At 41.6% G+C, this 144,179-nt stretch overlaps 8 protein-coding genes across 15 annotated transcripts; 4 read left to right on the top strand and 4 right to left on the bottom strand.

The window, feature by feature from the left end:
- Positions 1-5,187: 5,187 nt before the first annotated feature.
- LOC307253044 (sodium- and chloride-dependent GABA transporter 1-like) lies at positions 5,188-11,424 on the top strand (the record flags this gene model as incomplete). The annotated part of the gene is made up of 14 exons (XM_080030883.1): positions 5,188-5,413; positions 5,641-5,772; positions 5,931-6,031; positions 6,204-6,313; positions 6,467-6,599; positions 7,304-7,438; positions 7,537-7,640; positions 8,149-8,273; positions 8,402-8,514; positions 9,089-9,220; positions 9,459-9,561; positions 9,867-9,967; positions 10,132-10,299; positions 10,984-11,424. 14 exons carry the CDS (start codon positions 5,188-5,190, stop codon positions 11,422-11,424), a joined length of 2,124 nt encoding a protein of 707 aa, XP_079887009.1.
- A 13,284-nt stretch (positions 11,425-24,708) lies between these two features.
- LOC307253051 (transcription cofactor vestigial-like protein 4) lies at positions 24,709-30,627 on the bottom strand. 2 transcript variants are annotated; one of them, XM_080030892.1, is made up of 6 exons: positions 30,546-30,627; positions 29,879-30,037; positions 29,009-29,171; positions 28,559-28,784; positions 27,831-27,945; positions 24,709-27,098 (listed from the first exon to the last, which is right to left on the bottom strand). In XM_080030892.1, exons 2-6 carry the CDS (start codon positions 29,958-29,960, stop codon positions 26,899-26,901), a joined length of 786 nt encoding a protein of 261 aa, XP_079887018.1. In that variant the 5' UTR covers positions 29,961-30,037; positions 30,546-30,627; the 3' UTR covers positions 24,709-26,898. The 2 variants fall into 2 exon arrangements, with proteins under 2 accessions (XP_079887018.1, XP_079887017.1); XM_080030891.1 differs by having other exon boundaries at positions 30,499-30,597.
- Positions 30,628-33,865: 3,238 nt separating this feature from the next.
- On the top strand, positions 33,866-41,563 carry syn2a (synapsin IIa; the record flags this gene model as incomplete). 2 transcript variants are annotated; one of them, XM_080030888.1, is made up of 11 exons in its annotated part: positions 33,866-34,218; positions 39,029-39,086; positions 39,180-39,271; positions 39,487-39,643; positions 39,813-39,902; positions 40,045-40,107; positions 40,315-40,457; positions 40,551-40,625; positions 40,814-40,916; positions 41,143-41,283; positions 41,444-41,563. In XM_080030888.1, the coding sequence occupies 11 exons, from the start codon at positions 33,866-33,868 to the stop codon at positions 41,561-41,563; spliced, it is 1,395 nt and encodes a 464-aa protein (XP_079887014.1). The 2 variants fall into 2 exon arrangements, with proteins under 2 accessions (XP_079887014.1, XP_079887013.1); XM_080030887.1 differs by having other exon boundaries at positions 41,143-41,289.
- Positions 41,564-48,647: 7,084 nt separating this feature from the next.
- Positions 48,648-61,924, bottom strand: raf1a (Raf-1 proto-oncogene, serine/threonine kinase a). Of its 2 annotated transcripts, XM_080030882.1 has the most exons (18): positions 61,460-61,924; positions 58,811-59,042; positions 58,184-58,296; positions 57,935-58,037; positions 57,676-57,833; positions 57,107-57,196; positions 55,033-55,186; positions 54,385-54,504; positions 53,551-53,575; positions 52,945-53,054; positions 52,530-52,647; positions 52,233-52,317; positions 51,884-52,060; positions 51,754-51,800; positions 51,465-51,583; positions 51,205-51,336; positions 49,881-50,015; positions 48,648-49,777 (listed from the first exon to the last, which is right to left on the bottom strand). In XM_080030882.1, the coding sequence occupies exons 2-18, from the start codon at positions 59,009-59,011 to the stop codon at positions 49,637-49,639; spliced, it is 2,028 nt and encodes a 675-aa protein (XP_079887008.1). In that variant the 5' UTR covers positions 59,012-59,042; positions 61,460-61,924; the 3' UTR covers positions 48,648-49,636. The 2 variants fall into 2 exon arrangements, with proteins under 2 accessions (XP_079887008.1, XP_079887007.1); XM_080030881.1 differs by lacking the exon at positions 54,385-54,504.
- A 2,578-nt stretch (positions 61,925-64,502) lies between these two features.
- cnbpa (CCHC-type zinc finger, nucleic acid binding protein a) lies at positions 64,503-68,589 on the top strand. 2 transcript variants are annotated; one of them, XM_080030894.1, is made up of 5 exons: positions 64,503-64,575; positions 66,689-66,860; positions 67,021-67,086; positions 67,282-67,480; positions 67,604-68,589. In XM_080030894.1, the coding sequence occupies exons 2-5, from the start codon at positions 66,692-66,694 to the stop codon at positions 67,716-67,718; spliced, it is 549 nt and encodes a 182-aa protein (XP_079887020.1). In that variant the 5' UTR covers positions 64,503-64,575; positions 66,689-66,691; the 3' UTR covers positions 67,719-68,589. The 2 variants fall into 2 exon arrangements, with proteins under 2 accessions (XP_079887020.1, XP_079887019.1); XM_080030893.1 differs by having other exon boundaries at positions 67,021-67,113.
- Positions 68,590-69,544: 955 nt separating this feature from the next.
- Positions 69,545-74,012, top strand: LOC307253046 (haloacid dehalogenase-like hydrolase domain-containing 5). The gene is made up of 8 exons (XM_080030885.1): positions 69,545-69,700; positions 70,528-70,731; positions 70,867-70,979; positions 71,082-71,175; positions 71,281-71,314; positions 71,432-71,606; positions 71,715-71,903; positions 72,495-74,012. The coding sequence occupies exons 1-8, from the start codon at positions 69,581-69,583 to the stop codon at positions 72,883-72,885; spliced, it is 1,320 nt and encodes a 439-aa protein (XP_079887011.1). The 5' UTR covers positions 69,545-69,580; the 3' UTR covers positions 72,886-74,012.
- Positions 74,013-75,217: 1,205 nt separating this feature from the next.
- Positions 75,218-76,979, bottom strand: gp9 (glycoprotein IX platelet; the record flags this gene model as incomplete). The annotated part of the gene is made up of 3 exons (XM_080030713.1): positions 75,218-75,956; positions 76,482-76,673; positions 76,957-76,979. The coding sequence occupies 3 exons, from the start codon at positions 76,977-76,979 to the stop codon at positions 75,218-75,220; spliced, it is 954 nt and encodes a 317-aa protein (XP_079886839.1).
- A 520-nt stretch (positions 76,980-77,499) lies between these two features.
- Positions 77,500-120,986, bottom strand: LOC307253042 (IQ motif and SEC7 domain-containing protein 1-like). 4 transcript variants are annotated; one of them, XM_080030878.1, is made up of 14 exons: positions 120,861-120,986; positions 92,539-92,818; positions 90,711-91,993; positions 89,923-90,084; positions 89,217-89,339; positions 88,767-88,933; positions 88,010-88,149; positions 86,688-86,717; positions 85,562-85,687; positions 85,347-85,446; positions 84,920-85,081; positions 84,364-84,540; positions 82,532-82,581; positions 77,500-81,142 (listed from the first exon to the last, which is right to left on the bottom strand). In XM_080030878.1, the coding sequence occupies exons 1-14, from the start codon at positions 120,935-120,937 to the stop codon at positions 80,525-80,527; spliced, it is 3,495 nt and encodes a 1,164-aa protein (XP_079887004.1). In that variant the 5' UTR covers positions 120,938-120,986; the 3' UTR covers positions 77,500-80,524. The 4 variants fall into 4 exon arrangements, with proteins under 4 accessions (XP_079887004.1, XP_079887003.1, XP_079887005.1 ...); XM_080030877.1 differs by lacking the exon at positions 120,861-120,986 and adding an exon at positions 118,054-118,422; XM_080030879.1 differs by lacking the exon at positions 120,861-120,986 and adding an exon at positions 98,262-98,610.
- Positions 120,987-144,179: the final 23,193 nt, after the last annotated feature.

Below are 144,179 nucleotides of genomic sequence, written 5' to 3'. Positions count from 1 at the left end.
CAGGCTGAGTAACATGGATTTTTAGAAATGGTATTCTTTTGAATGAGTGACAAATGCCAACAGAGAAAAAAGCAAGTCTTCGGCAGCAGTGGGTTTTAACTTCTTGGCATAGTTGATCCCTCCAGGAAGGTAAAATCAGAAAAGAAAAAATATACAGGAGAAAAACAGAGCATGCTCCACAAATTTGGTCGATGATTCACTCACTACTTCTGAGACAGCCTTTGCCAGCCCACCTCAGTGTATCCCACATCCCACAATACTTCACTATGCATGCAAATTATATCTGGCAAACGCTGTTTGTTGTTTTTTCTTTTAAAACTGTCCTCTCAGCTTATTTTGCCTGTTTGTAAATTGCGCTTGAGTGCGTTATGTGAGAGAGACAGTGGGAGAGAAAAGGAGGCATCCAGAGATAAAGAGAAAGACGTGGGGAGGGAGAAAAAGAGAGGCGAGACAGAGATGCTGAGGCGCCCACTTCACAGCAATTTAGGTCATGCTAAACAAATGCTATACTAAAGAAGCACAGACAAATAGGAGCACCATAGCCTTGAAGTGATTTCAGCATCTCAGGATGGAAAACACTACAGAGAACACAGTGTAGTGACCTAGGATAATAGATCCTATACACTGTATGTAGTGAATATCTCAGGTGTCTGTGTGTAGAATGTGAAGGGTGTGAGGTCAATGTCATCATACATTTTACATTACATAAATGTATATACTGTTTATATATATGCCAATCCCTCTATCATCAAGGCACAAGTGGTAGCCTACACAACAGTGGTATTGTACTCTCTCAGCGCTCAAGTCAAGACAAATTTACAGCAGCAAACATGGTTGGAGGCTGATGAAAGCAAAGAGGCTGCACATCCAGGTTTCTCATAGTATAACTCTTTGTGGGATAACCTAATGAGACATGTTTATTTTAAATCCCCTGTTGAAGACTGTCTCACTGTCAATCAAGGATTTTGTTATAATCGTTGAGTTTTTGGTCGTTTTTTTGAATTGCATTTTGCAAATTTCTCTTTACTGTTTCAGCAACAAGAGTTAGCCGTTAAAAAGGGTGGTGAAGCAATATTTCCTTCTGCTTTATGTATCTCATATCAGTATTGTGTTTTTTATGATTATAATTCATTTTGTTCTCTCCATCTATCTGTTTATTCCCTTCTTATGCTCCAAATGCACTAACCTTATCTGTGCCCATCAGCCTTTCAAATCGTGTCATTATGTGAAGATTGCGCTGAACATTACAGTCGTTATTCTCGCTGTAGATTGTCAGCAGTCACCGGTTTGACTCGCATGTTTACAATAAAAATAAAAAAGGGGGACGTGTACACAATTCTAGCAGAAGGAGAAAAACAAGTCTGCAACAATATGAATAAAATATGGGAATTGCTTATGATTTGCATACTAATGACTAATCATCATGCTAATCAGTTCATTTTGTGGCCCCAAATTGCAGGCTGGTGTTGAGTCCATAAAAATGCATTGTGGAAACTGAGAATGGCTCAGAGAATAGCACACAGATTACCAAGCGGTTGAAACGCTCATTTCCAGGTAGGTTATTAAAGAGTCATCATCCCCAGGAGGATATTTCAACCCAAGAGCAAAAGTTCACATTCAATTTAGTGATATGTTCACGTGTATGGGAGATTCTATATGAACTTATATATTAAAAAATGCATTTCAAAAACCTAAACTATTGGATCTTGTAAATGATGTACGTTTGATTTAATATTTTGTGTTATTATTTTGAAGCATTGTATCCCACAAATTCAAGGAATAGACATTACATTCCATCTCTATGTCTATATTATTTTAAGATTCCATTTCTCAACATACTTCGATAATGATACATTATTTGAGGAGGCATTTGGTTTGGTGCAGGTTGCTGAAGTGTACATAGTCATATTTCAAACACACTATTAGTTGTGTCCATGAAGACTTACAAATATGACCAACAGAGAACTGTCAATGTTAAGTATACATTACCTTGGCAGCGAATAACCTCCTAACATTAAGATGATTTTACAGCCAGTGGGTCAGTAAAGAGGGAAAACGCAAGCCTCAATCTCAGTTAGATACTCTAAAAGCCATTACAAGACAGGACAAGTAATCCCGGGCCTAATGGAGCAACCACAGTATTCACAAGGAGCCCGACTAGAAGCTTCCCACTGAAATTTAAGAGAGTGAGGGGCTTGCTGGTGAAAAGGGCAGTGAGCTGAATCAAAGCACAGCTGCAGGGTTAGGAGGTCAGCTGGCTGGGCTACATGTCACCAGCCTATTGGACATGCCTGTGTGCTCAATCAGCAGGTGTATAAATATGTGTCATGTTTCACACTCCATGTCCGCGGGGACGGCAACCCAGATGGGATTTTAAATGCTGCATTTCATGTGGTATCATTTAGTGGGTTAGTTCACCCCTCATTGGTTTACCATCTGGTGCCCTCTCAGCCTGTGATGGGAACGTTCACACTGGAGACTAAATGCTCCTCATCTCCCTGTCAGGGCATTTCCAGAAGTTTGCACCACAGTTACAGTAGTGTGCACACAAACTGATATTTTTTTTTTGTTTGCTTCTGCATGTTCTGGTGTGAAGCAGGAAACTAAAGTGGAGCATTCAGTTGGAGTGAAGTTAGTAAAAACACAGAGGAGTAGAAGCAAATGTGACATTACTGAGCTCACGCAAGAAAAACAGCTGAGCTGAAGAAAAACTTTTGCTAAATATTCAAGTAAATCAAACAAGTGTCCCTATTCATACAGGTAATAAATCACTTACCGAAATACTCCTCGATAAAAATGATTTTCTTCTTGTCTTTCACTTTCCGGGTGATTTCTTAGAAAAAGACGATTGGATCCACTTTTCGCTGATTTGCTCCCCATGTGAACATTTTCTTTGGAAGCCCCGCAGGATTTATTTCAGTTGCTTCCAATCCTTAAACATTGTTTTCTTTTCAATCTTTCGTTTTTGAACGAACAAAAAAGAAAATACTATGAGCTTCTGGTCAACGAGTTTATTCTTCTCATATCACCCCCTCATTTGTGGAAGAAGACGTCGGGCTTCGGACGATTACAAGGCAGAGTTAGACAACCAGCCAATGTTCCCTCCCTTTATTGACGGGCTCCCTTTATCACTATTTGCCAGATTTGCAGGCAGCCGCTGGCTGCCCTCACCTTCCAGATGTACGCGTTTGGACCCGATGGTGCTGCTTATATTACCCTCCATATGTTTCCATTTTGCACCATACATTTCGTTAACCTACTGCAGGGGAGGGGGGCTGTTCTTTATTTATCTTTTATTTATTCGTTTGTTTGTTGGTTGTGGAGGGTAGGGTGGGGGCTACACTTGATGTTGCTGGGAGTTAATTGCAATTTTTAGCAGTTGAATAAGAAAAAAGAAAATACTGAATTAAAGGACAACTGACCTTATGAAATGGGGTTGTCTTAATTTTTAATTAGTTTGATTAAAGATTATAGATAATAAAACGTCATTGCCTATCTAAAGGAGGTCGTGACAAAAAAACATAATTATTTATATTAAAATGGGGAGGAGGCACTTTAAAATGTATATAAAAAAAACATACTGTAAGTGAGTGCACCCTATATATGAGGATGGGGGTGTCGACTTTGAGATGACATTGAGACTGTGTAGATGGGAGTTGTTGAGGATCTGGTTGTTGATGTTAGACAGTCGCACAAGGCGAAGCGGCTGCTGCCCGTGTTGATTCAGCCTCCTCCTCTTCCTCCTCTTCCTCCTCCTCCACCTCTCTCTCCTCCTGGTCTTCTGCACTGCTCCCCGCTGGACAGCTCCTGCTTGGACACCACCTAACGCTGCATGGTCCCGTTACATCTTTTAATGGAAGTAAAATCTGTTTATGTTCCAAGAGATACTGGGAGTTTACAACTTCGCCCACAGGAGGAATTCACGGATACCTTGTTTCGAGATTTGTGGCAAGCAGCGTGTCCTCGGCGGATTCATTGTGAGTAAACTGGCTGCCGAATTCTTGCGTTTGTCCGTCTGTGCGTGTGTGAGTGTTTGAACCTTCACCTGGTTGATGCATGATTAATTATTCTTCTCTTTGTTTGTTGTTGTCTTTGCAGCGATAGTGAGATTGATTAAATTGTGAATGAGACTGTCAATTTGTTGCTGGCGTCAATGTAATGACTGCGCGATGATCTCTGCGCCTATACATGTTATAGCCAATTACATGCAGATTGATTTCTGTTTGCTAGTCTATTGGATGGCGCAAATGTGAAGACGCCTGCCCGTGCGTTTAACATCACGTTTGTGTCTCAATTAATTGGATAGACTGGGCTGGCTGTGTGTGCAGCCGGATGCGTAAAGCTTTTACGCATTGGACATCCCTTTGTCTCCTCTATGCGTTTGGTGTTCCACTTTGTTTGAGATCTCTCTGTGTCCCTGCTGCTTGTTATTCTGTGTGTGGAGAACTGTTGGGAAAATCTGCAGGTGGTAATTGGTGGACTTCACCTCGTTATGCTTAATTCTCATAGGCGATGTGCTTTTGCTACGGCGGGTCTTGCGCTTGAAGTGCATGTTTTGGATCCCGCAATTTGTCTTAAAGTTATATTTTTTGGTGATGTCCTTAATATCAATTTAATTTAAAAAAAATGGCTTATGTATTGCAGACTTTGTTAAGTATGTCGTGTGTGTTGATCTGGTTTTGACTGCTGTTAATTACGCGCAATCCGTCGTCCGTGTTTTAGTTATGGGGGCAAGTCCAGCATGACTTTGCCATCGATGGTTTTAGGTGTTTGTTGAGTCTGATATGAATGCAAATTTTGTCAGGGAGCCAAATGTTCACGAGGTGCTTTGAGTCTGCATTTTGAAATACATAGTTTCATCATGATATGTTTGAATTGATACTGATATTGATATATTGTCTTATTGCACCTGCCGATGAATACATTAATGTTGTGCAAAATGTGTCCAGATTTGCTTCACATGTAAACACATTTTCCAGCGCCTCATGCAAACAACCCACCAAATGCTCTATATTCACGATTCCAGGTTAACGGCGACTGGCGAGCCGTGAGTGCACAGGCTTCATCACCAGACAGTTGGTCCTAAAGGTTAGGTCTTAACAAAAAAAAAACGCGAAGCTGCTGTCTGCGTGGACTGGTGCTGAAGCCTACCGTCCGACTGCCAGGACCTCTGCCAAATCCAGAGACATGGCGACGAACGGCACCAAAACCGATGGCCAAGTCACAGAACTGAACGAGGTGGCCGCCAATAGTGACAAACCCAAGTCACTGGACGTCAAGCCAGATAAAAAAGCATTGCCTGAAAGAGAAACATGGGGAGGGAGATTTGATTTTCTCCTGTCGTGTGTGGGTTATGCAATTGGACTGGGGAACGTATGGAGATTTCCCTATCTCTGTGGAAAGAACGGCGGAGGTAAACACTGTATTCACTGCTCATTTAAAAAGCAAAACTGCACGCAGCTCCATGATGCACATAGTCGAGCATGGCGATTACATGAAAAGAATAAATGTCACCCACATTTGCAAACGGAATTAATTTACCCTGTGCTGTGTTTATTAAGACATGCTTCAATGCAGTTTTAGCATATTATTAGTTTTTTTTTCTCTAATGCATAACTGGATGTTCTTTTGTCCATCCAGGAGCCTTCTTGATTCCCTATTTTTTGACTCTCGTATTTGCTGGGATGCCCTTGTTTCTACTGGAAACCTCCCTTGGTCAATACACCTCAATTGGAGGGCTTGGTGTGTGGAAACTGGCTCCTATGTTTAAAGGTATACCTCACCTCAACTCAATACTACTTAAAATTGTGTCTTACCAGGCCTATCTAAAACCTATTTATGGTGTTTGGTGCTTTCATAGAAATCATTTTGATTATCAGGATTTATGGAGGCCACATAACAAACATACCTAATTCATTTCTGTATGATAGGTGTGGGCCTTGCAGCAGCTGTCCTGTCCTTCTGGCTTAACATTTACTACATTGTAATCATTTCTTGGGCCATTTACTACCTGTACAGCTCCTTCACCACAGTAAGTAGCATGTGATTCATAAAAAGCCCAAACCATCAGAGGGTCAAGGTTGTTGATCCATCAGTTCATGAGGAATTGGAGCCTTTGATACCAGTCATCTTAAATCTTAAAACCCAAAATGTGCCAAAGAGGGGGAAAAAAACAAAAAAAACACTGTCATTCTTTTTTTTAGGAACTTCCATGGAGCACATGTAACAATCCATGGAACACAGATAAATGTTATACAAACCACTCCATTGCTGATACCACCAATCTCACCAGTGCAGTACTGGAGTTTTGGGAGTAAGATATTGACCGCTTTCTTTGCTTTCACACAACAGCACAGCCTTAACACATCTTGCATGCATCCACGAGATACATAATGGTCAGCCTCCTCTGCTGCATGCTTATTTCCCTGTGTGTATAATAGTTTTGTTCTTCGCCCCGGACTTATAGGCGCAACATGCATCAAATGACTGATGGTTTGGAAAAACCAGGCGAAATTCGAGCGCCCCTGGCAATAACACTGGCCATCGCCTGGGTACTCGTGTACTTCTGTATCTGGAAAGGGGTTGCCTGGACAGGGAAGGTAAGACCTTTGCCAGATTTGGGTTTCCAAAGGCCTCTAATGTCATGCAGATCCTTAAAAGGAGTAGTATGTGACATCTATGCAATATTAATCAGTCTAATATCACCTCATCAATCATTTAGATTGCAGTCAGCATTGTCCAGATTGATTTATAAAATAATAGAAGAGACATCAAACAACTCGTGCTCACTTATCCTCCTCTGCCTCATGGTTGCTCCTCTAATTCCAATTCTCCTGACAGAGTTTCTATACTGTGTGTGGATTCATGATAGGAGGAGCAACAAACGGCCATACGCTACAATCTGGTTTTGTCCTCTCCCTTCTCTCCGAGCAGTTCCCCCTCCCTTGTGGTGCCACATTTCGAAAAGTCTTGTGTGTCACGTGACCATGGCAAATAAAATTTGTTTTGCTCACAAAAGACCCCATCCCCCTGCACATTTGGCTCACAAATTGCCTGCAGTGTCACACATTCGCATAGAGTTAAGCCGCTGTCTTTTCTATGCTGAATATTTGGTTTACGTTAATGTTTTGTTGTTTTTTTTATCCGGAAGAGACAGAAAAAAATATATCTAGAAAATCTTTACAGGCCACATGAAATTAAAAATGGGGTGAATTTACCAATTTACAAATTCTGTATGCATCATACATTTACTTAGGATGCCATGCTGCTGCTATCCGGCTGATCACTGTCTTACATTTTATAGGTTGTTTACTTCTCTGCTACATATCCCTACTTCATGCTGTTTATTCTCTTCATCCGTGGGGTGACTCTTCCTGGAGCTGGTGCTGGAATTATGTTCTATATCACCCCTAACTTTGAGAAACTCAAAGAATCTGAGGTAATGACATATTTTCATGTGAATCGTACCTGCGTGCTGCATGCTTAAGTGAGCAGAGCTTGGCCTCAACCTGCTTAATGCTTGTGTTCCTTTGTCAGGTGTGGCTGGATGCAGCTACCCAGATCTTTTTCTCCTACGGATTGGGATTGGGGTCACTTATAGCCCTGGGCAGCTACAACCCTTTCAAAAACAATGTTTACAGGTAAGACTGGTCTTGATTAATGAATATAGATTAGCTTTGATACAGAGACGGACTGCTGAATACAACAGAGCATTACTGAGCAAATTGTTGCCGTTTAAGTAATTCAATTGCTTTTATTTAAATTAATGTGAGTTGCTGACATGAAAATAATAGCAATCGAAAGGAGAAGGCTGTTTCTTTTTGTTGGTGTGCATGCTGAAGGAAAAAACAACTATGATTGCAGGTTTCATTTTGTGTCCATGTTCCTAATATATCTATGTTTATACATATGTAAATGACACATGAAAAATATGTTAAAATATATAACCTTTATTGAGTTAAAATTACATTTTTCTGACTGTCATAATCTGTATGACAAACATCTGAATGCTTTATGAGGAGTTAAAAAGCAGATACACATTCTCACAGCTTCTCTCTCAGATCTCAGTCTGTGTGGACTGTTTTGAGAAAAAATAACAAATTAGCTTAAATATTTGACAACAGGCCCTTTTTTATTTCCTCTCCACAGAGACTCCATCATTGTGTGCTGCATAAACTCATGTACCAGCATGTTTGCTGGTTTGGTAATCTTCTCCATTGTTGGCTTCATGGCACATGTGACGAATAAAGATATTGCAGACGTAGCAGCTTCAGGTAACAATGGACCTAATATACGAATGCCTTATTCTGTAATGGTTCTGTCCCTACAGGAAAACTAAAAGTTTGCACCATCAAAATAAAACTGATGTAATATGATTTTCCTATTAATTTTTTGTATCCAGGTCCTGGCTTAGCTTTTCTTGCCTACCCACAGGCTGTGACTGAGTTGCCTGTGTCTCCTCTCTGGGCCATTCTGTTCTTCTCCATGCTTCTCATGCTGGGGATAGACAGCCAGGTAAGGGGCTTGGAGATTATCTGCTCTTGGGCTGACCTAAATATTTAAAATGCAAGTACATATCATGCAGCTCACCCCTGCTCCCTGCATGATAAGCATGCAATTTGCTTCTTGTGGACAGATATAGCTGAGCTTTGACATAGGCTGTCAAGTCTTTTTAATGCAACTTTATCACCTCCATGCGCCTGCAGGTTTCACTCGCTGGGTCTCGTTTTTTGTGCATGATATTCAGGTTTGACTAAGGCCACAGAGACTAGGAATAAAAATGTTTACATGCAGCTATACACTGGCTCGGACCACCAGCACTTCAAAAGGAAAAAATACCGTGCAGAAATGATAACCCAGAAGAATGCGTTAGTGCGTTTGTCCCTCGCTTTGGTGCACACTGAAATTCATTTTCATTTGTCATCATCAGTCAGCCTCACCACGAAAATAAAAATTATTTCGGGAAAAGGAAATTGTGCAAATTATGTAAATTATTCAGACCTCTGCATGCAAAAAAAATATTTATTGTCAAATAACATAATAGTTGAAATGTTCACACTAAGGCTGTTTTTATGAATCTGTCCTTCAGTTCTGCACTGTTGAAGGCTTCATCACTGCTCTGGTGGATGAGTTTCCCACATATCTTAGAGGGAGACGAGAGATCTTCATCGCAGTTGTCTGTCTGGTGTCCTATGTGATCGGACTTTCAAACATCACACAGGTACAGGAGGGGCAGCTCACTTATGTTACCACTGACTATTAATGGGCATGAGATTAAATCAAAAACTTCAAAAAGAGTACTATTGAAAGATGAACATAAAAGATAATATGTAAAGTCCATGCATCTATGGAGTAGAGAAGAGACTATTTCAATTTTGACTTGTTCCCTTAATGGCATCAAATGCAATACCATACTATATTAAGCTGTATCTTTTTAATAACACGTTTTCTGTATTCAGGGTGGAATCTATGTGTTCAAACTGTTTGACTACTACTCTGCCAGTGGAATGTGTCTGCTGTTCTTGGTCTTCTTTGAATGCATCTCCATATCCTGGTTCTACGGTGTGTATCATCACTGCTTCATGCAATATTTATACAAAAGAGAGCAAAGTTATCCTTACAAATGGTAATATTGTCTTAAGAATTTTTAAAAAATAAAGAAAATCCTGGTAGTGAAATATCATATACAAAAAAAGTCGACTATAATATGAAGGTTAGAAGAAAGAAAAAAAACCCGCTGTTCTGCCTCAAGGTCGTGAACACTCGTGTTCCACCTCACCATCCTCATCACCATGCATGGCAGACCAGCGGCAAATTGATTTAAATTGGATATGAATATTTTGATCATAGATTAATTTGCCTCGCAGGTGTGAACAAGTTCTACGACAACATCGAGGAGATGATTGGCTACAAGCCTTGTATATGGTGGAAGCTGTGCTGGGTGGTGTTCACCCCTCTCATTGTCGGTGTGAGTACCCTGATCTAATGCAACAGAACATCTAAAGTCATGACGTGAAAATTGAAAACAATAAATAAAGTCAATATTACCTGCCTGCGGCCATGTCAGGCTCAGACAGCGCTGCCTGTAGACAGTGGTGTCAGGATGGATAAAGCGTCTCCTGTCTCCCACAGGGGGTGTTCTTGTTCAGCGCCATACAAATGGTTCCTCTCAAGATGGGAGACTACGTGTTCCCAGCCTGGGGTCAGGGAGTAGGCTGGCTAATGGCTCTCTCCTCCATGATTCTCATACCAGGATACATGGTCTATATGTATCTTGGACTTAAGGGCACTTACAAAGAGGTAAGTAAGAAGTTAATTGTCTGTAGGGTTTATTAGACGGACATGATGATAATTTTGCTGGCTTTTGTTGCCACATTAAAAAGGTACAGTGTGTATGTAAAATGTATTGGCAATTTTCAGAGCAGACTTGGTAGAAATGGAATATAATATTCACAAATATGTTTTTATTATTATTATATCATCCCTTGAATTTCTTTTTCTATTACCTAAGAATCAACGTTTTTTAACTATGGCAATGCAGGACACAAGGCACACGTGACTTTGAGCCGCTATGTTGCAACGCCATGTTTCTACAGTAGAACAGAACATGCAAACTTAACAGCATTGCACGTTTTTATACATTGTGGGTGTCCCCCGGTAATGCACCTGTTGGAAGCAAAGAAAAAAGGTGCAATAGAATAAAGAAATAAATATATCTTCACCTCATCACTTGATATTTTGGAAAGACATGAGGCAGTGGTGAATGATGCCATCTTTAGTAGGCCTAACTAGCTTCTTGTCCTTGAAGGCTTCAGTAAATCTTTCTGAAAGGTAGGGGTTATCAAGGGAGCGTTGCAATCTAGAATCCCACCACTAGACTCCACTAAATACTCCAATAGTACACACTGTACCTTTAAGAACCTATGCTATCCTATCATATCCTCTTTCTTATGTTATTCATATTTCTCTGCTTCTCCCTCCCAGCGACTTCGGATAATGCTTCAGCCCCCCGCAGTGACCAGACGACCTCAGGAGAACGGACCCGAGCAGCAGGCAGAGACCAACGCAGCTAACCTGTCCAGCCCTACCAATCCCGCTAGCCCTGCCATCCCAGCTCCCGCAAACCCTTCTAGCCCCATCAGTCCGGCTCCTGTCATTTCAACCAGTCCCGTGGCGCCCGCTCCTCCGCCAGCTAATCCAGTCGCCGCCGCCGCTGCCACTAGCCCGGTAAACCCTGCAACTAGTCCCATCACCACCATCACCATCTCAGCCACCAGCACCACAGCAACTCCAGTCATCCCCACCACCACAACTGTTAGCCCAACCATCCCACCCGCCAACCCAGTTAGCCCAACGGAGCCCGTCAACCCCCCCAACCTAACAAGCCCCACCTCTAACCTGACCAACGCTGAGGCCAACGTGTAGACAAAACAAAGAAACCCTCATGGAGCATGTAGGCAAAAGAGAACATTACAAAAGGACTTCCAATATTTGAATTGATTCACCTACCTCCAGGGGCAATACGTGATCAAAAAACAGAATTTCAAACCATGGTAAAAAAAAATTGCTTTTGGCAAACCAAGTCAATGATGTCCTATTGTTGGTTTTTCATTATGAAAACAATATCAAAGACTGTTAGTGTTGTCAAATACAACCGTAAAATCTGAATTGAAAAAATGTAACCATACTGTGTAATACTGTGAGAAAAGATAAAAACAGAGATATAGATTAGAGATTTGTTGAATATCTTCATGAATCAAGTAAATACTGTGTGAATATAGTAGATGAACTAGTGAACAAAATTGACATAGTTGAAGAGTGCAAGGGATGGCGTCAATTTTGTTGTGGATGTTTACTAAACCTCACACAGTCGTCTCTTTTCCAAACGTTGCACTCTGTGAGGTAAACTACAGGCCAACAAGGCAAAGCTCGAAGTAAGCACAATGCCAATAAGAAGTTCATGTTTAGGAGCTGTGGAGCAAACCAGTATTTGTTGCAAAAGATTTTGTGTGTGAGAGAGACTGTTATTTTTTCCTTCCTTTTTTCAGTAAAAAAAAAAGAGGGAAAACTTTTATGTGATCGAAGCATTTTTAGAATTATTTTTAGGATGTTTTATACTATATGTATTGTGATGGAGGACCAAAATCAACAGGCAGACAAAAGCAAAAACTATGCCATTTAGTGTTCGGTTGGCAAAGCACAGGGTACGAAGAAGTACAAAAAAAAGAAGAAGCACAGGGTTAGAAAAGTGATTTACAAACATCGACTATCCCTTAATGCCGACAGTCAATCCTGTTTACGTTTTGCATGCTTTCCTCAGGAACATTCTGAAATGTCTCCTGACAAATGAAAAAATAGATAAAAAAAAGACAGAAAAAAACAGAGAAGGCCTTAAGCCAATACACCAATTTCAGCGAAGCCATAGTCTGTTTACATGACTAGGCTGAACTACAAAATACAACTTTGTATGCTAGCACAAAAAAACCTGGACCAACTCTGTGTTTAAGTACAGTCATTATTTTTCCTTTGTGTGATGATCAATCATAGTTTGATCAGTATGTATTCAGCAATACATATGTAGATGTATAAGTGCAGGCCAGTAAGCAAGTGGTCTGTTTCTCTTTTTGTTTATGTTGTCTTTGCTTTACTAGTGAAAAGCACAAAGCTTTATTTTCCCCAGACTTTCACCATTGCGTGTGAGGACAATGTTAGTTTGCTTCTATGGCAGCTACTGTGAAAGGTATCTGGTCGAGCAGAACATGTTAACTTTGAAAAGCAAAACAACTGAGCGAAAATGTGAAATGGCCACAGTTCATGTCCTGTGAATTTTGTATAAAGTTACTCTACCACAGTTTTCTCTGGAACTTTGTTGTAAAACTGTACTGTGTAAAACATGTAACTGTGAATGTCTGTATTACATTGGAAGTTCTTGTCTAAATGTTGAAAAAAATGGAGTTGCTGTTTTCTGCAATAATATTTTGATCACAGAAGCTAAAGCACATATCTTACAGAAATATATGAAAAATGATGATGACAATGAAGATACTGACTATTATATTAAAAAATAGAAACTATGTCTAGTAAAAAATATTGTTTTGTATATTTTTAACTGTCTCACTGCCTAATGTAAAACATAATATAAACATGATATGTATCTAAATGGTGTCACATGATAAAGCACGATTGTTATGTTATACAAACAGAAAAAGACTGAAAAAATAAAGAATTATAGAAAATATAAATACAATACATGCCTGGCATATGTCCCTTACAGCATATGTGTTTTCGAGTAGTGAACCAGAACTGTAACCAGGAAATTAGGTCAACCCCACTATCATATCAAAAGATGTATACGCTGCGCTAAAGCCGCCTGTAGTAATTGGCTATTGTTCCCTCTTTGTAGATAAACCCTGTTGTCGTCCGTAGAGTATTCCTAGTCAATAGATATAGTAAACTGTGAGGCCAATATACGTACAAACCGGGATAAAGAAGTGTTGTATTGCTGGATTCATTCGTTGTTTAGTTAAATTGAGGCCAGTTGGAATGTGTAAAAATGGAGCAAAATCTCTCTTCAGTATTTTTGGTTGAAGATGACATCCAGCTTAACAATACTATGGGGGATAAAAAAAAAGGAACTACATATTATGGTAGAAAAACAAAATATTGAAAGTGAATGAGAGAAAAGTGTCTGAGGGCCATCCTTGTGGTTTATTTAGTGTCAGAAACACAAGCTGATAGAGAGGCCTCGGCAAGAAAAACATCACTACAGAACAGCTCCTGCCCCAGGGCCTGGCGTGCCCACCCGCCTCATCTCCCCAACCTCTTATGGCTGTGTGTGTTTGTGCCTGTATCTTCTCCCCCAACCTCCTGCAGTTGCTGTTTCCATTAGCTTTCAGTGTGATAAAAGAGATGGCACCAGCTGACACCACAACAATGACTCGCCATGGATAAAAGAATGAGATGTCCCCTCAAGTAGCTCGTGGCAAACTGTGTGTGTGTGTGTGTGTGTGTGTGTGTGTGTGTGTGTGTGTGTGTGTGTGTGTGTGTGTGTGTGTGTGTGTGTGTGTGTGTGTGTGTGTGTGTGTGTGTGTGTGTGTGTGTGTGTGTGTGTGTGTGTGAGTGAGAGAGAGAGAGAGAGAAGGCGAGCGAAAAGGGGGAGAGAGTGTTAGGAACAGAAAGCTATGTGTTTTTAGCGGACTGGGGTTTGAGAAATGACCATATTGGCAGCTCATATAAACCAGCCCATGATGGATGACCTATTTGACCTCCTTTATTCCCTGTTGTGTCATTTAGCATCATTACCTATGAAAACCACCAAGGCAACCCAAACTGATGTCTTGCGTCCACAATAGCCATATATCATCATTTCCGGCAGGGGTGGACAGGGGGAGGAAGCTCTTGATTAGTTGGGAGCTATCTGGCAGAACACAATTAGTCCATGGTTAGTCTAGGTTATAGGACCAGCAGTTTTTTCAGCAGAGATTGGTTACATTTTTGTTTAATAACCAATCATTTTATAAGAAAAGAAAACAGAAAAATGCTAAATATGTTTTTTGATTTTCTGCCAGAGAAGATGTACAAATAATTTTAATATTCACTTTCGTTTTCTTTTCTTTTGACCTCCCTGACCTATCAATTTATATGACCTGATTAGGAATCCGCTATATTGCTACTCATAGTGACATGTTTCGTCATCAAAAATGGTTTTATTTAGATACTAACAATATGATGAATGCTGTTGGAGAAAATGGGTACATAGTCACAAATTGTGATAGCTATGATGGCAGAAAGCCTTTGTCCTCCTACCTACATCAGCCTTTTTTCTGTGGCTGACCCTGAATCTGAGGGGTCACAGATTTCAGTGTTACACCCGCTCTTAGTGCTTGTATTTTTAGCTAATCAGCTATTCGGTTTCTTTTTTTTTCACCCCTTGTTGATCAGACAATTTTCTCTTATTCACCTCAATCACAAAATAAATGGAACCGCTCCCAAAGTCCGGGGAGTTTAATTTTGATTTATCATTATCATCTCATTGGCATCATCATCATCATTATTATCATGTGGATGATATGAAACCCAACGACTCCTGTAACTGTGATAAAGAAGCTTGTAAATAAACTTGACCATAAACTGATGCTGTACATTAACTGTGTGCATGCATCAGCAGTGTACAAGCTAATTGACATTATAGCATTAATTAATGTGACGCTATTTTAATTTTATTTCATGCAGAGTCTCTGGGCTTATCAGCTCCATTTTGTGGCCAGATCTGAGCACGGGGACATTGTTTGGTGTTTAGCATTTCTTGGCACTCTCTGTCGTGAGCCTATTTTTAAAGTTGAAAAATGCTTGCAGTGTGGCCGCAAGAGAGGACACTGAAGAAGCAAACTGGTGATCCATGATGCTTTCATGAAAGGATGACAGAACGCTACAGCTTATAAAACTCACACAGGCTTCAATGATTAATCCTCACAGCCCATTTAGAGCAAGAAAAGCTAATTCTGCTGTGAAGATGAAAAAGATGATAATTATGTTTATACTGTCTCTGTTTTGAACCCCAGTGCCAAAGGATTTTTATTTGTTTTTTTATAATCGAAACGCCCTATTGGGTTTAGGTTGTTGTGGGTCAGCGAACCTGCTTAATTTTTATGTGGATTTTGTGTGATCATTTGTAACATTATTTGGTTGCCCCAGACCTCTGTCTAAGGTACACTCGACCGAGAATTAAAAGCAAATACATTAATGAAAAACTAGTCTTTGCAGATGCATGAATCTACATATCAATGTAATCAGAGGATGTTGTGTGCATGGCTATTTACAGCAGAGGGGCTGAGAGGATGTCAAGCATGCAAAGCCTCTCTGCATATATGCTAATTGGGCTCCATTTTCCAATCTGAATATGAACCTTGCTGTGATGAACTCTTTTACCAAATCCCTATTAAGGAACTGAGGTGTATAATGCACACAAGCTGCACTACTGCTTGCATCAAACGTACGTGCAAGCTGGGTGAGATGTGAGATGAACGTGTACACTCTGGGACGTGAAATTGTGGATCTCCATTGATTTTGCTGTTTGATACTGTGTTCCTGTGACACAGCAAATATTGCAGTTATTTCAGGCAGCAAAGCCCAGGGGCACAGAGAACATACTATTTCTGTTAAGATTCTATATATTATGCCAATGAGTTCACACACATCGTATCATGCTTAGTGTAAGAATATATCTATGGGTTTAAATGAAATCAATTTACATTGAATTGTCCTCAATCCACCACGACTCTTTTGGCAGCTCATACACCTACAATCTCATTCATAAATTACGGAAATATTGGTCTGACATTTTAAGTGAAATTGAAAAAATATTTGGTATGGAATTAGAAATGGATCCAATGTGTTTGTTATTAGGTCTACCAAGTAGAATTATACCTTCTAAATCTGGCAAAAGATTATACCACATTCTAACTTTTGCTGCTAGAAAAAATATATTGTTACAGTGGATTAATGATAATAGCCCCTCTGTTAATGGCTGGTGGAAGATTTTACTGGAGTTGATTCCTTTAGAATATCTCACAAATATTATACATCACAAAGTGGACCAGTTCTACAAAATCTGGCAGCCCTATTTGAACTATCTTGGACCGGACCATTCTTTGATTATTGCACAAGGAGTTTCCTAAACCTGAACTTGTGAACAGTGACTTTTGATCGGCCTGAAATGTGAACTGTTTCCTGTGGCCTTAATTCAATCTCTGTTGACTTGAGCTGTACTTTGTATTTGTTTATTTGTTTTTGTTTGTTTGTAAGTATTGTTTGTATATTTGTGGTGCTTCTTTGTATTGTTTTTGTTGAAAATAAGAAAAGCCAATAAATATATTGTTAAAAAAAAAAAAAAAAAAAACCTACAATCTCATGTAGAAACCTGTGTACCCTTCTGGTGTCTAATGTAAATATGTTACTGTTTGAATCTCCCCTCTATATGGTACAGTGTCTCTGAATAATCTAAAAATGCAATATTTTTTTTCAGTCAAGTACTATTGCAACTGTAATTAAAAATGAATCTCTGTAATGGGTTGTGTGAAGTGAATTTAAAGTCACAGTGAAGAGGAAAATGTTTCGCTAATCAGGAGACTGTCCCCTGCTACTTTCAGTTTGCTGTAGCGCTTCTTGTCTTTTGTCACAGCTTATAACATCTCCCCAATGTGCCAGAGGCTTATGGGGGAGTCATTGTAGATTACTGCCTGGGTCAAATGCTGAATGCAAATCAGGCCGAGGAACAGGCGAAATGAAACGCTGGAAAAAAAGGAATCAGGCAGCAGGAAAAATCTCGGAAAGGAAGTTTATTTCCCCCTATTCTATACATTTGTAATATAGGCTTAGTATATATCTCAAATGTATGTTTGCATGTGTGTGTGTTTATATAGTGTTGTGTTTAAAATATTAAAAAAAATAAAAGAACACTTGAACATATATATTTCAACATTAATAGACTATTTTCAGAGCTGGTTAATTTTACAGGATCGAATAGCTCATGCCAAACGTGAGCCAAGGGGAGAAATTACACATGGTGAGCAAGACATGTTGCTCTGCCATAGATGTCACGCACAGTGGGTGCTCCGGATGATCTTGTGGCCCGATGTGAAGCTAGTGGGAGTAAGGGCTAGCTCTCCAGTGAAGCTCCTCTAATGGCTTCCTCCTGGATTCTCTGCCCAAAGGCTTCCAGGCCCTGTGCTCTTCTTAGAGCTGTGGGACTTTGATAATAGCTGACAAATGAAAAACTCTGCCGACATCAAATGGAGTTATTTGTTTCCCTACTCTTACAAAGAAAACGCCAACGGACGGAACGCACTCGGTGTTCCACTGAATTTCATTTCTTTGCAGCTAATCTCACTGGAACTTAACCCACAGCCGCTTTGTAGCATCACCTTCAAGCACCTCTGTGTGCGTGTGTGTATAAATTTGTAATTGCCAGAATAGATGCATCTTTGCGTCACTTTAAGTGTATGTGTGGATGAATTTTGTGTATTCGAATGTGTACATGTACTCCTGTTTAGTGTCAAGACAGGACTAGGCAGCTGCTCCAGGCACAGCTTTAGTAAAGACCCACACTCTAAATAAATTCTGTCAGATTACGCCAGGATACACTAAACACTGCACTCCTCAGGACGTTGGCTAAGTCTCCTCAGTTTATTACAGCTGGGAACTGAAAGCAAGTTGAAAGGTGAGGAACATGCGATTAAGAAACACATTGTATTTCAAATAAACAGATTGTAAATTGGAGCCTAGTACATATACTTGGTAATGGATTGTATGAATGGCTTGGTTGTTCTGACACAACACAAATGATGTATATGCATGGTAGGGAGAATCATCCTTCCTTTGTAGTTGTGTTTGCAAACATGTTGATTTGATTATTTTTGGCACATTGTTATATGCAAATGTGACCAAGTGACCTCTACACGTGCTTTGCATGCATCATCCGTACTGTTGCGTGACATTTTCACTCATGTGGTTATGCCTTTGACCGCACATTATGACTATGACAATAATAAGACACAGATATTTAAGCCGACCAACATGCATAAATAACCCCACCTCCCGCAAATACGATTTAGAATGAACAGAGGCAAACACACGAGACACGTACAGTGCTACGCTCTGGGAGACATTTCGGAGGCCTGTTAAGATACGGTTTACTCTTTCCGACACAAGGGGGAAAAAATACACAGGAGAAACTTATAGAAGCACTGTCATATGCAAACATGCTCATTCATTCTCTGTATGTCTCGCTTGCTTTCTTAAACAACTCTCTCACACACACAGATACACACACACAAACACACACACAAGATGATTAAGAGCTCCGAGGGCCTCCGGGCCCCACTTGGACTGGGACTGCAGTGAGTCATAACTGTGATGTGGTGCATGCCTTCCATTCTGATCTGTCAGAGAGGTTTGGGAACTTTGCTCACTGATGAGTGAGCCGGACCAGGCAGGGCCACAGCGGCCTGTCTACTCTGTCTTTCCTCCTCCTCGGCCACTCAGCTCTGACCCCTCCCTCTCCTGAGTTTATTAGTGACAGGTAAGCCGTCCAGAGAGCAGCTGGGGTCAATGAGGTCAGGCCAGGGCAAACAAACAGCTTCAATAAGACACACATGAATGAAAAGCATGTTCTGATATTTCATTATAAATCGTTCTAGATTTAACTCAATCATATTTCCTTATTCAGTGCTTATATCATGTATGTATTTCATAATATAAATAGTGAACTGATGTGAATTTTTTCCTTTTCTTTAACTTCCTCCTACGTATTCAGGCTCAAAAGCTCTCAATGGCTGTTCTTTCTTCAATCTTTAGCGTATTCCTCTTAATGCAGGTTAAAGGAAAAGATTCAATTAAAGTCGATATTCCATAAATGGCAAAGCGCTGTGCTGGGGTGAAGTTGCTGTGGTCTGTCAAACACATCCTCTGGCGGGGCCTAATGTGGCGTGTGACACGTCGCACCCTATCACTCTGCCTTACAGATGACCAGCTGCTTACGTATGCCGCGTGCACCACTGGATCCCAAACCAGACACTGTCAGGTGTGATAACAGTTTGAGCGCCAAACCCACTCTGAAGCCTTGCCCTCTCCCATTCCACCACAATTCGTTTGATGCTGCAGCTCCACAGCTCACGGTCTACTATGCAGAACTGCAAAGCATGTGCTGTGCCCTAAAGACACTTTTTTTCCTGGTTCACCTGCAAATTCCTCCTGGGCTGAGGGCCAGAGATAACCCAAATGCTGCAACACACCACTCCCTCAGACCACTGAACTACTCTCTCCATCATTGGGGGGGTTTAAAGAGATAAGGACTGCTGCTGATCCCAGCTCTGAGGAAGGAATCAAATACTCTAGCCGAGGTTCTCTGTGGGAATACTAGACAATGATGCATTTTGTACATATAACCTACTTGCACCAAATATAATTTATTTGATTATTGCGCACCACTGTACCACAGCTAAACCAGTTTGTCCTTCTCTAAAGGATGTATTCTCTCAAAATTGCACACTAAAGGCTCAGCTTTTCTTTTTTTATCCATTCTTACGTCATTTGCGCCCCTTGGTCCTGAAATTTGCTGCCTACATTTGGCATTGGAGGTAAATGTTCCCCACAGCACAAACTCATTATTTCAATACTCACAAGGCTGTGGACAGGCCTGGCCTCTCTGACAGCGTTTGATGCCCTTTTTTTCCTCGCTCTCTTTATCAGTGTCACCATTTCTTACACTTGATGGAGACACATTTGGGGGGGGGGGGGGGGGGGGGGGGGATGTCTTTTTCTATTAATTTAATTTGATCAGGCTACCTGCCTCTGTGGGAGCATGCTAGGTGGAACATTTTGTTGCAATAGGTTACTTGTAACAGTGACAATCATTATTCCTTGTTCACACAGACGTAAACAATTAATTATTCAAAATGTTGAGTGGAAACCCTTCCACAATAACGATATCATAATTGCATCTGTTTTTTAAGTTTTTTTCCCCATAATGTGAAATAGGCATGCCCCCCGAGGATAAAATGTTAATGCCACAATTCATTAAATATTTTTGTAGGTTTATTTTCTCCATTGAATAAAATCGGTCTCTGCCAGCAACGTTTTTTCTTTCTTCTGGCAGGGTTAAAGTTGACAACACCGCATTTGCATGTACCAAAGTAAATGAATGAGGTGTGAGATCTCTGTGCCTGGAGCATCTTTGTCGCGTCTTACCTATCTGCTCTCACCAGGTTGGCCATTTTTTTTCTCCAGGGATCCTCTGATCATTTCCCATTTGCTCTGTTTGATTTGCAACATGAAGGGGAATGCTGAAACACATAATAATCCAGTTTACTACTGTACAGTCTCTCCGGGTACGGAAGTCTGATAAAACAATGTGCTGCTGGAAGTGAAGAAAAATCAGCAAGGAGCAATTTTTCTGTGCTGGATTGTTCTCTTTGATCTGGAGTGCAGTGAAAGGAGGGCATTATGTAACGTCTTCAGCACACACATGGCCGACTGTGTGACTGCCAAACACAAGGGGTAGGGGAGGTGATGGTGGTGGTAGGGAGTTGCTGTGGCAAAGGGGGCAGTGGGAGGGGGAGGTGGGCCAGACGCTAGAGGATAGAGATAGGGCCATGGAAGGCAGTAAGTAGTACATTGATATGAGAGGAGAAATACTGCTGCTCATATTGGTGTTGGGTCACTTTCCTTATTAAGGCTGTTCAGCCAAGCAGCTGTAATGTAGGCCCTAACAAGCCTCATAATGAGACATGAGAATGCCCCTTAGTAATAGTTTGAACATGTATCTGCTGCTCAGTGCCCGAAACCCACTGTCTCAACACACATCCTTTTTCCGCCTGTTAAGAGAGGAAATTTGGATAATTACATGGGATCCTGATCTCGTAGGAAAACATATGGTCTCTAGCTAATAAGCTTGCTAAGAAATTATTGGCCCCATCATTTGTATGTCCTAATTGGAAACAATTCATAATCTTGAAGGAACAACAAAATGGTAGCACAGTCATGCTATTGTGTAGCAGATGGCCCTCTTAATCAATCATTTACAAATCAATCAATAATATATAAAAGAATGTAATCAAAGCCAACTGTAACAGTTAGAAATCACTGGCTAGTGTCGAGCACCATACGGCAGGCCAAATGTGCACGGCAAAAGAGGTCAAAGATGGAGCTGAGACAGCATGCAACAAAGAGGGGAATGCAAAGGAGAAATGTATTAATAGGATCCTGCCAAATCAATGTAACATGCACGCCACACAAGTGGGCCTTATCGAGGAGGAGCTGTCATAACTGACGGAAGGAGGAAGTGAGGAAAGGGCAAAGAGCGATCAGTAGAGTGTGTGCAGCTGAAAACTGATGTTGAGGTGGCCTGACAGACTCTGTTTCTGTTCATTGCAAGACTGTTATCCAGAGTGACCATGTTGTCTTCCCGTCCCTCTACAAAGGTTATGCCATTGCCAGCAGTCCACGACACAAAGAATGAGCTACAATTGCAGGGAGCCAGAGAGATGCTCATCAGGTCAGTTTTAAAGCATGCAGAAGGCAATCCATACCACATTCAAGAGTCATTTATGGGTAAATCAATGTTGGATTCTAATACTTCCCGTCCTGTTTGCGACCTATTGTGAGGCTGTGGCTGCATTTTAGAGATGACGTGCTTGGTAATCGGGTGTGTTGTGCTGTCAGCTCAGGGTGCATGATCTTGCCAGCATGACTCAAGTCTGCCCGTGAGCTGCTTCCTGTGCCTGTGCATCTACTCCAGTTGTGCTTGTATGATCTATTTTAGATTCCTTTGCCCAAGGATGTGTGTGCATCCTTGCAGCAGAGAGCCACAGAAAAAGAAAAAAGAGGGGGAATAGATAATGTTCAAATAATCTACAGACAATCATGCAAATTCCCCAGACGTTGTTCACTCGGGGAATGCTGTAGATAGGGATGCAGCCTTGCATTCTATTCAGGCTACAACCCATTTCCAATCATGCAAACGAAGGAATGAGATCTCTATCAGCTACCTATACAGGCTAACATGTATATGTGAGCCAACGCTGAGCAACACTGTTTTTCCAATTGATTCTGTAGTCAAATAAGGCAATTATCCAATTGGATAAATTCAACCCCAGAGTTTCCAGAGTACAAGTATTTTCATTGGTCTACTCCTTAAATATAACAGAGTGCAAAATGGAGAAGACAGGGTTCAACAAGTGAGTGTCTTGACCGTGTCTGAAAGTAGCAGAGTCCATCAAGTCCATCCTGTTAGAGCAATAACACGAGGCAGCGACTGAAAGAGCAGTCCTCCATCACAGGCACAGATGTCATGTTCCTGGAGACCACGGCGATTTTGGTGTTACCATGATGTGCCCTCTAGATTTAGACACTGATCTCATGTCAGCCACCAATGAAACCCAATATCTGTGAGTGTGTGAGAGTTTGATGATCTGCTAATTTTTCCTTTTATTTCTTTTCTTTTGCACAAGCAGGAAAATGTGGATCCCTCTCCATAATCCCACAAGAGCAGGGTTCCTTGGAAGGCATGGTGCAGCAAAAAGCAGGGGGCATTGTGGTTGGTGAATGGCTGGGTCTAATCTCATGGAGGCAGTGGTCTGTTGGAGGGGCTTTTGAGATGATTTGAGCCCGAGGGGTGAGAGCACCAACAACCAAAAAGAGGTCCAAAAAGGATCCTCTTTTTAGTTTAAAGGTTTGCTTCATGAATGGTGCTCAGCAAATTCAAATTAGCCTAACTGAAGTGGAGGTATAATAATTTCCATTTCCATTCAGCTTCTTTAAGGATTCTATTTATAGCTCCAAATTTAACAATGGATATGCTAATCTGGCACAATGTTTCCAATACATATCCAATCCAATATATCTACAATGAAATTTCCAAAAAGATCCTATGCAACGGTCTGTGATCTGGAGCCCTATCGGGTAATATTTACAATGCATTCGGCTATCAGCATGAAAGTGTTTTACCTGTAGACCCTTTTGACATGCAAAGTACATTTTCACATTACTAACAGACACATTGGAGAAATGCTGCAACCATATCAATCTTTGCAGAATGATGGTGCATATGTTTGTTTGATCTCCAGGGAATAGAGAATTTAGTGGGGGTGTCCGTAGAGTGGTTTAACACCGCCATCTGTTGGCAGTGAAAGAGAAGTCAGCTAATTTATGATCTAACCACAACATGGACGATAATTATCATACAATTTTCTTATTATCCTATTTCCGTTATTATTATTATTAGATATTGTGGAGGATTAAATGCTTAAATCTGAATCAAACAATCCTCATCAATGATTCATGAATCTAAATCTACCATTTTCTCACAAAAGCAATAGATATGTCCAGCATCATCCAGTCTTTATTACAATGACCCCATGTCAGCCAAACAAAATCTATCGTGTATTTAGAAGAAATAGAAAGACAAAGACATTACATAGTAAAAAGCTTTGAGACTAAGGTTTCAACAGGATTTTGGATAAAATAAATAACTACAGCAAAATGCAACTCTGTGTTTGTGTAACCAAAAAAAAAGGTTAAAATAGTTAAATAGTGACAAGACAGACATCATAAGGCTTATCCAGGGAGAAACAAACATTGGGCATTATCAGGAATAAACAAAGATCTGGAGTCTACAGAAATAGAAACATCTAAGGAATATAAAAAAAGGAAAATAGCTCAATGGCTAATCAGTTGATGAATTTTGTAGCCATGGCAGCACTTGCCCAAGGAAAACAGAATGAGCTGTTACTCCCGATTACTTGGTTCAAAAAGGAGTGCTCTTTTCAGTGTAACCACCTAATTTTGACTCAAGTGTCTGCAACATCAAAGCTGCAACAAAGACGTCTATGTAGAGTTACCAATACAGCAGTACTAATTATTTGAACAGCCTACCCTTCACAATTCAGAAATGACCTGTTTTGCCCAAAGGTTCTTGAAGAGGGAACCCTAACCCTTCACATTTTATCACCAGCAATCAAACAAATTAGCCTATATCGGAATGAACAATGAAACAAAATACGTTGAGCTATGCTACTCCACTTAACCAACCATGACTTTCTATATAATCTTCACTTAAAATGCAGGTCACAAGCCTTCATTTTCAAACTGGAAAAAGGCTTGTGATGTGGGTAAAAATTAATAAAATAAATAAATGGATGACAAGCAATATGAAAAAGTTTATTTTTTTTATTTGGAAGAAATTAAGTACAAAAGAGTGGCATTTTCTTCCAGAGAAATAAGGAAAAAAGTGAACAAGTGTTTTTTTTCTATGTGGATGAAACCTGGAGCCGGTCCTTACTGCAAACAATCTTTAAAATACAGGTAGTCTAAATATAGAAATAAAATGATGGACTTAAACCCCAAACTGAAAAACCTACTTGTGTCAAACAAGCAGATTCCATGAGAATCCCTAAATTCCACTATGGTACACACAGAAAGCTAAAACTCTTTAAACTTTTAGTACAGAACTTTTTCTGACGCTGCAACAAGAGAGTCTTTGATCAAAAGACTGTTGTGTTCCTGCACTTATTCATCCATCTGACAATTGTGTGAAAATAATAAGCTTTTAGAAAGAATAGAATAAAAAAAGCATGGTTAGAAGATAATGAACATCCATGCTACATATGGGTACACTACTCCAAATAGAAACAAAATACCTATGATCATTCCGCGCGGCACAATGATAGTCTTATAAGAGTAAAATAAAATATAAAGACAGAATAGTGTATGTAACAATTTGAAAACTAACGAATATTAATACAAATGTATGTTTTCACAGACAGTTAATTGACAAACAAATCTGAATTTACAATACTTCAGTGTTGACAAAATCCGTCACGCTATTTTAAGTAGAGAATTTCATGAGGGTGAAAAATTAATTTTAACAAATCTGCAAAAAGAAACGAAAAAACATTTGTAACTCCTGAATACCTTTCCTCCACATCACAATTAATCATTTTGCAGCTCATACCATGGCATTACCTTGCTTAAAAAAAACTAAGCTGTACTTGCTAAACACACTGAATTGACTGATAAATGACAGTCATGGGAATGTTGATGCCTACTAGTGAATTAGGAACATCCATATTGCATGTGCAAAATCCACTGCTTTGTCAATGATGTACTGGAGGCATCCTCTGTTGTTCTCATTGGAAAGAAACAAATTCTGTTTTCACTGTGTTTTGCCAAAACTCAATATGAATCTATTGACGTGTTCAGAATAAATAAAGCCACTGCTTATAGACTTTGCTACAGAAGGTCCGATTTATCTGTATTCAGTCGTGTATAAAGCTGTAACATCCAGCTCCACAGAATAACAAAGCGATATAGCCTTTTAAACTGCATTCAGACAACCTTGCCAGAGGCTGTGATTTGTAGATGGATGTTAAGATATACACCTATATATAGTAATGAAAACCAGATACAAAAAAATATATTGAGTACAACTGTACCAGCAGTGAGTATTTCTAAAATGTTACAGATAAAAAATAAATTCTGAGTAAATATATAGTATAGAAGAAGGTTTGTAATAGAAACCAGCTATTTGAAACATGCTTTCTAGTTAGACACAACTACTATGATTGATATTAGTCTACTAAGTAATCAGCCACAGTGAGCATATAGACAGGACACTAAAAGTATGTAGTTAACAGTGGACAAGTCCAGTTCAGGATCAGAAAGAAGACTAGTGTAGTGTCTTCAGATAGATGGGGAGGGGACCAGAGCCTTAATTGCATAATTGTCACATTTATCAAAACGCAAGACAATTGTCACAATATTCAAAACACAAGACACTTTTTTGTTTCAACTGTAATAGGTAAACTGCTACCTTAACATTCAGAAACATTATATCGCAGAAGAGACCTGGCAGTCCTTTTCAAGTATTTAAGATCAAAAGCAGTGTGATTTTAGGATGAAAATAATAAAGACCAAATCTATGGCTTATATATTGATGGGAAAGGCAGATCATTTCTTTGGCTATCCAGGCAAGTTAAAGGCAGATAAGCAGGACATGAGCCCATGCCAACCACTTTGTGAATCCCATTACCAATGCAAAATAAAATCTATAATTGTACAGTTTTCAAAACTAACATTGTTAACCCAACTATGCAATATTTACTTTTTTTATTTTTAAATACAGACTTTTATTTGAATTTTATTTTAGAGTATAACTCTGAGCCGAGTGTTGTAATAAATGGTTGACCATGAGGTCCACAAGGGAACAGCCTGTGTGAGCACCATATGTCTTAACATTGTTCTTGGCTAAGGGAAGTTTGATGCTTGGCAAGAATGACAGTGGACAATATCCACTCTCAAATGCAAACACTAAGGAAGTGATTGTAATGTTTACTGCCCTTTCATTCATGGATCTTCCTCTGGGGTTTGACGACCCCCACCTTTTGCCTTGATTTGGAGCCAGGCGTCTCCCAGCGCCTTGGCAAAGTGGTCGTCCACTGAACCAGTGATGGACACCGAGTTGGAAACATCCTCTGCTTCTTTGTAGTTTTTTCCAAGGCTGCGGCGGAAGTGCTCCTCAATCACAGGATCGCTCACTGTGTTAGCTAAAATAACATTAAATGCAGAGGAAGAAAACCAAAAAATGGTTATTACCACGCATGTAATGAATAAAAACATTAAAATATAATATAGTTACATATTAGTGGGGCTAGAGTGCAAATTACACTGTTCTCAACCGGAGAATGATCAATTTCAAACAATGAGGGAAAAAGGAAAAAATGCTACCTTAGTTTCACCCGAATACAGCCAGATAATATCAGAAATGAACTGATTCATATCAACTTATAAGTAAAAGAACAGACTTCGTCTTCCAGACAAAGGTAAAAAATCACGTATATTCAAGTGTGACACTGGAGGTATATTGTTGGTGCCATAATACAATTATTTCTTGGTGTTTGATCTTTGGGAGTATTAACACCTCCAGCTGAGAGAATACATCCAATTTGGGCATGTTGAGACCTCGACCAGTAACTGATTAACATTTTAGTCAATTCACCCAACCTAGCTCTCACTGGGGTGTTGCAAATGGGGATCCTAATAAATCAAATCAAAAACCTAATTGAAGTGTCCTGTCTGTAACTGATTCGAGAAAAGTATACAAAAAAGTATAAATATCATGTATTGTACAAAAACATTGAGAAGCATTACATTACACTTTTGTCACACAAACACAACAGATGCAATAAACTAACAGAACCTATAGCCTGATATTGTCACACATTTTTAAATTTACTTTTAGGAATATGTTGGCACTTTGAAAACATTAAAAGGCTCACCATTGGTCTTCCTCTGATCAATAGGTGGGCTGGGTGAGCAACCATTCATGTGGCAGTGTGAAAGGTTACAATTGCGGCTGCTCGCAGGGGCACAGATAATAACAGAGGGCCGATTCTATAGGTGGAAAAAATACAAACAATCAACTATGAAGAGATTGGTACAGCCTTAATCTTTGTCCTCCAGAGATTTGACACAAATACAACACATTTTTACACATTGTTCCAGAATTTCAATAATAAATTGTGTAAAAGTCTCAAAAAAGGTAAATTTATTGTTCCACTTTAACTGAAAAATGTAGAATCGATGAATATGCAAATATAGATATTAATATCTCCAACATATATAAGGAACAGAGAAGAGAAGTATAGGAATGTGAAGACAAATCTTCTTTTTTTATAGTAGGAGTTAAACAAAAAGGAAAGAAACTCCAAGGGAAACAGTAACACCTTTTTGTGTGGAGGCTATCTTTCAGCATCTGCACAATTGGTTGTCTTTTTGTGTAAGAACACTACAGTATTTTCTATTACGCTACATTTTTACAGACTGCTCCTTTTAAGGAAGTTATAGCACTCTTGTGGCCATGAAAACACAAAAAGTATACATTTGTCTTTACTTTATGATTCTAAACAAAGATCATGTATCTATTTATTGAATCTCATATTTTATCAACACACATAAAGTGTAGTGCTATATTGCTCTAGACACAAAGTGTTACTAGTTGACATACCTGCTGCCGCTCTGCAGTACCACTCAAGACAGATCTCTCTCTACCACCAACTCCAATGTCGTGGCTACTTTTGGTCAGAGCCAGAGGCTGGTCTACAGCATAGCCAGAGAGGGAACTATACAGGTGGTTCCCATGGAGACCGTTGGAGGAGGAAGTAATGTGCTCCACAGGAGATTGACTGAGGCTCCAGTGCTCATTACGGTTGTCTCCAGCAGAGGGACGGGCCCTTGAAAAATAATGTACATATCAAACATATACAAGCCACAACTTAACCTTTTCAGAGACAATTCCTACATCAGCTGTCATGGTAAGTAAGCAGCCTAGCTTCGGTTTTGATATATTTTCAAATTATTTCAGAGATTATATGCATGATTTCCCGCTTGTAGATTTTGTTGTGCAGATTAAAAGTGGATACTGATGTATGCTTTAATTTTGAAAATAGGAACTTACAGCTGAGTGGCAAACAATCTGCTCATTTTAGTCATGTGGTCATCATCACAGTTGATTCTGTCGTCCATTTGTTCTTCGCCATACTTCCGTTTGCTTGGGCAGTGAGGAGAAGGCACTGTCATGTTGGACATCGCAGTGGGCAGGGAGGGCGACCTGGACTCATCTGTAGGAAAGAAATTGGCAGTAAAAATAATCTAATTAAATCTGTCAAAGTATTTAATTCCATCTTGCACATACATTACTATAACAATGTGTTGATGTCAATGCAAGAAGCATTTCGAAAGAAAAAAAAATAGTTGCTGCCATTAAATTGAAACATTGAAAAATGGATAAAATCATTCTCGTGTATAAGACATTTTAAGAATTTTTAAAGATTGATTTAATACATTTTAATACAAATGAAGGCCTTATTTTTTTAGATGAATGAACTCAAGGCCTTTTAAGATTTTTTCAAGAAATCAATGTAAGAATTAAGTAGAAAGCACTAAAGCAGTTCAATTGAGTGCATTTAACTTAGTTTGATAGCCTTGGCCTGATAATTTTTGCTGAAATTCCAAATACGAAAAGATGAGGACATTGTTCGGTCTTCAGAATTGAATTGATTTCTGAAGGTAACTTTAATCGAAAAGTCACTTTAACTGAGGAAATGGTGTCTACAAAACACAACCATATACACTTTCCTCTAAGGACATTCGCTGTCAAAATCAGTGTTAACTTTATTTCTGAGATTTCTTGGGGGTTCTAAAGAGTTTTGCTTGGCTCTAGTAAAGTCGCAAACCAAAACATTTGATTTATGTTTATAATAAGAAAACCCGCAACGTGTTTGTTCAAGTTAAATACAAAGTATAAACACATAACAGATTTACTTACCTTCGTAGTGCAGTCTCCCAATGTTATTGTTCATTTTGTCCAGGAACTGAGCGTTCAACAGGTCCATTCTAGTGAATAGCATTTACACGAACGGACTAGTTGCCAACATCGATGTTAGCAAGATACACCAGCGAAGGCAACAAAAAAAGTATAAATATCCTAAAAAAAAAGACAGAAATAGTTGGCAAAACAGATAGGTAACGAGTATTAAAACTTGCCACTCATTTGAAGCAATTAAATTGAAATAGCTAGCGCTTTCCTGGAGTTAGTAGTTAGCTGGCTAATTAGCATATAGGTTAGCAGCAGCGCCCTTTGCTACAAACTCAGCTAAAAGCTACAAAGATAGGCTAGCTATAGCTTGTTTAAATAGTTATTGTAACACACAAGTTCACATGCTTTAACAGAAGCTCGATAAGATTTTAGTTGAGGGAACTAGCACACTAGCTAGTCAACGTTATCTACGTTGTAAATGACACAAGCTAACTGTATCCATTAATAGCTAGTCCTCAACTTTGTAGTTAGCTACTTCACAAGTTACCGATTTAAAGAGCAAAACCGAATACACATAACTAGTCCGTCACAATTAACCGTCCGGTTACGTTTAGTGAGTTTATGCCTACCAACAAAACTTCATAGTAGCGTAACGTCAACGTTTAATCCTACTCACTCATCGACAAAATTTGCTTTACAGCCACAACATCACCACGGCGAGCACAGCTTGCCTCTGCCCTGCGTTCACGCACTTTCCCACAGCAGCAGCCTGTAAACAAAAGAGTGGTGCGCGGCCCCAGCGGAGACCAGGCGAACAGGGTTACAGCATCTGGCCAAGGTGGAAAGGTAAGCCTTTTATCTGTATTCTGTATCGAAATATGGAGGTATGCCTATCAACAACACTCAGTTCAATTTACAGAAGCAGAACACTACTTAAGCAAATTATTGATGTAGCCTAATGCTAATTTAATTAACTTAATATTGATTTAATGCTACCATGAAAAAAAGTTAACACCACCTCCTGCCAGACAATGCATGTGTTTCTGTTGTTGCTGTTACTGTTTTTATTTGTTAGTTTTCGTTTGTTAGTTTTTTTTGTTTTTGTTTTTTTTCTAAGTAAGCCTACATTAGATAAAGCAGCTACTAGGATTTCAGTAATTGGGTTCATAATTTGTTGGCATGCTGATGCTATGCAATGTCTATTGCGTAGAGTTAGACAGGATAATCTACAACAATCCCTGTGGTCAGTGTTATATGAACGTCATGAACTCGTTCATATTTGGGGTGAACGTGAACTGAAAGTATGTATTTCTGAAATTCTGCCTGATGAACATTATTGCGAACGCGTTCATTCTGGCGTTTGTGAACGGCGCTCTTACAGTCGTTCAACCGTTCATCGAGTTCCATAGAAAACATTGCTAAAAGACAGCGTAAACAGGCCTTAAATAGCCTATATGTAGCGGAAAAACACCCAATCTGGCAACACCTGCCACCACAGTGTCGCGCCGCAGCTGCGTCATCAAAATGCGAAACACCGCGGCAAAATAAATAAATAAATTAATGCAGCAGCACTTACTCAAACCATGGACCTAGCCTCAGGCTCTACCTCTTCTTCGTATGATTATTACCTACCTCAGATTGTGTTTGTGTTAATAGTTATGTCAACACATCTTCTTGACTTTGTTGTTAACAGTACACTGCAGTTTAAAATGGTCTCCTTGAGGGTTTTACTATTTTAAATTGTAGGCTAGAACCTGCCTGGTATATTTTTCTAGTATTGCTTTCTTTGAATGAAATTTCATGTGAATTGTTTCAAGGTTTGGAAAATTATAAAAATGGAAACACATTTTCAACCGTTTTTGTTTGAATATTTCTTCATTAAAAAGACCATTCAAACAGCAACTTTTTCCTCATGTTTTTGAGAATATACTGTAGGGGTAAAAGCTGCAGCTGTCTTCTAGTGTGGACTGAATGTTATTGAAATAATTTCTGTCTTTGGTTCTATATGGTAGTGGCTATTATTTAGAAAATAATAGCCTGCAGCAACATATTGAAAAAAAAAGAACTATGAACTAGTTCATTTTTGAACAGTGAACTTAGTTCAGAATTTTTAATTATGAACTATGAACTGAACTAGTTCATTTTATAGTGTGTGAACTGAACTTTGAACTAGTTCACGTAGAAAAAGAACTTTCCCAACACTGCCTGTGGTTGGCAAACTTAGGGCAGAATCACTCTTTTTTTCCATACCCAGACTCCCAAGGATTTGAAACGATTTCAAACAAAGTGAACTGTCACACTGCATCATTCAATAAGCTGATAATGACTGCAGCACAGAGACCAATAGCCTGCAATACGCCACCTATACCAGCTGATGTCACCCTAGTGTCCATGCACAAGACTCAGTGTTAGTGCTGCTTTTCTATTTTTTCTATCCAGATTGCTTTACAATACAACATACAAAACGCTCTGTCATTAGATGCTATATTCAACTAACTAATTTGATTCAATTTTAAAAACTCCCAATCATTTAACAGGAAGCAAATTTAATAGTTTTGAGACATAGGTAAGAGTAAAAAAAATAAACAGGTGCTCCATATTTAAATTAATTCAAATAAATGATTCAATCATATATTTGATAGCAATTTTGTATTCCAACAGTTCAACCATTAATCCAAAGTATATATTTCATGTAAAATGTGTTCTTTTGTATAAAGTTGTGCAGTTTATACTACGCTTTTTTTACAAGCAGCCTGATGCTATTCTAACAACATTTGATGTAATCACACAATATCCCTGGCCTGCGCAGTGCTGAGAGTGGCCTTTCAGTGTCTGCCTGAATATCTTTAAAAAAAATCTTAATAGTTGTTTGCTATAAAAATGCTAACATTGAGAAATTATGATTTTATCCCTTTAGTTATAAAATGTACATATCCTTAGTTTATTGAGTAGTCAATAAAAACTGTGCTGCCCCTTTACCAGATATATGGTGACCTCTGAGAATACCAAAGTATTGATTTACTGATTTGTTTTCTGGACTAATTTTCAAAATACCCATCTGTTACCCGTGTTGGAGACATGGTGGTCTGCACTGGTGACATCACACAGCTTTATTTCCCTCTGTATTCCTTGTATATGGACCAATGAAAACATGTTAAAACACCCTGATAAGGAGTACCATTGGCCACTGTTTCATTTAGAATATACCTGGCTGTATACAGTATAAACTGTATATATAGGCCTATATATATTTCTTGAGTACAACATTTATTGTAATTTGTGTTTTAGCATTTAGATTTTATGTGTGCAGTAGTGAATGTATATTTGCAAATATTATTGAACATAATGATAAAATGTGTCCAATTAAGGAAAATAAGTAGCTATATAAAAAAGGGATTTATCAATTAAAAGAGAGGGTTTACTGCATCCATCTTTATCCCTAGGGACTGCTGCTGACGCCTTCCCTCATTCAACATTGCCCACTAGTCCTTAAACAGCCATTTTAGATATCCTTGCTGCATTTTGCACACACACACAGCATGGCCAGAAGGCAGAGAAAACACGCTGAATAGAGGGAGAGAGGAGCAAGACGATCATGATGTAGTGCTCTGTGTACCCTCTCGTACTTACACTGGAAACCCCTCTCTTATAAACGCTGTGGTTCAAAAAAAAGCATGACGCCTGTTAGGCATGTAGAAAATGGGGGAGGGGTACTAGGGAAGGACGAGATGTGGAAGGAGAGACACGGTTAGAGCATCACTCGCAAACGGTTGAGGAGAGCAGGGGCTGAGGCGATTGGTCGAGGGAGAGTGTGTCGTCACTGGCATTGAGGGGGAGCTCGGAAGGATGCTCTGCTGAACTGGGTAGTGAATGCATTTCGCTGGGAGTTTTGCATTGAGAGACACAGGGACTTCCTCTGCAGGATCATTTTTCCCCACACACCCAGTGCTTGTTGACTCTTCTTCTTCTTCTTCTTCTCTCTTTTAAGCTGTAGCCATGAATTATTTGCGCCGGCGTCTTTCGGACAGCACGTTCATCTCCAACCTGCCCAATGGCTACATGACAGACCTCCAGAGGCCTGACCAAGCTGAGCCTGCTGCTCCACTTGCTGCTACCACCACCACCCCTGCCAAGTCTCCCACCACAAGCGGGCCGACACCTCCGGCCACCTCCCCTGCACCGGAGAGGAAACCCCAGCCGTCTCAGTCCAGCGGAGCGGGTTTCTTCAGCTCCATCACCAACGTTGTGAAGCAGACTGCAGCCTCAGCAGGGCTAGTGGAGCAGACCCAAGTCACGACGCCCAAGAAGTTCAAGATTCTCCTGGTCATCGACGAACCCCAGCAGGATTGGTGAGACTGTTTGATGCTCTCATCCTTTACTCACACATTTATGTATTGCTTGTTTGCTCACCCGTAATGTTTTTTTTTCTACTCATTTTGATTCCTTTGAATGAAGTAGTTATAGGAAAAGGTTAAAGAACCACTGAAACAACATCTGTACTAAGCACCCTGCAGATGTGAATGGGCTTTGCTTACTGCTGTGGGTTGATGGTACAACATCAAGGTTTAATGAGAAAACATAGAGGCAGCCAATACAGAGGCAAATACAGTTCATTTACTCTCATCAGTTATGACAGTATACCCAAATATAGGGGATTTTTATTGTCCTCTATTCTGTCTTGGTTGTAGATTTTTCTCTTAAGTATTGTGTGTGTTATACATATTGGTATATACTGCCTGTATTTCTTTTTAAATGGCTTAATTAACTCAAATCATTCATAGTATTGGCCTCTAATGTGGTATTTTACCATCCTTAAGATAGATGTTCCACAGGTCCCCTGCAAGTAGTGTGAACACTGCAGTGATTTCCCTCCATCAATGGGGTTTCCCCCTGCTCACTCATGGCAGATCACATGACATGCTCTGCGCTATATCATAGGGAACGTTTAATTTATAGGTGACTGCAGCACATGGTGCAAAGGGTTCAATAAGGCCGTCATGCAGTAGACGATAGATAATTAAAGGCATCTTCTCAGCTGCTTGGAACGAGGACCATCGTGTCAATAATGTTAGGTTAAGACATTTAAGCAATTACACTGACAGGAGATCGTCTTTAGAGGTAGCTTAAAACAAGCATCTTTGTCAAAACACTGTACGGAATTAAAGAGTGTTAAGTAGATATGCACTAGGATTGAGCAGATATTTATTTTGCATTTTATCTTTAGTATTATTATTTATATCTTATTAAAAAGTAAATAATGTCAATTCTATCATCAAAGGATAACCACTTGTTTACACAGCTGCCATGTTTTCCACAGCAGCTTGTGCCCTAGAGCTGTGCAGCTGGAAACAGTGGATACCACACACGTTTGCACAGTTCATCATTGTGATTGATCTTGCTTCCTATAGTATAATATGTATGGACATTATCAGTTTCAACCTGGATGGAAATCAGAAAACTGAAACTCAGCTATGAGATGACTGGATCACAATACAATCAGAATAAAATCAAATCGCCCAATTTCTTATTTCATTATTTTTCAGACAATTATGTGCATTGCACAGATGGTAGGAGCCCACACATTTGGGATCCTTCTTGTCACGTATCCATTCTATGTCACATGTTAACGTTTTGTCTCTATTGTCCATTACAAGATGACAAATGTGTCAGGATTTCATTTTACACTGATTGAGAAAACTTATTACGCTGAATTTAATTGAATCGTTGGGGAAATCTGTCCTCAACAAACAACAATTCACACAAAAGGTTAGGATATCAGCTTACTTAATTCAGGTGGCCTTGCAGTGCCTTTTGTCTTGTTGTATGTGTGCCAGGAAAATGGAAACCTTGATCAATGTTAATAAGATCAGGGCCTAGTCAGCGGGATGGATGCCAGCCTTTTGCATTTACCTGTTCCACCTCTTTTGTGAGGGGAAAGGAAGCTGCTTGTTTAGGAATAAGGATTTCATTATGATGTGCCAACACGCTCACACTATAATACATTTAACTGAAACCCTTTTTATCAATAAAAGGTCATTCTAACTGAGAATATTTAGTGGGCTGGGATGGGAGTAAGATCAGTTTTTTCTACTTCACTGTTCACTGGTTTACTATTTTAAAAGAGATGATTTTTATGTATTTTAAATATAATATTTAAGATTTTAAAGAGTGAGGTGTTATCCTTTTTTAATATTGTTTCTGTTGCAGTTTATTTAATACGGTGTTAATACATTGTGCTCATGAACTCTGCAGACTAGTATGGCTGTTAATGGTTTCTTACTTAACATCCATTCGGGATCGGCTGAAATACTTAATTCAAAAGGTTTCCTCTGTCCGATTGCTGCATCAATTTTTCATGGCTGCTCAATTACACAGAGTGGAAATGTTTTCATCCTTGTTTACTTGGTTCTAAGGTCTTTCATACAATGGCTGTAAGTCATAGTAGCACTCAGTGTAGTGTCTTGCTTCTTTAATTTTCACTGCGGTCTAGCTTGCAGGTGTGCCTCTAGTCTAGTACTATTTTTAATGGTACTGTTTGGACTATTAACTATAACATAAAGAAACAAATATGGCATTGAGAATGAGTCGGAGGGAAAATATTTTGAAAAAGTAACACTACACGCCTTGTATCTGAGCCCTCACAGAAGACAGATTAAAGGTGTAAAACTATAGCCGTCAGCAAGATATTCTGTGAGAAAGTTAAATATGTATTTATTTCCATGAGGGTTTTTGCGAAGCGTGAGAATATACTGATGACATAACTTGAGTCTGGGCTGTAAACTCATGTTACGACGGGCTGTTTCAAGACAGCAGTTTTCTCTACCCACTTCAACAAATCTATTTCATCTGACTAACTTAGTCAAAACAAAGATGAAACATTTTAAATTCTAATGCAAAATGTCCAGCAATTTTAGAATCAGCCATATAAAGAAAACAGAAGACGTTAGTACGGATAATAAGAGCGTAGGTTGTGTGATGCACTGGGTAGGATAAAACATTTGCCAGTAAAATCTCCGAGACTGCCAGGATCCGAGCACATTGAAGCTCCCTTCTGTTCCGTGTTTTTAGTCATCCACCAAGGGTCTTTTAGTTGCAGGTATGCTGTGCTATAAATTACTCCTATGACAGGAGAGGAGGAGCAGATGCTCCACTGTCTTACATATCAGACTAATGGCCAATTTACGCTGCTTCCTTATTCTCTCTATAACGTCCCTGGATTTGAAAAAGAGAGAGGCAGTTGTTCACTTAATGTTCAAATATTATATATCAAAATTCAAAAGTGGCCAATCTAGCTACAACCAGGAATATCTTGTACCATGAGCTAAAACCTTATTCCAACATTAGCCACGTGCGACAGTGAATGTTAAACAGAGCCAAGCAGTGATGCATTAAAATTCAGCAAGGGCTCCCGCTTAACGAGCGCTGAATCATGTGACTGAAAAATTATTTGACAGCAATATGTAATTTGACTTTGAATCCAGCAGATATAAGTGAAGTCCCTTAATTGTTCATCGTATTGTCTTTCTCTAATTATTTAGAGTCTCCGTATTGATTTTTTCCAAGTAAACATCTACTTTGCTCTGTTTTAGTGAGCAGCACAAGGCAAGTGGCACAGTGCCCAGTGACTAACTCAGTTTTTTTTAAGGCCGGTATGGTTAGTCAAGGACAATCGCAGCTGTATTGAAGCAGGGATGGAAAGCTTACACAAGGAGAACAGGTCAACTATACACATAAAGGGCCCAGATTTCAACCATAGGAGCTGCTTTGCTGTGAGATGGGCGTCAAATACCAATGTGTATGAATGCGTCGTGCCGAAAGATGTTGTTAAACTCTTTGAGCGTGTGGCTCTCTCTGCTCAGTATGCTGCTCAGCCTTGCTGGGCTCTGCGGAGGGATCAAGCATAGATTGAAAACATTATGCATATGATCCCACGACACAGCCATTGCCATAAAATGTGAATAGCAACATGAAATCAAAGGCTTGTCTTTTCCAATGCTTTGTCTCTGTGTTCGCTTCTAACGGTTTGTGTTTTGGGAAAAGACTGTCTCAGTCTACACTTTACTCTGGCAACCAGCAGCATCCATCACAGTGCAGAGTAGGCTTTTCATTTCCCCAGACATAGGAGCAGTGATTCATATTGTAATGCTTGTTTTCCTCAGCAAATAGATCCCCATGCTCTAATTAGATTGGGAATGAATTATTCAGCTTAGCTTCCTCAATAAATAGGCAGGGTTACATGACAGCAGGGCCATACAAAGAGGAATAGGAAGTAAAAAATCGACAACATATCGTTATTATATATCAACACAGCCACACTAAAACATTGACATTCCATAAACCCTATTTCGATAAAGGTGGTTTCATACTGTTGTCCTCCTCCATGGACACTTAAGGAGATAGAAGGGAAGTTTTCTTTATTTGCAGGGGTTAACTAGTATTGATTTACTATATATCACCTCAGTCGTTCTTGTGGTCAGAGCTTATATTGTCAGGCCCAGCTCCTGCACATCAGTTTATGATAAAGCCCAAAGAAATCAAGCACAGTATGAACTCCTTCTGCAGATTTCCATCTCTGTGTGGTGTCAGTATATGGACACTGTTCCATCGGGATCTTAAAGCCCTATAGGGAAGGAGTTCCCTTTCAACAGGTTTGATTTTTATTGAAGAAGGAAAAGACGGAGAGTCTGTGTTATCGAAAGCGTTTAATCATAAGTCATGAATGGCGCAGCCATTTTCGGAAATTGCAAATTCAGTGTATAAAATAGGAATTAGGAATGTACCCTCATTGCTTTATCCTTGATTAACCCCTAATCGGGTGATACTGCCGGCAATAGAAAATGCTTAATTGCACCTGTTGGTAGGCTGTGAAGGCTTGTATTTAAAATATATACCACCTTTATATGTGTTGTTATGTGTCATTGCTATCCTTGTTGCCAGATTGAAGGGATTTAAGTGTTGAAAAGGCTGTGAATCAGCAGTCGGGAGAGATGAAAGGGAACATTCGCCTTCTCTGTGCTATTCATGCAATCAAAATAATGTGTTTTTAACATTTATTCATATTACAGGTTGTTGTTGTAAAGTGATTATAATTGAATGCCTAATTTACAATCTCTATGTGATTACATGCTCATATATTCTTTGGGTTTCTGTTTTTATCAGGGCAAAATTATTTCGGGGAAAGAAAGTACATGGGGATTATGACATCAAAGTGGAGCAGGTAGGTTTGACTTTTTTAAGTCCTTATGTAAAGTATAATAGAGAAGTGTAAATGCTCTGTCCTCATTGGCTTCTCAAATGATAAACTCCTCAGGCCGAATTCAACGAGATCAACGTTGTAGCTCATGCCAACGGGACCTGCAACGTTAACATGCAAGTTCTCCGAAATGGTACCAAGGTCATGAGGTGAGACAGACACACACACTCACACATTTCTTGGTACAACTGTGTTGTGGTTTAAGTTACTTCTGAGTGTTCTCATCAGTAGCAATGTTCTGTATCCGCAGCTACAGGGCTGCCTGACTGATTCATCCACATTGCTGTCAACACTTACCACAGTTAGTCATTTTCAGGGCATATTTTTGTCAACATCTCTGCTATAACTTTTTTTCTTCTTCTAGGTCATTCAAGCCAGACTTTGTCCTCATTCGTCAACATGCCTTCAGTATGACCCAGAACGAAGATTTTCGCAACCTTGTCATTGGTCTGCAGTACGGAGGCGTACCGTGTATCAACTCGCTTGAGTCCATCTACAACCTGTGTGACAAGCCATGGGCGGTAGGCACTCAGCAGCAGTAAAGCATTGCGGCAGGGGGGGAAAGCAACAATAATAATGATCCATTATCTCTCTGCCTTGCACTCTTTCTATTAAATAACAGTCATTTGCTCCGTGAAATGATTTATAAGTTGCGACTCATATATTTTCCTTTTTTGTGTGTCTTTCCAGTTTGCCCAACTCATCAACACACACAGGAAGCTGGGTGCCGATAAGTTCCCTCTGATTGAGCAGACCTTTTATCCAAACTATAAGGAGATGGTAAGAACCCTTCACTATTCTGCTGCTTCCAAAGATCATTTCAGAATTTGTGTTTTTTTAAAATACATCTGCGTCATGTTTGCAAATCTAAAATGGAAGTATGAGGCAGAACATAAAACCAAATACTACTTTCTTATTTTAGGTAAGCATGCCATCATTCCCTGTTGTTGTGAAGATTGGACATGCCCACTCAGGTATTGGAAAGGTATAACGATTTCTCTTTTTACCGTTATATGGAATAATGCATTGATTTGTTTTACTCAATGTATGGCCTATGGATTCATCATATAACCAAACTATCAGGACACCTTTGCTTCATATTGTTACCTGCAAAAGTCGATACAGTGCCAAATTCCTTTTTAAATCGTGGGTATGCTTCAATGTTTTGTCTCACGTTTGCGTTTGTGTACAGGTGAAGGTGGACAATCACAGTAAGTTCCAGGACATAGCCAGTGTCGTTGCTCTCACCCAGACGTACACCACCACGGAGCCTCTCATCGACTCCAAGTACGACATCAGAATCCAGAAGATTGGCTCCGACTACAAAGCCTACATGTATGCATAAAGACAGTTTGTTGCATCAACCTAATAAGTGCACGAGAAACAAAACAGGCATTGCTGTAATTGATGTGCATTTACGCTTTTCAGGAGAACGTCTATATCTGGTAACTGGAAGACCAACACTGGCTCGGCTATGCTGGAACAGGTGGCCATGACTGAAAGGTGACCATTCAATTACAATCCTACACTCATACAACAAGTCAAATGTTTCTAGCAAAAAAAAAAGAAGAGGCAAATTTATTCCACAGGCAACAACGGATGTGTTAACATCTCTGTGTCATATGTATAGCAACATGTTCTGTGGAGGTGATCATTTAGACTGTGAGTCATTTACCGATTGTTTTGTTTAGGTACAAGCTGTGGGTGGACACCTGCTCTGAGATTTTCGGGGGTCTGGATATTTGTGCAGTCAAAGCCATCCACGGGAAAGATGGCAGAGATTTCATCACAGAGGTAGGAGTCTAGTTTGAAAGCCTTTAAAAGTGACATATCTGGGACATGCACTGAAGTCTATGAATAGAATAAAAGCGGGAAATGCCGCCAGTTCCTTCAGGTCAAATATTTTCAATATATGAGCCAAAGTTGTTGTGACATATTTTATAAAAAAAGGCATGGTTTACATAATGCCTTACTCATGTGGTGTTGACTCTGTGCTGTAACCATCCTCCCCGTGGGGCAGGTCGTGGGATCTTCCATGCCTCTGGTAGGGGAGCACCAAGCCGAGGACAGGCAGCTCATTGCTGACATGGTGCTGGCGGAAATGAACCAGAGAGCAGAGAACGAAGCTAACGCTCCCCAGAGACCCACCACCATACAGCCACTGCAGGTATAGTAACGCAAAGGCACCTGAGAATAGACTCAGGGAGCTTGTGTTAGTTTAAAATCATTGCTGATAGAGTGATAATATCCTGTCTCACTACAAGAACAAACGTCACAGTTGTTGCTGGATATAGTAAGTAATTTCGTTGTCTTTTCTTTAGGGAGCTGGCCAAAAGGGAGAGATTGTCAGTGAGGCTGGACGCCCACCTCAAGGTTGTCTGCAGTACATTCTGGACTGTAATGGCGTTGCAGTGGGTCCAAAACCAGTCCAGGCCAACTGAGTCACCCAGGAGTAGAGTCTAAGTTAACAATGACTTGTCTTGGCTGAACACAGGCATGTGTGTGGATGCTGATAGCTAGAATCAGATCTCTTGGTGGTGTGAGCTTGGTACAGCTGAGCGCAGGCCTGGACTGTGTTTTTAACTCTATGCAGTGTCAAAATGTACTGTCTACTCGTTGACCTGTATATTTGTGTGCTTGTATAGGTCACCTATGTTTCAGTAGCTGTGGTTTTTTCGTTGGGGCTGTTGTTGATGATGTAAAAAGCAGATTGTGCCTACACTGAGTCCAGTGCTGCTCTGTGCTCCCTGTTTGACCCAGGATAAGAATATTTCATTTGACCCCCTAATCCTTTTTCGGTTTTCTCTTTTTGGTGTGCACCTTTAAGATATTGTTCAAACTGTGGACTATCGTGCAGTTTGGAGTTTGTGTATATCTCAATATGTGTACAGTACGTGAGTGTGTGTATGGCTGTAGTGGTGATTATTTTCATACTTATACAAATAGATATTTATTTTTGTTTTGCATGATTGATACAAAGGCCGATGCAAGTTAGTTTTCTGATCAAGTGGGATGATCATGTAACATTGCTGTTTTACCCAAGCTGTGTTCCCTGTGATTCATGCATTGTGAATGTGTCTTAAAAATGCATATTGAATAGGTTCTACAAGATAGATATATACATTACCAATCATGTATTAACAAAGTACACACTCCTGCATACACATAGAATAGGGGCATATAGTATGTGGCCTTCCTGAAAGTACATTTTGTCATCTGTGTCACAAAGTCACTATAAAAGAGATTATTGAGAGTGACTGTTCGAAACTAATAGATAGACACATAATAGAATAAAATTAGTATAAGATTTATGAAAGATTTTATCATGTTGTGCAATCGTGCATACACAACTTAAATATATTTGTATAATTTTGGACCAAAGATTAAATGATTTACTTGTAATCGTTCTGTTTACTCCAGTAACCGACAATGTAAATATCAGCGAGGGGGACTATTCATCCTGCAGTGTGTAATTGAATTGGAAAATAATAATTATGTTTTCAAATATCCTGTTGCAATCCACACACCAGTGAAACAGTGGTGTATTCAAATAAATCGTTGTCGTCTTTTTGTGTTGGGTTGTGTGGAAGCAGACATTAAGGCCCGGATAATGAAGAAGTGTATAATGTATGATCCTGCCATGAAATGCCAGATAGAAAGTCCACTCAATAACGCTGGATATCGGCTATCTTGGTGGTGTTGCCATGACAACAACAGAAGTGCTCTGAGGTTTACCGTGCCTGTGCTACTGCCGTTTGAAGATTCAAAACGTTAACCCTTGTCACACTCTTCCTGTGAGTTAATGGAAAGTGCAATATAAATCTTGTTTATTTATTTTTTACTCAATAATGTATTCATTTTTAAATCAGATCTTCCATCAAAGGGATTCAAAAGGCTATAGTCATCCTAACGTTGAATTTTTTTTAGGTTTCTACTCAAATGTCACAATCACTTGGTTGTTGTTCAGTGGCTTTTGTGGAGGCCATTTCATATATCTAATACCGTAAATGGTGAAACAGCTAAAAAGCAACCAAATCAACTGTAAAAAGAAATCTGTACCGTTTTTTCCAACAATTTGTTTGTTACTGTAGTATACACTGTGTTAAGCAAGCTCTGTATGTGATTCTTTTTCCAAGTTGTATAAAGTGCCAGTGTATCTGTGTGTGTCCTTGTAAAAGCCATGCCTGAGGCTTAATGGATGTGTTGTTCTGTTTAATTAGGAAATATGCCATGGCATTGCTTTCCAAGGGAGGAACATGCAGAGGTACAGTCTTCGATTGCTGCATGGTGATGCCTTTGTTCAATGACCAGGATTAAAAACTGGACTTGTTTATTTGGCCATTGTGGTGAGGTGTAACTTATATCTTCAGACCTGCAGGACTGTTATTATTAAGGGCGATGGTAACTTGCTAGTATGTGTACTTTTAAAACCGGTGTTGGACTGTTCAAATCAAGATCAGAATACAATATGTTGTGGAAAAGAATTTCTTTCTGGATATTTCCCCTCTGTCACTGGCAATAAAGCTTCCTTTGCAATATTTGTCTGGTCTGTGTCCTCATATGTTCATGTGTTGTGAGGTATACCATTTCTCAAGGAAACATATATGCTCAATGTCACAGGTTTTAACACATGCATTGAAGTTAGGAGGCCACACCACTCCAACAAACCAGCTGCAGAGCATTAACATACAAACACACATTGCACCGCACTCACACTGCAATGCTTCCAATGCATGAAGCCTGGTCTGTATTGTGATAGTTTTGTGATATTGTATTCCCCGCTTTGTTTGCGCCTTTATTTCGTGGCGTCTGTCTGGTGTCACTTTACCAATGTGGGATAACTGTCAGATGAGTTAAACCAGTGATCTGGGAAACATAGTAATCATGAACAACAGAAATTATGCAATAAGGGTGCTGAAATTAGGGGGCAGAGTGGAACCCCAAGGATTGCTTTCACAAAGGCCTGCTCCAAAGTTGGCCCTCAAGTCTCTCCTGCAACGGGAAAACCCACATATTGGGCTGGCGTAATAATGAATAGCTGCAGATTTCAATGCTCAAATCAGAGAATGTTTGGCTCTCTTCATTAGACACACCTGTGCAATCTCATGCAATTCAGTATAACCGTTTTGACGATAATAGTTTGGAACGGCACAACACTGCATTTGATTGTACAGGTGTACAAAGTGCATTTCCTGACTCATTCTGCACTTACAAAGTCATGATTCTTTTGTCTTCCAGCAAAGCCCCTGTCCGTGATCAGTGCCTTTGGCCTGAAAGACACATCCTGAATGCACGTGAATGCTGACACCAACTTCGACTTGAAATCTTGAGTGAAAAAAAAAACTTATTTTGCACTCACATAATCATCCACAACTGCATGTGTGTTTATCTGTATTAAGTGAATGTCTTTTCAAATGAGATGTATACCCTCTCGAACTATAATGATGAGTTTAAAAAAAACTTGTGGTGGTTTTGCTTCACAATTTTGTGGTTGTTGTTGTTTTTGTTTACTTACTGATACCCATGCAAACTAGTCACAATTTATCACTGCCATAAACGCATGTCTTATACTTACATTCCACAGTTTCTAATGCATTGTCGTGTTTGCTGAAGTGTGGAGAGTGATTATCACCAGTACTAAATAGTGGTTGTAGTATAGTTATTGTTGAATCTTTTATTCTAAAACTTTCTCTATTACTTTATATCCAAGTCTTTGCTGAACCAAATGGCTGTGGATTTCCTGTAACACTTCCACTTGTGATTTTAAAGTGAGCAGAAAATGATATCATGGCTCATAAACTGAAGGGAATAAAATTTGATCAATCAAATCATAAGAAATGCATACTGTATGACAAAGTGACATTTTATTTTACACTTTGTCATTCCCGACACAGAATAGACTTTCACTTGTTACTAACCAAAGTTGACATTTTGTTCTGGTTTGATGTTTGTTATTGTCCCTGGAAATTGAATAGAATAGAATAGAATAGAATATATTTATTGCCATTTGCATAGGTACAAGTACAAGTGCATTGGGATTCTTGTGCGAATCTCCCTGAGTCAGCTTCAATACAAACAATGTATAAATAGCATTATAACAGGAAAATTCAAAAAATGAAAATAAGAAGAATCTTAAAAAAGTAGAAAATAAGAATAAGTAACAGCTAAGTACCCTGTACAGAGGCTATTCTATCTTAAAACAAGATATAATACAATAGAATAAAAATAAATAACAAATAAATAACAAAGGGGAGCACTGTACAATAAGATGACACATTTTTCCCTGATTGCATTTAAGGTTAATATTAATATTGCACACTTTTACTGCACTGTAAAACAGTAGACTACACTGATTGTATACACACATGAATGAATTGGGATAGCTGCTTCTATTGTGCCATTATTTGTTCCGTTTTATTGCTTTACATGTTTTGCTTTTGTTATTGGACTGTATCAGCCAAATTAGTGGCAGCATCACCTGTCCCACCTTATCTTCATAACTTTGCCTCTGAGACTTTGTGTGGCAAAAAAAACGCCAGCACTTCGTACTTCAGATGCCTTCTCTAGGAAAGCACAAGGATTCACAATTAAGCAGGAATGACACTCCCACATACATCCCACTGTAGACATCTGCTGGTTCTCAGTTATTTCTAGACACAAAGAAGAAAGTGTGATAGGTTGGTAAACAGAGAAACGATTTTGAGGGAAAACAATTGTTGTCATTGTTGGCAAAGGCGGACAACATTTTCTTTTAATTTTACATGTATAAACTGGCAACGTTTGTAAACACTGTTTGAAATAAACTTAAACACAAACTAAGCTTTTATTATGAAGTTATCATAAATTGTACTCCTTATTCTTGCTCTCTTCTTTTTTTCCACATTATTATAAGGACTTAAAGATCCCCAGGCATTTATTACGTCCCATAGTTGTGTCCCATATGATTTCCTACAAAGAGTTCATTTATATGTTTAAATTACATCTATTCCTGCTCCCACATTGCAAAACGTTAACCTGCTTGCCACAAATGTCTCCCATTTCACTGAAAAGTCATTCACACTGTGGGTGCACTCGCAGCTTGTGCATACACGTCTTAAAATCTGGTTTAGGTGAGCATGGAGAACCCCCCCCCCCCCCCCCCCCTTCTTCAGATACATGTGAAAATAGCACTCTAGTGTCAAACTCTGCACATAAATCATTCTGCAGTGTGTGATATGTAAATAATGTCAACAATAACACAATTTGTCAGTGGAGGGGAGCTTTATGGTGCATTTATCTATGTATTTAAACATTTGTATTAAATGTGCACTATGCCGTTTCAGGGCATGTTATTCTTAGTATTGAATAATCCCATAATCAAAAATAAAGTATTTTGAGGCACCTGGAACTAAATTTAAGACTAGATTAGATTTACTAGAGGGCCTTGCTGCTAATGCAACAGGGAAACGGTGACTTTTCACGTAGTTCTTTGGCTTCAAAAAGTGTTCCAGGGATCCAATTGTCCTCTGAGTAAAGTCTGTTTATTCAGTTATGAAAAAATACACATTAGAACATTGTCAAATCTCTGACACGCCCAAAGTTACATAGTAACTAGTAGTGGTGCACCTTACCTTCTCCAGGTAATGTCATTGTAAGGCTTCCAGATGGTATAGATGTTTTCTCCATTCATATCAAGCAGAGTGACCGGGCCTGGAGATAGCAAAAGCTGCTGAAGACCTCCCAATATGACACTGTGGGCCCTGAAACTCCAGCTGAGTTGTTTTGGTCTAGACTCTTCCCAGCTGTCAGCCAAGCTGCTACACAACATGGACAGTGTTGCCCTATGGGTGCCACTTATATACTATCTATGGTGCCACCCTGCACTGACCATCTGCTTGAGAACATAGTGCATAGAAGTTCTGCCATCCCGTAATTATGCTACAATGTAAAGGTGCCGAGTGATAAACATGGGGATCATTGCCTATCAAGTCATGCACCATATGTATAAGATAACCTAATATGGTTCCTTCTCAATACTCAATGCTTTCCCTGGTGTGAAATCAAACACAACTAAGTAACCCCATCCACCAACAACATTGCTGCTTAATAGGCTAAATAATGAAGACAAACCCAGGAGACATACAAAGGCTCCATCTGGTGGTGGAGTTAAGGAAACATAGGCCCACGTAGCCTACAGCATCTGTGTTATACTCATTACTTAATCAGCCACTTGAGCTGCATGAGTGTGCTTTCACTTTGTTACAGAATTGGCGCAAACGCTGATATGACAAATACGATACACATACTTTGTATGCAACAGATTTTGATTCACGCACAAATATAAGTTGCCCTTACAGCATCATGGACAGATATATGGCCCCGTGTACTGTAGGTCCATTAGAAAATAACACTCACATGAATAACAAATTGATTGCCCTTTTCTACTTTATTATGAGGTACTAGGCTCTAGTATTTCATTCACTTATACTTTGCTTTTCAGGGACAAATTTACTTTTTACCACACTACTTTAGATGCACAGCTACATTAGTTTCTAATACATTGGATGTCTTATTTAAAACCATATTGGTTCAACTGGATTCATTTCTAAAGATTAAACCAGTGGTTGCCAACCATTTTGGCGTGTGACTCCTTCACAAACAGTAATCTTGGTGCAGCCCCTCATCATGTTTCCCTATGTATTTGAGTGGTTAGAAGTTTCACCAAAGAGACATTAGCTATCGAAGGTAAAGAGAAATATACAAAGCTCGTAGAGGACACCCCACTAGATGGGGCTGTTGCATGCCAGGGATGTAGGGCGTTTGGGTTCTGCCTGTGTGGCTTGTCAGAATGCAGAAATAGAACAGATAAACACATATAGCAAAACTGTTGTAAAAATAGAAGGCTAGCAGCCAGCCGAAGGCTTTGCTCTTATTGTGTTGCTACACTCATGCTGACATCAGCCCTATTTTACCATGATGGGGGCTTTTTGAGACGTGCAATTCAAAATAGATTAAGACCTCAAAAATGCTTCAATCATATTTCTTGGACTGAGCTGAATTCAAATGGCCTATATCATACAATATATACACTTTCCCCCCATATTTAGATCACATTTTGCATATTTACTATTAATAAACCAAGTGAAGTGGTCCTGCCCAGCAGGGACTACATGTTGGATGTTTACACTAAAACAAAATATAACTGTCCTCTCTTTCCACCAAGTCCCTCCCTTGGTGAATGATTGTTGTTCCACTGAGTTTGCCAGTGGCAATGGAGTGTACAGGGGCACTGGCCAATGGTGGATCCCCTGGTGGCGTGTCTGGACTGGATCCCTTGTGAGGTTACACCACGTTGCCACTGCTACAGCAAACATTACACCCTGCCACAAAGTCTTGCACATGTGTGGGATTTTACTGCGAAGAGAGGCAGCATAATCTGTGCTTCAAAAAAGAATCTCATGTGATATCTACATTACCAATGTTGACAATTCAATGTCCCTCCATATTAAGAGGTAAAAAGAGATATACACATCTTGTTTGTCAAAGTAATTTAACTTAATTTTATTAAAATATTGAATAGACAACTTTCTCACCATGTTCAAAAAAGAAAAAAAGAAAACAAAGAAAATGTTTAAACTCCTGAAAGAGACATGATAAACAAATACAAATTAGTTTCCAAATCACTTTAAATATTTAAGACCACCGCCCAATGTCCAGCTCATGACAACCTATCCCATGGTAAGGACCGATTAGAATGTGTGGGTATCTACAGATCCGTTTACTCAGAGCTATTAAGCCAATGTGCAGACTGTTGAAATATAACCATTGCTTTTGCTTAACAGTGCAAATTCAATTTTTCCCCATCTTCACTCATGCTTGCTGTCTGACAGGCTATATAAATTCCTCCAAAAAAAGGGAAGAAAAAAAGACAATTAAAGAGGAAGTGAAAGACAACAATTACCCATATCTACTCCATTATCTTTTAAGACAATGCAAAAAAAAAATCAACTTCTACTGTGCAACTATATGGACTACATCCAACGGCTTTACTTGTGATATCAAGAGGTGGATTGTGCAGGATCTTAGTCCAGGCTTTTGTTTCCTCTTAAGGCATGGAAGCTATAAAAAAGGTCCTCTTCCTCAGAAACAAGGACAGCTAGATAGAAGAGGTTGTACTTCACATCACAGAACTTTCTTCAGTGTCCATTTATTGTTGTCTTAGGTAGGTGTGCGTGCATGTATTTACAAATATAACCAAAAGCATTGCCACCACTGAGCCCCTGCATACTTCTTAATAAATGTAGTGATAAGCAAGGATCCCCCCTGATGCATCTTGCTGCAGCCCCTTCATGTGAACATCGCTCTCTTCCATAGGAAATTTCAGACGCACTCTGCTCTTCTCCTTTCATATTTTTATCGATTAGCAAAAGGGTTTATGTATCGTTGCGGTTCTATTTCGGCACTTGTTTGTAGAGATACCTGGGCATTTTTGGATATTTGGAAGAGGAGGAGGAGGGGCAGTGTCGTCTGAGCCTCTAGAAAATGTTCAGTCTGGTGGAGGTCAGAGTACAGACGTTGATGTCCTCCGTGTGAGAGGCTCTGTGCAGGGACGGTTCTGAGGCACTGCGGTTTATCTTAGGGAGGGCGTGCTGGAGAAGCTCAATGGAGGACAATATCTAAAAAATAAATTTAAAATCACATTTTATTTTTTTAAATGCAAAAAAGAGAAAAATAATGATTAGTTAAACAAAACACTCTCCTAATAAGAGTTAAGCTCACCTGTGGGAAGAGCGGCCTCTCGTCCTTGAGCTTCTTGATGCAGTCGGCCACCAACCTCTTCATGGCTTTGGGGCAGCTCTTGTACAGCTTACTGAGATCCGGGGACAAATAGCCTCTTCCCACCATGAAGATAATCTGAGAGGAGGGAGTCAAAGATGGCAGGTGAGACTAAGGGAGTTTTTTTTTTTTTTTTTTTTTTTTTTTAGAGTTAACAGCTGAACTATTAGTCCAAGTCAGTGTGACAGTAAGAGACACCTGGCCAGCAGTCCACATTAGAGATTCTTTGTCAAAATGGCCAGTATGTCTACGGTGATATGCCTTTAAAACATTGCAGACACTGTGAGGTGTGACGATGCAGCAGGGCAAGGGGATAACAGATGATAGGAGGAGGACGCTGCTGTGTGCGTGCAAGGTCCGGAGAGTTCAGAGTCATTAGCAAGGAGAATTGGGGAACAACAGTGTAAAGCAACTCTGTACACAGCAACTCCAGCCAAATTTGAATAGAGCCAGACACGGCCCAAGCCAGGTCTTGTGGCCTGTGGGAGGACAAGAAACCACACACACACACACACACACACACACACACACACACACACACACACACACACACACACACACACACACACACACACACACACACACACACACACACACACACACACACACACACACACACACACACACACACACACAGGGTTGTGTTACGGGGTCTAAATTTAGGCCAGTGGCTCCAGGGCGCCTGCCTCTGTTCCATAGTGGGACTAAGGCTGCTCCGACAGCACTTCAGACAGCGAGCCAGTGTCTTTCCAACATCTTCTGGCCTGGGCTCGCAGCCTCACACTGGGACCCAGAGTCCAGACACACATCTGATTTAGGCTATTACAGCCCTGTTATACAAGACCAAATCTACCTGACCTAGCAAAGACTTGCAACCTTTAAGTTTTTGCTAAAAAAGAACAAAGTCACTTACTAGGGGTGTAACGGTACACAAAAGTCAAGGTTCGGTACGTACATTGGTTTTGAAGTCACGGTTCGGTTCATTACAGTTCTCAGTTAAGTGGAAACATGCATAGAAAACTGTGTGCAGCATTAACTACAATCGCAGTGTATTGGTATTTTTCAGTATAAAAGAAGAAAATACTGCTGCAAACAGCCAAGGTCTCCAATAAATAAACTACTACTCAAATAAAAGTACAAGTTCTGAATCGCAATCAAAACAAGCCTGTACATTTTGTTCCGGTTTCGGAACAAATACCTGTATTGTGACCCCTATCACCACACTAAATTGTTGTCACCTGACATACAGCATGACATGAGGCCTTACCTGATCTCTGTTTGCTGTCTGGGAGTATGGGAGCTCTCCCGTCATGAGCTCAAAGAGAACAATTCCATAGGAATAGACGTCAGACTGGAAGCTGTAGGGATTGTTATCCTGCATCCGGATTACCTCAGGAGCCTGTGCACATAACGGAAAACAAATAAAACACAAGGGTTGACATTTTCTGCTTTTATTTCTCTACTTTGTTTGCTTATTGTGTTTGACTTTATTTTGTCGACAGTGTCATCAAAAGCTGCGTCACTGACCATCCAGAGAATGGATCCAGAAGGCTGCTCCACCTGATGTGAGCCGCTCCACCGCGCCTTCACCGTAGCCAGACCAAAGTCCCCAATTTTCACCGTTAACCCTTCATGCAAGAAGATGTCTACGCTGCTGTCAAGGAATCACAGCTAAAACACACAGATCTGACCAGCATGAGGAATATAGGGAACAGAGCACCTTCATCTTTCAAAGAAACTACACACACACATATACACACACACATACATACATACAAACAAACACACACACTGAAACACACATCATAAAGGATACTGTTGGACTTCATGTCACGATGAATGATGTTCTTTGCATGCAGATAGCTAGAAAGAAAAAGAGATATTTTGACTAGAATTTTGATTTCTTTTTTTCATTTGGATCATCATTAAAGCTCTTTCAGACTTACTCCATGCCCTGAGCTGTCTGGCGGGCTATGTCTATGAGCTGGATTATCTTGAAGTTGGTCTCCAGGACGTGAAGGTGTTTGTAGAGGCTGCTGCCCTCACACCACTGGGTCACAATGGCCAGGTTGTCCTTTGTCATGTAGCCCATGAACAACAGGATGTTGACATGTCGCGTTTTCCTGTGACCGAGAGGCAGAGGGGAAGAGGAAATCACCAAAACAAAGATTAGAGAAAAGTTTGCAATGAAGATGATTCACTAAGTATACAACAGTTTTGCAGCTATAATAAAACAGCTGTAAAATACAGCAAAACAAAACAAAAAAACACTGTATCCGTGCCAGCATGTCTTACCTCAGGACTGCCACTTCATTTCTGAATGCCTGGAACTGCTCTGGTGTGGGGTCAGTCACCTTCAAAATCTTCACTGCCACATCACCTACAATGATATATAGTCTGCAGTTACACTTCACCCATGAAGTCCACTGGAAGCTCACATGAAAAGCAAGTTGTGGTACACACTAATGATTTCCAAACCATTAAAAAGGGGCCAGGTCACTAATTTGAAAGTGAAACGTGCGGTATGAAAAATGTTAAAGTACTACTGGTTCCACCTGTAAGTGCCCTGCCCCACGTGAAATGCATTCCTACCATGCCACTTCCCTTTGTATACGGTTCCAAAGGAGCCTGAGCCGATGCACATGTTGAGATACACCTCGCTCGCCTCAATCTCCCAGTAGTAACTAGAGTCCCGCTTGTCCCGAGGCCTCTGGATGAAGAGAAATCAAAAAGATGCAACTTTATGTGAGACAAACAAACATAAATATGATGATGATAATGTAACAGGAAATACATGTTTAATTAAAGAACACCTTCTAACTTGTGCTACAAAATAAAAAAGGTACATAAAAAAAAAACGTCAACAGCATGGGAAATATAACTAGTCCACTCAATATCTTCCGGGTACAACTCTCTCATCCCCACTGACACACAGCAGTACAAGTACGACTTTGTAACAGGAATTACTCATTCAAATGTAATTTTTGCATATGAGACGGGAACTTACGATTTTGTTTTTCTCCTGAGTGTTGAAGGACGTGGCTCTCTCTCGTTGGGCAGGTGCCGGCACTCTGGACTGGGACCAGCCTGTGGGACTCTGGCTGGGGGAACTGCCCCCTTCAGGAAAACAGAGAGAAAGACAAGGAGCTTGCAGACTTTGGCTTTGTCCAAAATAATCAACCACATATTATACAGATAAGTCTATATAGAGGACTGTACAGTGGGTCAGCTGGGGAAACTTTTTTTAGGATGCCACTAAATGGAATATAATAACTTTATCCATACAGTCGGTAGACACTAGAAAAGTAAATGCTATATGAATATAGAACTATTTGGGACGCACAACCATCAGTGTTGTCCCAGTTCTCCCCCTTGACACTTCATCTTGTATCACCGGAACGGAAGATGCCAGTGCATTAGAGCCCTTTGTCTATTGTATTTCCATTAACACACTCTACTGCTGCTGCAATCTGTTCTTTCAACGTCTGTTGACTGTTATAGGTGGACATCAATGCTTCAATTTTAGGAGGGAAACATGGATGGCTAGACAGTCAATTCACAAAGAATTTGAATATTCTACTTCCAATTTTGGAAATGAAGCGTGAGAGCTTACCCGAGTCATGATCGCGCATTGCATCCTGCAGAGAGAGAAAAAAACACAAGACAGTTCTGTCAGCCTGCTCAAACAGTAAACCAGTGGTTCTCAATTATTTTCTGTCATGCCCCCCCCTAGGGGACAGAATTTTTTTCGCGCCCCCCCTAAATTGAAATACTATTGAGAACCTGCTAATATTTATTTATTTATTTGTACAAAACCACTGTATGAGTTTCTGGCACGAGCATTCTGCATACTATCACCTTATTATCAAATTAGATAACAAATTAGCTGAGATAACTTCTGCAGCAAAAAAAAAAATCAAATTTCAGTTTATTAGCTCAATTTGTAACATTTAAACAAGACTGCTCAGTCAGAGTTAATGATTCACTGAGGTTTGCATTTCATTCTAAACATTTTTAAATTTTTAAACATAGTTAAGGTGGTGTTTTTTTATTATTATAGGCCAATAGGCCTACTGTGATGCGATAACCAATAATTCATTAATGTTATTATTAGTCTACTTGCTTGATTTCTTTTTAAATAGCCTACAGAGACACTTGGAGACACACGTGGACATTTATTTACTGCAAATCGCGGCCTTTCGCGTGGATATGACCATACGCAAGCACACATCGTGCTTGCTAGCACTTAAAAAAAATAATAATAATTTGGTCAGTTGGAAATCAAGGCAGCCCGACCATTTGAGAAGCACTGCAGTAAACCAACATGCAGAGCTGTCACTCGTGGTTTGATTTCAACACTGAGATGTGAATGCAGATAGCTTTGTTTGCAATGCATTGCCATCCAGACCGCACACAGACAGACAAGGCAGACACTCTGCTTTCTAACCTTTTCTGGACTCTCGGATGAGGCCTCGACAACTGACTGGGGGAAATGCACAATACCTACTTTCCTCTTCAGCCAGAATCTATGGCACCATGAGCTTGGGAAGGTATTCAGGCAGTCTAGCTACTCCCCCAGCAGGGTACGGTACAATACAACAGGCCAAGAGAGGACAGCAGGAGGAGGCCAAAGGGACACAGTAAAAAGGAAAGTGAGGAAGAACACAGTGACTAGAGTGATGCCCAGGTACTTGCTACCTGGACAGAATATAGGGGGAAAAGATTCTACAAAGCATGCAAAACTAGTGAGCTGATTATGCAAGAACATTTGGCAGTGAAAAAAGCAGAAACTAAAACAGTGAACAGGAGGAAGTCAAGAGAAGCACATGAAAAAAAAATAGCTAAAAAGAGATGCCACCATGGGAATTACACAAAAAAACAGGTTCAACCCTGTCCAGGTAGGATTACTTAACGCTGGAGTAGATAAGGAGATAGAAAACAAAATAGCAAAGGGGAAGATAGTTGGAATGCCTGAGATGTAGGTGGGAGGGGCATATCACTCGCAAGGCAGGATTTATTTTAGGAGTGAGTGTTTGAGTATCTTCTTGGACCTACAGGAGTACCCAAAAGGGGGCCCGTTACGGTGTGTAGTTACCTCAATCATGCTGCAGTCTACAGGCAGGGTGGTGCTAACCATGTGGACATTTGGCGTGGAGGTGGAGCGCTGCCTCTGGGAGAGGCCGCCGCCTGTGGGTGGGCAGGGCGTGGTGTAGTTGAAGGCATGAGGGGTGGAGTATCGGTGGGCTTGGCTGTAAAGGTGCACAAGGGATGGAAGGATTAAAGACAGAGTAGCCATTTGTTTGTACAGATCAGGTGTGAGTGTGACTGCTAAAAACACACGCCACTGACATTTGACAAGGAGAGAGCACTACACAGAATTTTGGTGACTTCTTTTAAAAAACAAGTATGGCGTGTGGGGCTTTGGCAGCAGTTTACAGTTCTGTCATTTTCTCTCTCTCTCTCTCGCTCGCTCCCACTTACAAGCATCATCTGTTTATGTTGTGCCATCAAGAGACTGCTAACACACATGCACACTCAATTAGAGGAAGGCTACACGGTTAAAAGTACAACTGAAACATAGCACTGTGAGGGAGTAGTTATTGGTTAATTTTATTGTGGCCTTCCTATGATCCCATTTTGGCTAACTTGACACTGTTTTTGCCTTTCATGTTTGCCAAGATCAGTGTTGGCTCAGAGGGAAAGTACAAAGCTCACCAGCCAAATATGTTAATCTGCAAACAATCCAAACGTTCCTCTGATTTTAAGAAGTTCACTTTTTAAAAACACAGAATCTAAAATTAAAGTCAAAAGAAATGCATGTAAAAAAACAATGCCTCGTGTCAATAATTAGAAGAGTAAGCTTTGAGTTGAATCAAAGGTCTTGGTGCAGCTTCTACTACTGGACTAATAGATGTGCAGTAATGTAGCTGCTGGTCAAAATGGGGACAGCAGAATGACGTATAGAGACAGAGATCATATTATATCACACTTATGGCCATGGAGTGCCCTCCTTGAGAACATCCCCCCTTTAGCAATGCAAAACTTTGTTTCAAAACAGTATTTGAGATTGCTCTGCATGGAACAACTTAATACCTTTGCGAGAGCTAATTTGCCAGCTCAGAGTTCTTTTTAACCATTTTAAGTGCTGCTGAAAACAACAGGCTCTTTTCTCGCCTCTCGTTACGTCAGCACTTGGACTGGTAAGCCTCCATAAAGCTGAGGACGTCATTAAAAACAGGATTTATTTAAATTCAGATTAAGGTTATTTTACTAATAAGAACATAACTACAACTGTGCTGCAGTCAAGCATGACACATTTGAGAAACTGACAAAGATCATAGTTACCAAAACCTGCCAATGCACCTCCACCCAAGGCTTTTTAATGAAAATATTAACTTACAGTTTGCAGTCCAAGTAGCACCCCAATTATAAGCAGTCTTTACAACACCCAACTCTAAACTTCCATGCTGACAGAGAGAATTTAAGTAGTTGACACCACTGAGTACTTTCAAAGCATTACTCTAGACAATATTAGCTTCAAATGACACAACATTGCCCTTCAGGAATGCTGCCTTCAAAGACTAAATTCTCTCAAAATGTAACGTTCCCCTGTAGATGTTTTTGACCTCTGGTAGCGTAGAAGGCTGGGTGCCCATAATGATTATATTGTGCAAGCACAGGCAGGTGATACAATACATGTTCCTGCCAATGGCTTTTACACTATTCCATTGATCTATAGGTGGTGGGTAACAAGCACAAGGAAGGAGAAGAACTTTTGCATCAAACTTGGATTCAAAATACTTGCAAATAATTTTATGAGGAAAGGACAGATTTGTTATCGTAGATCTTAAGCAATGCATAAGGGTGAGTAAGATCACTTCTGCTTGTTTAAAATAAAGCCCCACAGAGTGATTTTCCTCTGATTGCAGAAGAGGGCTGAATTTCAGAAAATGCATTTTCTCCCCTTCCGCAGGAGGCACAGTGATCAACTTCCACTCACACAAAGCTACTGTCTGTGTCTGTGATGTTCATGTACTTTTTCATTTCAGTATGCTATGTTTTCAAATGTAGTCCTATTTGTTCATGCATCCTTTGCCTCCGAGAGTGGGCAATATTTCACTTTGAGGATAGTCATTGCATGTATTTCAAAATAAGACAGAACATCTCACCTTGGAAAGCGTGTTAAGGATTCTCTCATTCGCCGGGATGTCAGCGGGGGCAGTGACGGGGCGCCGCTCTCGCCGGGCGTTGGACACAGCCTAAAGATAGAGAGTGAATCTCTCACAGTATACAGTGCGTGGGAATGTGCACAGTGCTTAATCAAATTACAGCTGACTGCTAACGACTACAATGGCAGACAGGTAGAAAGGGCTTATCTCTTCACTGTCAATGATATGGATCTTTTAATGATACCGCGGTCCTACAGCCCAGCATGCAAAGTAACACTTACAAACCATTTTCTCATTTTGAGTATGCAAAGCTATACACAAGAGCTCAGACCTAATCAGGAGAACTGCAGTATCAGCAGAACTTCCCGTATTGTATTTCAACACCACAATTTTATGCTGCGGTACGAATGCTAACTCAGGTTTGATTACATTCAAATTGAATGCAACTCCCATACAGAAAATGGGATTAGGATGGCAACTTTATCCGTCAGTAACATTTCTATAATTCAGTATATTCGTCATATAAAGTTTAAAAAGTATTGTGTATACGTCAAGGTGAAGGCACTTACAGGAGTTGTCTGATGTTGCTCCAGTCCACACACATGGTGGGCACTTTGGTGCTACAATGCTCATGGAACTTGTAGCCGCACGTTTGGCAACGGAAACCGTTCAAAAGAAACTTCTGGCAAATATCGCAGAACGCTAGCTTCAGATATGTTTTCCGAACCTGAAAACAACAGAAAAAAAAAGTTAGCATGTTCTTCTTTAGCAGCCACAACTTTAAACTGACTTGAGTTTAAGGATAAAGTAAATGCTTCGGGTGCTCACAAAGTTATGTGTCGTCAAGGGGACGTGATCTAAAACCTCCACCAGCAGCTCTTCACCAATAAGGGATGTGGAGTCGGTATTCCAATCCATCCGGAATTTTTTACTGTAACAAAAAAAAACAGAGAAAATGCTTTAAAAGAAAGGATATCAAAAGCAAGCAAAATGACAGCGGCAGGAAGAAATGTGATTTTGACCATGTCAGATTCTATTTCCCTGGTTTTCAAAGCCATGGCAGTCAGCTGAGCTCACCTCCTCTGTCCTGGATGCAGCCTGAAGACAGCGCAGCACTGAGGCTGCAGACCTCGCACCTTCAACGCTTTGATCAGGCAACTGTACAGAGTCAGACCTGGTCGCACGTTCACCTTAGGGACAAAGGCAATGGAGTTAAAAGATGTTTATTCCTGTTGCCTTCTTGAACAAAAGCAGCTCCATAATATGCCTTAAAGCTGCACTATGCAGTTTCAGTGGAGGGGGATTGGTTTACATTTATAGAGCCTGCAGTAAGTTTACAAAACTCAAAATTATTGAATAATTATATCATCATAAATCAAAACTAAATTATTTTGAGACACTTGGAAGAACATCTGAGACTACAGTAGAATATTCTTCTAAACACAAACTGTGGGCGCTACTGCTTTATACAACAATGAAACAGGAACTTTTCAAGTAGCTTTCTAACTTCAAACAGTGTCCCAGGCATCCAATGTTTCCTGTCAGGAAAGTTTGTTTATTCAGTTATGAGAATTTACCTTAGAAAATGTTCACTTATCCGACACACCCAAAGGTAGATAGTGCACCTTTAAAACGTAACTGTGCAGTGCCTGGACATCAGCGAGCCATCTTACACCTGCAGGAGGAAAGAAAAGCTCAACTCACCACGGTGCGCTGCTGGTTTGGGAGGTAGACACGGATAGTGCTGCTGGTCTTGGAGTCGGGCATCTTGCTGTCGTCTGAGGAGCGACGCTGGTAGGGAAAGCCCTGGACAATGGTCGGGGAGAGCAACGGGCCATCGAACGCCGAGTCCTTCATTCCGAAGCCGTTGCTCAGGGTCTTCCACGCTCCCTGGAGGTGCTCCATTAGTATAAAAAAAGGAGGTGCTCGCAACGGTCTGACAAGGAGAAAAAAAAAAACATTCACACATACAGTATTAGTAGTCCAAATGTTTGATAGCTCACATCAACAATTGACCACTTAGTCAACGTTACATTAGTTCCCCCTCTTCTTTTTAGGGATATTAGTGGAGCGCAGGTTCAGTGACAAAGTGTAAAAGACTAAACCAAGTAGATCTTAAATGTTTCTCATCGTGAAATAAATGATTAAAGCAGAATAAAGCAATATATTTGTGTTAATATATTAAAAAGGTGTTAAATTGCTCTGTTAACACAGGTCTCTTAGTCACACCAGTAAGTGCAGTAAGCAGAGGAGAAACTTTTCTGTTATCCAACAACCCTTTATCCAATCAGGAGAGAGAACGCTACAAAAAAGACAGGTCTCTCTGCCGGTAAACGCACACAGAGCTCAATGTTTACCCAGCTATAATAGCAGAGCAGGTAAAAATCATTCCCAATGTTTGTTTTATGGGTTTATTGAACTTACGGATCTGAGTTGACGCTAGGTAACTCAGTGCTCCCCATCGCGACACTTTCTGGTGAAGACGCTGCGCATTAATGTGGTGAGGTAGGGACAAAGGAGGGGACTGCTAACTGCAGCCACTGACAGGAAGTTAGCTAAAATGATCCAATCACTTACTTCTGCTTTAAGTCCATTCATCCATTAATGTTTTGGAGGATATAAAACTGTTTAAATTGATACAATCAACTCCAAATGTATATCTGGAAAATCACACAGAGTAGGAGTCTGGTTAAAAAGGGTTAGGGTTAGGCTTTAATACGTTTTTCTTTTAATTTCCTTCCACTGAAAAGCAGCTATGGTTGGCTTGAAAGTGTGTCATTAATGACGAGTTTGCAATTGTGCAAGGTTTTCACAACTAGGAAAAATGCAAATGGGACCAAGCCTCCTGGATTGGGGCGTCATTAGGGACGTTTTATAGTTGTAGTATGTTAGCAGCAAGCCTTTCAGAAGCAGGACAGGGAAAGTAGCATCGAGGAGAATGTCGAACCCGTTTAGTTCTTCATGTGCGCTCAACCCAACACTATAGAAAACTGAAGTTGTGCTTCTGGCATAAAACTATATATCATCCAATTATCTGGTATGAAACTACTTAATCGTCCTTCCATTTTCATTTGAGAGGGAGCAGCACAGCAAAGGAGACAAACTTATCTAGTCAGACCAGGAGAATCTCAGGACCATTCATATAGGTTTGTCGGGTAATGCACAGTACATCTCTTTCTTCAGCATGATGAGGCAACAGACAACTCAAACCCAATAGCTTGCGACAGTAAAGGACGACTATGTTGACATACAAGGTCTAATTAAATAGAGAGATGCAGAGAAATAATAACTTACGACATACTGGTAGTAAAATAAATAAAAACATCTGTGGTTGTGGGAAAGAAAAGAAAACAATTGTCATTGTGTCAACTATGCATTGGCATGAAGGAAAAACACTTGGTTAGACCTAGTTGGATGTAGCCTACAATTCACAAACAAATGTGCTCCTCTGTTGTGCTGTCTTCGCTTACCCAATCCAAACTGAACTATATATACACACCCACACAGTACACGCAGGTCTCACTGGTTCCTGGTTTTCATTTTTGTGGTGTACACACTCACCCAGCAAAACTCCTCATTATCTCTGGCGTGGTGTCTTATACAAAGACCCGTTAACGCCAAAGAGATGATTTACTGCAGTTAGTGGTTAGCTGTCACAGCAGACATACCGGTATGTCAATAGCACAGGACAGCAGGAAAGAGTGTGGGTCCTTCCACGACCCTTCTCACCACCACGCTGCAGGAACTGTGTTCAAAACAAGTGCTGTGATCCATCCGAGAAAAGGGTATCAACAGAAAGCACGTGAAGTCCAGAATTATCACACGTTACTTGCGTCTGCTTGAATCAGCCCACATTATAGCCTAAAATCAGCATGTACAACGTGCTGCTGCCACTTTCCATGACTTGTCTGAAGTCTCCGAAGTCAGAAAAGTAGGTGAGATGTCAGCAGGTTAGCATTTTGGGGAGATTTAGGTAGCCTACAAAGTCTCAATAATCTATCATTAAGGCATTCTATAGAGTTGCAATCAAATCCTCTACTTACTGAACATAGCCTAGACTACGGAAATGCGTGCATGATTTGCACAAGCTATTAGTAGCTACGTGTGTTTTTATAAGGCCCGGTAGATCCAGTTATTGCTGTGAAATTGCCTGTAGGCCTTCAGAGGCGAACTATATCGTTAAACTTCATTTGCGTTCACCGTCCATTCAAATTTCACTTGTTCAAACGTTGCACGCCTCGGCCGTGTGATTTTAGGAGTAGCCTACTAGCACTTTTTAACACTAGTTTAGCGTAACAAACATAATTCAAAATGAGTGGCAATGCTAGGAGCCAGTAGCCTGTGTGTTCTTACCAAGAGAAGTTAGAAAAGTTGTGCTCCGCCATAACTTCAGGAAAAAGTGGCGTCGGTGACATCATCATATTTGCAACGCATTCAAAGAAAAAGGGGAAAAAAGCCGAAGTTGGTAAGACCCAGGAACTGTTGCGAACAATGTTGGACCCGGTAAAAGTAGCGACAATTTAAGATGTGAAGGTCATAGGCGGTTCTCTTTAACGAGCCACCTAATAGAATAGAGGAAAAGTTTTATCGCAGTCGTGCTAAAGGCGAAAAGGGGAAAAAAAATCCGCCGGACCCTCAAAGTGACACGACGAGGGATATTCCTCCAAGTCCCGTGAAGCACTTTCAAATTAAAACACCCTCGGTTCACATTAGGAAAAGCTCTCTCTTTCCGACCAATATTGACGTTGTTCGGGAGAAGGTGAAAAGATTTCGGTTGGTGTCGTGCGTCCGTCTGACGCCACTGATTGAAACAGGACCTTGCAGTCATAACAACAGTTCTGAGTTCACTCACACTGCTACGCAACTATAGCACAAACGTAGGCCCTCCCACTTTGGTGGATTCATTGTTTTTGCTAAATGTGTATTTTTAAAGTGTTGGCTTCTTAATATAAGACCATATTGTACAGAAATGTTATATTAAAAGTCTTATTCTGTAGTAGGCTATACGTCGCCGAACTCGAAGTGGTTCCTTTTTTCGCAAAGGCTTGTGGGTATACGTAAATAGGCCTCTTCAATACTTTTTAATGCACACTTCTCAGAAATATTGGTTGCATTAAATATATTTTTGTAGAGCAAAAAAACTCGACATATGACCGGTTTGGAGCATATGGTTTGGAGTAAAAGAGTAACCCATTATTAACTCATAGTGCGCCATCATCTGGAGATTTGGAGACACTGCCTTGGATTGTCTTCTGATATTCGATACAGTAATGTTACATTTAAATATTATGTCTAAAACACAATGTTGTGTCTGCTCGTAGTATGCCTTGTCAGGAAAAGTTTTACCATGGTTAAGGAGGAAGATTTATTTTATGCACATAGGCCTAGATGCATTTTTTTTTTACATCAACATCACAAAAAGCTCAAACATTTTTTTTTTCGGTTAGCCAAGAACATGTCTTATTCTTTACCCAAACTGACCCTGAAACAGTAGGCCTACAATTGTGACACCATATATACTCTCCATACTCACCATGTGTTCACCATCTCTGTAGCATCTCGCTCAGGGTCCCATGAGGTAACCTATAATCACAGATGGCTCACAGGTCCTGTCAGCATGCTATAGAGTCGACACCATCTGAGAACAAAAAACCTTCATCACCATCCCGTTTATTATGTCTTCATGGGTTCAGCATATACCTTGTTTTCCCCAAAAGCAGCAGACATTTATAGCTAGCAATCTAAATAAAGAAAAAAAACTAGTTATTTTCCTGATTTGTACCTAAGATTCAGTCATCTGACTTTGCAATTCAGTCTACTTATAGAGGAAAACAGCATTTTCAAACACGATATTCCATCCAACAAATAACATAAATGCCAAATACTGTGTCTGTGTAGATGAGGGCAGGGCTTTGTCATTGTGAAGCCTTTTAAGGTACCCCAGCCCACATTCACCAGCACCACTGTAATTCAATCAGCTTGGGATATCATGGTGATACATCTCTTAATCAGTTAAAAATGATGCACCACAAGTAGAGAAACATTTTCTTGAATTGTATTAAAGATTTGCATATACAGAATGAGGATCACAGATGGGAACATTTGGTTTATCAGAGTTTTGCAACCGAATCCACCTTAAGACTGACATTATTGCATCTTTCCCACTTATTGATCTGACTGAGCACTCAAAGACAGTTAGCTGAGATGCTTGCAGCTCGCTCCCATGGATCGTTGTCTCTCTATAACAGTCCTCTTGTATTCAAAATATGATGCAATCAGGACTCCCAAAACAAGAAAGGTCTGCTGCAGCAAATGCACACAATATGCACACCATTTGTGTCATTGTTTTGGACCTATTTAAACTTAAATTTCCATTAAAGGATCTTTGTTTTTATGAGTTTGGCTTTGGGGTATTCACAAACAAACACAGTGTTAACAGTGTCTTAAATAAACATCTTGGTGTTGTAAACTAGCATTTATGCTAATACACTCAAAACATTGCATCTGGTTCGTCCAATGTCATTGTCATGTCCATACACAAATAAAATAAAATCAAAATCTTAATTATTAATATATTATTCGGAAGAAGATTGTTCTCATCATTAACGATGTTGGCCTTATAATTGAAAATATTTTTGGATAAGTGTGATGTTGCTCAGAGTGAAAGATTCCGATTAACTTTAGTCTGTATTCACACACACACTGAAAAGTCACTTTTTATTTCGTATAAATGTATCAAAACAAATATGACATGTGAATACTAATCAGTAACAGTGATAGCATTTATAAAGAGTCACAGCCCTTAATTGTATCAGGAGAGGGGTCAATGCACAGATTACTATAATTTATCCGAGTAGGGTATTGAAATTGCCCGCAGCAAAACCATTAACCTTTATATGCAGTTTTAACTCAAGCTATTTCCATGAGTAATTCATCAAATGAAACAATTTAAGTTTCCTGTTAATTCAAATATATACATATAAATATGAAATATAGGCATATTCTATTTTCAACTTATTTGTAAACTCTAGTATGGATTATTAATACTAAAGATCATCCGAACAGCCAAAAGTTGTAGGTAGGCTATAACTATTTGTATTCTTTATTTCGATCCCCATTAGCTTGCACAAAGTAATCTTCCTGGGGTCCACGTTTATATGAGCTATTAGTATACTCCCTCGTTTTAAATTTTAATATGTTTTAATGTTAAAAGCATGGTTAAAATGTAGTGCATCAAATAAGGCCATTCGGTTTATGGAAAGGGACCGTTCTGCGTCCATGATTGGTGAAATCACAGAGGCGGTGTCCAGACCTTCTCGTGTCTGATTGGTTGCCAGCAGAGAATGTGGCCAATGACTGTGCTTGATTTTTACTGGATCCTGTGAATGACAATTCAGGAACTCCTGCACACACCGCATGTAGCGCAAAGAAGGAGGCGTAAACACTGACACTGCTAGGTAGCCAGCGAGGTAAGCAAGAAAACTAAAATGCACAAAAATGGATTAATCTAGTAGATGTGTATGTCTGTTAACTTTAACATTGTGGTGTGTTAAAGCTGACAGTATGGGAAATGTGGCGTCGTCTTGGTTTTCTGAATAAAAAACGCACTGGCGTGGTGTGGTCTGGTCTCAGTAATGGAGCATCGGGTTCTCAGCCCGGCCTGCTAGCGGTAGCTCGTCACAACGACTTTGGTGTGTGCGTCTTGCGCGGGAAATATAGTTATTATGTTATATTATATTAAATATCCGCCAGAAAGCATTTACGGTTAACACTTATCGCCATATTTGTCGGATTAATACTTTCTGACTGGAGGAGAGAGATTGATCGTCGACTGAACCGTGCTTCTTGGTCGTGATCGTGAGGTGGTCAGCTAGCATGTGCTAGACTCACCACCACTGTCTCGCGAGTGCGCAGAAAAAAATCAACGTGACAAGGCCAGCGTTAGCGTAGCTTCAACCTTTGGCATTTGATTATGGTTTGCAAGAGAAAAAACGTTTCGGAATCACTTCGTATAGTTTACTTACATGGGGAGAGGACCCGTAGATGTTTTTAGACAGAGTACAGTTATTTTAATGGACCTGGGGCTCGCCTTTCCCCCTGTTTAAAAAAAAAAAATTAGATGCTCATCAAAACACGATGTGAGCTACTCCCCCCAGGAGTTAGCTTCCCAAGTTAGCATACAACCCACGGCATGCTTTCATGCACGTTTACTGTGGTAGTGAGAGGCGTGTAGCACAATATTGGACCTAGTTATGGAAGAGAACGGGAAATCGTACGTTTTAACACTATTGGAAACGAGCTCTCGCGTGGTTTCTGTTGTAGCATTATTTCCATGAATTATTTGGCGAAATACTACTATTATGTAAGTTAAGGCCTTACCATCAATTTAACGGGACTCGAAAGCAACAAGTTAGCGGTTGCAGTTAAATACAAAGGTTGGTTAAATCCAGCAGCTTAGTTTTGATAGCTTATATCGGCTTTTGGGCACTTATTGCGATGAGCTTGATTACTCATTAACTCACATTCTCCCTGACTTGATGTCTTTAGCACCGTCAGCAAACAGAAGTTTGGCCTATGGCGACCACAGCATGTTTCCATTGACGAACTCGTGTAAGTTAGCTTGGTAGTTAGTCGATGGCGTTTCCTCAGTTGGAAAATATACCCCCATAGGCTTTGTCTGATCTTAGATTAGATCCCCCCCTCCCTAGCCATTAAGGTAAAGTGATACTTGCAGTATGGTGTGTGCAAGTTGTATAGTCCTGTCCTATTTTACTCAAACACGAGGAGTTTCAAACTCATTGTAATCTGAAACCGGAATTTCTAAAATTGTATAAATGAGAGATCGAATTGACCCCTCAACATTTTTATTAATTTTGGGAAAACTTGCACAGACATAATAGTTGTATAATAAGTCCCATGGTCTGGTCATTATTGATGACAAGGCACTTGGGACACCTTGTGTTCCAAAACGTCAAGTCCTTAGCAACAGCTGTTCATCTACTTTTGGTGTAAAGAGCTGCACCGATTTAGTTAGTAAATGTATTGGTCAACAGGCTTCCACACCACAAAAAACAAGTAGCATTATCTGTTTGTGGAGCTAAAGCCAAGTGCATTATTTCAGTAATAAGTCTAATACAGATTTAGCAGCCAGTAATGTACTATGTTGGTGCTTCATCATTCTTAACGGCCTTAATGTTTAATAAGAGCCAGAGGCCGCTTCATTAGACCCAACATTGAGAACATTTAAACAAAACAAAGTTGCATCCATATCGGTGTATTTATTGCTTGGGAAAGGAATGCCTACAATATACATATAGATTCTTTGTGCAGTCTAATTTTCTGTCTGCCAGAATGAACCTGCACATGCTTCACAGAGATTGGCCTGTTAACACTAAGCAAAGACACTGTCCATGTTCCCTGTTGAAAAGGACTGTCTTGCGTTTTGTGTGAAATCCTTTTTAAGACGTACGACTGAAATGCAGCCAATGTAGACCGAGTGCTATTTCAATGGTGCAGTTAGATTTTGTTTGAAATGGGTCATTTTGTTTTGTTTACTAATATGTGGTATGTGTTTTTGTTAAGGTCATGGAGATGAGTAGCAACAGCGAGTGCTATGGATGCGGCCGCTCCGGGCATTGGATCAAGCATTGCCCTACGGCCAGCTGTGCCCAGGGTGGAGGTGGCGGTGGCGGCGGCGGCGGTGGTGGTCGAGGTGGTGGTGGGGGACGCGGCAGGGGCCGGGGACGAGGAAGAGGTACTTTACACCATGAGGGCCACACCCCAAATACCATCATATTTCATATTCTCCTGAAGCTGTAGTACTGCCTTGTTTGTCAAACATATTTATTTAAGGAGAACACTTGTGGAGTTCGAGTCTCTTTATTGCATACTAACTAATATGCTTGTCATTACAGAGCTGTTCTGCTATCGGTGCGGAGACCAAGGGCATATGGCCAGGGACTGTGACCAAACTGAGGATGGTGTGCATTCCAGTTCTGTCTCTTCTAGTTCAGTTCTAGTTTCATTATTTTCACACAATTACACAATTTTGATTTCCAAGGTTCACTATACAAACGTATAGTCAAAGATTGAACATTACTTATAACCAATATTTTCTTAAAACTCTGGTAACATTCCTGACACTTTCTTGTCTTATTTGTTTTTCCTCTGTTCAGCGTGCTACAACTGCCACAGGAGTGGCCACATTTCCCGGGACTGCAAGGAGCCCAAAAAGGAGAGGGAGCAGCTCTGCTACACCTGCGGCAAAGCTGGCCACATGGCCCGCGACTGTGACCATGCCAACGAGCAGAAGTGTTACACCTGCGGAGGGTTTGGTCACATCCAGAAACTTTGCGACAAGGTGAAATGTTACCGGTGAGTTTTCTGTTTCTCGTAATGACATTAAAGTAGGCTTAATGTGTTCCTGGTTTAATTCTTTAAAAAAAATGTAACTCAACCCTTGGTTGTGTCTAACTGAACAACTCTTGTCTCCTCTAGGTGTGGCGGGATTGGTCACGTTGCTGTGCATTGCAGTAATACCAGCGAGACTAACTGCTACAACTGTGGAAAGGCAGGCCATCTGGCAAAAGAGTGTGTTGAAGCCACCGCATAATCAGTGCCCTAAGTGCCCCTCCTTTTTTTCAGATTGATGGTTGGTTGTATTATTTTCTCTGAAACCTCTTCACTGGCCAAAGGTTGGCTAACGGAGGCTAGTCCCAGGCCAGTGAGCCTCTCGACATGTAATACAATGAAAGGGGTGAAAAAAAATCTTTTCTGCATTCAATACAAAAATGTTTTAGTTTGGTAGCGGTGTTATGTATAATGCTTTGTTAAAGAACCCCCCTTTCCTAGCCACTGGTGATCAGAGATGAAATAAATGGGACTAAACACATGGGAATCTATAGGACCTCTGAACTTTTGGAAGTGAGTCTCAGTAAAATGAGATAGAAGAAGGGAGTAAATGGAAACTGAACTTCCATTTATGGTTATTATGGTTTGTTTTAGTGGGATATGAGTTGGCCAAGAGAGTATGACATGGAAACAGTTCATAACATGATGCATTTCAGCCCTACAAGCAGCTTAAGTGGGCGATAACAAACCACATGTTATATTGCTAAGACATATACATTTGAGGTATTAAAAGAAACATGTTCTTTTATAGAAAAATCTGTTTACAATTTAAATATCACTTGGCAGTCCAAGGTAGACGTTTCCTTTCAAATGGCTTTGAAAAATCGTTTTGTTTTTTTACCTTGGCAAATTTAACATCAAGAGTCAGAACAGCAGAATTAGGAGTTATTTGGGATTGAAAAATGTTTTCACAGAAATCAAAAAATGTTATTTTTGTACAATATCACTTAGACTACTGTATAAATACCATTTGCTTGTACTCAGTTTTTAAGTCGGAAGGAAAGTGCAACTGAAGTCCTAGAACATAGAAATGTAATTTTAAACTATCAATAAAGCTGGAGGAGCACGGGGAAGACCGTTGTCTGATGGGAATGATTTTGTGCTGCTTGTTTCAAAATGTCTCTCCTTTACTGATTGTTTGTACATTAAGTTAAGCTGAACTCTAACCAATTGCTAAATCAAGCCTGTATTTACTATTCACCAATTATGTGTGTCTTCAAAGCAGCTCAAATGCAAGATAATCTTCTTAAACACTTCAGCTGATCTGTAGGCTAACAGTATGCCAAGCACAACGATGTTTCTTTGTAACTGTGTCTCTAGCCTATTACAATTCAAACACATTTGTTCTGAACTATTTGCATGCATCCATTGTATTTTTTTTGTTTCTATTAAAAGGAGTCTTTAATTTCCAAAGCATGTTGGGTAATGCATACATAGACTGTATAAGAGGGTGAAACTGGGAGGGGGATTCTACCGTCTTGCCCAAAACGGGTCTGATTTCCTCGTCAGAGTACTTCTGGTTCCCTGCAGCAAATATAGCCAAAGCAAAGCACGTGTAGGACAGAGGGAGGGGTGGAGGGTAAATGAAAAGAAGTCGAGGAGTAAAATGGAGAAAGGAGTCCGTGGTCGGATTCCATGTTGGCTCGCATACCCACCATTTAAATATAATTATATTCATTGAAAACTGGCGCTCATAAACATTATCGATCAGAGTAATGGTGATCAATGAGCTCGTGCGGTTACGCAGCACTGTCCTATGATCTGCGCGCGTGCGACACATGGGTGAAGCGCCACCTCGGTGTCTAAAATGGCAGCGGGGGTTGCTGTGGTGCAGATGCAGCTCTTTCCGGCAGAGCTGCAGCATGAGGCCCTCCCACTCCTCACATGGCGTCATCGGCTTTCGCCCAGTTAAATTGTAGAAGACGGAGAGAAAAGAAATACCAGAAAAAACAAGCCCAAGACCGACCCAGCGCGGCCGGAGCGAGCCGGCTCATGCTTCGTGCGGGCTCGTTTTGGGTTAATCTTCATCCCTTTTTAAAATTTATATTAAAATAAAAGGGGGAGATGCGGGGACTCCTTTCGTTTTACCGGGGTCTGTGCGCCCTGAGTAACCGCCAAACCAGACGCAAAACTGGGATTGTTGGTTCCCGGTGCGGCTTTTGCGGAACTCAGTCTAAAACCAAGGTACGGTCTCTCGAGCTGTTGCTGCTGCGACTCGGCTCAGGGAAAACAATGCGATTAGGTTGCCCAGGCGATAGCCTACTTCGTACTTGTTTCCGATTTTTGTTTTGTTTTTGGTTAGGCTACAATGTGTCAAATGGGCATCGCATACAATGTTGCATGCAACTTCCCTTTGATGCGAATGCGCCGGCAGGGATCAAGAAACAACAGGGGATCCCTTACATCATCCGGGACTACAGCAGCACAGATGTAGCTTACTGTGTCCTCCATGAGATAAACAATGGCTTATACACTGTGCTTCTTGTTTGTTATTTTTCAGCCCCATCAACAGGAAAAAGCACAAAAGGACAGTTTACATACATAGGCTATAGCTGATTATTTCAATTAAGCTCAGAAAGTGACTAAACACCCCTTTGTAGCCTGCTGTGTCACCATGGTTTCCCACTATGGATGGATTCTCTGTATGTTGCAGATATAATAAAAGGTCCATAGGCTACGTATGTCTATGTAGTCGGCCTTGTCACCAATATGTAGGCCTATATCGAACTACACTATCATTCGTGGAAAGAAAATACTATAAAATAAATTTGAGTCAATCAACTTGGCAAATCACCGTTGAAGTTATGATTCTAGAAATGAAATTAAATATTAATTATCTCCTGTTTGTTATTACATCATTATCAGAAGCATGAATCCTTTTAGCTATCCCCCTTTCACCTCAAGTCTGATTTATCAACCTCATCCATACTGTTATTATGCTTATTTCGTTTTTCCTGACTCCTGGCCCCACAGTTTTGTCTGCTAAACCTGCGTTTTCTTGTTCCCTACAGCCACAGCCAAGATTCGGGCTGTTGTTCGACATAGATGGCGTGCTTGTCCGGGGGAGAATGCCAATCCCTGCTGCAAAGAAGTCATTCGAGAAGCTGGTGGACTCTCAGGGAAAGTTTGTGGTGCCAGTGGTGTTTGTGACAAACGCAGGGAATTGCCTCAGACAAACAAAAGCAGACCAGCTCTCTCACATCCTGGGCGTACCCGTGAGTTACATACCAAATTGCCACAAAAGGGTTTGAATATGGCCTCAAAGCAAAAACAAAACAAGCACTTTGTTTTTTATTATTAATCGGGTGTCCCACCTATCAACCTCTCCTAACACTTCTATCTCATTTCAGATTACACATGATCAGGTCATCATGTCGCACAGTCCCCTGAGGATGTTCAAGAAGTTCCATGACAAGTGTGTGCTGGTGTCAGGGCAGGGACCAGTCATGGAGATAGCAAAAAAGTATCCTAGAAATCTTGGCATTGTTTTGTTTTATGTTTGTGATCCTTTTAAATTGGGTTTTGCATCATACTCTTCATGACTCCTTAACGCTTGTGTCATTAGCGTGGGCTTCGAGAATGTGGTCAGTATCGATATGCTGAGGGAATCTTTCCCATTGCTGGACATGGTGGATCACAACAGGAGACCCAAACTGCCGGTGAGATTTTCGATAAATCTGGTGCAGAATTTAGATTATAATATCAAAGTGTTTTCTTAAATCATCTACAGAATTACATTTTTGGTTTCTCTTCTTTCATTTCAGTCCAATCCCCTTGGCAAACTTCCTAAAGTTGAAGGTAAGAACACACGCCTCGTATATTTAATCTCAACTGTCAGCTGTCAGCTATTTTTTCTTCATAAATAGTATTAATTTGAGCGATTTTACATCAGTCTTTTTAATCCCACGCATACAGCTGTGATTCTGTTCGGGGAGCCCATTCGATGGGAGACCAACCTGCAGCTGATAACTGACCTTTTGTTGACCGACGGTAACCTCGGCAGTCCTCACCGACCCCAGAAGAATCCTCACCTCCCCCTGCTGGCCTGCAACATGGACCTTATGTGGATGGCTGAGGCACATTCACCACGGTAACCTTTCACAAGCCACTGAAGTCTCAAAACCATTATTTTTAATTTTTTTGAAGGAAGCATATAGTTAACACACACACTATTGTTTTCTTTCTCACTGTGCCTCAGGTTCGGCCATGGGACATTTCTCGTGTGTCTGGAGAACATCTATAAGAAGATAACAGGCAAAGACCTGAAGTACGAGGCGCTCATGGGAAAACCCAGCGAGCTGACCTACCACTTTGCAGAGTACCTCATCAGAAGCCAGGCCATGGAGAGACAATGGGATCTTCCCATCACTTCACTTTATGCTATAGGGTAAGGCTCAGTGTTTTCTTTTTCTTTTCTCTGCCTCACACAAGTTTCTGTTATTGAGAGTGTGTTTGCTCATATTTGAACTTAGGCTGAAGCATTCCTCAATTATCTGATTATAAACACCTTGTGAAAATACAGAACTTCTCCTATTCAAGTGCCTGCAAGCACATTTGTGAACACACCATCCTTTAAAGGTTGAAGTCTGGAAAAAAGCTTGTTGTAAAAATCTGTGAAAATCCCCATCATGATCGGACCTGTCTATACTGTGTGTGCATTGAAAAAAATATCTGGTGTTAATACACAGCCACGTCTCTTTAAACAGACGTATGTAAACAAAGTGGCCCAGACCAATCCACCACAGCTTTTAACATGCCTAGGCTGTATATCAACACAGTATTTTATTATCAGTGCACACATAGTACGCCTACAGACAGGCAGCGTCTCAGCGAGCCCATCGTGAGAAGATTTTCAACAACAAGTGTTCTCCGGAATCCCTGACTCACTCCACCTTTTAAGAACTTTCATGTTTCGCATCAATATCTTTATCACGATGGTAACCTTTTAAACCCCCCCCCTCCCCCTGTGCACCCCCAGGGATAACCTAATGACTGACATCTACGGTGCCAACCTATACAACCGCTACCTGAAGGAGAGAGTTACAGTAAAGAACCCCAAAGCCGTGATGGCCACCGCCACAGGGTCCCCCGCTGCCGTGCCCCAGGAGCAGGAGGAGACAACAGACAACCTGTGGGAGAGCGAGCTGGCGCTGCCCTCCGCCACATCCTGTAAGTCCGTCCTAGTGTGTACGGGGGTCTACAACCCCAATGCTGAGATGCCGACCGACACGACTCACAGCATCAAAGAGACTGTGTTCCACGGGCACCGGGACTTCAGATTTGACCCGGCGCTGGTGGAGCCTGACCACATTGTGCAGGATGTGGCCGAAGCCGTCGACCTCATCTTTGAGCAGGAAAAATTTGTTTAGGTATATTTGGTATAAGTTTACAACAAGGGTATATTAATGAACTGTTAGTGACTGCTTCGTTGTGTAACTAACCGTAAACAACTGCTTAGTTCATGCTTAATAATCATTAACTAAGCATTAACAAATGGTTATGCTTAGTTAATGCTTAACTAGCCATTAGTTGACTAAGCATAGTTAATGCTATACCAAGCATTACTTTTCAGTTCATTGACAGCTAGTTAATGCTTAATAGGCATTAACTAACAGTTAATGTAATTGACTAAGCGTCAACTAACAGTTAAAGCGGCTACGAGGAACTTTTAAATATCTTTAAAACAGCCTCATGTTTCCTCTGATAATCATAAATTACCTTTAACAGCAAACAGTTTAACAGTTTTTATTAATGCCTTTGGTCTGGCGCACACCCAGTCCGATTTTCGGCTTGCGCATGCAGGCTGTATGGTCACATATTCGTATTGGTCGCAGATTTCAGTGTAGCGCAGCAATGCGATTTGAGAAGCCTATCCCTCCAGGTCAGGGAAGAGGAGCCTTGTTTGTCGTCATAATGGCTGATAACGGGGCAGAACCATCAAAGAAAAATAATTCAATGAAGAACAATTAAAAACTAAAAGGGAGAGTAATAAACGGGCGAATGAACTAGTCCTGCAGTGTGTACTCCTAAGTGAATGAACGGTACTATAACAAAGTTTACTTTGCTTCATCATCATCAGATGAATGCATTATTCATCTGAAATAGTCATTATTTACAACAACACAAACACATGAGCTCATTTTGATCCATCCGTCTCTCGTTCATTCGCTTTCTGTGAGGGCACGGAATCACTCCGTGAGAGTGGTTAGTGCCACTGCATCAACTCATTGCAATCAGGTGAGTGTGGCACTGACTGGCATTAGTTGATGCAGTGTAACTAACCACTCTCACAGAGCCGAAAAGATTCCGTGCCCTCACACTTTCAACAGGGACATGCACTATATTGCGTCCTAATCATTTGACCTTCGCACCCGCCGGCACGTGCAAGAAAACAGCTTTATGACAGCTGGTGTCGTAAAAACACTACCGCTTTTGTCCAAAGGGGCCGCCAGCTGCCAAAGTTCCTCGTAGCCACTTTAATTAATGTACCCTTATTGTTAAGTGTTACCAAGAGTTTTGAGTGTGATCATGTACGTAGGTCACCGCGGTGGGGTTGGGGGAGGTGGGAGTATTGTTAGTATAAACTGGGTATTACTGCTCAATGCACAAACCTGAGCCTAACACTGTGGACAAGTTAACAACCTGACAGGGTGTTCATTTACAAAATATGGGTCATCATCTTCCTAACTTACAAACATTTTGACAAACATTAGAAAATGAATCATGTTACTGTTTTTTTGTCAACTGCTCTTTTATATTGTGTCTTTGTGATATTCTTTATTTACCTGTTTTTCCGTTAAGGAAAAGTGTAAGAGCTGCCTCGTTTGACCCTACTAAGTATTTCTTTTTTAGATGATGATAGTAATGTTTTAGATAATTACAAATCCTGAAATCATCCTATATTTATTACAAGGATTTACCAGTGTTTTTAAGAAGCATAGTCAGATTCACGTTTATTCTCAAGGTGGACGTTTTGTTATTGCATTTTTTAATAATTTTTTTTACCTGTTTTTCCTGGAAGATCTATGCATGAATATGGAAATGGTACTTAATGTAAAGAAAAGAAAAACTATTCAATGTGCAATATTGTCCTCTTATAGTACTGTCTGTCTGCATTATGTCTAACTGTGAGAGCCATGGCCAGTATTTGCACACATCAGAGATTTCATCTTTGTTAAATGTTACCATATCTTTGATCCTGTCCATTAATTCCGGAAGCAAAAGCTAACCAGACATCTGTTTCATCTGTTCATTTTCTCCTTAATACAATACGAAAATATAAAGAATAGTTATACATGTTTTGCAAACTGCTTTTGTGTTTTTTTGTTTGTTTTTTCAAAAATGATCCGCTAAGTATCAGAAACGGCCAAGATATTGAACAATCGAATCAGGCACCAGTGACCGTTTTTTTTAACAGCATTTACACAATACATTCCCAACCAGCTCTGTATTTTATTAATAGTCTTGTAGGACAGCACACATATACTAAGAGTATGTAGGCATGTGTACTTTAGGTCTCAGTCTATTCCAATACAATTAGAAGCCAAACTGTTTTCAGTACGTTTGTATTTTCCCATGTTAGTATATCTGTAATAAACACATTATTAATACATCATAAATAAAATAAATAAATGCTCCAATATAATAAAAATAAAACATCTATTTGCCATATTGAACACCATAGTATTCAGAGAGGTCCCTTTAGGTAGCTTTTATCTTTATGTTGTGCTTCTTGTGCAACACATCCAGTACTTGTGGCAGTAACTCCATGTTGATAAGTTGCTTTTCTAAATCGTCCGCACAATTGAGAGAAACAGAGTCAGGGTCAGTGTGCAGTCTCCTCCTGTGTTTGGGCTTCAGTGAGCGCAAAGAGTAGGCCTCGAATCCTGAGTATCTCTGATCTATGTACAGAGTGAAGGTGGACGTTTTGGCCAGTCTCAAGTTCAACAGAAGCAGAACAATGAGCCAGAAGAGCATCACTGCCATCATGGTGTAAAACAACCCACCATTCCTACAGCTTGCCGGGGCACATGAGGAAAAGTAGTCATCGCTGAGTTCTGTGATGGCTTTCTGAGCCACAGAGCTCGGACTGGCACAGATGGGCTCCTCGGATACGATGGCCTTGTTCCTCAGCAGCCAGACCCTCAGGTATCTGATCCTACAGTTACAGTGGAAGGGGTTCCCGGATAGTGAGACCTTTTTCAGACCAACCAGTCCGTCAAACAGTCCAGGAGACACTGAGGTGAGCTGGTTGTCCTGCATATGGAGCTCTGTGGTGTGTGAAGGCAGACCAGGCAGCTCCATGAGCTTTAAAGAGCTGCAGTTGACTTGCAGGCCAGCAGGCCGCAGCAGGGCTGAACACAGGCAGTGTGGTCCGGCAGTGTGTGCACCCGATGTGGCAAACAGAAGGAAGACGGCTAAGTTTAAACTCGAAAGCATCCTGCAGGATCAGGGATAAAAGGTTATTTCCATAATTATGCTGTAATATCCTGTTTGCATAATACTGGAGATAGAGCGAGAGGGGAGGGGGGTTGGGGGTGCTGTTTAGAAGATGCTTACAGTGCAGCAAGTTGTTATATTGGGAGTATTTAAAAAACAGAACATAGCCCATGAAGCTTTACACTAGGACACGATTTACATTTAGGTTATAACATAAAATGGCCCATCTTAAGAATCTTGATTGTTTATGGCAAATGTTTAATAATCTATCAAGGGAATTAAATGAAATATCCCGGAATCTGTTATCAAGAGAAGTACATAGCTAAACAAATGTGAAAACCCTCCTTTTAAATAAAAAGGAAAACAAACCTTTTAGAGTCAAACCAACTTGGAAGTTACTTCTTGTGGTACCGGTCATCCTTACAATCTTGATATATATTAACTGTTTCTATCCTGTGTTGCATTTAAGCTTAAGAGTACTTCAAAAGTCCACCTGAACTCGAGGTGTCCCCGTTTTGTAACTGACGTATTAAACTCTGAGTAATCCCCCACACCCTCAGTGTGAGGAACGCACCAATAGCACAGCTTGCTTCTGGCACACATGACATGAGGGCAAAACATCTGCTCTAAGGAGATAAGAGTCTGTCTTTTGAAGACAGTGGCGGACGCCTTCTGAAGGTCTACCACACGGTGTTTACTGCCGACATCCAATGCATTGCTGGGACACACGAGCAATCAGATCAAACTGGGAGTACGCACAGCGTTATGTGAATAAGAATTTAACTTTGGAATGTTTTGAAAGATGGAATGAGCTTGAGGCCAAATATATATTTTTATTTTTGATGGCAATCCTGAGCTGCAAAGCAAAGGTCGACAGACAATGATCCAAGAAATAATCTACAAAAATGTCAAACTAAAGACCAGTGGCTTAAAGCTGACAGGTAAGAGCATGAACAACCATTTGTTGCTGTATCTACTGTATAAGTGTCTAGCAGGCACACTTGTCACCCATAGGTGGTGTCATCATGACACAAATTTCCCTTTTCCTTTCATAGGATTTTAACATCATGCCCTCTGGTGGAAATGCTGCAACACTAATGGTAAGTATTGTTGGAGCCTGGAAGTGAAAGATATGAGCGCCTAAAGATAGATACACTTGTGTGTATGTGTGTGTGTGTGTGTCAGGCGGTATACTTTTCCTTGGATTTAATCAAACTGATAGCTGCTAAATACAAATATGAATAATCATTATTATTATTATTAATATTAATAATAATAATAATAGTAGTATTTTATATACATCGGATAGCAAAAACAACACGTGCGTACCATAAGTCATATATTCGTTTATTTTGCGTTCTCAACATGGTCACAGTTGAAGTTTTACAATAACTGGGGTCTTACTGACTCACTACTCACTGTACAAACAGAATGCACATATAAATGAGGCCATTTGTGTCTTTTTTTCCTTTTCTTTTTTTATAATGTGTCTCACGCCAGACTGAACAGCCTTCAGCAGGATGCGTGTAGGTTTTGTCTGTGTGTACAGTATGTGCGTGTGTGTGTGTTTGTGTGCATGTGGGTGGGTGGGGAGGGTTGCATGAATGAAACGAGAGCTGGGTGTAAATGGCAGCAAACTTTCTTAACAGTCTGTGTGTTGATTCTCTACAGCAAATGTCAGTCCACGACAGTTGGAGGCAGAGACAATCGATACGTTCATAAATCATCGAAAAACCATCTACGAGGCGATGTATATACATCCTGATCTTAACTGCAGGGTATCAGAATAGAGTAATGATCATTATACACATTATATACAGTTCATTTAACCCCCCACCCCTTCTTGGTCCCTTTACAGCTTCATAAAGATCAACCCTCCTTCAAAAGCAGTTCATCAGTTTGCACTTCAAAATCCCATATGTACACGATGAGAGCCCTCAGCAACAGAAGTGCAATGATGTTTGTAATTTACACAATGGCTTTGTTGATACAATGCATGCAGAGCTTCAAGAACTACCTGTCTAACATGGAACAACAAGAACACGGCAACAATGAGGAGAAAAAAAAAATTCGAAATGAATTAAAACCCAAAAGGAGATTTACAGAAGTGTTTTTCCTCCCCACCGGCTCACAGTGAATAGGACACATGATGACCCATGCAGTGCATTGTTGGGGTACTTTCTCACACAGAAGGACGCGTAGACACATGAAGCACTACAGCACACACAGAAAAAATGAACAGATTCCTTCGGTTTTAACATCATCCCAAGATTTCAGAATTATCGCACGAATATGAAATCAAAACGGAAAGACACATTCATCCAATCATCATAATCCCATACGTCCATCATTTCCTTGTTACTCCTCACGGGAGGAAGCGTGTGAGAATATGCCTGACTTATGGCAATGGTTTTATTTGTGAATGTTAAAATACATTTACAACCTGAATATCGGGACAAACAGTTTACTGTCACACTAATGTACACACTAGAATAGACTCTTATTTGTAGAATGTAGAAAGTTATTCTTTACATATACCCAGTTCCTTTGTTCAGTATGCATTTTTGTATATTATAATTGCATTTCCTGAAAAGAATGAAAGAGTTCTTCCATAATGTGCTTATCCAGCAAAATATTTATGTTCAGCCCAAAGAGAAGCATAATTCCTTTTATTAAAATATATACACACATTCCTTCTTACCACCGTGAACTGTGTAAGTAAGTATTTATATATTCTTAAATGAAAAAAGATAATTTTTTTCACCTGAATCTCGTCCTGGACAACAAGCGAACAGACTTCCACTCTCAGTACAAGTCTGCATTCTCTGAACATGATTGCACTTAAACTTGCTATGGTAACACTGATTTGTTATACAATGTGCAGAGGATAGCCCCACATTTATAACAGTACATGCAAAAATCACTCACTAGACATTCCACTGAACTCCAAAGCCTGCACCTCTCATAAGAGCGCAAGGACAGCCGCACATTAATTTACCCAGAGGGACTCTGACAGGGGTCAAAAAAGCAGAAAATAAATAAATAACGACGCAACGTGGAAAAACGCACAAATTGGAGGGAAACCTTGTTCGTAATGTACAAAATCAGTAAAAAGATATTGCACATATGATAGAAAAAGATGAAAACAAAAACGTTACTATGTTTTATTCACTCAACCTAGACTGCGAATAATAAAGAAAATATACTAAACAAGGCAAAAGAAGATTTTTTTAAGTGTTTTTAGTTGAAGAGTCCAGAGAGCAACTGTCACATATTTTGTAAAGGCAACAGACTTTAACATGTTCAACTGTCCTGCCGTCCATTTGTAACTGAACTGAGCCTCTGAGTGTATCTAAAATGTCTTTCCACTCTTAATCTTCTCACAGTTTAAGCAGCCACATTGCGGGTCGTAAACTTGAGATTGAAACAACCAACCATCCAGCCCAGTTTATAATTCGTGAGAGTTGACAGGAAAAACATGCTTTGAGGCTTCGGCTGTGACAGCGCAGCGTTTTATGCGGCCCATATGCAACAGCTGCCATCCAGAGTCTCCTTCTCATCCATTTTGAAAGGCAACAAATTCCAGAATAGATTATAGGCCGGACTGAATGGGAGTTCACTCCTTTCAAATCTACATCCTGTTCCCACAGAGTCAGTATAATACTGATAGGATTCATTTTTACTGATAATAATAATTGTAAGTATAATCTTACAAATTACTTTTTTAACGCACAATATACTGTACATGAAGTCTTGACTAAATAGATTATGCATTAATAATTGGCACATTTATTTATGAGAGCTAGGAGACAACACATATAGCTGTCATCTACAGTAAATACAGCACTAGAACTACAATGACTGAGACAGTCGACTCAGTTGTTTACCTGTCCTTTGATTTGAAGTTAGTGTGAAATGATTATATCTAGGTTCGCCACTACATATGAGCACTACGGGAGGCAACAACAAATTGCATTCATATAATGGTAGGAACTGCAAAACAAAACAAAAAAACTAATTGTGGAAAGAAAAGGAGCTGAAAGTTGACTTTGGAAAGGCTGTGCACAAGAAATGATGCCGTCATCGTGACGGAGAAAACAGTCAGCCATGTTCTCGTCTCGGGTCGCCTTTCCTCCTGATTATGTGAAGGTAAGACCGGCTACTGAGGGAATGAAGCAGTGAGGAGCAGCTTGCCGAGAAATGACTAATTCCTAGACAGCCGTCACGGCCATGTGTGTGTGTATGTGTGTGTGGAAAACATCCATCATCTTCCTGTATGGAACCCCTCCCTCCCCCCCCTCAAACCCCTGATGATAAGGGGAGCCAGGCCCAGGACCAGGATCAGGACAGACTAGTAAAAGGCCCCTGTGTGGAAGATCTGAGTCCAATTTCCATCCTGCATATTAGTCGGAACCTGGAGGTGGAAAAAAAGGGTGACTGCATGTGGCTGGTTTTTCCCATCACAACAGCAGCAGTCAAACACAGTGGACAGGCCATAGAGTTATGCTGTCAGTCCCTTTGGTGTAAGCAATTGTCTCCTCCTTTCGACTGAGTCCCCTTTCTCCCCCTTCACACTACGGTGCTGATGCCACTGTGTTTGGGCTTGGGTCCGCCAGGTGCCGAACCCGCTTGCTGACTGTGGTGATGGTGGTGGGGGGCATGATGGGATGAGTGTGATGCATGATGGGATTGGGAATGCTGGCTGTAATGGCTGTGCTGCTGCTGCTGCTGCGAGTGGGCGTGTTGTTGGGCGTGTGAGGAGGAGGAGTAGCCCGGGTGCTGGTGGTACTGCGTGTGTGGTGGCGGGTGGTAGTGGTGGTGGTGGTGGTAAGGCGGCGGGTTCTGCGGGACTTGTTGTTGTTGTTGTTGTTGTTGTTGTTGTTGCGGACAGAACTGTGTGTGTACCACCACCTGCTGCGCCGTGTGGTGCAGGTTGGTGGGATGGGGCTTGTGGGAGATGAGTGTGGGGTGACCGGGCACGGGGAAAGTAGAGTGGCCCTGGGATGACGACGACGGCGCTTTGCCTCGCTTGCTGCCAAAGATCGACCCCAAGATGGAGGTGGATGCCGGGTTAGGGATGGCAGAGGCGGAGGAAGAGGGGGGAGGATGGCCGCGTGGGGGTGGTGGCGCGCCCTCACGTGGCGTGGCGGCTCTCCGGCGTGTGTGCGGACTGCTAATGATGGACCCCTGCAGGCGGGACACAAAAAACAAAAAGGTAACAGCATGTACCGTCAGATACTGTGCCAAGGGGGCTACTGCACCACAGCTTTCAGCTACAAAGGCACCAACATGGTGGGTTCACAAGTTTTTATTTTTAAGTAGCAAAATGTTATAGTGCATGCAAATGAGAAACTAAAAAGAATGTTTTCATGGTAGGCAGCAGCAAAACTAGGAATATTTCAGTTTAAGGATGAAGCCGTATATATAGCCTCTATTTTAAAAAGGAGCTCTGCTGTTTAGGAGCTAACTGGCTTGAAACAGTAAATCTGTAACAAGAGTTATTACATAAATACCATTAGGAGCATAAATAATGACATTTGAAAGGGGAAGAAAGAGACAACATTTCATCTTCATTGCAGTCAGTGTGCCGAAACCTCTAAAGAGTCACACATGCAACTTGTTATTATCAATGGAGGCATATAGTTTCCACATGCAGAGGATGTGACAGGCAAACTTGTCATCCACACATTAGCATTCAACTAGAGGTCAGAAGGCAGGAGGAACTAAGCTCTTGTGTTTGCCAACTTCACAATCCCCCCGCCCCCTTTTTGAGTCCAACACTGTTCACTATGAATTCTCCTTTATAAAAATAAAAAAAATTGAAAAAATTAAACTTCCCCTTTGGCACATGCTTCATCTATGACTGGAGAAATATTCCGTAAGACATTGTTGAAAGCAGAATGAAATTTTCAGGGTCCCAGACTTCACAACACATGAACTCATGGACGTGTGAAATGAGGGAAAGATGAATGAATGAAATCCACGTCTTTGTAAGTCCGTGTGAAGCCCGTCAGTAGACCTCTCTGACTAGAATCGCTACGTTCCTAACCTGAACCTGACAGCGTTTAAGAGAAGTTCTTGATAAGGGAGAAAAGAAAGAACCGGACAGGAAAAGGCACTGCAGGAGATATACAGTGTACATTTTCCTAGTGTCTCACAGAGCTACCACCCTGCCACAGAAGAAAAAGAAGAACCAAATGAAAACCGCTTGGATGTGATTGAATGGAAGACAGACACAGGCGGGTAGGGGATCGGAGGGAGGGTTAGTAGAGTCATGCTTGGTTGAGGATATATTGGTCATATAACATGACCCAAAAAAAAGAGGAGATCTCTGGCTTCCACAGAGGAGGGGGGGGGGCAGGATCAGATGCAGGCAACCCATGCATGCACACTAACTGAGGCAAGCAGGTTATAAGGCAATCCCAGGAAGAAGAGTAAATGATCCAAACGAATGGACTGGAGTCTATGAAGCAAAAGAAGGTGTAAGACCAAAAAAAAAAGAAAGAAATGGGTGTGTTTTCACAGTGCACATCATCACATAGAGAGTAGCTTGGATACCAGCTGCTTCCAACTTACTTCCATATTGCTGTCTAGTGATCCTGCACTGCTGCGACGCCCCCGCTTGCCTGCCCGAGACATGCAATACCAACAGATTAGAGATCGACAGCACTCCTGGATTGGACTACAGACGTCTATAGGCCGCCCACCAGTCCCGTATGGGGGCAGTGCAGTGGATTGTGACTGTGAGTTAAGGGCCAAATATGGGCAGGGAGGTGGGGAGAGAGCGCGTTCAGGTCTGGGAGGGTGGTCGTGGTGGGGGAAAGGTGGTACTGTGGCTAAATGGAAATCTTCACTCAGGCAGAAACACTGAAGCTGCTTTGAAACTTAAGCTATTTAAGTTTTTTAAAAAGCACTTTGAACTGGAGGCTCAGTGAAGTAATTATTTAAAATACATTTAAAAATTTAAATTCGCAATAAATAAGGACTCAAAGGGCATCAAGTTTAATAGATTGGGGAAATGTACACATTGCAGTGTTGCCAAAAGGTTGCAGGCTATTTCTTTAAAACTTTTAATAGCGTTGATGCATAAACCAAAATAATGTTTCGCCACATTTTTAACTAGAGAGAATTTCACACCACCTTTTTAATCTTGTCTCAAGGTGTTGATTTTATAATGTGGCTCGGGGGGAGGAGGAGATTGGCGAAAAGCCATTCTCAGTGACAGTCACAAAGGAGGAGACACATCAAAAGCAAAACAGTGGTTTGTTGCACATGAGATGTACAGGCATATATACAAGTCTGGGGGCGAACAGAGCACTCTTGCCATTGTTAGGCACACTCAGCCAATGATACATGACCGATAATCACACATATACAGGAGAATACCTGATGTGTATGAAAAGAACACAGTAAATACACATGGAATGGAGAATGGCAGGAAAGGAAAAAAGAAAAAAAACACTTGACAAAAAATGATCCCACACTAACATGCCACATCCTGCATCGGAAGAACCCAGGAGACAGGAGGGCGGAGGGGAACTTTACAGGCTTCTTCACTGACTGACCTATCAATCCCCATTGAGGTAGTGATCCTCAGCCGAACAAAGCGTATGGTGTTCCCAACAGTGAGGCAGACCCCTGACTGGATTTCATTTTGTTATATGAGATGTACTCTAGCTTTGGAGGCAGAGCGGCTGTGTTAAATTGATACTGATATTCATGGATGTGAAATGACCAGTTAACACCAGGATATAGACTACATTTTGACCTTGTTGCACATCGATGACGTCACATATTTATATACGCGCAAGAGATGAAATGTCACATGATGTTTGAATAGAACATAACATAAGATCAAGGTCATGAAGATGTCTTTGAGTAAAACAAACTTAGGAGTGCAACAGGGCTGAGTTCAAAGGGGAAAAAAGTGACAGTAAAAACATGAATGGAAAATGTTCGGAAATAAATGATCAGAGGTGAGAACCGCCCCATCAATTTCATTCATCATGGAGGACGACAAATCTAGAAAGAAACTTCAAACGCTAATGAACCACCATCTCAAACAGCTCTGTATACAGTCTTTGAATGGTAATAAGTTGGAGCACACCCCAAGAAGTCCCTCTAAAGCAAAGTACAAAAATAAGTTAAAACATTTAAAAGGAACGCGCCGTCCCAGACCAAACTATCCAATCATGACTCAAGTACACAAGCGGATTTAAAGGGGAGGACTCTTCAAAAAAAAAATCAACGTACATGGTGCCGTGAAACAAGATTTTGCTATTTGTATCTCCCTTGACGTCATCACAGAGAGGCGGATGACAGAAGGGAGAGTACTTTCACGTTAAAAAAGCCGTCTGGTAAAAAAAGAATAAAAAAGAGTAAAAAGCCGTTTTTTGGGGGGGCGTTACCTGCTTCGGAGAGGTCTCTAAGGGAGCTGCTGAGGGCGCTCCTCTTCAGACCCTCTCCCATGGTGTAGGTGTCGTCCAGGCTGGCACGGTTCATGTTCCCGTTGCCGGTTTCCTTCTTCAGGCCGGAGCTCTGCGACATGCTGGGCCTCACCACCCCCTTCTGCTTCTCAAGCTCAGCTGTGGAAAAAAAAAAGCCCAAGGAAAGACTGGGGTAAGTGGCAGTAGGTTTTTTTCCGCATCTTAACCATAGCCAGGGAATGACATTATAACTTCTCTGTAATGTATTCGTAGATCCTCATGAACATCGACCATTGGCATAATTTCCAACATCCTGTTTCTTCGGGCACGATAACAAAAGAGTTTCCATTTTGAATTTATATGAAGAAAAAAAAAAACGGCGACTCCCCCCTTTCTGTGAACTCTGTTAAAAATTCTTACTTGTAAAGTGCCGCAGTTGAGTAATGAGGACCATGCCCTGTTTCCTACTTTAACACAGCCCCAAGGTAGACAGAGGGAGAGGGGGGGATGGGAGGGGAGGAAAAAAGGGGCAGCTCACACTCTATTCTGTATTTCTCCATTTCCTGGACCTCGGAAACGGACTCTCGGAGGTCATCGGTGAACTTCTTGCGGTCCTGGGGGTTGGGCGCATTAAAGTTGATGAGGACTTTGATGTCGGCACCCGGGATCTGTGATGTAAGTCTGATTCCATTTGGGTAATCTGGGGCAACGGCAAACAGAGAGGGAGAGAGAGACACAGGTTTACACAAGGGCCATTGATCAAAACCAAGCTGAAACACATTGGGGCGAATCCGTCTGAAGTTTTTCCCGAGCACAAACAACGTCACAGCCCATTTGTGCGATTTCTCATTTCTGTGCAGGATGTGTTACTGTGCTAAGTCAAACCATGTGATGTAAACACACTGCCGGCTCACGCACCACACAGCAATAAAGACTCTTAATTTGAAAGTAAAAATGCCACTTACACTGGTTGTCAAACAGCATGACTTGCATCCCATACAGAGAGAAGGACTGCCGGAAACTGTACGTCACAGAGTTCTTCTTCTTCTGGAAAATCTTGGTTACCTTGAAATGACACGAAGAGAATAAACAGTGTTTGGTCCAAAGAAAGAGGAGGACTGGAAAGGAGAGGGAATAAGAGAGAAGAGAAGAGAAAAGAGGAAAGGAGAGTGGCTTTTACCACGAGGAGGTCGTTGAACAGGAAGATCTCCCGCTGATGCAGGCCCAGCTTCTGGAGCTTGTTGGGGTCTGGCACTTCAAACAGGCGGCAGTAACACACCAGCCTACGATGGGGCAGCGACAGCACCTACAAAGGCAGACAATAAAAGAGCCACAGATACCGACACTTCAGAGATCATTATGGCCTCAGTCCAAAGCGGTAACAGGAACACAAGTCAACTCTTCCCCTGAGCAGTAAGTAAACAAGGTGTTTGGATGCCCTCACAGTATTCACAGTGATGCATGGGGTACATGGACACGACTGTTTAGTGCTGCAACAACAATTGCTTTCATCACTGATGGATCCGCCGACTATTTGATTGGTTCATTGAAAAGAATCATGAAAAATGCCGGTTACAATGATTTCTCTAAAATAGATATTTTTTGGCCCATCAGTCTAAGAGTCAAATACATGAAAATGACAAGTTTCCTGGCAGAAAAGACAAAGAAAACACGCAAATCCTAACAATTAAAAAGTTGGAACCTGAGTATGTTTGGTGTTTTGACTGATTGATTTTTGATTGAAAGTGTATTGTTTGTTGATCAACTAATCAATAAATGGTTAGACCTACGACAGTTGAGCACGTTTTGTGTCCATTAAACAATATGAAACAAGTCTAAAACAAGTATTTGACATGGCCGATGTAACTGTAAAACTTGCACTAATCATGTATCGCGAAGTAATGTACTAGCACTGAGTCAGTGAACAGCTCCACCCATAAATATTATGATGATTAATAATATCCATAGGGCTGGGTCCAAAGTATATTCTGTGACAGGCATGTGCATGGCCTGTGTCCAGCAGTGTTATACACCCTGCTGAGCACACAATCTGTAAACACTGCAGCTCAAAGTCACCCAAATAATCCCTGATCTGCAGCAATGACTGCACATCTGTTTACTGACAAATGAGAAGCTTCAGTGGGGGGACAGTTCCCGGCCTCTTTAAAAATATTTGAGTCCAAATTTATCTGGATAATGTGTGTTAACTTCAAAGTTCAGCGACAGAAAGCTGTGCACATGCGGAAGCATTATGAATGAAATGAAAATCAGATATAGAATGGTTTATGGATATTTAGACTACTTACACATCCCAGGCCATGGTGGAGAGATCCGATCTAAAAAAGAGAGGACAAAGAGGATGTTACATGCAGCTGGATTATTAACACTATTGCCTCTGATAACATGGCAAATTGAATCTCTCTACTACTTTTTAATGAACCCATGTAAGGATTTTGCCCTTGCAGACTCTGCGGCCCATAGCCTATTAAAGTGTCCATGAAGATGCATGCACTTCTGTATAGAGGGTGGCGTCTTTCTCTACTGCCCAGACTCCAGGGAGTCTGTAATGATGTTGGAATGAAAACAGATCCTCCCCTAAGAAGCCCACTCACAGCTGCAGCCCTAGTGGGCCTGATTATCATGGAGAGGGATTCCAATGTGGTTTTTATGCTAAAGTGTTTTACCAAGTGTCCTCCAGAGCTTTTAATTTAGCAGCTGAATGGCGACATGGGATAATTTGTCAATACATTAAATGAATACTGGCAGAGCAACCCATCCATCCTGCTGGATTACCAACGGAAACAAAGACACGCCCTCTCCCCGAGGCTGCAGAGGGTAATCACACTTTTAACTTTCACACACCAAAGAGACAGCAGTTTTCTGCTGAATAATGCAGAAGGGCTGGAGGACAGTCAGAACTAAATGAGGTAAGAGCTTTTGTTTTGTTCAGCCTTTGTACACTCAAATAAACTAATGATGAGTGAACTGGTGATAAGTCAACAGATTGTCGCACTGTAACTTATGTTGATAAATTAAACCCTTTTCACAACGACTTCTCCCTCTCAAACTAAGGAATAACTCTAGCTATGGTGGCAGAAAGGGCTCATTTTTCACACCACTCTGCAGCACTGTGACATCTCTCAAGGGCTTTGTGTGTGTTAAAACCACCAGCGTGAAGGTCTGAGCCCAGGCATGTGTCCCCTTCCACACAATACCAAATGACCCTGTTGGGTCACTTAATCAGGGGGGAAAGAGTGCCTTTCTTATTAATAGATTGCACTATTGTATTGTGGCTGCTGCAATATGTGTTTCTTTATGTTGTGCAGGGTAGTGTATGTTGTGTGTGGACATTGGACCGGAAGCTTTAGAGGAAACGTCTTTTGTGTTGGGGTAGTTAATGGTATATGACCACAGACTGTATATAAGGGCATGACATAAATAAAAAAATAATGCCTTCATTCATTGAACTCATATAGAAAGTGATTCTAGGCAGATCCAGCTCTGTGAGTGATCAAAGAATAAACACCACTGTCTAAATCGTATATAAGCCAAAGATACCTCAAAGATGAATGTCTGCCTTGAGACTAATAATATGGTTTAGTGAACTAGATAACAAAATGGTACTCACTGGTTTCTTGCCGACAATGAGCTTCTCGACCTTCTGCACCTGTGAGACGTGGTCCTCGTTGGTCTTGAGCTCTCGCTTACGGATCCTCTCGTAGATGCCGACCAGAGTCTCCCTGGGGATATCCTCCCCGTCATCCACACCTAGCACACAGAGGAGAGAGCCCAGCTACTACACAGTATACAGCAAAAGTCAAGGGGTTTTAGTTAAATGCAACGTCAGAAGATTAGAACAGGAACAATGGGGATCATTTCAGGTCAGCAGAATGAGGGGGAAAACGTATACAACTGGTCATTCATCCGCAAGTCGCTTTATATTAGAAAAACATAACAAACCCTGTAAAATATATGATATGATGTATTTTCAATTTTTATTATTATTATTTTCAATATTTTTTAAAGGTGTATTTTGTACCCATCCACAATAATAAGTGATGAGGTGAAGATGTATTTTTTTTATTCTATAGTAATTATTCTTCATCTCCCAACAGGTGCATTTACATTCGACACCCTCTATATATAAAAACACTTATGGCTGTTATGTTTGTCCGTTCTGTGGGACTGTAAAAAACATTGGCAATACAACATGGCGGCCTCCGTGGCCTCCCGCACCTATGTAGATATAAAAAGGCTCATTCTAAGGTCATCGAGAAAACAACAACTTGCATTTTCAAGCTATATACAATTAACAACATACTTATGATTATTACATTACATTTCTACCAAGTCTGTTCTGACAAATGCCAATTCCCTTTTGTTACCTCTCAAATTCTTGATAAAATCCTCCATCTTCATCTTCCTCTCGGGCTTGACGTTGGGGCTGTACATATCGGTGTTGAGGAGGATGATGGCGAACGCCAGGATGAAGATTGTGTCGGGGTTCCTGTACTGCCGCACCACCGTGGGGTTACAGATGCAGTAGCGCTGGCTGGAGACACCACAGAGCAATATCACCCATCTCCACACACAGCCAGACATCCGCTTACAAAACACAATTGTGCACTTAGTGAGGAAACGTTCAACATTCAACGGTAGGGTGGAAAAAACAGAAGCAGTGGTAGAAAACTGGTTCTCTTTATAGTATCTACCGATTGTTATCTAGAGTCGACAACCCAGCTCTGTTTCATCTGTGCAATTTTTCGGTTCTGCCTTCAATATGTTTCCTCGCTGTGTATGTGTGTGTGTATGTGTGTGCGCGTGTGTTTTCTAACCTGAAGGCTTCGACGAGCCTCTCCACCTTCTGGGCCTCGCCCTGAATGCGGATGTGGTTCTGAAATTTCCGCAACGCCTCGTCCAGCTCCATGCTCTGGAAGTCCATTTCATCTACCACACAGCTGGCACACGAAAGGGACCGATGGAGAGAGAACAATGAAACACAAAACCTGGCGTACTGTACAACCATTTTTTTTTGCGCTCATCACCAATTCCCTTTATACTGTATATCTCACATGGGCTTAGTTGGCCTCGTTTTTCTTTTATCATGGAGGATATCTCAAGTGTTTATAAAAGATAGAGAGAGAGATTTCTGGTCATATTCGTGCCGTGAGTCATTCTTATCACCTGCAGGATCTTAATGAGTACGGTTTGATTCGTTTATCTATGATTAAATTAGCCTTTTAATTCTAATTTAGCCTAATTTAATTTCAACACATTTTTGATCTGGCCTTTTGCTGGCTTTTTTTAATGCATTTTTTTGCATTTTTATGCTTTATTGATAGTGTAGAGACAGAGGTGAAATGGGGCAGAGAGGGGAGTGACATGCAGAGAACGACCGCGGGCTGGAATCAAACCCGGGTCCGCTGCTGGCTGAGGCCCATGGAGCGGACGCCTTACCAACTGAGCTAAAGGAGCCCCCCTTTTGCTGGCTTTTATCTACTCATACTTAGGGGAGTTCAGGGGGAAAAGAATCATACTTACTCCAAGACATCTCTGTTGAACTGTTTCTGTCGATTTCCAAGAAATTCCCCAATCATCTGCCTGCTCAGCCCCTTCCTCTGCAGCAGGAAGTGGGCAACACCAACCGGTGTGTCAGGGATGAACCCCCTCTCAGTCAGGTACTGGATGCCCTTCTCTGGCTTCCTGAGAAATCCAACATGTACATGGAGTTAGACCTGGGAGATGCATCTGAAACTACTTCATCTTTAATTCCAAGAGAAATAAACATAGGCAACTTCTTGAAGATTGGAAGTTAAAAGGAGTGATGTTTTTTCATAACGCTCTATTATTAACTGTGGATTTAGACCAAGTCTCAAATGGAAAATACGCATTCCGGACATAATCAAAAACAAATATGAATTGAAAAATAAAATAAAATAAGAGACCAGTATTGGTGAACCATGGTATCAAAGTTGCTTGAATGTTACCGCGGCCCTCAAAACAAGCAAGCAAGCAACAAGTCTCCCATAAATGAGTCATTACAGGTCATACATTAATAATTTGCATTTATAAGTCGACGTCTCTCTGACAAGTATAAATCAAATTTCAGCTCTTTAAGTCCACATTACAAATAATACAGATAAATGTTGTCACACTCAAAAATACCTACGGATTTGATAATAACACAGCTGATGACAGTGTGTACCACACACAGACTGAGTGAATTAGTTTCTAATAGGCTCCTCAAACACCGCATCCATTTGCTAGGCCCTTAATCACTGCAAACACTGGTCAAGCGGCTGCTCAATCAGAGCTGAGTGAGTACCTACTTGTTGAAGAGATTCAGGCCGATGCGGTAGTGCCTCTTGCGAATTACATCATTGCTGAAGATAGGCGAGTCCCAGCTGTTGCGCGTCTCCTTGTGGTAGGTCTGCTTGCTGAGGGTCTGCTCTCGTAGGCTGTCCCTCGAGGACGACTCCGAGCTGCAGTTGATGGTGTCGTTGGAGTTGGATGTGCTATTGATGCTGTCGTTGTCCCCGTCGGAGTAGTCGGATTCCGACTTGCTCTGTCTGTTTGCCGAGCCGTTGATGGCCAGATGGCCTTCCAGCTGGCGGTGGCGGTGGCGCAGGGGGGGGTCCTCTTCACGGGAGGGGGCTCGCGGCGGGGGACCGTGGGAGATGTGTTTAGGACTGGCCTGGGACGACGTCACCATGTGGCCGTGTGGTTCGTACACAGGTGGCCGTTTGACAGAGCTCCGGTCGGACCGGTCGCTGTGCTCGGCGGAGCTGTCACTAGGAGGTTCTATGGTCAACAAGGGAAGATGGTCCATTCTAAGACGCTGCTCCTGGCACTCCAGAGACGGAGTGCTGCGGCAGCTCGTGTCCGTATCACGACCCTCGTCCTTGGGGTCCATAGGCCAGTACTCCTGGGAGGAGGAGTTGGCAGAACGCAACCGCAAGTCCGACTCCGTGCTGGACGGCTTGGCCCCTGACCTGGACTTACCGATGGCAGGGGACATGTCCTCCTCGTCGATGAACAGAGTGACGTCGCTGTAGGACGCCAGCGTTTCGTCGTGCATGCGTCCGCCTGCCCTGCGGTGGGAGGCCACCTGATAGGGCGCGTCCCTCTCCGCCTTGGAGCAGCTCATGGCCTCTGGGTCCGGGCCCTCGTCCCCCTGCAGGCTGCGACAGTTCAGCGCGTCGTCTATGGACTCGGCCAGAGACTTGACCTGCCTGGAGAAGGCGTCCTCCAGCTCCGTGATGGCATCGGTCAGGTCGCCCTGTTGCGCGGGGTGAGACGCCATGTTGGCCTGCTGGTGCACCTCTATGTCACCACACTCAGACTGCACCATGGCCAACGGGGCGCCGTCCTCCGTCATAGACACCTGCCTGCCTTCAAAGTAGGAGCTGTGCACTTTCTCGGGGCCCTCGAACGAGAGCTGCATCCTCATGTTAGACAGAACGATGCGTCTGGACATGCGGTTCTCCGACATAGAGCTCCGGAGACGTTCAAAGTTCTTGTTCATCTGATACTGGCGGAAGGCCGTCTGGATGGTGCGAGCCGCATGCCGAGTTATGAATCGTCCCCCGTATTTACGCTCCAGCATCTCCACCTAGAAAGAAAGAAGACAGAGTAAATTAACTGCTGACCTATCTGTGGCCGCTCAGAACCTTTAATTGCTTTTCTTAGCTGTTAACGGCCTATAAAGTCAGCCTCCTGGATGTCACTGATAATTTGCCTCTCTCAGTTGGCTCTGTGACAATCTAGCAACAGCTTTTACTTGCTATATTTGAACCAAGAATTATTCAACACAGCTGGGTTTCTGATACCCACACATAATTAAAGTAGCTTCGAGGAACTTTGAAATATTTCTGAAACAGTCCAATTTTTCTCTGAATTAATTTCACAGCAGAGGAAACCATCAGTGAAAACAGCACTATTTTTATATAGTTTTTCTTAATTCCTTTCCCCGGGTCACCCCAAAAAATACACTACCGCTTTTGTCTAAAGGGGCTGCTAGAATCATCACAAACTGAAAGTTACTCTTAGCCACATTAAAAAAAAATGTAAACGAATTGCATGCAACACTTTCAAGAATGTAAGAAACCCTTGCTCATCTCCATAGCAAACTATTCAGCCAGGGCCATTTTGAATTACCTGTTTGTCCTGGAGGTCGGCAGAGAGCTCATAGCTCTCAGAGAGCGAGCGGGAGCGCTTGATAGCCTCCTCCTCAGCCTGCTTACGGAGGATGGATTGCGAGTGCTGGAGCTTGGCCCGACGGGGTCTCTGAGGCCCCGGCTGGACTCCGTGGCTGTAGAGAGGGCTGTCAAAACGGTCGGGGCTGATGGCTGAGCCGTGAGTCACCGGACCCTGGCCATAGCCGGCTCCACCATCCAGAGAATGGCCGCTCTCATTGGGCCGTCCATCCCCTTCCACACTGCAATAAGAGAGCAAAGGGGTTAGAGATTTAATCTGGGTAAAAACATCAGACAATGCAAATAAAATGTTTGTGTCAGACTGTGATTCAAATAATATCAGGTAAATCACGTCTGTTTTTCTAATGTAATGTCAGAGAAAAAAAACTTCAGTTTAACTTTGAGAAAAGAAAGTCTAGTCTCTGCTATGGAACATAGGCTACAAACAAGAACTGCATTACAAAAGTGAATTGTATCTATGAGTGTAGCCATTACTAGGAGTCGGACATGCCAATTTTACCTCTGTATTATATACAATACAAGACACAATTTCAATCAACTGCAAGCTGCTCTGTACTTTCAAGTATCTCTGTTCTAATAATAATAATAACTACTGAAAACATGCCAGACTGCTATAGTTTTTGCCTCAGCTACATTAAAAAAAATACAAATGCCACATACAACACACTTGAACTACAAAACAAACTCAGTCATCTTGTTGTCCTTGTGTGATTATTACCCCTTACACAAATAATGTGAAAAAAAGAGGTTACTCACTCACTCTTACATGCTGCCGCATTACAAGGGGACTGCTTATTGCGAAAAGACCGTCTATTTTCAATAAAATGCCAACTCTTTCTCCATATCTTGTCCACCATTCTGTTAGTCAAGTTAAGTCCAGAGTACAAAGGCGCTTCCAGGAAACCAAAGTGTATGCCACCTTTAGGGCCAATCGGTAACCAATAGGAGTTGCATCATGTTTGCCAGATCGTCGAAGCGTTGTTCCAATACATGTCACAAAGTCCAGTTCAGAGTAGAATGACAGAGCAAATAATACAACTGTAGCGGTCCTTTATAAATAGTATGCGTTGACCACCTGCCCAATAACCAACATTACACTAACTAACATTTCGTCTCTACCGCAGTAAAGCGCACTCACTGTTCACTGGTGGTATAATGTGTTTGAACTGTGACTCGACACACCCATACAGTGTACACAATCCACTTCCTTCATTAGACAGCCCGAAAGCAACATTCAGCAACACCAGCACGCTTAGCAAACAGCCACCAATGCCGAGTGAAAAAGTGGAACTGAATATAGTCAAAAGTTCAAACAGCAGATGTATTTGTTAACCCTTTGTGTGACATAACATCAAAACTTAGCACAGTACGGCAACAAAACGTTTGCAAAAGATGGTCATCCGTGGTTCACAATAGCCTTTTATTTCTGGAAGCTAGTAGATATTTCAGACTCATTTCAGGCATATTGCATGACTCTGCATCATAATACTTAGCCTCCTTGCCTTCTGACAGAGTGGAGACAAACTGTTCAGGATCAGCTGAGGCAATGGTGTCACATGACAACCTCATGGTACACTAGGTAAATACAGACTGGCTGCCTGGGGGTGAAATGTACACAAGGTGTTGAAGTGTGGAACAGAAAAAACAGCAACATGGCCAACAGAGAAGGCATTTACACTGCTGGACCAACATAAAACCTCGCACAACAAGGTGAAAGTCATACTTCACTGCATAATCCCCATTGGGACGAATCTCCTCAACCATCTGTCGTGGCAAACTGTGACGCTGTCATCCATGGAGTTAAAATCAGCCATGCTGTCACAGCAAAGGGAGTGCAGACGGTGGTCATTTTTTGTTTCATGATTTCTACATTCAAAGATATATGACTGACCTGGATAAAATGATGATGAATGGATGCATTTGGGGCTCAATTAGTTCAACCAAGCCTATACGACTTGAGAGGACTGGACAGATACAGTATATGAAACTGAGGGAGTATGCTACTTGAAAAACAATTTGCAAATAAAATAAAGGACCAAATTTGAGAATATATGATCACAACATTGAGCCGTTTGTATAGGACAGATATTATAACATTTTGTTCATTCATTGATCACATGTTAGCATGCTGGCGCTAGCGTTTTGCTCAAAGCATTGCTGTATCCAACTATAGCTTCATTATGTCATGTTATATTGAGTTTTTCTGTACTAATTAGTTGGAAGTAAATGGCTTTCTTTTGTTTTGCCTAATTGTGTCATTATTTAGGAAGCAAAATAAATGTATGTAATATGAAAATATAACTGAGAATGAGTGTGGCGATTAGTCTAAATAATGCAAACCACAATAAACTACATGCTACTTTTAATAGCTACTAAAGTGCTCCAACCCCAACCCCAGAGTTTGCTCTCTCTCTCTCTCCTTCACCTTCATAAACATTCAAGACACAAAGTCAAAACTCCCAATAGGAATTGGGGCCATCGTCTTACATTTTTTTCTTTCTGCTTCACTTTCTACCAACCAAGCATCAAGTCTGATTGTGGGAGTACAGATGAAAGAGAGCGGGAATAAGTGCTGCAGTACTTTTTGCTCTGAGGTCACTGAATGCTTCACAGGTCAGTTGCTCATGGAGGTGGGAACAGGGGATGAAAAAAGGAGGAGAGAGAGCAGCATTTTAAGCGAGGATGTTTTGAGCTGTAATGGAAATTGAAGAGAAGAAAGGAAAAAGGGAGTGAAAACTATTCTGGTCTCCAGACGTCACATGTTTCAGATGGGACTCTGAACGTCATGTTAACATTTATAGCAACACGTTGAATCCATAATTCATAAGAATCGTAGAACCATTGTTGAGAGATGAAGGATGAAGCAAAGATGTCCCCCGGACCACATCCTGATTGTGGACTCCTTGAAATATGATCTCACTGCATCCACACAACGACCACTCAATGGTGTCTGTGTGTCCGTCTGGCTCTTTATCCAGCAAGAGCCTACGTTAATTCTGATGTAGGCATGGATAAGCATGTCAGCTCAGCTGGCAGTGATTTTCAGCCACGGGATCCAGGGATTTTTTTGGGGGGTTAGTGGGGGGTAGGGTCGACCTTCTTTCTTTCTCCCCACTCTGTTCCCTCTCAACACATCCTGAACAAACAGGCCCAGGCCCCTGACCAGGCCTCAGCCCATTCCATCAAGCCGGACCTGAGGGAGAAACATTCCTCCATCCCGGAAAAGAGGAGTCACATCTACAGGAGTTCTGGGAATAGAAGAAGGCTAATGAAGTGCAGGCTGACGCTCCGGAGAGGAAGAGAAGAGCTGCAGCAGTGTAGAGCTAACCACCAAAGCAAGTCACAGAGAAGACAGACGTCTAAGGGCCGCTATGTGCCGGCATGTTTTTCCAATCAACTTCTAGGATGCTTTTAAGATGCAACTCCTCTTTTTTTTAAGGCAGTTAATCTTAAATGAAATCTGACGTCAGAACCGTTGTTAACGCAAAACCCAGTTGCCTTTTCGCAATTAAAAACATTAAGAATAATAGTTAACCCAGAAACATTTCTGCCATATACTCCCCACATTAATTGAAAACAGGGTTTTCTAAAATATGAGAAAGTACAATTCCCTTTTTTTTTAAATAACCCAAATATGTTAAGTAACCCGTTAGAAAGTAATGGTGTGTGTTTAACATTCATTGCAAATCCACCACGGTTGCTAAAGAAGTTTAGGGGCTTCTTTTTGTACACTACACAAAAGGCAGATGGTGCTATAATTCTGATTCCTCGCCAAAGTTGATGAGGGGTTTTAAGTTTTAATATGTGTAATAACACTAATGAAACACATGTAAAATGCATTATCACATTTCCTGCCTTATAGAGCAACAATTCCTTTTTTTATGTGTGCATGTAAACATACCGAGTGAACTAACCCCCTTTCAATCTAATTAAACAGCACTTCTCACCAGACACGCACTGACATCATGTGACCCAGACAAACAGAAACACAGATGTTTTCTCTCTGTTCACAGTAACTCACAGGGCTCATGAATACAGATGCATGCACCAGCCCTCGCCATATGGTGGACGTGAGGGGAAATTGATTTTTGGAGAAAAGGGTTTTGGAGACCACACAGTAACATGTTAATGAAGTCAATCATTACAAGTTAACCTTGACCGTAAACACTCAGGTATACCTGTCATTTCAGCTCCAATAAGCAGACTAATGGATGATTTTGTAACGGCTGTAAAAAAAAAAAGAGACAAGAGGAGCCGGTTGTGGATTTACGAAAGGCCTATACGACACAGCTGCAAACTGGAAAAAGCTGCACGGGGCCAGCAGACTGACAGCACTGCTCCTGAGAGCCTGGAGCAGACAGTATAGAGTCGACTGGAGCCTCATAAGACTCGTGGCTGATAACTACTGTAAGTTACATAAATCATTCTGAGAGCTTTAAGAGCTCTGTGTCTCTACAAACAGAAATCAGAATCTGCCATGTGGCACTCGTCATTGAACGTACTTGAATGTATCCGCATGCGCAACTGACGGCTGAATGGCTTTTCATCCAAGGCAACATTGGCCCTGAATATTACACTTTAAAATAGCAAAGCGATGGGCGGGTACAAGGGCAATAATGAGCTGTTTTAGTTTGCCTTGAGAACTCCAATCACAACCTACGTATTGTGGACATTTGGCAGTAAGAGCATTATGATGAATAAGTGAAAGACATCTTTTTTATTAAATAAAGCCCCATCATTATTGATTGACAAGACTTTTGACAACACTCGTCCAATTTTTCAAGATGACTTGGAATAAAAGTATTAATAGCAGCCCCATAGGCACGCAGCAACTGAAACGTACTCCACTCCAAGTGCAATGAATGGTTCGATGTCTTGTTGACTCCATTGACATACTTGTTACTTAAAAACTAATCAGGAATCAATAGAACTGTTCCCCCGGTAACTGCCAGGCCTCATTCTGTCTGTATCAAGGCGTCCCCCATCCACCTCCCTCCTGTCAAGACTCATACAACAACAAAAACAACAACAACAACAACACCACCACCACCACCACCACCACGGAGCCACTGTCATTATATGTCAGTCATTAATTATTAAACTGCCTTCCACTCAGCACCTGTCCTTGAAGCTCCAGCAATGAAATAGCACACAGTCAGTACAGGGGCACGACAGACCACAGGAATGCCCTTCAGAGGAGCAAAGGGACGAGGGGGGCGGGACAATCCAACATACATATGGATCCTGTACATTGAGACTAAATGCATCATGATAGCACAAGTGATTCAGAGAGAGAGAGAGGGGGATGGGGATGGGGATGTTGTCATTAAGATATTGGCAAGACCCCACTTTAAAATGTGTGATCTCAGTGACACATCACTCCTGTCATCTTTTGGGTGAGGATTATGTCAGAACCCCCCCCCCCCCTCCTCGACTAAAAATAAAATAAAAACTAAGAAGCAGATTAAGTCGGCATGTGACCCAGACCCTTTCTTACCAAAAACACACATAAACCATCTCTCCGCTGTTTATTAAACAACGTCTTATGAGCTCAAGCAGCCCGCTGTAACCTCATCCAATGACAAAACGCGCACATGCACACGCACGCACGCACACCCACACTTAAAACAAACACCAGATTTCACACTCTCCTATTACTCTTACCAGACATTCAGCTCGAGCTCCAGCAGCGACTGGGTCTTCGCCGAATTACACTGCAAACACCACATGTTGTCGGCCGGGACTCACACAAGCAGCACTCACAAGACGGTGTACTCCAAACATTAACATTCCCTCTCGCCGGTCCCCATTACTGCCTTAAAGGTTCCTCTAGCGGGCAGAGACACATCTCAAAAATGCCATGTCCTTTAAGTTTGCAGCTCTCTGTTCCTTGCATACATTCCCATCTTTCTTTGCCTTTATGAAAAAGCGGCTTTTTCCAATGGATGGTGGTAGGCGTACGCAGTTGGTGCCAAGTGGCAGTCTGTAATCTCTGACAGACAAATGGAGCTCTCTTTCTTTTTTCTCTTTCTTCCCCTCTGTCCTCTTGGTGCGCCCGGGCTGGTAGGAGTACGAGGGGGGCGGAGGCAGGGAGACAGGGGAGTGTGGGGCTTTTTGCCAGGCCCTGAGCAGTATGGAAGGAGGCGGGGTGCGGGATAGGGGGTGTGAGAGCAGTGAGTAACTCTGTCTGTAGCTGGGTAGAAATAGGGAGAAGGGGATGAAATACCTCCACACATGCACGGAAGGGACATTTTAAGGACCCTGCCTGGAGCAGGTGACTTATCGAGTGTTTCCAGGCATGTTTGAATTTGATAAACTTGATAATGAAAAGTAGAGGTCCAGACAGCGAGGGTCTGGAATGACTGACAGCTCTATCCAGTTGGGTGTGTGTGTATGTAGGTACAGTAGGTCAGTAGCAACGGGATTGGATGAGATAGAGAAACAGGTGAAAGGACAATGTACAAGGAGACAGTAACATTAAGTAAGAAGATAAGTGTCAAAAGGAAACAGTGTTCAGGAGTGTTTGAGAATGTCAGTGGTTCAATTTGTTAGCCTTTTTTTTTCCGCCCTCACGAAAGAAAAAGGACTTAGTGGGCAGAGATGGCAAATACAAGAGAGCACCTCTATTAATAGAGCCTTTCAGGGTTGAGGAGTAACTGTTAATATAAGATGTGCACTAAGAAAAGAACCAGAGAGGATTCTGTCTCTTTTTGCGATAGAAAATCACAGATGGGTAGAACTTGTCCACTCTTTAGCCCTTATTTTTTCCATCCTCATTTAAATCAGCATGGTTGAATTTAATGAATAAAGCCAGACTGTTTTTGTGCCATAATTGTGAAGTTCACCAGGACATCCGTTTAGCTTCAGATGGGTGGCAGACCCCCAAAAACTGACGGTGCCTCGTCTCCGGACTTCACAGCGTTACGACAGGCCAGGGAGACTAATCACCCCTCTGAGAGAAGGGGGTTGGGGTGAACTGCCCCCAAGTCAAAGGTATTTTCTATCTAATGACAACAGGCACAGGAAACAGAGGAGAATGGCTCCCACATGGAGCCAGTTTACAGGACACCAATCATCCACACACACACACACACACACACACACACACACACACACACACACACACACACACACACACACACACACACACACACACACACACACACACACACACACACACACACACACACACACACACACACACACACACACACACACACACACACACACACACACACACACACACACACACACACACACACACACACACACACACACACACACACGTCTCTGGAGGGAGATGTTGATGTCCTCTAATTACAGGCCTGAGCCCCTAAAATGATCACCTTCCACCGGACTGTTCTCATCAAAGACTTCAAACTAAAGAGGCAGAGAAAGAGATGTGAAAAAAGTATGCATATTTTTAACAACATTAACAGGAGGGGGATAAGCACAGGCTTACAGTCAATATGTGACTGGTAGAACGGTTATGTGCAGAAAGGCAGACGCACAGTAACTGGCCAAATGATCTATTTCAGTTCTAGACCTTGGCCCCGCGACTACAGCTGCTAATGCCCTGTGGAGCTGCGGATATACTTGACTCAACTTACAGATCTCACCTCTCACGCAATCTCGCAGCTCTTATGGAAATCAATTTATTCCTGAGTTCCAGTAAACAAAACAAAAAAAACAACAACAATGGGGTGAAAACCAGTTCAGGTCACCCCTTTAATAAAGCCAACATCCTAATCATTCTATCATTTTGTAACATGTTATCACCAGAAAGACGCAGGCGGGAGGCAGGCATTCAGATAGTGAAATGTGCATGTGCATGAGATATTAGCCAATAGCCCCACTGCAGGCCTCGTCGTTATGCTGGATGGAGGACCACAGTGAGCGACTGACTAGAGTTTATTTGTTTGGGAATGAGACATGAAGCAAATATCACGGTCTCATTTTGGAAGGCGAGCACGTGATGCAGACGTGATTGTTTCAGCATGAGGCTCACGGGCAGCATCAGTTTAAGCATCAAGTTTAAATCTCTGTTGAAATCACTCATCATAAATTCCCAGGTAATGCTAAGATGTAAAAGTTATCACAAAAACTTTGGCACACTAACTATCTCTGCCTGTCTGTGCGTCTCTCTCTCTCTCCCTCTCTCCCTCTCTCCCTCTCTCCCTCTCTTCCTCCTCTGGTGTTATGATCTAGTCTAGTCATCCCGTCTGGAGAAAGCCTACTCCATCTCCTGACTCCTGGCTGCTCCAGCGCTCCACTCCAGAATGATGTCATTGGAGAATTCCAAGCAGAGGCCCACTCTCCCGCTCATAAAACGCCATTTCTCCAACTCGATACATATGGTCTCTCTGCATTTCAGTTCCAACTCTATCACCCCCCCTCTCCCTTCCTTCTTTTCCTCTCCCTTCTTGTTTTTAGTGTAAAGAAAGTTAGATACGTTGCACTCGGGACGAGGCCGAAGAGGCATCTGCAAGTCAGTCGCACGGAAACAGCCTTTATCAAACCCATTCCCACCGATTTAGTACCAGGGTATTATCTAGAAGAACAAAATAACATAAAAGAAAGAGAATGAAAAAAGACAGAGCAGAGGAAAAGATAGCAAAGGAAATGGCAGGGGGGGGGGGAAGCTTCCTGGAAACTTGGTCACAAGATTTTTTTGCCGCTGCATGATCTGTCTAGTTGACATCATGCACCGTTTCTCATTATCTCTGCATTTCGCTGGACGCCGAGCGACTGAGACCCGCGCTAAGAAGCGGAAAATAAAATGAAAACTCGGCCCATGCCTGGTCTGGAAACTATTAGAATGGGGGCTGATGTCATCGTTTGATACAACAGCATAGTAAATGAGATGTAGTGGCCCGGGATAGTTTTGTGAACACAAAGGACTTTGTGTAGGAGTAAGGGGAGAAAAAAAAAGACAAAAAAGAAACACATTTTCGCAGTAAATTCTCAGGAACAAAGAATTTTTGTGCACAAGACAGGTCTGGCAGCTGATGCATAAATAGAGCGAGAATGAGAGTAATTAAAGGATATGCTGCCCCCCTGCTCATCACATCCTGGCAGCAAAGCTGGAGCAGATGTGTTGCCTGTGGGTTAACTATGGGAGCCATCAAAGATCATCAGTGGCAAAGTGATGTCTGTGAGGTCTTTTTCTTTTTCTGCAGTTCATACATCACTAAGCAAATTCCATTCCAGAAACGATCTGTTTTGTCCACACTCATGGAAAGTGACGACTGAACTGCGGGGAGAATGACTTCTGAGATTTGTTGCATCAAAACATTATTTGGAAGCAGCTCAATGTTTTTTAAGTTAAGTGCTACCAGCCCAGATACATCATTTCCCCCACACAAAGATGACTAGCCATGAGGCAATGTTTGGTTCTTCAGGACCGAAGGCTTGTTAACTTGTTATTTCAAAAAGGGATAGGAATAAAAATTTTGGGAAATATGCGTATTAGTTTTCTTGTCGAGAATAAGATGAAAGGATTTATATCGCTCTCATGTCTGTGTCTAAAAAACTGGGACCGCTAATAGCCAAGAAGTCACTGTCCAGAACGGCAATTCAACAAAATTGTCCAGGAAATAATCACCCCCTTCTCAAACCATAACAGGTCAATGCTACACCACTTAAGTTTAACTGGTAACATTTGGAGATATGCTGGTATGTGTTTCTTTCACTTACAGTACACAATCCGGTTAGCCTTTTCTCCTCGCTTTGCAGAGACAAGATAGAAGTTTAAGAGAGACACTCTTTTAAGAGATTGACTATAATCAGACATGGACTACATTTGATTTAGGGGACATCCTTATACAGCTGGTTTTCTGACGAACAAATGAACATTGAGACGTTTGGCTTGCTTTGCTTTGTTCAATGTAAAAAAAAAAAAGTATTTTATACATGAAAAACTGTGTTTTCTTTTCTATCGAATTCCAGGTATTGTATTTAGAAGATTAGATTAGTATACTAGAATCATAAAACTTTTAAAGGATACCTGGCCAGCCCTTATAACCAGCCTCAAAGTGGAAACTGGGAAACTTGTGCACAACAAGAAGGTCCTCTGTCTTTTCAGGGTGGATTTTTTTCTTCCCTTCCTTGTCCTCTTGTGTTTGCGTGGGTTTCCTCTCACATTCCAATCCAAACACGTATGCAAGTCAGGTGGGGTGGAGACTAGTCTAAATTGCCCAACAAATATGAATGTGGACTTGTGGGCACCGGCCCTGGGCATTTCTCTGCCTATCCTCAAAATGACTGAGTGGGCAGAGAAAGCGCATGGATAAAATGACACCCTTACCATTGTAAGGGTGTCATTTTATCCATGCGAAATCAAGCAAACCTTCAGTTTACAACTCAACCACATGTTTGTGTGCTCCACTCTGTGTATTCATTTCTGCAACAAAAATATGCCGAATGCAGGGCTTCAAAGATGTGGACCCCCTGATTGCATTGTTGCTATCTCTCTCTTTCACTCTTCACTGTGTGCTGTGACCATCATTACCATTTACAATAGTTTCCTTTTAGTTCCCTCTTTTATCAAAACACCATATTTCTGGGACGTTCTTCACCATTGCATCAGCTCACCACAGTAACACACTACAGCACAGTTCTCCCAGGCTAAAAATAGACCCATGTGAGGTGACACACTCTGGTAAACAGTCTGTGAATAGGAGACGAACAATGCTATGAGGAACAAGAGGAGGAGTGCACATGAAACACAAGAGGACGGCGGCCCCTGAATGAACAGTTGATCTAATCTCAGTATCACTTCGATGTGTGGCGTGTTTTCAACGACACGTGAAATTTTGAGGTCAGTGGCAGAACAGTGCAAGACTTTAGAATGGTGTCTCGAGGTGGTTAGTGCTCAGAGCAGCCCTCACTGTAAACGTGAAGGCCACAGCGGGTATAAATACCCACGGTGGTCATGATGGACAGAGCGGGCCAAACAGGGTCCTAACACGAACACAAGAGCCATTCTACAGTGGGCTCTCAGAGTGACAGTGCCACCCTCTGGTTGGAGATGATACTACACGCTCCCTTGAAGACATTACACGCACACTACTCGGGAGAGGACATGTGGCAGTGAGTGATGTCATTCCGGACCACTAAGGTCAGACGTATTTGTCATGGTTGTAAGTCGGCAGGGTGGCTGGGATGTAAAAAGACCAGCCTTTTCTGGTCGGACGACGTTGTGTGTGTGTGTGTGTGTGTGTGTGTGTGTGTGGAACGGTGGGGGTGGGGAATAATCTATTCGAGGCAGCAGCAGACTTACACCTGTCTCAAGTCACACATAGAAAGTGCGGTGGTTTACAGTCACTGTGTGTCGGTGAAAATGTGGCACAGCAAAGATGATCATGTGTTACACATGCGTTACATCAGCCTTCTTCATTCCCAATCACATATTTTATATATAGGGTTGTAAAATGATACATAATATTTCAAGCATACAAACAACTATGTGGTGAGCAGGGTAGACAATTTTACATTTACACTGTACTCTTGCATTAAGTTTATAAAAATGTTTTTATCATTGAACATTTAAATTAAATAATGTAATGAATACATTTTAGAATAAAAACGTGCTATGAAAAATCTCCATCGATTTTCAGTCACTTCAAAGCCCCACAACCTTTTCTAAAGTATGGGCCCCTCTGGCTAACGGCACTACGGTGGCCCATCAATCATCAGACAGGCTCCCCATTTGTACTGTATAACATCAGCCAAACAAATAAAATCTTGTGTCTCTGGTGTCCTAATTCCAGAACTGATTTCCAGGAGCTATCCATCCATCAGCATAATCCTAGAGAAGAAAAAAACAAAACAAAAAACATATCTATCCCTCGATATAAACCAGAGACGTTCCTAAAATACTCATTGTGTGTGTGTGTGTGTGTGTGTGTGTGTGTGTGTGTGTGTGTGTGTGTGTGTGTGTGTGTGTGTGTGTGTGTGTGTGTGTGTGTGTGTGCGTGTGTGTGCGTGTGTGTGTGTCCCTGGCAAATTTGTAGCCATGAGCTCAATGACATCATTGAACCGAGTAAATTGACTGGAAGGCTTACAATAATAATAATTGCTTTAATTAAATTCATTGTCGACTGCATCGGCGATCAGATAAATACAGAAGCTGACGATCATGTTGTGTTGCGCTAACATGGTAATCACTCATTTCCATTTCATTAGTGCTCAAGCATGAAATGGTGTTAAGTTGTTTAGGCAGCTGATTTTAGTATAAAAAAGTGTCTCGTACGGAAACGGACATGCTTATTGGTTGAGTTCTGATTTGATGTATGCTCTTAGATTAGGGATTCATGGATACATACCTGCCTCAATCCAATAGAAGCACATCCTGCTTCATAATATGCTGACACAGATAATGGACTAACGTTGAAGGAAAACAGATACAGGGAGGAAACACACATCAAAACCTCTACATTCCTATGCTACTCAGGCTGCCAGGGCTTGCATTCCACCACTACTCACCTCTCCACACTCAGCTGTCTAATAATGACTTAAGCAGAGTTGGTTTCCCTTTGGCTTTCCCCCTTCAGCCTTAGACTCCACACCACAGACAGACAGTCAGGACTCCAGTTACTTGCCGCCGCGATCCACTGCCTGTTTCTGGCAAGCCCAGCTGTGCCTCTGAGCTATTGAGAAGACCACGGCATGAAACACTACGTCTATTGAGCCCCGGAGGAGCACCTCCCGGCCCGGCCCGTCTACACTGGCACAGGCCATTGTTTGTGTTGGCAGCGCGCATAAAGGCAGCCTTTCTCAAGTCTGCTCCATCACGCCTTTCCCAGTCTTTGATTACGGAGGGAAACACAGTCACCGAACAACAGGGACGGCCCTGTGACGACGGCCATGAGACGTGTCAATATGTCAGACTCTGCCAAATGATATTTCTTGTCAGGGGGAGCCTCAAACCACAGTGGTAATCTTCAGCCACATAAGGAATGTTTTGAGGAGTCTGCTCCGCTGGGAAGCGAAAGTACAAAGCGTATGTCATTTTAATGGCCCTCATTAGGCCGACAGTGATAGAATCATTCAGGAAACATAATGTTATTTTAGGAGGAAGTGCCCATAACTGAGGGACTGAATACAGATGTGGATAAGTGAAGGCACCTATACGAGTGCCATGATCTGTTGTGCTAAGACTGTTAAGTCACCTAAAGATTCGGTAACCATCATAAATTTCAACATGTGAATAAAAGTCATGCCAGAGGAGGAGCCCTTACTGTGACGTAAACCCTCTATTCAAGTCATTTAATTAAATCAAATTTAAAACAGACTACCTGCATGTTACAGAACCAGAAATACTTCTTACTGCTTTTGCCCATAACAACTCTGCACATCCAAGCAGAAAACGACCTCCACTTTCGACCGTGTCATCAAAGAATGAACTTGAGAAAACTCAAAGGATCAGATTGCAAGTGAAGAGAACCTCACCCAGCAGCAATGAAAACTTGATCAGTTGTGTTTAAATTTTAATTGAAAAGTCACAGTTGGAAGCGCCTCAACAATGAAAGCCAGATTAAAAAAGAAATAATGAATGACTCCCGTCTCTCTCTGTCGTCACCGCCGGGCGTGCATGGGAATTGGGAGGTTTGAAACTGCTTTTTAAAAAACTACTAACTGGTCAGTGAATTATGTTTTCAAGAGAAACACAGACAAACCGGGAATCAATCAATCACAGAATAAAAGCCCTGAAATAAAGCAGTCATCCTAGATTTAGGTTCCTTTCGCTCGGGAATGTGGAAGGAAGCCGAGGAAACCTTTTTTTTGTTTTGCTGAGAAATGGATTCATGTTGACATATATCTGGAACAAGATATCCTGAGTGTGCAAGTTCCATTCATACCGCATTTCCACAAGACCTGGTGGGTGCAAGTCAGCAGATCTTATATTTCAACATACGCCCCCATTCAAGCAGGCCGAGTAGGACATGAGACCTGGCTTTACAGAGCGATAGAGACATTTTTGAGGAGAACAAGCAGACTGATTTTAATGATAACAACCCCTTGAGGAGAGGGGTCACACTGAGCCGTGTTTATTGTTTCATTTCTTGATGCCTCTCATAACCTCCACATGAGAGGTTATGGATAAACGCCAAGGCATTTACCAAAAAAATAAGGTTATGCAGCAGGGCGGCACATGGATTAAAGGTGGAGTCATCAATTCTGGAGAATGTCTGTGATTATCTTCTCACGATCCGTTACCTGTCCATCCTGTGTGTGTGTGCAAAAAACTAATCTGGTGTTAATATGCAGCCTTGGCCATATAGGCTCTATAAAAGTGGCATATAAACAAATGGTATGTAAACAAAAGGGGGCCCATCATAGCTTCCGTGCACACACATTACAGGACAGGTAGCAGATAGTGAGGAGATAAACACTGATTTTAATAAAAATTATATTGACAAAAAGCGTTCTCCAGAATTGCTGACTCCACCTTTAATTCCCCATCTCCATGACAAACTATCTGGCAGTGGCTGACATTGGTTTGGCTTCTACTTAAATCACACAAGACTAAGGCTTATTGGATGGTTTTCTAGCCCACACTGGAAGGCAATAACAACACAAGTCCTACAGGGGCGAGCAAGAGAGTTTTAAGGACTGTGTAACCCGTATCATACATCAGCATAAACGCAAGGCCTGCAGCACATATACGCCAAGATTGGAGATATTTCGTAATAATAATAAATGAAAAAGACAAATTCCTGTCATTACAGAGGAATGGATTTCAAATACAGAGTAAATCTGCCTTCTACCTTGGCTGTATCCTTGGAGGTTTTGATGTACGCTCCATAAAACTGACCGTTATATTGACTAAAAGCACGGCCTGGGTCTCTGCAGGCTGGAGGGCATATTGATCTGTACAGCCCCCACAATTACTTATTAGAGGCCCCCGTCTGAGCCCTAGGAGCTCACAGGATAACAACCGGTCCCCAATGCGATATCATCCAATCCCAATCTGTTATCACGTGGAGGCATGTCCTTTTACAGAAAAGCGATTTACGACACACAAAATGCACTAAGTAGGCTACTATGGTACTTTATTTTTGCCCTAAAACATGACATTACCTTGGTTTTCCATCACACGTATCCCAAAAAAATGGGCTCAAGACTAGGATGTGGAAATATCAAGAGGGCAGTGAGGATGTTTTTTCTGGAATCCTACAAATTTGCCTGAGAAGTCGAGCGTGCAGCCAGGAGCCTGCTGTGTTTTAACATTCTGGTTTGGACCGAATGAGGCCAGGCCCAAATTGTGTCATTTTAATCGACTGAACTTCCTTAACAGCCTCGGTTGTCAATCAAAAGCAGGAGGCTGTATCAGCGGAGAGTAAATCTCACACCCACATGGTAATCTAAGAGTGACATAAAAATCAACATAGGCTAGTATGAGAATGATTTTCTCCTTTTTGGTGGAGTCCATTTCCTCAGGCTGCTTTTACAGTATAGATTACTTGAGTTTAAATGGACCTCCAGTAAATAGTGCTGATGAGAAAACAGTAAATACCAAAGTAGGGCCAAAACAGTTAAGTTGCAAATCGTAAAAATATTCAAATAAAAATAAATAAAAAATAAAATGATCTGAAAGATGCTGAAAAGCACTGTAGCGCTGAAGGGAAGTGCTGAGTTTGGTGATAATTATCTGGTGGCTCATCACTTCATTTGACCCCTTTCACATTGAGGTATTATTGAATCCAATGTTAAGATAGGAATGTTGATTATCACAGCTTTAAGTGAGGAACATAGATTTGAAAAAACCTATTCGATATTGGATTCACATACAGTATATCTGTTAAACCCCTATTTACCTGGTTGCTTTAGTCAACTATCCTAAAAATATCCATGTAAAAACAGAAACTGTTAAGAGTTTGCGTTATATTGAAGGGAGATAGTCCAGTCAATAGTCAGCCTTCCATATGCTTACCTATCGCAGCTGTTCAACAAGCCCACTATGTGAATGAGGTTAAGTTGCCTCACTTAAACCTTTATCAATTAGATTATAAAGCGTATGAGTGGCAGCTGGGAGGAGCAGTTTCAGAGGGAGGGACATGGTGAGTCAGCAACACAGCAACATTCTGATAACAGGATGAGAGGGCCCTTTTCCTTGTATAATCTCTTCACTTGTTTGGAAACTGCAGCAATAAGTGCTCACTCATCATTAATATTGCTTTGAGTTACACAGGAGGGCCAGTGCGATGTGAGGCAGTGTCACGTTATTGTCTGCGGGACCTCCTGTTCCAGAGCATAAACATCTGCTGGGCATAAGGTTGAGATGCTTGCTCCTCAGCGTCATGTAAAAGCAGCTTGGAGACCTTAGTTTAACTGCATACTCACTAAAGCCAGTTAACTGTTTTTTTTTTTTGCAATTATTTTGCATTCGATGATGAAACACAGAGGAGTTTGTTGCAAAAAAACCCGCAATTGATATTCACAGTGACACTGTGATGCCCAATAATCCCAGGAGGGGGAATTCTGCCTTTTTATTTGCCGTACCACGAAATGAAACGTCCTGCAACCAGGAAAAAAACAAGAGAACAATGCATGTGACTGGATAGGGTGTGAACACAGGACAGAGAAAGAGGAGATGGGCTGGTGATGATTGAAATGGACTGAGGGAAGGGCAGAGAGGAGAGAGGGAGGGAGGGAGGGAGGAAGGGAGGGAGATAAAGAGAAAAGAGTGCAAAGGGGGAGGTAGAGACAAAAGCAGCATGCATGAAAACAATGTACAGTGCTGGCTCTGTATTCTCAAACCACCACACTCTCACGTAAACACACAGCATGACTGATGAGGGAGAAGCCGTCTCACGCTCTGTGCATCTAATAGGCTTTAATGATGTCCTCCCTGAGCCATCCATTCTGCCCACAGGTCTAATGAGAGCAGGTCCTGGGCCAGGCAGGCTGTGCACACAAGCTCTTGGTTGAACAATCATCAGAGGTCCCCTGCTATAGGTTTTCATTGGAAAGATGTCAACAGGATGCTTGACATGAGCGGGACAATCAGCAGGAATTGTGAGCCAGAAAAAATAACATGTTTGGATTGGAAATGGATGTCTTGGCCAGTTCAAAAGGCCCCATACATTTAGAGAGAATGTAAAGGGTTAAAAGGGCAAAAAAAATGTAAATAAACACAAACAGCTGTCCCTCCCTCCTGTCCTGTGCGTTCAGCTGCGTGAGTGTGACATCAGACTAGAGAGCAGCAGCGTTGGCACCCCAGTGTACCATCATCAACAGCTCTATATGAGATGCTGCTGCTTTCCACACACAAAAACACCAACCCATTCATCTGGACTTTAATATTTATATTCATCTCCTGTGTAATACTGCAACCACTTAGCATAACCACACACTTCAACGAATGAGTTGATCATTTTCCAGATGAATTAAGTAATTTAAAAAAAAATATAATGTCAAGAAAATTGCAAAAAAACAACAACAACTCAGTGCTTCAAATCCAAATGTATTTAATCTACAATGATATAAAACAGCAGAGAAATAGCCGCAGAATTCTCAGCTGGAAGCCGAGAACGAGAGGAGCTTGTTTTTTCTTCTTTGCTTTATGCATGACAAACAATTATCAACATTTATGGACTAATCATTTCAGCACTACTGTATACTCTCATGCACAAAACCCTATAGCACACACCTACAGTATCTGACCAGGTATACAGCTGCTGTCTCCCTCAAGAGGAGAGCCCACACCTACCTCACAACATCTGTCTTCTGGTTCGGCCTGCACAATATGAAACAAGGTCCCCGCTTTCGATGACAAATTGCTAGCGCTCTTTAGCTAGAGGTAAGGTGACCGCGTCTATACTGGAAAGCTTTGCTACAACTGGCTCGGTCAAGGCAACGGAAGACTTTGGAACCTCCATCTGACTGATTTACTATCCACTAATCAGCACATTCCCCTAAACGTCAATGAAAAGAGGAGGCTCTCTCCGCACACAAGAGCGCCCTCCCCCTGCCTCACTCATCTGTGTCCCTCACTCTCTTTCTTTTACGTGGACCTCTCTTCCTTCTCTCATTAAGTGAGGCAAGGCAAGTTTAATTAATAAAAGCACAATTCAGACACAAGGAACATTCAAAGGGCTTTACATGGGCATAAAAATACATTCAAAATGAAGAAATAAAAAAAACATTGATATTTCATTAAAGAGATAATTTAACAAAGAGTGAAAACAGGTAGATACACTGTTATAAAATATATATTTAAAGATGGGAAAAATGAGAGGTTAAAGGGGAAACGGAAAAGTGAATTTTAAATTAGGCTGCCTCTTTCCCTTCCCACTACCACAACAAGCCTCTATCCCTGAGGCTGTGGTCATTTGTTCAGCTGTCTGTGGCCCAGTGGGGACAAGTCTGGAGCCTGCGTGTTGCAGCTCTGCAAGGTCACCCATAGTTGTTTTTTTTCCCCCCTTTATCCCTCCACCCTTCAGGACACACGGTGTTGCCGAAGGGGAAATCTGAGCTCTCAACCAGAACACATCCTCAGACAGGGCAGAGCAGCGCACAATCCAAAAATGTGGTTAGATAACAGGTCATCTGACAGTGTATCTTTACATGGGAAGAGAAATTCTGAATTTAATTTACATTGAATTACATTGCTCATTTCTCGTCGTACATCTGGCTTTCTCCCAGATGGATGCTATATAGATTTACAGTTCTGAAGTGAGAATAATAAAACATGGGCACAAAAGCATGATTTGTACGTAGAATGCCTCACAAGTATTCTGCTTTCTTCCAAAATAAACCTGGCTAGTATTTTTGATTTAAATCTAATGCAACAAAAAAAAAATCTAATTTGTATAGTAAAATCTGTACATCTTTTCCTCACTCACCAATGGCTCACACTTGAATGGAGGACTGCTCATTTCTTCAACTCAAAATATCTCCCATTGTTTAATTACTTAGCTCTCTGCCCTTGACATAACCACAGCACTGTCCCTGGAATGAGTGGCCGTTCACAGGCCAGACAACTTTGGACGAGTGACCTGGTCTGGTTCTTTATGAGTCAATCAAAGCCGTGGACTATCCAGAGATTAACACAGCACCAGTATCAAGTGGTCGCAGGAGATTGTAAGACCTCAGACCTTGAGCCTGTGTCTCTGTCTTGAAGTTTCTCTACCAGCAGATGGAGCTGGTGGTACAGTCAATATTGCTGATGTATAGAGTTGATGTATGGAGAACTGATTCAAAGACTTCCACTTCTCCCTTTTAGAGCAGGGATGAGGCTTAGACAAGCTGGAGGAACTTTTATTCTGTTGTTCCCATAGCCCGTTGTTCATTTAAGCTGCAGGTGGACATGTTCGTGTGTGTGTATGTGTGCTAGGAGACGGATCCCCTAGTCTTATTTGTTAGAAATTACTTAAGCATGCCAGACTTAAAGGTGGAGTCAGTAATTCTGGAGAACACTTAGGCCCTGTAAACTGGGGGGGGGGGGGGGAGTGTATGTTAACAAAGGGGGCGCACTAAAGCTAGCAGCATGCCCATTTACAGTCCAGGCTGTGCATTAACACCTTAAACATTTTTTCTTCTTCAGCGCACACACAGGACAGACAGGTATAGTGGATCCTGAGGAGATATTCACTGATTTGACAACAAGCATTCTCCATAATTGCTGACTCCACCTTCAATTTAAAAAAGGAAATGGGTATGAAAGTCCCAGCACCTATAGAAGGTTGAAATCACATCCCGTCCCACTATAATTCTACTGCTAGTGATTATGACGACACCTATAATTATCAATAATTCCACTCATGTGCACCACTGATTTACTATGTGGTCAGATTAATTGCAGTCTGAAGAAAAATAAAATCAATACAGACCATCAATATCGGTATGAAATATGTGAACCTTGGTGAATGATGTAACAGATAAGTGAGAAGAAAAAAAAGTCATTTGACTGTGGGAAACTGAGTGATGCATGTATTACATACAGTATGTCTCTGTGGACAGATTGAAAGCAAAATTTAAAGTAGAATTGATCACAATTGTGTGCACACGCACAGATATCTGCGGCCAGTCGTCAAGGTAACAGCCAAGACTAACACACAAAAAATGCATTCTTCTTATTGTCAGGTAATGCAGATGTCTGTGTATATGGAAGAAAAAACAACAACGCAGGCCTGCATTTACACACAGATCAAAGCAAAGTCCACTCAGGATAAACCTTGAACTTTAATGACTGTTAACCATGATTATTTCTTTCGCATGGAGGGGCAGTGTTTAGTTTGACAAAACATGGGCCCACACAATGTTAATTTAAATGTTAAATTATGCTTTTAAGCAGCCTTAACTAAAAGAGCCACATTGTGCTAGAGAGACAAAGATGATGTATGTCCGCTCTCCCAGCTGTGCTACAAATCATGTGATTACGTTATTAGCATTGAGAATCGTGGTCAATGATGTTCTAATGTGAAATCTTCTGCCAAGAGCAGTATTTTATCCATTGACTCACATACTAATTGCAGACCTATAGGTCGGGCTAAAGACCCCCAAAGGGACCACTCTGTTTTATAGAGTAAATGCGCTGGTGTGCCATTATCAACTCTCTCCATCCCCAGACCCTAACCCCACCTCGCTCATTTCTGTCTCAAATCAAAACACTCTCTAGATAATGAGGCTCTGATTGGTCACAGGAAAGTGTCAGTGGATTAGCAGTAATTACAGACATCAGCTTTGGAGGCTCAACTGCAGTGGTGCAGGTAAAATAAAGTGTGCACACACACACACACAAATTCATAGCAAAGCACTAAGAGCGATAACCGATAAAGATCTGAGGACCCACGCATGCCAGGCATAACATTCTGCAGTGGCTCTAATTTTCTCAATAATTAGCATGTGTGCATATCATTTTGAACGTTAATCAATCAATCAATCAATTAACTGATCCCTGCACACAGACCGTATAATGCATCCGTGCATGTGCATGGGTGTGTACACATGGCATGAAGAGCACAAGGTGCAGAGTGTGTGTGTGTGTGTGTGTGTGTGTGTAGAAGAGCTGCAGTGCAGCAGCATGAGCTCATCACTCTTCTCTTCTCTCTCCCTCCTCCTTCACTGCCCTCCCTCCCTCCCTTTCCTCCCCTGCTCTTCTCTCGCTGCCCATTACATAAGTTAATGCAGCACACACCCTCATTATACTTCAGGCAGGCGCTGTGAAGAGATGCAAAGGAATATGTCATCAGAAGTAGAATGCCGGTGAAAAAAAGGGTCAGAAAGAGACACAGTGCCTGTGTTTCCCTCTGAGCGTTCACAGTCCCCTGCGGATCACAAACAGCAAAGCAGAGGCAACACATAGTTTGGACCTGCGCTAATCAAACCCATAACGGGTACAAGAAGGAACGCGGTGACACATACACGACAAGCGTATATGCATCTTTATTGTGACGGTTTGCATGCATTCCTCATCAGATACCTCTGCAGTAAACACCCTGCACAAGGAAAGTGCTTTCACTAGAGGGTGGAATTCTTGAGCATTAGAGTAAACAAACTGGCTTCCTCAGATAATTAGCATTTCAAAAAGCTGCACAGCCTAACACTAGCAGATGATGTAGCAAAGGCAATGTTCCCAAATATATTCTCCCAAAATGTTGCAACCCTGCAGGCCTGCAGCGATAGGAGGTGAACAGAGTGGTGAGATTGTAGTTTACTCTCAGACCAAACCACATTAGCCAATTTATTACCAGCTAAATCAAAAGGTCCTTTCAGCAAAGCTTTTACAGCAAAAAAACGATGTAAAGAAGAGAAATAACTATCCCTTCACACAATGCTGATGTCCCTGTGGTAGAAACACAAGAGTAAATTATTCAGTGGTGTGGACACTGGCTGCAACTTAAGCATAGATTAGAAAAAAGCCTGTGCATATAAAAAGGGCTTTAGATGTCAAGTAAAGCAAAACACAAACAAAAAATAAGGCACTGATAAAAAAAACAGAGAAAGAACATCTATAATGGTGCACCCCGCTGTGCAAGTCAGTCCATGGCAACAACCCGAGGATACAGATTGTTGCACTGTATAGCTATGTTCAACTGGATAAGCTTGAGTGCTACAAGAATCAAATGTACAAACAGGCAGCTTCAACTATGATCACCTACATTCATGGTTGACATCAATTCGTGGGACTGTTGTCCACTTCTTTGACTAAATACTACAATTACAAAAGGAACCTTCCCCTGACGTTAATCTATTCAGCAAGGCAAGAAAGCCATTCTGTTATGGCTATAGCTACAATTTAACGGCCTCTATGTGCTCATCATCATACTGACATTTCTGACCAGAAAACAGCTTCTATCCTAGACACGTCTAAGCTTTTCCACCCCGGAGAGCATTTTTTTTTTCACTCACCACAGTGGAACTGCGAGCTGGCTTTGGCACGTTGCTACTTTTCCATTACATGCAGTTGCTCTCTCAACCTTCCCCCCTTTAAGTAAAAGCCCTCACTTGCTTTAAAGCCAGCACACCAAAGCAGGGGACCAACAGAGGGGTCAGCGCTTGCTCTTATTTGATAAACAAGCATGAAGTTATATCACATACTTTAAAGCACAAGGTCCAGTTCAGGCTGACATCAAATTGAGTTATTTTCTTTCGGGAGCCAATTACCTATTAGGAAGTATTGTGCCGTTCTGTCAACATTCCAGTTAATTTCCAGTGAGACTTTACAGAGCTTCTTCCTGTACTCGGTCCTATGGACGGTCCTAATGTGGGGACGAGGAGGCACAAGTGCCGAGCTCCAGATCCACACACATTAAATAAGTAATGCCCTGACACAGAACCACAGTCAGATCAGATGTACACCGGTGTCTACGGTGTCACTGCCACAGGATTCCTGTCTCAGTCACGAATTGCCCCGCTACAGTAATATCTCAGGCATTTAACAGGTTACCTTGAACCAATTCATGATGTTTACCTCAGATGGCTCAGCAATATTGTTCTTTTGAAAGAAAACAAAGGTTTATTTTGGGCAGTTACTGTCAGTTTAACCTGGCAACAACCCAGTCAGAGCCTAGAACACGCCAAATTGCCCTATCGCCTCTGGTCTACTGTTACACTTACTGTGTATAATTAGGCCAAAAAAATAAGAGAATGACAACAAAAAAGAGAGAATTCTTCTGACATATATCAGTATATCAGTGATTCTTGAGAAGTGGGACAAAAGACCATCTTCCAATATTAACTGGCCTGCTGTTATGTTTAAAACTAAAAATATTAAAAAAATTGTAGATGTTATTAGGGATTAAGAATAGAATGTCTGGAGCACAATTATCCCCTTAAATTTAATTTTATCATTATTATGTCAAATATATGACACTCACAACCTGCAACGTCCAAAACAGTGTTTCCACAGAGAAGGGTTCAATCATTCATATGCAATAAAACCTAATAAAAATGTACTTGTACTAATGATTAAAAATAAATTTTTTCATCAAAAACGACACTAAATAATCTCTCATATCAATAAAAACTGTTTTTCTACAACACATTCATTTTTTATAAAGGATTCTAAGTGGTGGGACACTTTTTGTCACCACCGTCAGACAATCCATTAAAATGTAATCAAATCAGGCAAAATAAGGGGCAGCTATCACTATGAAGGACCTGTTGTCACGTTCTACCTCTGCAGAGTACATTCGATTCAGACAGGCTCTGATAAGTGTTGTAGTTTTAGAATATTTTACATTCCAAATCTTGTAAGTCCTGTGTCACAACCATGATATGTCAACACTGACTTGCAATTTCTGAAGAAGTTATTTGAAATGTTTCGATCATTTTATTTTCCTAAAGTAGTTCATACTAGCACCTATCATCAACAGAAAAACCAAATGGCTACTAGATAATATCGAATCGAATATCGAATATGTGAATCTTGAATTAACGCTCAACCACTAATATGCTGTTGTAAAATCACTGTTATTGATCGTTAAAATGACTACATCTGGGTTTTTGTCACCACCGTCAGATATGTCAAATCCATAAGATCTACTTGTCCGTCATATATACTTGTCAACTCCGTCAGATATGTTTCAACTCCGTCAGATTTATATTATTTTGATAATATTGCATAATGATATTTCATAGTTGTTGAGGAATGGTTGGTCATATATGAAAATCTAACCAGTCACCTAACATGAGTCTGACGTTGTTGACACAAAATAAGGAATGGCAATGTAAAAAGCCCATTTTGACAAAAAGGACAAAAGCTGGGAGGTTGTGTCAAAGTTTAGCTCAGTAGCTTAGTATATGTTGGATATATACATGTAATTTAATTTGCCTAAACATAGGGTGTGTATTTTTTCAACATTGCACCCTGTTTTGTTCCACTTCTGAAGAATCTCTGATATGTATAGAAGTATAACTAAGTATAGAGTTGAATGAAAGTCCTTTAATACTGTTGCATTCAACATTTTCATTCCTATGAACAGGTATAAGCATTTAAAAAACCTTTATTATCAAAGTGTGTTCACAGAATAATAAAATGTACCCAATTCAAAAGTAGCTCAATTGTCCAGCAACGCTGATTGGATCTGTAATTGGTATCGAGCGAGAGGTAACCTGAGTCAAGGTAATTAAAAAAAACGTTTCTGGCTTTTAGAACACTTAAAGATTTATAATGGTACTGGCCTCAAATGTAAAAATATTGAATATGCATTATACCTACTGCATGCTGGGATTGATGACATGTAAAGGTAAAATGCTCGCCAGTATGGAGAAATAAAAATAAAAGCAAAAAAACAAAAAGACAAAAAAAAGCCTCTCTCCCTATAAAAAAAAGCGACAACAATGAAAAAACATAAGCAGTTTGAAGAAAATACATCAAATCTGATTTCATGAAGGGTTATATGTTTTGAACGCAGTAGCCCGCAAGAGGTTCACTGCTGGGTACGTGATTATAATTACAGGTTTAATGTAACAGAAAGGTACAATGTAACATACTAAATGAATCACATAATTCCATCACTATGGCCTTGGAATGATAAAAGGAAGAAAGAAAATCCTCTCTATGTCATGCGGTAATCGTTCTGCTGGTTTCTGTGTTCGTTCTGAGACCGATTTTAATGGTGTTAGGCAGCGATCATCCTGCTGAACACGTCTGTGGTAGGACAACGCGATAACAAGGTTTAAAAAGAGATGAGAAAAAGGAATGGCCAGATTATTCACAAGTCTTTATAATCGAAGACGTGTCCTTGATCATGCAGACATGCTCTGGAAGACCTTGAAAATGTCTTCTATTGTTCAATGTCTGCCTTTTTCTTTCAGCTGTGGGCCAGTGATAATATATTTCCATGGTTCTGAAAAGGAAACCACCATGCTTTAGCATATAGACAGGAATGTTATTCGATCAGAAATATCTGCACAGGCTGCTGCGGTCAGCCGGAGAGGCAACCACCACTTATGCAACAGGCCACTGCCATCCACTGCTGGTCTATGCCAGATGGTCTCCTACCTTATAGTTCGGCTTGATATGCAGTACTTCCACATGGCATTCCACACAGCAGTGACATCACCGGAGGCCTCAGACATGCCCGAAAAAAATGCCCATGGCACTGAGAGGAAGTTTAGACAACGCTTAAAAAAAAAACCCACACACACAAAAAACTGTAGCAAACCCCCCTTTAAAAGAGCCACACAAAGTACAGTCTGTGCTCACTCCCTTCTCGACCACAAATTACACCCCACATCCTTCACTTTCCATAGCAAAGCCACAGAAAAAAATGTGTTCTTGCGCTGCTAAAGTTACTTTGTCTGTCCCTTGTTTTTTTGCAAAGTTCTCCCACTCCTAGTTTTAATGTTGGTCCCAGAGTTGCTGCTCTAGCAAAGCTGCCTGATGACCAAGTAAGGTAAATGGGCCAAGTACATATAGCAGAAGAAAAATCATCCCTCTTCTTAACAAAAGCTCTCCACCCACAAAGAACCACACACCAGTCCTCTTTCTCCCCTCTCTGCAGACACCCCTTTTCCTTTTTGTTTCCTTTTTTTCCCTGCCCTGCCTTCCAATGCAATCTTTCACTCATCTGCTGCTCCCCGATGGTGATGGGCAGGGCCTATGTTGTGTGTTTGATGTGTGTTTGTTGTCTTTATGAGGAAGTGACACTAAAAGATAGAGAGAGAGAAAAACTGAGCGATCGAGATAGATGGTGAGATAGAGCATGAGAGCGCTTTAGGTCCCTGTGTGTATGCTAATATGTGGGCCTGTGTCCAACAATCACACTCCTCTCAATGGGAAGGCTGCTTATGGAGGGAGGGTGAACCCCAGTTCAGCAGCTGGGAGAGGCTGTTTTCAGTTACTACGCTGACCTCGCTTTTAAAAACACAGCCTCAGTCCCGGCCGGGATACAATCTGACTAGGTTACACCGAAAGCCCAGAGCCATGTAATGAGTTACACCCAATGACCAGGATATTCCAGTAACTCCGCGGGTTTAGACACATAATGAGTGATTCACTGTGGGCGGAAAAAAATAAATCAACAATCATCCTAGATAGTCCAAAAGGCCACGCCACTCCATTGTCGAGCGACTGCAGCCATTAGCAGCAGTTAGCAAAAATATTGAGTTAATTATTTAGAACTACAGAGACCGCACAGCTTTTAAAGTCTGGTTTGAAATGCTGTAAATAACACTATAACATCAAAAATGTCACTAAAAAGGATAATTATACTACCACAGGCAGTTGAGAGGAATAGCATCTACAGCTCGAAGGGGGTTCCCTGAAGCCTATACGTTCAAAGAGGAGTTGCCAGCTAAATCGGTGATGCATTATTAATGAATCATGGACACATACTGTATGTATTCTCACCTTCAGAATACCAATGCTCATGAAGGGCCGTGTGTTGATATAGGTGTGAACACATTATCATATAGAGAATGTGACAGAAGGCAGGTGCTCCTAAATTTCACAGGTCAGTGTCTTCGAATCAAGGCTGGCATGAAGGAAACCTCTGCAGAACCTTATTGGTGTAGGAGGAATTAACACATGCTAAATATTGTAATTTTGTGTCTATACAGCTGGGGGGAAAAAACGGGGACCTAGGTTATGTTGAATGATTAGAAGATAACCTTTCTGAGGAGCAACAGTCACTTGAAGGTGAAATTTGGAGCTTGAATATATACATGTGAGATCACCGGAGAATGAGCTAAATGTGAAGACTCCCTAAACATTAAAGCACCTTTACTGTATAGTCATGAAACGCCCCATTTGCATCTATATGTCTTCAACAGATAGCAGTTGCTTTATGCAAACTAGCTCAACGTGCGTCTTCATTTGAGGGGCTGCAGTGTATATATGGAATGTGGAGCATCACATATCCGTGTCTTGATAGGCAGTTAAAGACATGAGGGTCCCTTTTTATGGTCTAAACACAGCAGATGGGAGATGGGTTGGGGTGGGGTAATAATATACACAGTGTGAGAGAGGAGTGTGCACCTTTTTAGCATACCTGGAAGCTGTGAAGAAAAAATCATATGCGAGTGTTAAAACCTCTAATATGTTGCATTCAAAGAAGAGGAAAAAAACATGAACTTCAAGCCGTTAAATACTGTATACAATGCTGTATACACTGATGCAAAGTGTGAAGTGTCACCAAAATACATTACATCAAAGCTGGTGGCATGATTGGCATGCTGTGGTGAGAGAAGAATAAATCCTTAAATAGAGATTCTTTCAAAAATGTCTTACTCTGCCAATATTGATGCGAGCTGCAAAGCTGGACTCAGTAATGAGGCGTTTGATGATGCAGTGGGTGAAAGGTGAATGAGGAGAAGTCCCAGTGGGATAGGGATGAATGAATGCAGCCAGAGCCAGCTCATCGTGATCTCCTCTGTAGCGCCAACTCTAAAACAGGCAACCTACACAAACAACATCAGTCCAAGTGCCAAGTAACTTAACCAAGTGCTTTTACAAAATAACGGCCCTAACCTGGTTCGCTCGCAGAAATCGATAATGTTTCAGCCGGCTCGCACACCCCTGAGTAATGTCTCTGTCAGTCAGCCAGTGTATGTCAGTGTGCGGAGAGCTGAGAGCGCCACAACAGTTTCTCCATCAATCAGCAATGCCTCACCGAGACATCCTAGAGTCTGTTTTAAAAACATTATCGATTTGCTTAATGTGGGGGAGCACTTCAACACAGACAGTGACATCAACAAGCAGACGGTCACTCTGATACTTATGAGTTGTCAAAAGCACATGGCACAGAAAGTACAAGAAATGATCAAAACCAAACGCGCACACACACCGTTAGCCATTTTTGAACCTACCTCTTGTAAAAGTGGTTGTGCGGGTGCAAACACAGCACATGCCAGTAATCCAGGCAAAATGCTTTGAACTTCCACATCCTCAGCTCAGACAATCAACAGGGCGCAACAGAGGTAGTGGGATCCAACAATATTAAAAGGCACCGCAAAAAGCACAGGACCCAGCTCATTTCTTCCACCAGTGAATCGCTGGCATTGATGTCGGTCGGTCGGATCTGTCCTCCTCTGGAGCTCCAGCCACTGGTGGGCAGCCCGAGTGGTTTTTAACCCGCCCAGAACAACCACGGAGCCAGGCCTTTCATGGAACCATGGGTAGGATTCATATGGACCGAGCCAGTGTTAATGCTTGTAGATCCACCTCTCACAATGAGCTGGTTTGGCTGCTCGGGGCTCTGCTTCAGCTCTTATCCAGGTCAGTCAGTAAGTCTGTCCTCTGTGCGTCAGCCCACGATCCTCTGAGACACCATCGCTACAACTGAAGCCCTGCACCGCTCCAGCAGACTCACAGGTACTGGAGCGTATAGGAGAGCAGATCCAAGAGGAATAATTCCTTCCAAAAACTCGCTCATCTCCGTTTGAACAGACACAGACTCAACATCATCAGTGGCCTCCTCTTCTTCTTCTTCTTCTTCTTCTTCTTCTTCTTCTTCTTCCGTCTCCTCTTCTTCTGTCAAAACAAACTTTCTAATGGAGGCCAGGGGCTCTTTTCTCCTCACTCTCAGTTTGGCCCTTTTGCTTTAGCCTAACTCCATCCTTCTCCTACTTCGTCCAGTCAAATCCTGAACCTTCTCTCCTCCTCATATCTGTGTCCCCTTCTCCTGATCCTCTCTCTCTCTCTCTCTCGGTCTCCCTCTCTCTGTCTCCCTCTCTCTCTCTCGGTCTCCCTCTTACAGCTGCTGCTTGCCATCCACACAGGACCTCCCAGAAAATGTGCCGATTCCCGTTGCCGGGCAACAGTAGCGTACTACTGAAGCTTCAAATGGAAGCCCAGCAGAGCAGCCTGTGATTGGTGGGCTCTTTAGCGAGGGAGGGGCTGCTGCAATGTTGTGTGACCACATGCGTTTATACCCACTCGCTCTGTTTAAATAAATATGAGCTTCAGGTGATCCCCTGTGTTTCTCAGTGTCAAGTCAAAGGGTAAAAAATGTTGCTTTATTTGACAAGGTCATGGAAAACATAACAGAAACCTCAATTGCAACTAGATTGTTTGAGCAAATGCTCAGTAACTGTAAATAGAGTGATTCTGAATGAAACAGTCAGGCTGATGGATGAATGGTGCAATGGAAGAGATATGCAGAAAAGAAAGAATGTGGTGAAGGTGAATTTCTGTGTGTATGTGAAGTCCAGCGTGTGAAACCTGGATCAAAGAAATGTGTGCCTTGGTTAACGGCATGTTGCAATGTGCCGCAGTGCTTAGGAGAGCTATAGGACCTAAGACACACAAAACGTTTCTCTCTTTACTTGCCAAAGGGCTTTTTTGCATTTGAACACGAGCACAGTGCTCCCCTTTCTCCGCCTGAGATGCAGTGCCATGCTGCAGTGCCACCCAGTCCCAGCAGTCATGGGAAAGGGGTGTGGAGGGGCCTCTCATCAATATTCAGCCACTGTCAAGTGTCCGCACACAAACACTGAAAATATTTACACAAACACGCAGAGATGAATATGCAAAGGCAAGCACACAAAGAAAAAAACACGCATTAATTGGTGCATATTAACGTGGCAACACGCTGATGGGTACAGTTGGATCTGTTCTGTCTGAACAGCGTGACTTTTTCCAAACATCTCCCTGCACCATATGGGCTTCTTCTGTTCCCAAGCCAAAGATATAGAATGGCCAGAGCCACAAAGCGCTAGACTGAAAGCGTGTGTGAACAGCAGAGACACTATGGAATGAATTAATCTCCATGCCATTGATAAGCCTTTTTACAATTTGGGCCTCCTGATGTACACACGTCTTGCAGAAAATGACCACACTGACAGAGTCTTTTATCTGTCCTCTTCATCTAAATTGCTTTGATGAAAGGTTCCTTTCAGGGAGTTAACATTTCACATTCTCTCCTACATAACAAGTGTGATTATCTCCCAGTTGAAATGTCTGCCATCTGAATTTAAGTGGTTACCCATGAAGTAGGGACACATTAAGAGCAGATCATGAGATAATATTCAGCGATAGCGGCTAATGCTAGAGATATAGTCGACCAACCACAGTTCAAAAGGCAGCTGTTAAAAAGGTAAGCTGACGCGCTTAGAAATGTTTTTCCAAAAGCACATTATGTTTGTTGTTCATCATGATGATTAACTCCTGAGTGAGTCTTGCCATATGGACAATCCTTTTAGTCTCCAGTTTGTAATTCATGTGAAGTTGCCTTCAGTGGTGAGTGTGGGTGGAAACCCCACTGTTTTTGTGAACAGAACATACTAGAGTCTGTCAAAGGCAAAGAAGAGCAATTATTGCAACACTTACACGGCATAAAACACAGTTGGCTCTGATTAAAGCACACATGACAGGCTATTATTTTATTTTGTGAGATGTAGAGCTGAGCCACTGTGTTTACAAGCACAACAGGAAATGACTCAATAAGTGGATGGATATAGTTGGCATGCACTGGAATGTCCACACATGTGTGGTGAACTGGTATGTGTGTGATTAAAAAAGTGCCAGTTGAAATTCACTTCCTTTCCAAACAATGCAAGCCTCCACAGTCCACCTTCATGTTTGCTATATGCTAGCTGAGGGTTAACATGTGCAGGTCGTCAGCAGTTTCCAGTTGTCGAGTATCCAATGACCAATCCCTCCCAACAATTTTTTTTTTGTTGGAGACGTTTTTTCCCCATTGACAGACAGAAAAATATAGACGAGAGGATGTTGGAGTGCAATACATGTGCTTGACTGATTCAAGCAGCACGGTTACAAAGTGAGTGGCTCAAACAGCTATGCCACCTTTGAGAGGTCAGCAGAGACCTTGGAAAGCAATGTTCTCCATGTGCAATTTTGCAACGGTCAGAGTCCAGGTCAATAAAGAAGTGTGTCACATAGTCAATATACCATATGTGGGGAAAAAAGAAAAGAAAAAGTATGGCGAAAATTTGACTAATATCTCCATCCGTTCGGACTAAAATCCCCCATTTCTTTGCAGGTGGATCAATATCAATATATCTGCTCCATTTCAGAGATCACAAAGGCTGTATGGGACAGACAATCATATCTGCTCGGCCGTCAATCGAAATAAAGGACCTTGTGTGGAAAGGCTTGTGACAAGCTCTTATTGTCTCCTCCGTACCGTGGTACACTGATGCAGGCTCATATTGAGAATGACAGTGCCCAGGACTTCACTTCTCCTTGCCACTGACCCAGTCGATCACTGATAAGCTGCCTGTAGAAGATTTCACCATGTCCTGTTCAGAGTGGGAGATGTGCAGTCAATAAGCACTTCCATAGAAAATGGCCTGAAAATCATCAGGGAAAGAAAAACAGAGAACTGAATAAAAAGTATAGTGGACAGGGAGTCCTCCTAGCATGGATGTAACATATATCTTCATACAGACATGCAAGAAGATGATGACAGTTATGGCTGAACCTTTGAAATGTACTTGTTTGCAGTGAGGGTGTCCTGCCCACGAAGAACCTGATTGGACAATTTCCTCCACCCTAACCCTGACCCTTTGTCTGTTTTGTTTGGCCTTCCTGCAAAATGATCCACTCAATAGGGGACCAAAGAGAACGCATAAGCATAACAACCCACTCCGGTCGGTCATAGAATAAAATGCTAAAGCGCAAGGTAAAAGCTATGTTGCACTAAAGATTATTGATGAAGACATCAAGATAACTGTGATTTAAAGTATGGAACATGAACTTGTCTATTTGAAGGACAGCTTGTCTGAAAGAATGTGTATGAAAAGTTCACCCCCTGGTGGCAGATTGGAGTAGCATCCACACTTTCAGAGCTTTAGCCAACGTGCATGAGGGAGTAAAGCCTGTCAGGCATGCTGATTCTCTCAAGAGTAGGGTACATCAACACATGCCATATGTAAATTATATGATTTCTTATTCATACCACCTCAGAGAAACATTCAATGAATTGCAGAGCATTTCAGACAATTTAACCGTTTGACAGACACACAGGAAATGGAATTTAAAATATCAGGAGGATTAATGAGAGTGATGTATGCTGTCAAAGCGTAACCCTTTGCATAAAAGGTCTCACTCAGTTTTGTTTCTTCTATTTGGAATACAAACACCATTCCTGCTGTTAGCAGGGAGATACCATTACTGGCAAAGAGGGGGGCCAAGTAGCTCAAAATAATCTGAATAAAATATGTCTATGCAACAGGGAAAACAAATATTATTATATATCAATGTCGAGGGGTGCTCCGGGGAGAAAATGTAACATGAAAGTTCCAGCACAGTTAGCATTGGCACATGTTCTTTTATCACATAGGCCGCTGTGCAGTACAGATGTTTAGCCCCCAGCATGAAAGCAGCCATGCAGAAAAAAAGGTGGAGAGGAAAAAGAGGACAGACCAGAAGAAAAGGAGAGAGGTGAGTTTGGAGACAAAAAACGAGCGAATTCCCTCCTCCAGATTTTGGCTTTGTGTTATAGACACTCACACTCAGGCAACAAGCAAGGGGAGTAAAATAAACGGACAAAAAGGGTTGGGAAAATCCCTTTGGACAGAGGTGGATCCTATAGGCTTCAGTCTCTACCAGTTATCTTGAAGGCCTTTCATAACCTGAGGCTGGGCAACAGAGCTGACTAAGATTGCCGTCATTCCCGTCAAAAGAGCGTACACTCAGATGCTGAATCTACCACCAGCCCGGCGCACATGTCCAACACAGCAGGCTGCTTTTGGCAAAAAGTGCAACACTATAATCTACTATGAAAAAGAGAAGAAGACGGCTGTGTCTCCTTTAATAATCATGTAAACGACATGGTTTGTTGAAGGCAATCCACAGGCTCACAACTGAGCCAATGTTGACGCATCACTGTGATTCAGATAGGATTAGCATGTCTTGTATGAAGTCATGAGCAAATCCAGCACTCGGCAGAATTCAGAGCCATGAAAGCAAGAAAAACATGTTGTAGGAAAGAATATGCTGTATAAGCATGAGTCAGTCGGAATTCTCACAGTAGGAATGGCTATGCATGGGAAATCCTTTTCTTTTCAATCATTAACCAGTAAACATAAAACCGTGGAAATCAATATGCCAGATTAACATGCTCGGTGATATCTTGGCATGTTTGGTGCAACATTGTTGCCGATAAACATATCCTCGTGTCTGTTTTTTTTTTTTTTAATTACCAGAGGAACAAAATGTTCTGGAGAGATGCATCCTTTTTCTGGTGCACCCTTCTCTCCTCAGGGCTGTCGCTTGTGACGCTGCCATTGGCAAAGACAGGGGCTTATTATGGGGCCGCTGCAAACCACACGGATGCATCGGGACTCGCTTCTGCTCCCCAGAGGAAAACTTTAACTCACTGAGATGCGCCCCTTAGAGCCCAAAGAGCTCCCATTGGTTTGCTAATCCTCACACATGGCCGACACAGCTCAGTGCCAGCCTTGCAGATTGTCCAGCTGCTGAGAGTTTTTTTTTAGCGTGCAAATAAATGACAGACTTTAAGCTGACCTGAGCTCAGCCAGAGGCCTAGTTTGGGGCTCTTCTGGCCAAATTGCTGTAGCATCGGGTTAGTGGCAGGAAACAGGGGGAGCTTTCAAACACATCAGAGTGAGTCACCCGTCTATACAACCTATTCTCATCTATTCATGTCTGTTATGCTCTTACTGTGCACGCCTGTGGTCTGTTGTGATCTAGTTGGTTCTGTCTGAACATTATTGATGGCACGGAGGAGGAAATCTTCAAGATGTCCCGCAGTGTGTCAAAACCATTAAGAGATCAAACAGTTGATCAATAAGTAACCTATAGGAGTGCTTGGTATAATGACTGCAGTAATGTGGACGGTGCTTCAATGGTTATAATCCAGTTGACTTGATAGAATGCTTGTAGTGAGTTTAAAAAAAAATAATAATAAAATGCTTGTAGTCATTAATGGCAGTGGACAGTCACTGTAGCTTTCAGACAAGTTAAAAAAAAATCAAAGTGTTATCATGAAGGTAGACAGGTAGCCTATAAAACAACAAACAGCATGTATCCCTGCTTTAAACAGTGACTCACTTCCAGCTCTGTAGCACTATGCCCACATCTACTGATGTGTACTGACAGCATGCTCTGTGCCAGCCCATGTGCTGGCAATGGGATGCATTGTGTGTCGTTGTTGTCGTCTCGGGCAATATCAGCACGCATCCTACGGTTGCAATCTCCAGTGGAGGCGTATTCAAAGCAAACGCTGGCAGTTGTGTTTGTGTGCTCTCTCTCCCCCTCTCTCTCTCTCTCAGTCTGCAGACCTAGAACACTGCTGTCAAAGGCTCGGGCTCAAAGTGGAGGAATGTGCCGTCAGTGCCTCACAGCTCTGGTGACGCACTCCCCATTTTTCATCAGTGCTGGCGTCACTTGAACAGGGGCATCGCATTAAGAATCTCTCAGCCAATAATGGAAAATGGGCATTCCTGCTGTAACGGCCTTATGGGATGAATGCCCTCTGAGTGTGCGTGACATTATCTCGATGAAGGGCACAGCCCATTGCTGTTTATGAGCCACCATGTCCGAGGCAGCAGTATTATTTATTCAGTGTGGTGCTGAAAAACATGGATAATGATCCATGCACAAAATTCAGATCTCCTGGATGGTAATGTCACAGACAATAGGATTACAGAGCATTGGGGGTTTAAAAAAAAAAAGAAGAAAAAAAAACTCCCATAGGGATTCATATCTTTCGCTCTCTAAAATAAAAACAAATGTGCATATTATTAGAAAGCACATGTTCTTTTTTCAAGGAACACGTGCAATTAAAAACTACTGAAAAATAAAGCTGGGCATTCATTTTCTAACACTGAAAACAAAACCAACTCAAATGGGAGTGGATTTAGGAACACCATTACTGTTATATAATGTTTTAAGTATTTTACAATATACAACATTTCCAGTGTGAATGTACAGTATGTGTCATGACATGGCAGCACATTAACATATCTGGTTTGATTGCGTATTTGAAATGCCTCAGTTGTTCTTTCTGCATGCTCTGCATTTTCAGGGCTTTCCACTGGGCTTAATGGAACATAATACACATATTAAAGTATTCTACCCAAGGCAACCTCAGTGGACTGCAGAATCCTTAAAGGCCAAGAAATCCTTCAGCTCAGCCCAGGATATCGTCCCCTTGGCCTTCCAGTGTTGCAGGCACAGCGTTAATACCAAAAAAGGGACTGCAGCCTGCCAGCGATGATGAAATGACATTTACAACAGGACAGACTCATCCTGCTCCGGCTCCTCATTAAAGGAGTTTTGGTCACACACCGTGAGCTTCAGTTTGTTGGACAGACCAACAGTCAAGCCGACGCATTAGTGTCAATCTGCGGCACATCTCCAACAGCGGCGAATGTTTCACAGAGTCATCGATTTGCAGCACTGCACTTTCACCTTCCTGAGCTCTGCCCCTCGGCCTGGTCATGTGACTCTGTGGTTAAAGCTTTCTTTGGACCAAAGCTGCAAGGAGGCAATCAGTCAGCCATGATCTCAGAACCACACAAAGACAGAGTTGCCTTTTTATGCAATAACGCAAATAGAATAAGGCATACAATAAAATTGTTGTTAGTGGTACATGGAGAAAGAAAAAATCTGAGGATTCTCTTCACGCATTAATGTTCCCTGTATAGATGGAAATGAGACAGAGAATAAGTGTGTGAATAGCTGGGGGCAGATTGCCTGTGAAGGACTCAGGACTCTGTAAGGAACCGTGAAGGTGTCATATTCATTAAGATGACTGATCCCCATGTATGGTATTAGATCATGACATGACAGGGTAATTCCGCTCAACATTATGCACCAGCTGGTAAGCACATGTGTGGAGAATGTAAGTTTTCACCTACAGTGTTTACACTTACAGGGTTGCAAAGGCATTATATATTCCTAAGTGGTGCAGACGACACACACTACACAGAAAACTAACTTAAACGTGGCGTCTGCATAGAGAGAAGCTAGCAAAATGCTTATTCAGCTATAGTACTGATGGCATTGAGTATTAGGCAAGGGTAAATTGTACAGCACTGTGCCAAAAATACAAACCCTGACACGACTCTCCACACAATTTAATATTTATCTTTGTCCCAGCACATCTCACACAGGATGTATTGAAGTAGATATGCAAGCTTTCCACACACAGACTCATCACCATCCCAAAAATAACAGCTCAGACCCAGCCAGCCGCATTTCTCACACACACACACACACACACACACACACACACACACACACACACACACACACACACACACACACACACACACACACACACACACACACACACACACACACACACACACACACACACACACACACACACACACACACACACACACACACACACACACACACACACGCACGCACGCACGCACGCACACACACACGCACACACACACACACATGAGAACACACTCACACCCACAAATACAGCAGAAGCTGCGAGGAACTCATGTGCCCAGTATGGGCTGTCACAGCATCAACCAGATATGAGTCACGTTCCTCAGCCGCCAGTGGCTCTTAATCCATCGCTCACATGACTCTGTTGTGATTCAAATCCTAATGTTGGGTTCACCATGAGAAAAACAACACTCAGGTTTCATCACTTAGTGTGAAGACGCATGGTATCAATTCATCTGCGTGAATGTTCAGCTTTCCCATTCATGCAAACAAGCGTATGATCCGGCTCGCCGCCCCTCCCCGGGAGAGAGACGTTGTTTACAGGACGGGAACATGAGAGGACGGGACAAGGTCTGCATGCCATAGGTGACTCAGCAGAGACACTGGAGAGGTAGACACCGTGTTCTCCCACCCACACCCACTCCACTGCTGTCTCCATGAATGGGAGATACACCAGTGCCGCCCAGTGAAACGTGTCTGCCTGCCTGCCTGCCTGCCTGCCTGCCTGCCTGCCTGCCTGCCTGCCTGCCTGCCTGCCTGCCTGCCTGCCTGCCTGCCTGCGTGCATATCCTACAGCATTCACAGCGACATCAACATGCTACTCACATGTCGTAGAGCCGGTAACCCATGGCAGAGCCCGGTCTGCTGGGGTCCCGTGTTCGCCTGGGGTCCGTGCTGTTCACCACGGCGCGCCACACGCTTGGCTTGTCCATCCTGTCAATGCTTTGTCAATGGGGGACTCGAAACGGTGGGGATAGCGCGCACACACGAGCTCACTCACATTCACTCTCACTCTCCCTCTCCCTCTCCCTTTCCCAGTCACAAAACACGGGCTGCCTGAGAGCACTGTGTGTGTGTGTATGGAGGAAAGGTCCAAGAGGCTGGCTCCTGGTGGGGAGGGACTGTTGATGGGTGATGGAGGGAGGGATGCCACACAGACCCCTAGAAGCTGAAGGAGCACTGATGAGAACACTATGTTGTGAAGAACTGTGGATGATTGTCAATTCTCTAGTGGTTGCTAGTGCCTTTCTGAAGGCTGCCACTCCTAAATATAAAAAGATGACACAACCTGCAAGAGAGATTTTACACACACACACACACACACACACAGCAGCATCTGCGTACACAACTCTCCACCCTCTTATCTGCTCCGGGTAGTACAGTCCTCAGCAGGGCCAGGGGATTGGCTCCTTGGTCTCCATAGAAACAGGAGGAGGATGTGTCAGAGGTAGAGCTTATTATCATGCCTCCTGTCCCCTCCCTCCCATTTTGTTTTCACTCCCTCTCTCTCCTCTCCTCTCCTCTCCTCTCCTTGTCTCCGTCACTCTTTTCCCATTTCTTCTCGTCTTCTCACATATCCCCCTCCCCCCCTCCCTCTCCATCTTTCTCTCTTCGGGAATCAATGCACTTTTCTCTGTAGTGTCTTTCAAAACAGATGAGGCTTTTCGGTCTAATGAGGGGATGTACAAACAGGTAAAGATGCAGCGCGGCTCTGGCTAATTATGTCTTCAGAGAAAAAGAAACGGTACTCAGGAGTGAGACAGACAGGGGATAGTGAAAGCAAATGCAAATTTCAATAATAATCAGAGGGAAAACAAGTCATTAGTTAAAAAGGAGTTACAACTGTGTTCCTACAGTACTGTACTTTGTATTGTCAGAGGCACACTGTTTTGAAATAAAAAACTGTGTGGCTTGCACCGGCATTGCATCATGTACCATGATACCAAAACCAGAAAGGAAGGAAGTGTGAAATATTAAGCAAAGATTAATGGTAATATTACTGAAGTTTTTCACAGATAAATGTGACAAAATGAACAGAATTTTTTTTCTTCTTTTGTGTAGGAAATAGACGGCACTGTTGTTGACAGCTTCACCTGGTAACAACATCCAAAGCGGGACATAACGAGGCAGGAGAGTGTCTATGGAGACAAGCTCTCATCAGGACTTTATAAAGCCATGCACACACCCACCCACACCCACCCACACACACACACACACACACACACACACACACACACACACACACACACACACACACACACACACACACACACACACACACACACACACACACACACACACACACACACACACACACACACACACACACACACACACACACACACACACACACACACACACACACACACACACACACACACACACACACACACACACACACACACACACACACACACACACACACACACACACACACACACACACACACACACACACACACACACACACACACACACACACACACACACACACACACACACACAGTGAGCTAGAGACAGAAACCCTGGGCTGATGGCATACAGTCTCCAGGGGGGGATGCATTTCATCCCGAGCAGCCTGGATGACACACAGCGCTGTCGGTGTTTGGAGTGTTAATGCCAAGTTGACCAGTTCTGTCAGTCCTCTGTCTTTTTGTTAATGAAACAGTGCAGTGGCTAATTGAATCTGCGTCATCTCAATGTAATTACACTGGCAACGTACATTCTAATTATCAAGCACAAGCGCGGATCTCTCCAGCCCTTAGTCTGTATTTGTGTGTGTGTGTGTGTGTGTGTGTGTGTGTGTCTTTTAGTGCTATTTTTTGCCTGTTTTTGTACATCTGTGAGTGCAGAGTATAAATAAATCCTGCATAAACTCTGTAACACTTCTTATCCAAGATGTTTTAACAACTACTATAAAAGACTGCCATTAATACAAATGTATTGTGCCACTGCCACCCAAAGGAATGTACTAACATATGTTGTGTCTTTGCAGGATAATGCGTTCCCATTTAGAGCAATCCATGACCTTTTCCTTTTGCTCCATCATCAGGTCATGATATCCACTTTACACACAATATATCTCATAAGATGGAGATTGCCATTAAACCCTTTTATTTCCATAACCTGATATCACAAATCACAGTCATCTTTACAGTCTGTACAGCATATGACAGACTCTATGTTAGGCCCTAGTGGGACCAATGTGTGTGGTCTGTTCACCAGTGTGTGTGTGTGTGTGTGTGTGTGTGTGTGTGTGTGTGTGTGTGTGTGTGTGTGTGTGTGTGTGTGTGTGTGTGTGTGTGTGTGTGTGTGTGTGTGTGTGTGTGTGTGTGTGTGTGTGTGTGTGTGTGTGTGTGTGTGTGTGTGTGTGTGTGTGTGTGCGTGCAAAGCAAAAGGTTGTGGGGGGGATGGGCCGACAGGGGGCAGGCTCCATTCTGTTCCACACCTGCAAACCCTGAATGTGGTGTTAGCAGTCAGGGCATACACACAGACAGAGGAGTGGAGCAAGATGCTCTTTCAAATTGTCAAATAACCCTCGAATCAACAGTGCGGCCTTTTCCACACACACACACACAAACACACAGGTGAAAGTTAAAAATGTTGAGAGAAAAAAATTGCCACGTTTGTCCCTGCAAACATGAATCCATGCTGCTATGTGGCCTTGTAGTTGCAAAAATATTGCATATGTTGGCCTTCTGGTGCCAACCTCCCCACTCTCCTCTGTCACCATATGGCCCCTTTTAACCCAGCTGGCCGTGGTGTATGATGTGGGCTGCTGGACTGTAGCACGAAGGATTCTGTGCAGGGCTGTGTGCAGAAGGCTTTCCCACGTTCTAACCTAATCACCTAATGTCTGTCCTCCCTTAAATAGGGAGATCATGTTCACTAACATTTTAAAATAAATTTGTATAAAGCCTTCTCAGCTAGCCATAATATCCATTAATGCATCTCACATACCCTGGCACGGAAAGCAACATTAAGAACAGATCTGGCTCTGTTCTGTTTGATCACAAGTTTGTTTGCACTTGAAAGCAGACCAAGTGACTGAGCAACATCATCATATCACAAGATACAACATATGCAGAACATTTCCTTGAAATCTCAATGTCCTTTCCCACCATGGAAACAATGGGATCAATGTGATCTGACCAAGGCAACAATGATACATATATATACTCACTGTATGTATTCCGTATATTTCAGTTTGATGCACAACATTTCATAAACTGAAGAATACTCCATTCATAAATTAAAATAGGTAGATTCATTAATGGTGAAAATAACCTTCAGATCCCGGACACGCAGATTTCCCTGACAAAGCTTGTGTCTAGCTGAGTTGGTTCTCGGTCTCTGGTGCGTTGCCTCAGCTGACATAAAGAACGCTAACTGCTGGGAGGGAGGGCACAACACAGCAAGTTCTGTACACTCGAACTTCTCAAAATAAATAAGAGAGATTGATGTTCAACTGTGTAGTGTTTCATTATGTGTCTGCACAATATGTGGGAACAACAGTATATACTGCTGGAACTGTATGTGCTATAGCAGAAGTAAGTATTATTTTGTCTTCAGCTGAGCCGCCTCTGCAGGGGTCCCGTCTCCTCTCATGAGACTTCACCCACTTTAAAACACATCAGAGAGAGAGAGAGAGAGAGAGAGAGAGAGAGAGAGAGAGAGAGAGAGAGAGAGAGAGAGAGAGAGAAAAAGAGAGCCATGCATTCACCACAGCACTAAGATCTGGACACCACAAGATGGCAGTGCATCACCTCTTGTTTATGGACAATGCTGCGAGACTATTGAGCCAAGTGAGGGGGGGAAAAGCAAAATAAAATCATTAATAACACCATTAAGGTGTTTGAGTATGAACAAAGATATTTAGTGCACTAAATACCAGGAAATAATGTCAACATGTGCTTTATAAATGATAAGTCACACTTATAATTATATCTCAGCCCACTATGCCTGTACAGTCCCTTCAGAATTGTTATGTTCCATTATTTTAGTAAGTTGCTTTGATAAAAAAAAAATACACAAAGGCCTACTGTATGAACGTTTCCTTCCACAAAAATATTTTCCTAACCCCTCCAATAAGTGTCAACAGATGGAAACACGTGGGTGGACATTGACCTCTGCACCCAAAGGGCGAGAGGTTCTGATTCCCTGCTGTTTTTCCATGTAGCAAAAAGCAGCAGCCCAGCCTCTCTGTGGCTCACTGGCAAAGGCTTCTTCTGTCGCCGACTTGGCTGTGAGCCTGAGAACATCAGAGGCAGAAGACAGACAAGCTTTTCATAGCAAGCCAAACAAAGAGAGCCGTCTCTCTGCCTGAGGTATAGACAGAGCTGTTTCTTGACCCCTTTTCGGGCCACTGCTGAAGCTCGTTGCGACCATCGGAGAAGTTTGGACACACGTAGACAGACACACACACACACACACACACACACACACACACACACACACACACACACACACACACACACACACACACACACACACACACACACACACACACACACACACACACACACACACACACACACACACACACACACACACACACACACACACACACACACACACACACACACACACACACACACACACACACACACACACACACACACACACAGAAGAAATATTCAAATCCTTTGATTCAGTAAAAGTATCAATACTTTAATCTTATAATACTAAGCCTAATACAATTTCAATTCCTGCACGTAAAATGTTTTAAGGGGTCTTTTGAACCAATTGTCACCTCAACAATTTATTATATCTTACCCATCATGTTTTTTTAACGTTAAATCTTAGTCTAAAAAGTTACTGTAGCCGTCAATAAATGTTTTGGAGTAAAACTCAAGGAATTCATTTACAGAACAAAAGAAACTCAGTTACCGGTACTTAGTTTCCACTATTGGATATTTCTCCGCAGCCTTATATCTGTACTCCCAAACTGATCATAACACTCTTGTCATCCTGTGTTTATTATCACTGTGTTCCAGCAATAAAGATAACACTAGCCAGCATTGACCCCCTTGTACATCATCCCATCTAGATCAACTATCCTTGTCAATGCCTTGGGTTTCCATTTCGGGCTGTAGTAAAAAAGAATACGTCATTTGCCTTTATTCTCTTAAATGGTCCATCTTGACTGAGACAGTACAGAGGAGGAGAACATGCTCTAAAATATTGCAAGTGAATGTGAAGAGAAGAGGATCTTGTAATTTATCAGTTATTTTGCATGTTTCACTTGCTCTCAGTATGGCCTGTCCTATTCTCTCACACACACACACACACACACACACACACACACACACACACACACACACACACACACACACACACACACACACACACACACACACACACACACACACACACACACACACACACACACACACACACACACACACACACACACACACACACACACACACACACACACACACACACACACACACACACACACAGGTGTGTGCTACTCCTTTGGTCCCTCACCTCATCCCAAAGAGCCCTCCTTTTGCCACGATCTGGGCAGCAATACAGAACAATGGAATTGCAAATGCCTCTTATCATACTGTGATATAAGATGTGAGGCGCTCAGAGGCCTTTTGCTTGATATTACTGGAGCTGCTGGCATGGAGCTGATGAAAGGATGCTTGTATCACCTGGAGGCTTTCAGAATCACACTAATGTCACACATGATCATGTCGCTTTAGACACCTGGATGTTTCTTCATTACTGCCGAAGGGACATGTTTACTTCCAAGCACAGTGCACACCACACAAGCTCCTGCCTTTTTCTAAAGACGAGCACAAGGACACATATTTTTGCCGGCTTTTAGTGCATATGGATTGCAAGGTTTTCTTTTCATCTGCTGCTAATAGGGTGTGTGTTCATTGCATTGGTAGCAGTGGTTTAAAGCAAGTGTTTTTTTGCTATTAAGACTTAAAACCGAGGTCAAAGTAATCATGTACTTCCACATGGTGATTCACAGCTCTTGACATTGAATGTGCACAGAACAAACTGAACAGAGCATAACATAAAGAGAAACAATGCATTGAGTAACGTAATCGGAGGTCACCACACTTGCAGACCTTGAACAATGTCACAGGCTCAAATCATCTATGTCTTTTTTCCCCAGGTATAATTTAGTTTTGTTCAATTAATGAATGTTCCCTCTGAAATGCTAAAAAAAAAAGCTTGAATACACACTGCAGTTTCAGAGAAGCTTTTGACCCCTTCATGCATGAGATACAAATTCCAACTCTTTTGAATTAAATTTCAAAAAGAAAATTTTCAAATGAGGTACAACAGTATGCTTAACAAACCACTGAATAAAATAAAATATTACGTGAACGTTTTTTTGCGTTGGTCCTTGATAAATAACTGAAATTATGGATCTGTTACCAACATTTTGGCCATTAGTCATCTGTCATTGCAATTGGTAGGATGGCCTAGAGGAAAGGGGCCGACTAGTAACCACAAGGTCGCTGGTTCGATCTTCGGCACCGGACATGAAGGTCTTACTTGTACAACTAGTGGTGGCTGCCGGTATTACATGTACGGTGCCCATCATCTCTACCATTGTGTCCTTGAGCAAGACATGTTATCCCTAACTGCTCAAGGGGTACTGTAGGATGGCTGACCCCGCGCTCTGACCCCCAGATACACTTTTGAATAAAACATTTTAAATTATTGTGACAATGCACAGTCAACCGTCTTAAAGAGGTAAATAAATGTGACAAATAAAATGTGACTTAAAAAAACAGCTCAATATCATCATTGAACATTATTTTGTGCAGTGGCACTTCAACTCTATCTAGAGCTTAGTAGCACAGGGACTAAACATACATATGAAACGCAGCCAATTCTCTCACGACTGAACACTAGCCATGACATTGTATTGTGTCATGATCCTTCAAAGCTATTTATGTGCGGGGTGTGGCTGTCTAAATGCAAACCAATGGCACACACACACACACACACACACACACACATAAAACAGCAACACATACAAATGCACACATCCAAGCATTTTCTACCTGGACCCAAAGGACAAACAACAGAGCTAAGAGAACAGAAGGCTTCAAGAGAAAGGAAAAAAGGCTTCACATTCTCCCATGTTAAGTTAGATTCAAAGCAGCCCCATTATAAAGCCACATGGCCGTGTTCGCTCCTGGATCACTGTGTGTTTTGCAGTGATGGAGCTCCGTGGCGCAGCGTGGAGCCTGTAATTAACTCTTGGAGAATGCGATGAAGAAACAGTCGCAGGGAGCTTCAAAGGTGCAAAGAGCATTCCTGAAAGTTCAGACGCACATTAGGGGAAGTGGGGCCCTCTGTTTCATAGGCCTGTTAAAATCATTGTGCAGTTGTGATTTCCACATCGGGCAAAATCAAAACTTCACAATACGAATAATAGCGGTACATAAAAAAAAAAAAAAAAAAACAGCGCCAGTAAAAGAAAGAATTAGTACAACTGGCTGAATTTTACAGGAGGCGGAAGGCCCTTTCATTAGTGCCGTTTTTAAGTCGACGCTCACTACCGGACACTCGTACAACCGCTCCTTCATTCACAATCACCAAGGACTGTTTGCTGCCACATACAATAAATGTTTACCGTGTCGTTAAGCCCTTGTCCAAATGACCTCAGATAGTGTCAAGCCCTAGCGCAAAGTGGAATAAAGCTCAGTAGCAAACAATGCAGGACTCAGGAACCCACTTATGGTAATACGTCTCCCTTTCTACTGCATGTGTCACTTGTCCGCCGATATTGGCCCCCGGCGGTTTGATAACAGCCTTATGAGCGGCCTTCCTGCCTCCAACCGTCAGCAAATGACACACTGTCTGTGATCCCACAAAGGCAGCCCATTCCCGGGGATCAATATAGGCTCTGCAGTGGTATTATTAGAGGGTGCCGGAGATAATCACAGGTTCTGTGCTGAAATAGTCATTCACCATAATGAATATCATTAAGCATCTGAATTATTCAGACGTGAAATGGAGCCCCTGGTTGGTTTTAGATGGTCAGCCGCCAAATCAGAACACGACACAAGTATAAACGGAGTGGTGAATGCAGCTTTACGAGCTTTTGGTTCATTTAAAGTTATAGTGCGTAACTTCTGTTGCCAGCATGAGGAATACCGAGTCATAAGAACAACTGTGTCCAGGGCATCGCATGGATTGTATACCTTCTGCTGTACGTCTAGGTTTTTTTTTTCTTAGCAGTAGATTCAACAACTGAAACATTTATGTTGTGCTTCCTTGGATTTTTCTGAGCAGCTGTGCCATTTTCTGGAGGCGGCATCAGTTTGTAAACACTGGAAAATACAGGGAGAGGTTTGTGGGGCTGATTTGTGTCAACGCGTTTGAACTCGGCTTGACTGTAACCAACAACATTCATTTATAGGTAAAAGTTACGCACTATAGCTTTAAAGAGAGGGGAAGTAAACACTTGCGGAAAAACCAGCCAGGCCTTACCCTCTGTAAAGCCCCTGCCTGTGTGGATCAATCAAGTCAGATGTGTTTTTTCTATTTGAGGTGACACAGATAGACAGACGGAGTTAGTGAGGGTGAAAGAATACAAAGAAGCTTCTTTATTAGTTGTTTTCAATTGAGTGGAAGAGAAAGGAAATATCTGGAGAAAAAGGAATTGAAAGAGAAGTGTCAAGTGAAGTAAAGGGGGATAGGAGAGCATCTCGGCAATTCAAAATAATTGATTCAGCCTTGAGCTGGGCTCGGCTGGTGCAGAGGGGTCTTAAGTCTGGACAGGACAGAACTAGGAGGCAGCTGCGGTAAATGAATACAGCCGCTACTGCACAGGAAAAAAAAACCCAGAACTGATAAGTTCTTCTATTTTTCAACATCTGATGGTAACACTTTACAATAAGGGTACATTAATTCACTATTAGTTATCGCATATTTAATGTTATTAACGGTTAAGTAATGCTTATAACACATTAAGTAACTGTTAATGCTTAGTTAGTAATGGTGAGTCAATGCTTGGTTAGGCATTACCTCTGCTAAGCACTAAATAAGTATAACGATTAGTCAATGCTTAGTTAATCCGTATAAAACATTAACTTGACAGTTATTAATGGTTAGTTATTGCTTAGTTGATGCTTACTAAGCATTAACTAAGCATTAAGTAACAGTACATTAATGTACCCTTATTGTAACACACACTTGTCTGCGTACACCTCTCGCCACTGCCGAGCACTCCTTACTACACACTCCGGTCAGAGGAAGAAAATACGAGGAAGAGAGCAGTGAGAAGGAAACTGTCAAAGGACATTACAATAGCTACACAACTAGGGGAAACATTTCACAAAAGGGGTTAGTTTTGAAAAAAGACTCCAAAGAAATATGGGAGAACGCTATGTGTGGGAGAGATCATCATACAGAGAAGGAACGTGGGGTAGTAGCAATTGAGTCTAAAAGAGAAGGGTGGAGTACAAAAGGGTAGAGAACATTTAACAAGGCATGGGTGAAACATAGAACCGGTATATGGCTGGAAAGTGCATGGTCAATGTGTGTGATTGCACATGTAGCCAGTGGTTGTGTCTGTAATGTGAATTCCATGATATGAATTATTCATCAGCAAGGCTCTGTAGTATAATAGTCCTAGTAACATTTGTATTTAAAGTGCCATTTGTGTCACTGACGGCAACTAATAAAGTCTTCAATTTATTAATCATCTCTTTAAAGTAATTCTCTTTCCTTCATTTTTTATTAATTCCATGTTTCGGCGTTTTAACATTTACCTCTAATAGGCTTTACATTCCAGTTTGCAAGGATTTGCCCCGGGCTCTACTATACAGGCCCAGCTTTATTGGCAAATCTAGAATGGAGAGACATTAAGACACCTCGAGGAGCATGCTTGCTGATTTGATGCCGGTCAGGCAATCTACCATCTCTACCCACGGATAATAGAGCTAACTCGGGTGAGACCTTGTCGTTAAAAGATAAAAAAATAAAAAAATAAATCCCTGTCCAAGGTTCTGAATCCCTCAGCCAAGGGATTTTTTTGCAACCAAATTATTTTCCATGTATTGTTGCAACTCCAACCAGAAAATAACATTAAATCAATGTTTATTGCTTCATTATTTCTGGCCTGTACTAACTCTCCTGTCATTCCAAACGGCAGCCATTTCCCCCCTGCACAACCCTTCAACCACCTGAACTTCCCCCTACACTCAAACTCTGACAATTTCCTCTAAATTCATCATGTTCTCAAATGTGATGGTTTGTTGCTTTTCATGCATTTCAAATTAAAGGCCTTTTGGTTTTGGACTGTTGATTGGTCTGAACAAGATATTTAACCCATTGATGACTATGGCAATCTAGGATGCATGTCCTTAATGCCTGAGGGTTTTCTGAAAAAATAGTACGAATTGTCAAGTCTACCAAAACCTTAATATCTAAGTCTGTGTAGCACATAGAAACATGAAATAAAATACATTTAAAAGTTAAGGTTCACAGGTTTTATTTAAACATGCTCCCTTAGCCCTTACAAACCAACAAATATTTCTAAAAATCGTCAAAATTAGATGAATTAGAAAAATATTAAATATTGTTAATAAATAGATGCAATGTGTTGTGTGATTTTCGTCAGTAGTCTATAGTAGACCTTGATTCTGCGCACCAAACGCCACTAACTGTTCTGTCGCCGACATAGCTGACATATTTTTTTTATTATTTTGTTTTATTTTTTTATTTTTTTATTTTTTGATTGACATGATTTTCGGCAAACCACACAACTTTTGGGTGGTCACGTGGTCTTAAAAAAATCAACAAAACCCACCTCATGTGTATTTGAACCAATGACAGTGCATTATATGCTGGGAATGCCATGAAAATTAGATGCCTGGCGACGCAGCATCAGGCAGGAGAGCCAATGTGGCATCGCGCAGCAGCCGTCATCAATGGGTTAAAAGAGACAAGCCGTCTGGTTCTCACAACTTGTGTTGGACATTTTCTTAGTTAAAAGAATTTAAACAATCATCAGTTGCAGTTACATCATTGATTGTGCATCCTTCACTGAAAGCTGTTTTAATTAAGTGTGTGTCAAATAAAAACCTAACAGGAAGTGGTAAACTCATCAGTGCATTGGAGAAGTCTGCTCTTTAAAGGCCAGCTAGACCAAAACATTTCAGACTCTTTCCGCATGTCATTTTGTGAGAGGTACTGCCATATGAGTGATATGTCCTTTGCAAACCACAAAACAAATCCTGCAATCACCAAACCTGGTGGGACACAAGTATCCCCCTTTGTACTCCAAGCATTCGGTTGAGCTGGCTATAACCCTCCGGTGGTGGTGCAGTGGCGTGTACATAATCAATTTGAAACGGTTTGCAGGCTTACTGTGGTAATTTACTCCATGCCTCTTCTGCTGATCATTTTCGCAGATTTAGCAACAGAATCTTAATAACCAGTGCTCCATCATTCGTTTACTACATTGACTAAAATGTGCACAGTCAGGCCTGGTGAAATAAGCTATCGCATCTTAACCATTACATTGCCTGTGAATCTCCTCAGTTGATCAAATGCTGCTTCTGCATGCGATTGCTTAGTTGCCGGGGCAGGAGGTAGGACAGCAAGAAAAGAACAGTCAATACCGGAGGAGTGCAAACTGAGGAAGGAGGTAAAAAGAAAAAGTTACAGAGGAAAGCCAATCAGTCAATCCCTAGACTAGGTTTTCCCCTGTTACAGTCCAGCAGCATCTCTGCTTACCCTGACTTTGGCATTAACAACATTTCAGCTGTAAAATAGTAGCCAGCGGAGAACCAGACCGTCCTAGGGGGGTCCGGGGGTATCCCCCCCCCCCCCCTCCCCCCCGGGAGATGTTTTTGTTACCTTTTTAAAGTGAAATGCATGAATCTGGTGCACTTTGAGAGGAAAATTAAGAGGCTAAATCATAGATAGTAAATAATTTGGATGTAGCATCCGGGCTGATCGAGTTATTCACACGGCATCCAATAATCCTGGTTTGTGCGCGTCGCCATTTTGTGAGGGGGAGGGAGATAGCTGACGTATACCTCCGAGGCAAAGTGAGGGACAACGGGCGGAGAGCTGTCACTCAAGAGATCACGGCAATACATTTTAACCTCAAAAAGAATAAAAACTAGCGTGGGCCAAAAAAAATCACCCCCCTCAGTGTTGTCATGGAGATATGACCTAAACATACAGACTAAAATGGTTTTGTGGCCCAGGCTGTAAATAGGTTTAATAATGCTGTGAAAACAGCATGTTTAACATTGGAGTCAACGGGAGATGGCTGTCTTCTGCTCCCAGCCCCCAGTGGCACTTCCTGGTTACTACAGTTGTGGTCACTTCCTTATTGGATGCTGGTAAAAATCGCTGAGGTTGCGGCTTGGGCTAAATATGAGGAATTTTGTGTGAACAAAGAATTTGGAGACACTGGATCGGATGAATTAAAAGTTATTGAAGAAAGACAAAGCATTTTCCATAAAAATATTAATTTAAAATAAAATATTATGCAGGGTCCTCTGGGTTGGGCTTGGTGCTCTTTTTTACGGGACATATTTCTCTGTAATATAGTGAATGCATTTAAATGCAGTGAGAGGAACGAAGCAGAAGAACTCTTGTCCAGCTATCTTTATTTCCACAGACAAGACTGAAATAGGCTATATGATCTGATTCAATTATTAGGCTATTAACTATCTAGACCAAAACATTGTATTACTTTTTTTGTATGATCACTTAAATTTGCTTAGTATGATGTTAATATCAAAAACACAAACTCAAAAAAACCCCACAGTTTGAAAACCACTGAACTAGACAGTCTCTTCTTCATTAACAACACCGCTTTAACACCAAAGTTGCCCCATTGGTTTCCATTACCTCCATTAACTCAGTTCCCAAAGTCTAGGGGAACAGTCCAAACGTGTTTGGACGACGACAGCATCTAACAGATGTCTGAAAATAACCTTAAATGGACTAGGCTGCAAAAATAAAAAGCAAGTCACCATCTTGTTTCTTTTTTCAGATGTTTCTGCTGAATAATTTTACAACAACAAAGACTTTCTATAATTAGTCTTTCTATAAAAATGTTCCAGAGTGATTCAGCATTCTGCAGGGCACGGCAGAGCTGCTGGCTAATGGCATCATAATTAAATATTTCACTTCCTCACTTCCTTTTTCTTCGAAGGGCCTCTTAAAACACTGTCAGGAAATACACAGTCACAAAGATCAATCACTCACCCAGAGCCTTACATAGCTGGAGTGCTTCAATGGAGAATGACTACCTGACGTTTATTCCAATTTTTCATTCTGAATCATAGTGAAGGCTGTTGTTTTCTACTAGTAGTGAGTGACCCAGTGATCTATAGCGCATACCACATAACTGCAACATCCTGGGTTCAAATCTGGCCCGGGACCTTTGTCTCACAAAAGCATATTCCTGTCCTGCTTAAAAGAAAATAATGCCTCGGACATAACAGAAAAAAGCAGCTGTGGCCAAGGCCCTTATGGTAAATGTTTGCTTTTTTCTGTTTGATTTATGCAGCAACTCAGTCCTGTTATTTAACATTGTATGTGAGTATAAGAACAAGATATTCAGTTAATAACATAACATTCACAAATTTGCAGCACAAAATCTCGTACATCTTAATAATAACATCTGGGTAACAGTAATAAAGCAACCATCTGAAATAAAGTAACAAAATGATCAGGTATTTGACCGAGACACATGTTCCCAATATACCATCATTTAGTAATTGGGGCTGCCATTAGAGTGTGTCTGTGTGAGATGGGTGAGTCTAAACAGAGGCAAACAATGCTGCTGGGCTGGAGAGAAAAAAACAATCAACATCAGATCGCAGCCATCGGCTTGTTTACAGTCATGATCCATTTAAGCCATTAGCTCACGGCTGTGCATGGAAATTAGTCAGGGAGCAACAATCACAGGAGGAGGGCAATCAGAGAGAGAGACAGAGACAGAGAGAGAGAGAGAGAGCACAACTGAGTGAGGTATTAATCAGCAGGAAATAGCTA

The sequence above is a fragment of the Ammodytes marinus genome, assembly GCF_949987685.1.
Source record: "Ammodytes marinus genome assembly, chromosome: 7".
Classification (NCBI taxonomy): Eukaryota; Metazoa; Chordata; class Actinopteri; order Uranoscopiformes; family Ammodytidae; genus Ammodytes; species Ammodytes marinus.
This window is presented reverse-complemented; position numbering and strand designations above follow the sequence as displayed.

Excerpts from the sequence above, each read along its gene's own strand:
- LOC307253051 (XM_080030892.1), bottom strand. The coding sequence starts at position 29,960 with ATGCTATTCACTAGAATGGACCTGTTGAACGCTCAGTTCCTGGACAAA. Across the intron at positions 29,172-29,878 it reads TGGGAGACTGCACTACGAAG|ATGAGTCCAGGTCGCCCTCC; the intron begins GTAAGTAAATCT and ends TCTTTCCTACAG. Across the intron at positions 28,785-29,008 it reads AGATTGTTTGCCACTCAGCT|GGCCCGTCCCTCTGCTGGAG; the intron begins GTAAGTTCCTAT and ends TTATTTTTCAAG.
- raf1a (XM_080030882.1), bottom strand. The coding sequence starts at position 59,011 with ATGGAGCACCTCCAGGGAGCGTGGAAGACCCTGAGCAACGGCTTCGGA. Across the intron at positions 58,297-58,810 it reads CAAACCAGCAGCGCACCGTG|GTGAACGTGCGACCAGGTCT; the intron begins GTGAGTTGAGCT and ends TTTGTCCCTAAG. Across the intron at positions 53,055-53,550 it reads AATGCGCGATCATGACTCGG|GGGGCAGTTCCCCCAGCCAG; the intron begins GTAAGCTCTCAC and ends GTTTTCCTGAAG.
- cnbpa (XM_080030893.1), top strand. The coding sequence starts at position 66,692 with ATGGAGATGAGTAGCAACAGCGAGTGCTATGGATGCGGCCGCTCCGGG. Across the intron at positions 66,861-67,020 it reads GGGCCGGGGACGAGGAAGAG|AGCTGTTCTGCTATCGGTGC; the intron begins GTACTTTACACC and ends TTGTCATTACAG. Across the intron at positions 67,114-67,281 it reads TTCCAGTTCTGTCTCTTCTA|CGTGCTACAACTGCCACAGG; the intron begins GTTCAGTTCTAG and ends TCCTCTGTTCAG.
- LOC307253046 (XM_080030885.1), top strand. The coding sequence starts at position 69,581 with ATGCGGGGACTCCTTTCGTTTTACCGGGGTCTGTGCGCCCTGAGTAAC. Across the intron at positions 71,315-71,431 it reads CAAACTTCCTAAAGTTGAAG|CTGTGATTCTGTTCGGGGAG; the intron begins GTAAGAACACAC and ends CCACGCATACAG. Across the intron at positions 71,904-72,494 it reads ACTTCACTTTATGCTATAGG|GGATAACCTAATGACTGACA; the intron begins GTAAGGCTCAGT and ends GTGCACCCCCAG.
- LOC307253042 (XM_080030878.1), bottom strand. The coding sequence starts at position 120,937 with ATGTGGAAGTTCAAAGCATTTTGCCTGGATTACTGGCATGTGCTGTGT. Across the intron at positions 89,340-89,922 it reads TTCAACAGAGATGTCTTGGA|CTGTGTGGTAGATGAAATGG; the intron begins GTAAGTATGATT and ends TTCGTGTGCCAG. Across the intron at positions 82,582-84,363 it reads TAGAGACCTCTCCGAAGCAG|GCAAGCGGGGGCGTCGCAGC; the intron begins GTAACGCCCCCC and ends TGTCTCGGGCAG.